Source organism: Prinia subflava, chromosome 22 (assembly GCF_021018805.1).
Source record: "Prinia subflava isolate CZ2003 ecotype Zambia chromosome 22, Cam_Psub_1.2, whole genome shotgun sequence".
In the NCBI taxonomy this organism is placed as follows: Eukaryota; Metazoa; Chordata; class Aves; order Passeriformes; family Cisticolidae; genus Prinia; species Prinia subflava.
In genome coordinates, this window is record NC_086268.1 from 2,028,982 (window position 1) to 2,169,809 (window position 140,828).

At 53.0% G+C, this 140,828-nt stretch overlaps 1 protein-coding gene across 2 annotated transcripts; it reads right to left on the reverse strand.

Annotated features, from left to right (window-relative positions):
• Positions 1-334: 334 nt before the first annotated feature.
• NECTIN1 (nectin cell adhesion molecule 1) lies at positions 335-92,350 on the reverse strand. 2 transcript variants are annotated; one of them, XM_063418084.1, is made up of 9 exons: positions 89,009-92,350; positions 48,749-49,099; positions 47,692-47,994; positions 46,705-46,822; positions 44,788-44,939; positions 14,192-14,339; positions 12,267-12,354; positions 11,696-11,806; positions 335-697 (listed from the first exon to the last, which is right to left on the reverse strand). In XM_063418084.1, exons 1-9 carry the CDS (start codon positions 89,088-89,090, stop codon positions 479-481), a joined length of 1,572 nt encoding a protein of 523 aa, XP_063274154.1. In that variant the 5' UTR covers positions 89,091-92,350; the 3' UTR covers positions 335-478. The 2 variants fall into 2 exon arrangements, with proteins under 2 accessions (XP_063274154.1, XP_063274155.1); XM_063418085.1 differs by lacking the exons at positions 335-697; positions 11,696-11,806; positions 12,267-12,354; positions 14,192-14,339 and adding an exon at positions 28,972-35,523 and having other exon boundaries at positions 89,009-89,189.
• Between the last annotated feature and the right edge of the window lie 48,478 nt (positions 92,351-140,828).

Here is a 140,828-nt window from a genome sequence, read left to right on the forward strand (position 1 = left end):
AGGGAAAAAAAAATAAAAGAAAAAGAATTAAAAGCCACAGCCTCAGATCTGAGCACTGGCTGTGCTGTCAAACCTCACGAGGGCTGTGAAAAATCCACACCCGGCTACTCCGGTGCAAAAAGTGCAGGAATTGACACAGGGGGAAAACCTACGGACACTGGGCTGGGCACATCCCATCCACCACGGGGCAGCTGTGACCCACAGACACATGCACACACAGAGCCAGGAGGAGAAAAGAAAGGTGCAGGAGCTGGGGAGGACGTGGGAGAAGGCAGAGTGTTCCCTTGAGCATTAGCAAGCCAGGCAGACACTTGGAACTAATCATGGCAATCGCACCCGGATTCGAAAACCAATCAGCAAAACGAGCGATGGCAAAGGGAGGGGGGGCTGAAAGGCCTTGGTTGTTGAGCGACAGGAGAGGTGAAAACCATTAGTTTCTTCCTTTTTTTTTTGTTTTTGTTTTTGCAGTGTTGACACTTTAAACATACTGTTCCTTAGGACAGATGTAAGGAGCCCGGGAGCCGGGAGGCGGGCAGCAGAAGGAGATGTCGGAATGGTGAGGATAAAGCTCTTGTGGGAGGTCTGACAAGGGGGCATAGACATGAGGGATCTTCTCCAGATATCGATCTTCATGTGAGTAACAGCGGGTCAGGTAATCACTCGCATTCGATATCTCTGAGTGACACTTTCCAAAGTTCTGCAAGTAGAGACAAAAGTCAACGGGTGAAAACTCCGGGAGCGCCGGCAGGAAAAACACACACAGCCCTCCTGTTCCTGGCTGAGACACACAGAGAACAAGCAGGGTGCAATGGTAACGAGTTTACCAAGTTTACCAAGCTCCCTGCTTCGGGAAAAAGTGGAGACCCAGGTGATAAATCCTCACACTGCACAGTTTCAGTCTCGCTCCCTGAAATACCCGGATTGATGAATATGTATGGCCTGGGCATGGTTTGTCCCTTGTCTGTAAATACTCTGCTCTCTCCAGGCCAAACCAGCAGCCAGCCAAAGGAAGGGCAGTTTGTTTTCACGCTTTCTAACCCTTTCCACACCTGAGTTTTGCAAAGCAGTGCTTGAAGGCATCATTAATCTAAGCCAGGCCCGTGCTCTTGCATTTAAAGGGCACGTGTGTCCTGCCGGGGGCTTGGGATGCAGAATACTCTTGATGCTTAGGTGGGAGACAGGAGTGCTGGGCTTCACCTGTGTGAACAGCGCCCGGGCAGCCTCGGGGCCGGGTTTGTGAGTCAAATCCACTGCAGAGAACATAAAATCACTTTCAAACCCGCGGCTGCTCTGTGCTTCTCCCTCTGCCCGGGTGGATGCTTTGCCCTCCTGGGAGGGAGCAGAGCATCCCTCCCACAGCCCGGGGCTGCGCTCCCCAGAGGGTGGCAGCAGATGGGAAGGATTCCTCCCTGCTCCCAGACCCTTTCCCGCTTTGGAAACCCTGCAGGATGACCCGAGCAGGAGCGACATTTAGCCGGGATGTTTTTAAAACCAACCCGCTCTCAGGGGCCCTCGCCAGGAGAGAATTTCTGGGAAAAGCTTTGATGCTCGTGGTTTGAGCGGGGGCTGTTTGAAGAAAGCAACTTGCCCTTGAGTCCTTCCCTGTTCCCTTTCAAAACCCCGGGAACAGTCAGGTTGGTGGAAAGGACAAGGGTTTGACCCTCAGGAGAAAACGCCTGGAGGAACAGAACAAACCACTCGGCCCATCTGCTGCCAGCTCCTGGATGAATATTTCACCAGGATGCTTTAAAAAAAAAAAAAAATCCTACAGAAAACAAGGTGTTGACAATAATTTATTGATGGCTCAGACCACTGGGAGAGGCACAAAGGCAATTTTGGGAACATCCTGGCTGGGTTTGCCTGAGCCCCAGGAAAACAGCAGCAATGCTGAGGCCAACCTTATTTTCATTTCCCTTCCACTGTTGATCCTACAGACTGAGCTTTTAAAAGCCAGAAGTGGAGTTGCTGTGCTGGGATCCTAATTTTGGGTGGGCCATTCCCACAGGTTTTATCCACTTGAGCCTTTTAATTGCCACGTGAAAACGTGGACAAGGGCAGCACTGAAGCTCTTTAACTCAAGGAACCCAAGCCAGGGGCCATGAAAAAGCCTCACAAACTTTACCTTAACGTTAAATAAATGTTTGCTGTTCTTCTGATGGCCCCAGCAGATCAAAAGACACAAAAAGGGGCTCGCAGATAGAGAAAATGGGATGTGCAGAGTCCTATCCCTGTACAATCTACTCTCAAGAGCTGTCACACCCAACAGAACCCTTTTCCACACCTTTAAGGGGGAAGAAAACTCTATTTAGCCGTGCTCTCCTCCTGCTTTATAGAGATCATTAATTTTCTGGGTTAAGCTAACCTGAAAGGAAAGCTGTCTTAATTACAGAAATTTACTAAGACAAAGCAGGCAAGGGGGTTTCTTGTAATTTGTTATCAATTAACTGGGAGGGGAGGTTTATGTGCGTTTTGGGAGAAGCAGAGGATTTGCTCGTGCTGTGTGCAGCTCTGGTGGACAGAAAGGTCTCCCAGGAGAGATCCTCAGCTAACAGGAGTGGAAGCTGAGCTGGGTGTGCTCAGGTGGCAGCAGAAGGGGCTGTAGGACACTCCTGTACGGGCTGTGACAATGTACGGGGTCAGGAAAGCGTTTTTCTTCCTCCTTATCTCCCAGTTAACGTGGCCACGAGACAGCGCTCATGAAGCACTGCCAGAGGCACCGAGGGCAGCTCTGCCAGCACTTCTGTGTGCACACGAGAGTGCAAACAAATCCCTCTTTGCTTGCTGGTTTTGTGCTCACTCCTCACAGGTGGGGGCAGGGCAGGGCCAGAGGAAGGGAACTCCCTGTGTCCTTTTACCTTTCCTCAGCACCTGAACCAGGAGTTGCTTTGCTCCTGCCTCGTTCCCTGAACTCATTTACAGAGTGGCAAAAGGGAGGAGAACAAAACCAGCCTGGTGTTTTCTAACTTGTTTAGCAGCCGGTGCCCTTTGACTTCCTTCCCCAGTCCCACTGTGACTTTTCCCCAATCTAATTTATCTTTAACGAAGTTTGAAATTAAATTAGGGATAATGAACTAATTAAATTGAACTGGCACACGATTCTGCCACCTTCCCCCACCTGACTTCTCCCACTTGCCTTTGTCTCCAGCATGACTCCATGCAATTCTTCATTATCTGGGTTACATCCTCCCTTCTCAGTTTTATTTCCAAGAGCTTGATTAAAGGGGATGTCAGCAATCTATCCATTTCAGACAGCCTGCCAGATTACCTTCAAACAGGCTTTATTTGATTGAATTAGGGAGCTTTCATTTCTGCCATGACTTTAACTCAACCCTTCTCCATCCCTCCACACCCAATTCCATCTTTCCTTCTATTTGCAGAACGTCTCTTTGGGTAGCAGGAGGTGTGAGGCAGCTGACCACGTCTTGTACTTTTAATCTTCTTGGAATAATGAGTTCTTACTGGCCTGAAAGTGAAGAACTCCTTCTCAGTGACCTGAGGGTTGCTCTGCTGTGGTTTTTGGGCAATCTGAAGGTTTTACAGGTGAGAGTTGGACGGGTAATGGTTTCCTCTGCTTGGCCAAGCTCATGGCAAACACATTTTTGCACTCATGGAATGTGTTCAGCTGTGTTTTCCTGCCTGGGAGAAGCCCCTGCTGCTCAAAACTCCTGAAATTTTGTCCTGCTGCTACCCTGACTCTCATCATCCATTGATTTTGAATTTTGGGCTGCAGCACAGGCTGATGGCCAGGAAGAAGCAGCTCTGTTGAGTGGCAGCATCACAAAGCTGCTGTCACACTGTGGGTGTGGATTTTGGGGACAGAAAATACCCTGGGAACTAAAAAAAGAGAGAAATATTTCCTCCTGGTGCTGGGAGCCTCACATCCCCTTCTCCCCTGGGCCTGAACTCCCTATTCGGGGTATTCAAGCTGTTTTTACACTTCCAAGTATGGCCATGATTTCTGGTATCTCTGGGCAGGTTCCTGCTCTGTTTGAGGCTTTATCTGTGAGGGAGTTCTTGGATAATCCCTGTCCTCAGTAAAGAACAAGAATTGGTGAGTCAGGGATGAACAGGAGCTCAGGTCCTGAGCTCGGGCTTCTGTGAGGACAAAACTGAGGGCAAGCAGGACAGAGGGACTCGCCCCTGGCTTCTGAAATAAAAGGATTGAGCTGAAATTCCCAAAATACAGAGCAAGGGCCTGTGGTGATGGATGCATTCAGACACATGCAAGTATTAATTATGCAGAAAACTTGCTCAGAACGTTACATTCCTTGCCACAGCATGCTTTTCTCTTTTTCCTCATGTACGTACCTGATCCGTGTTCCTACAGCACCTCACGCCACCAATCATCCCAAACATTTCCCTCCTTGCTGTTTCTCTCCCAAATCCTCCTCTCCACCCTTCTGGAGTCAAGGCAGGGCTGATATCCTCATTTAAAAATGGGAAATTAATGAGAAGCCACCTCTCTGCTTTATTTTCCCTGCGATTTGGAAATGGGAATCTGAACCCTGCTCACTGATGTGTTGTGTTCTTGATCCAAGTCTGGTGGTTTCCAGCTATTCTTGCTGCAACAGGGATGAGAAATTCCCAAGCAAAACCGAGAGCTGGAGTGTGGGGAGGTGAAGGGGGAGGAAATAATTAAAAAAGCATAAAAAAAATTAAATTGCCCTGATCTGTGGTGTGTCTTAGCAGGGAGATTACACCTTCAAAGCACCATATGACTGGCTTTATTTTTACTTCAGAGAGACTGGGAGGATTTCCAAATTTGGATTTGGAGGATTACTGTCCTTTTGCTGACAATAAAATTCCCCACCCTGGGGAGGACGAGGCGAGACCTCCCAAGATGGATTAGGGAGCTCTTGCCTTGTTTGGAACAGTGGGAGCAGCCCGAGAATCTGCTGGGAACGGGAGGTGAAGACACCAGGGAGAGAGGCTGGTCTCACCCACCCCTTCCTCAGGGCTGGAATTCTCACCCCAGGGAGGGTGAGAGGTGCTGGGGAGTCCAGTGACAAACAGCCCCCCACGACCAGATGGAGACAAGGAAAACCCAAACCCGTCCAGAACTTACTGTCCACTCTCGCTCGTTACGTCTACGAAGACCTTGATCCTCATTCTGGGAGCAGGAGTGGGTGAGACACCGCAAGAGAGAGAGGTTACGGATCTGCTCCGGCCAGGGCTGCTGCAGACACTCACCCAGCAGGGCTTTTGCTACGCCAGGGGGGCTACAGGGCTGCTTCCAGCACGGGAAAACCAGGGAGCACAGGGACAGAGCAAACTGGAGCCGCCCCCTGCACGCCTTGCACCCAGGGGTGTGTGTGTGCTGCACCCTCACCCGCGGGGTTCCTCATCTCACAGAGTTGGCCAGGGGCCTTTAGAAAAATGACATTTTCCTCCTGCTCATCCTCCTTTCCTTCCTTCCTTCCCAAGGATCCAACGTCCTTTATCTTCTCCAAGCCGTCCCTTTCCATCCCCCTTCCCTTGAGCCTCCTCTGATCTCCCTGGGGTGACCAGGAGGGGTCCAAGGGCTCCTCTCCATTTGCTGTCTGCCTTTCCTCCTCTCCCTTCCCTTCCCTTAAACCCACAGATCCTCCCTGCTGCTGGAGAGGGGAAGGAGCAAGGCAGAACCTGGAGCCACCACAACCTCAGGAATACACAGGAATGAGGGAGAGCTGGAGCCAAGGAAAGGGGCACCAGTGGCATTTCCTTGGCCAAAAACTCTTGGAATCATCCAGCAAAGGTGGGAAAGGAGAGATCTCTCCCATTCAGGGACCTACTGGCTTTAATACCTGAGAAAAAGCCGTGATTATGGGGCAAAGGAACACAGGAAGAGATGAAATCACCCCGGTTTTAGTGTTTTTCCACTAAAAAAAATCATCATTCAGAGGATGATGGTCTAGCACAACCAACCGAGTCCTAATCACTCCCTGCCACAGGACCTGAGCTGGAAAGAGTTTGGTGACACTTGAAAAAGCCAGGAGAACAGGGCTCAGTCTGTGTCTGGTTTTGAGAAGGAGAACACCAAGGAAAAGAATCTCTCCCTCTCTCCCAAGCATCCAAACTCGCCACCTGCACCAACCTCCTGCCACGCCAGCCCTGTCACTGTCACATGCACAGTCCCTCTCTGCCTGGAGTCTTTCAGCTGCAGGAACCTTTAGGTGTTCCCGTATTCTCTCACGTCCTCTCCCACCTTGTTCTTTCACACATGCACATATGCTCCATCTTCTCTGGAGTTCCTTCCACATGCACACAAACCCTTTTTTTTTTTTTTTTTTTTAATTTTCCTTCCAATCATTCCCTTTTCCTTTCCCTCCCCTCCTTGTCCTGGCCTGGAAAATCCCTCTTGGCATTCCCTGACTCCTGATTCTGCACGGGCGCTGCAGAAATCCCCTGAACCAGAGCAGGAACTTCAAACCCACCTGGAGCTGGGGGGACAAACCCTTGCTCTGCCACCAAGCCGTGAGCCCTGTCCCCTCTCCCACATGCCTGGCTGCAGGAAGCCAAGGGAAAGACAGCAAGAAGAGCATGCGGGGAGGCAAGGCAAAGGCACCCCCAAAAAACCAGGGCAGCAGAGAGACAGAGAGAGAGACAGAGCAGGCAGGGACGGACAGACGGACGCTCCACGGGGACGGAGGGATCCAGGGAGGGGGCAGCGGTGCCTTTGAGGGGGGCAGTGAGGGAGGCAGAGTGCCGTGTGTACCTTGAGGCCAGAACCTGAGGGGAAAGGGCCTAGAGTGACATGCGCTAGCGAAAGTTGGGCTGGATGGTTGCATACTCGACTAGGTCTCCGCCAGCATGGATGGAGGTCCGAGGGCTGGGTGAGGCGGCCAGAGCCGACGTGTCCAGCTCTGCATACTGGACATCACAGTCCTTGTTGCCAGGGTTCTGGAGAGAAGAGAGCAGCAAGGCGGTGGGGGGGACACGAGGGGGGAGGCGGGAGGAGGTGTGGGGTGAGGGCAGAGGGTCCGTGCAGATGGTGAGGGGTGAGACAGGACACGGTGTGGGGGGTGGGAGGTGAAGGGGAAGAAAGAAGAAAAGGGTGAGGAGGGAGGGGAGGAGGAAGAAAAAACAGTTAAAAAGAGGGAGGTAGGGAGGTGATGAATAATCAGTCAGGTAAAATCCCAAATCAAAGCAAAAGTCCCAAGGGTGCTGCTGCCCCGAATGCAGAGCGGAGTGACCCAGCCCCTGCTCACTGGGGCTGCTCCCATCTCACTGCCCTCATCTTCCCCTGAACCCCTCTGGGATCAGCATTTTCCTTAGCTGGGGCTGGATCGGTGAATTCAAACCTCATCACGCACCTGAGCTGTGTTTTAACCCAAGAATTTGGCATTCATCGCAAACTCGGGTTTGGGGAGCACGAGTGAAAATCACTGGTTTCGAAATTCGGATTTTGGGAAGGAGATACCCGGAGGGAAGGGCTTTAAAGCCAAACCTCCAAAGGCATGGCCGCAGGGGAATGACACTGCCCCAGTGTGGGGACTGAGGAGCTGTGAAGTGCCTCGATTAACACAAGGCTTGGCCGCACAGCTTGGCACTGCAGATTAACTCTGCAGCGCGGTTTTGTCATTGTAACACGGCCTAAGAGATGCTGAAAGCTCCCTCCTTTGGCATGGGAATATTTATGGGTATTCCTTGCTAAGCAGGCTTATCAGCAAGGGCTGCATGAATGGAATATCATCCAATTTGTCTGATCATTCCTACCCAGACATCTTTCATGCAGATAATAATGGGAGAAGCCTGGGAGGCAGGACAGCTCAGAGAGCTTGTGGGGAATGCGGATCACCAGGAGGAGCCTTGGGGCCAGCAGCCACGGGGTGAGGGTGATGCTGGCTTCTTGCCCCACTGACTTCCTTTAATCCTCACTTTTGGGGCTGCCAGCATTAGCCAGGCATCCGCTGAGCCTCTCTGAGAGGAGAGAGTTGTCTCTTCCAAACAAAACAGCTTCCCAGTCTCTCTGTGTGCCCTTTCCAAAATGGCTGTGCTGCATGGCAAATGATGCAAAAGGTGTTTAATTTGAAAGTGTTCCTCTCCTCTCTGTTTGGAAGGGTCCTCAGCCACCCAGCAGCTGTGGCTGAGCCGTTTTTAGGAGTTTACAGCCCTGTAATGAGCTGGTTGAGTGCCTTTTGCTGGAAGGGGTTGTTCACTCAGCGATGATCTCTGCCTGCTGCGCTGGCCCGTGCCAGGGCTTGGCTCCCTGATCCTGCCCCTCGGCCACAGGGATGAGGGGAATGATGGGGAACGGGGCTGCTCAGCGTTCCCAGTGCTCAGCAAAGCTGCAGGCTGCGGGAGCAGAGGGCTGGAGTCACCTCTGCCCTGCCCTTGGTGGCCAGATGGCAGTGGCGCGTTCTTGGCATGAAAGCTGCACATCCTGCGGAGCCTCTGCTTCGTGTCTGGACACAGAGTTTGGACATTTAGGAAAATTAGCAACGCCAACTCTGATCTCAGAACTAAATCTAGGCCTTGCAGAGCTCTTTCCCCCTGAATTTTGTGTCTCAGTTCCTCCCCTACTCCTGGAGGAAGCCAGGCTCGGTTTTACCTCCTCATTCCTATCCTGTCTACTTTGTCTCACTCCTCTCCTGCTTCCTTCACACTGGAGGTGTTTACTCCATGGATTTCCCTTGCTTTCTCCCACTGCTGGGCTGGCTCCTGCTCCTTGCTGCCTGTTTGGAGCGGAATTTATTACAATATCAATAATGTGCCTTGTAGACAAGGCCCAGCACTGCCTCACGCAAGCGCTCGGTGTAAATCATCACCGTCGGCACCCCGGTAATTGCCCTGCAAACCCAGAGGAATTATTTTGCTGTCTGCAGCAATGAAACTTCCCCTTCTACCTGTGCAAATGGGCCCTGCTGACACGGACACTAATCACAGCCCTGCTCCTGCGCTCGCTCGTGCTCCTGCTGCCTCTCACACACGCACGGAGCACCCACCCGGCACAAAAGCACTGGCAGGGCACACCTGCCCTCACCCACACACCTGAGACACACTCTCCATCCCCTCCCTGCTTTGATATCCTCCCTGTCACCCCAAAACTGCCCAGAAAAAAACAATTCAGGCAGCCCCCACACCCCCACACCCACCCCTGCAGCCTCGAGTGTCCACGCCACCGTCCTTGGGCATTTCAGGGCTGTCAGCCCCGTGTTGGCTTTCCCACAGCCTGCAACACCTAAAAATAAATATTCATTCATAGTTCTGCTCCCTCCTGCGGGTATCCTGACCCTGCAGACATGCCCCAGCCTCTCCCCTTGTCCTGGTCCCCTGCCAGCACACGTCCCCACACAGGTCCCTGCACACCCTCTCGAAGGTTCCTCCTCCACCTGCCTCTTTTATTTTCTCCTGGCACCTCTCCCATTCCCCCTTCCCTCACTCTTTGCCATCTCTAATCACTCCCTGACTCCTGTTCTAGTGCTGTGAAATCGCCAACCCCAGGCAGTGGCTTTCATGATAAATCTGGTTCATCCCAAATTACGAGGTTTTGCACAATTCATTGAAAGCTGAATGCACCCGCCCCGTTTTCCTGCAGAATCCTCTCCCTTCCACTCTCATCTTCTTCACTCCCCTCCCGAGCCAAATCTGCAGATGGAGTACAGGCAGAACGAGAATATCCTGCCTTTCTGCTGTGCCTTTCCCTCTCAAGGATCCCAGAACCACGGATACCCCAGAGCAGCCGCCTGCATCTGCATTCTGAGCACGGAGGGAGCAGGGCTGTACTGAGGTGAGGCTGGCAGGGACCAGGGATGTGCTCCCCTCCTCATCCTCCAGCCTCAGCTGAAGGATCGGGCAGGTCCTGCTCCATCCCAGGGAGGTTTTGGTAGCCACTGCTGTTCCCTGGGGGTTCCCACCCCTCAGATCCCCACTGTGAGATGAAAAGGAGGTTTCTGTAGTGCTTTAAGGGTAGAAAAAAAGTGACGCAAATCACTTTTTTGCCTGCAGGGAGGAAAGCAAAGCTTGTTCCTTTGCAAAGCGTGGCAGGACAGCACAACCCCCCCGGCCTGGCTGTGGCAGCACATCCTGCCCGTGTGACCTGGGAGGAATCCAGCCCAATCCGCGCTCCTGGGCAGCCAAGGACACCTTCTCTGCCTTGCCAGTCCCCAAATCAAACAGCCAGCTGCCTGCCCAAGGGATTCAGGCAGGAATGGGAGCAGGCTGCGTCCTGCTGCTGGGGCAGGCAGCCAGAGCACGGCGCAGGTACGAGCCAGGCGGGCTGCCCAGGGACAGGGCTCATGCACAGCTGTGCCAGGCCCGTGCCAGGAGCTGTGGCAGCATTTGGAGCCTTCCCAGACACCACGTCCTTGCTGCAGAGCCAGCTCTTGGTGGGCCAGGTGAAAGCAGAGCTCGGCAGTCCGGCACCTCCTGGCTGAATCGGCGGGTGAGGAGCAGCCGGTGCCAGGCGTGGGACATGGAAATGCATCTTCTCCGGCCAGCACCGAGAGCAGCAAACTCTGTTCCCATGGTTACGGAGCAGCAACCCATCAGGCCCCATCTCACATCACTAACTCTGCCACTTAATTAACTGACTGCTCGTTATTTCCCAAAATGAGCTCCTCCATCCTCCCGCTCGCCTCAAATTCAGCTTCTCAGATGCTCTTCAAGCAGCGGGCTCGCTCCGACATCCTGTGTTTCATTTAAAACTCAGCAAGGATTAGAAAGAGCTGGGGACCAGCCCCAGGGCTGAGGCAGGGCTCCAAGGGGAAGTTTTCCTTTAGGGATGAAGTAAATAGGATCACATCCACCCTCAGCACAGAACTGTGGCTTTTGATTTCCAACGCCCCTGGCGTCTGCCTGGCTTCAGACTTGTGCCAGCTGAAGGTCACTGGGCCCTGTCCTTCCATTATCTGCACAGGAACACACATGGCAGGGTCACACTGGGATGAACTGGGTTATAATTAGTGTGTTCATGACAAATCACTCCAGTCTGGGCTGATATTTATACACCTTTCCCCAGCCAGGGAGTTCGCTCAGGGTGTGCAGTGCCCTGAACTCCTCGTGAGGAGGAGTTTGGGAGAGACCTGAAGGATTTCCATTGGGATATCTTGTCTCCTATGGATAAAAATCCACAGCATTCCAGTGCCATGAGGTGAGGGAGGGACAGGATGCTGTCCAAGAGAGGAGGATGATGATTTTCTGTTTTCTCATCCAAATCCCCTCTAATCTTACCTCTTTTCTGTTCCCTTGCATCTAACATTTCCTCACTCCTTGCAAACCAGCCTTTCCCATGTGACTGCCAGCCTCTCCTCCTGACCCTTAATCTCTCCTCGCTGCTGCTGCCTCACATTAACATCTCCCCATCCGAGGCTGAACAAATCCACACACCAGAAAAAGAAAGAAAAAAAAAAAAAAAAGGGTTTAAAGAACTTGTTGTTGTCAAGTGAGAGTCAAACGCTGGCACGCTCTGCCCTGCAGATAATTGCTTTGTGAAGCTCTCACTGCTGCCTCCCTCAGCTGCAAACTCCACCAGGGGCTCCTTGCAGGAGGTGAGGAGTGGCCAGGGTGGGGTAGGTGAACAGCAGGGAGAGGATTTGGGGTGGGCAGGGCACAGCTCTGGCTGTGGTGTCAGCTGAATTAGGGTGGGCTGAGACCAGAGTGTGGAGGCTGCTTCCCTCCAGGATGGGATAATCCCGGCCTGTGGAGGGTGGGGATCTTTTCCAGGGTGGGAGGTCCTGTGTGCCAGGCAGTGCCACTGTCACCCTGTGCTCCTTACCAGTTTGTCACTGTAGGGAGAGGGCTCGGGGGCTGCCATGTCGTAGTAGGGGGTCTGCAGAGGGAACTTCTGAATCTCCTCCTCGTGTTTCATGTTGTCCAAGTGAACAACCTGGAGCAGAGGGGAGAGAAGAGGGATGAGAAGAGCAAGAGTTATCCTCTGGCACAGCTCGGGGCAAGCTCTGCTTCAGGTGACATCACAACCAAACACCAACTCCTCCAGACCTCAATATCCACCAAAGAGACAGAGCAGGATCCAAATTACAGCTTTTAATTAGTGCCAGACTCTGGGAATTCTGGGGGGAACAAGTCACAGAGTCATGGAATCATAGAGTCATAGAACAGTTTGGGTTGGAAGGGACCTTAAAGATAATTTAGTTTGAACCTCCCACTAGACCAAGTTGCTCAGAGCCCCATCCAACCTGGCCTTGGAAAATCCTTACTTTTTGCTCCTCAAACTCAAGCCAGGAATGTCTTTGCTCTTGCAACCCCCATTTCCCAAAATCCAGGCACTGTAGACACTGCTGGGAATCAGTTTTCCATGCCAGAGGCGGGAATTTGCAGGTTTTTACCTGGATATCTTCTGGGGTCAGGTGGCTTTTCGTGTCCTGTTTCCTCTTTGGTGGAGGGGCAGGTTTGTGGGACGGGGGGAGGTCAATCCTGCAGGGAAAGAAGAGGCTGCTGAGCAGAAAGCAGGAGGAAAGGTTCTGCTGCTTTGATGTGCCCAAGGATTTGATTGTGTTTGTCACCGAACTGCCAATACAATCACATAGATTATCCTCAGGAACTCCCCCGTGCCCTTTCTCTCACCCCGATTAGAATCGTTAATGGAAATAAACTCCCTCCTAGCACTCCGTCGCCATCACAGACAAATCCCCGTGTCGGATTGCAGATCCTGGGATCCTGCTCGGGAATCATCCCTTGGGAGGGGCTGGGAGGAACCAGAAAGTGATAACGGGGCAGTGCCAGCCCCAGCCTGGCAGCTCCTCTGGGATGGCAGCCCTGCCATCCCTTCCCAGGAGGAATTTGGATCCTCCTCGTGGACATGCCCTGCCAGGCAGGGACATTTTATCCCTGACCCTCGCCAAGGATCAGCTTTTTACCCCAGAGCATAGGGATTGGCAGCCACGATAATCCCAGCCTAGAGACTGTCTCTGCACATTCTGTTCACATGCACAGATGTGTCTAATCCTTTTACAAAACTTATTAAAACTCTGAGCCACTAATTAGCCGGCTCCCCCCGCCCTCCTCTCCGTGCAGGCTCCACCAGATCTGATGGAGATGGGCGCCTTCCCTTGGATTCCAGCGTGGGACCGGAATGTGCTGGTGGCAGGGAGGGCAGAACAGGTCCCCGGGGCTCTGTAAAACATTGACTTCATGGCTCTATAGAAAAGAAATGCTATTACCTTCGGGATCAGCCTCCACAATAGAGGCAGCACCTCTGCAGAGCTGGGCACGGCCGTGTTTCTATTCTCAGCTAAAGTGGCTCTTCCCCGAGCCTGGTGGAGGGCCATTGTGGGAAGTGGATTGTCAGGATGCATCTCGATCACAGGCCCGCTGCTGTTGATGCAATTTCACCTCGTGGTGCTGGGGTTTTTTGTTGTTTGTGTGCCTTTCTGCCTCCCCTGCCGCTTCCCCCGCTCCTCTCCCCTGCCTCTCCCGCTATCCTCCGGTGCCCTCACTCAAATGGGATTAAATGGAGCACAAAATGTGCCCAAGGTGTAACAACAATGAGGTGGGGGAGCATAAAAGCAACCTCTGGGTGCTGGGCTTTCTGTGCCTCCCTGCGAGGTGGGAGGGGAAGGAGGGGGTGATGAGACAGAGCTGCTCAGCAGAGCCCAGGGTAAACGCTCCTGGAGAATTCCTGCTGCATAAAGTGACCTCCACACCACTCAATTCCCTGCCTGGGATCTGTGCTGGGCAGAGCAGAGCAAGTCCTGCCCCAGAGGAGCCCCTGTGGTGGCCTCTGTCCCTGCTGTTGACAGAGTTTATGTCACCCGTGGGTCCAAAACTGCAATGCTGGTGGATGTGGGCCCTTCCCAGCCTCTTTGGGAAGCACCCAGAGGTGCTCAGGGCCTGTCAGAAGCCCCCAGAAGCCCCTCTCTGGTGGCAGGATGTGATTCAGCCTCATTCAGGAGCCTGAAGCCATTGAGAAAGGAGGAATTAAGTTAATTCCTCTAGGATCCTCTTCTACCCACAGAAGGGGACAGTGGCACCGATCCTCTGCCCCAAGGACGTGCCACAGCAAACCCAGCACCTGCGGGAGCATCCCTGTGCTCCAGCTTCCACTCCAGCCTTGTGCTAAGGGCTCAGAAATAGGGGAGAGCAGGACAGGAAGCACCAGGATGCCCCAAGGATCAGATAAACGAGCGGGAAACAGCAGGAAAACGTTTTCCCGCCAGGTTTTCCCGTGGTGCAGGCAGAGGAAGGGCCAGGGGAGCTGTCCCCTCTCCCCACAGCAGCTGCAGCCTCGGTGGGCCGTGGCTCTGCTACTCACAGGTCGTGGTCGGTGCCGGAGCGGCTCTTCTGCTGCCGCCTGTAGACGATGATGACGGTGACGGCCACGCCGATGATGAAGACGGCGGCGATGACGCCTCCCACGATGCCAATGATGCCTCCGGGGGCACTCTGAGGTAGTGGCTTGTCTGCAACACACAGGGGAGAGGGTTAGAACGCCAAAAATGCCGCTGGGGTGGTGCTGGTACTGCCAGGGGTTCCGGGAGCAAAGGTGAGGATGGATTCCGAAGCCTCCCCCAGTGTCCCTGCCCAGCAGCTCCGTGGAGGGAGCCAGATCCTGTTGAAACGCCCTGCTCAGAGCTCAGGAGGGACAGAAATTGCAGCTACAATTGTCTCCAAGAGTTAAACACTTCCTCACTCTGCTCTGCAAATTCATCTTCAGGTGTTTATTCCTGGAGCCGCTTTTCCGCCTTTGTTCAGGCCTCAAAGGAAGAAGGGTTTAGGGAATAAAGGTGCTTCCAAGCATTCATGTGGACCTGCTGCTTGATACTGTTGAAGTATTTTGAAAGCCTCTCTGCTGGGCTTTGTCACAGCGTCCTCACTGAATTCCTGGTGCTGCTGGAACATTCTCAAAGCGAGCTGAGGAGCAATGCTCGATTGATTGAGGTGGGGCAGAGGTTTGTGCACCCCAAATCTTTCCAAAAAAAAAGAGTGCAGGATTTAGGGGCAGGAGGGAGATAGAGCCAATCTCACATTTCATCCCCTGCTCGGTGACACGGGCCAGCTCCTTGGTGACAAACACGGGCCTCATCCAAAGGAAACCCATCCCGATGGGAAAGCGCTTTGAAACCTGCGATAAAAGGATTTAATTTGCTCTACCTTCCAACCTAATTAAACTTGAAAACTAGCTAATTGGTACTTTGTACTTACAACTCCGGCAGTGATGAAAGGAGGAGATAATTGGGATGGAGGAAGGAGGAGGAGGAGGAGGAGGAGGAAAAGATATTCAGGGGAGGGGAGCAAGACAGGGATGAGGGAACAAGGGGCTTTGTAGAACTTGTCTGTCACATCTAATTTTTGTACTTTCCTTAATGCCCTGGCTACTGGCTGCTCTTAGAGACCAGATTGGGTTAATGGACCTTATTCTGCAACAATTTTGGCTTTGGGTACCAGAATCTTCCCTAAACTACCCATCCCCAAGGCCTTGGAATTAGGCCTGCTTTCCATGTGCAAAGTAATAAAACAAAATGTATGTGGCTGTAAAACATCTGCACACATCCCCAAACCACACAGGACGACGAATCCAGGACTTTTCAGGGTGAAAAATCTGCATTTTACTCCCGCTTCACCTCCATGGGTCCAGCCCTTGCTTATCCTGAAACCCCACGTGCCAGGTGCAGTCTCAAAAGGGCTCTGCTGGATCATTTCCAAGGGAGTATTCCCAGGTCTCCGCTCCCAGCCAGCCTTCCCAGATTTGCTGCTGTCATCCAGGAGTGAACTGAGGTGTGCAAACATCTCCCTGGGAATCAAACATCTCCCCCCTGCTGCTCTGGTCAAAGCCAAATTGCACAAAGAACTCGAGCTCCCAGCTGAGGAATTCGCCCTTGGAATTGCTCTGACACTGACACCCCGTTCCCTTTCCCACAAATTCCTGCTTTTCTCCTGCCACACTTTGGCACCCCGGAGCATCCATGGGTCAGCATCCCACCCTCCCCCTGCCTTCCCCTGCTCCTCAGTGAAGAGCTCCGGGCTGTGTGTCCTTGTGATGCTGGAGCCATCACAACCCGCCGTGGCAGCCACTTTTCTTCCTCCTCCCTCCTCCATAAGCCTCGTAAATAACATTTGTGCCTCCGGACAGCTCTCTCACAGCTGACATCTCGCCATCCAAACCTCCCCCCCAGCTCAGCACTCGGGATTGTGGCTGTAAAGAATGTCCCAGGCACTTTGGTTGGGGCATTTTCCGTGATGAATTACCCCTGGTGGCTCTGGGGATGGCAGGGAGCGAGCAGAGAACGTCAGCCTCCTGCTGCCGCTGTAAATCAGGTGTGTGTGGCGGGGGAAGAGGCTGGGAGGAGAAACAGGGGAAGGAAATAAAGAAATAAAATGGATCTCCAGGAGCTCAGGTGAGGCTGGGCAATAGCAGGAAAGGGGCTGAGAAAATTTAGAGAGGGGGAAATGCAGCAGAAGAGGGAGAGGTGAGTACAGGGCAGTGGGTGAAGACAATAAGGGGAGGAGGTGATGCCTTAAGTTTTATTTTCATCTATTTCAGGCTCTGTGCTGCCCAGGGTGCAGCTCTGAGCTCACACTCAGGGTCACTCAGCTCTGCACAGGGACACAAAACAAATCCTTCTCCTGCTGGAGAACATGGAGAACTTTCAGCCCAAAAGCACCAACAAGGGTGGCTGGAGGGAGGAACAAGAAGGATGGGACCTCCCAGCCTGGAGCTGGAATTGGACAATTAAACCCCAATATGCAAATGGACCAAAACTTATCAAAGTGTGAGACCTTGTGACCATTTGTCCATTTTGTGCCCATTTTGTGCCCATTTTGGGTCCATTTTGGGACCATTTTAGGCTCACCTTGGGCATAGCCCTGGCCAGGCTCTTGTCCTGCCCAAGGTGTACCTTAAAGACCTCTCAATAAATCTCTTTTATTCTCTACCTCTGTCCAGTCTCTGTTCCAGGACAGCCTTCCCAAGGCATCAGAGGGAAGTGAGAGAATGAAGGAGCACAAGGAGAGCTGCAGATATTTGGGGTTTTTAGGAGTCCCTCCTCCTTTCCAGGCTCTCTGTATGAACACCCCGGTGCCAGAGCCCATCCCAGGGCTGGGTGGCCTTGTAGGGACAAGCGCCAAACCCCGACACAACCCTGTGACAACAAACCCTGCCCCTACACGTGCAGCTCCCCTGGCTGAGGACAGTCTGAGCCACTCAAAAGCGTTGGTCAGGGCTCTGCAGGGGTCCAGGCAGGGAGATGTCAGAGGTGACAGTGCTAATTGCTGGCAAAAAGAGCAAACCCCAGGAGATGAGGAAGATAAATGAGAAAAGAAGGTCCTGAGAGAGCAGGAAAGTGCCCAGGATAGAAGATAATGAGAATCAGAGAGAAACCTTTCTTTATGCTTGCTCTTCCCTCTTAATTTTTTTTTTCCTTTATAAACCTATTTTTTCCATCTGTATCCACTGTTTATTTCCCCCTGGGGAAGCTGGTACAGTTTGGAGGGCACCACTTTTCTGGAGGGGAGGGTGGCTGCAAAAAGGGGTGTTTTAATTCAGAGGAGAACACCAGGAAAGCTTCAGGAGATGCCCAGAAGTGCCAGCTGAGGATTCAGCTCCACTGACAGGGCTTTTGGGCAGCCCTGGGAAGATGTTTGCAAGGCTCGTGAATCAGGATCAGAATAAATTGGCAGGACAGCTCAGGGGCCTCCAGACGGGAGTGGGAAAAGGCTTTGCCAATTAAGAATGCAAACCCCCATGCTCTGTGTCACGCTTGAACAACTTAAAACTCTGGAAAAAAAAAAAAAAAAGAAAAAAGCAAAAAAAAGGCAAAAAAAGCGCAAAGTTTGTGTGAAGCAGTTGGCAGTGAGGCAGGTACCAGAGAACCCAGAGGGGCTCAACAAACAGCTCAGCCTTATCTGGATGTCTGAGGGCTGCTGGGAAACTCCTCGCTCCTGCTGGAAGCTGAATTAATTCACAGTATTACAATTAAGGAGAAAAGAAGGGCGTCCCACCCCCAGTCTCTTTCAGAGCTGTTTTGTTCATTACTTTGTTCTCCCACGGCTCTTCTGGAGATGGAGGCAGACACAGGAAGGGGAGGGGAGCTCTTATCTCTCCATGAAGCATCATTCCCAATCACTCCCAGTCACCCGATGCTGTGCGCGCCTTTCCGAGGGGAGGAAGAGGAGGAGAAGAGGATCTCTGCACCACCCAGACCAGCTAAACCATCCTGCCAGGTGCTGATAGCACTGCTCACCAGCCCCAGAGCTCAGTTAAACCCCATCCCAAAGCTCCAGTCGCTCCCAGCTCCCTGAGGAGCGAGGGATGCCCGCTGGGCACGGATGCGGATCGTGGTGGGATGCGCCAGGCTGGGTCACAGCGCCGAGCTGATGGCACAGGCCATGACAAACCCTCTGTCCCTGCAGCCCAAACAGCCCCGGGGCTGGTGGCTCTGCCTGTGACTCGGTGCCAAGAGCCAGGCCAGCGTTTCCCAGCGAGGGACAAAGGGACAGAGCCACCCCGGTGGTGACACAGTGCAGCTGCCGGAGCAGCAGTCAATAATCACCCAGGCACAGCGGGGCGAGCAGCTTGCAGGAGAGCAAGAAAGATGTTCCCCAAGGCAGCGTGCAGCCAGGCAGAGATGGATCCACTGGGAGGCGTCCAGGGAAGGCTGTGGCAGGGCGGGAATGACTCCCTGGCTCTTGGTGTGCAGGGAGTGATGTGGAGGAATTCGTGAAAGGAGCGGGGAGATGGGCGTCTGTCACACTTTTGGGAGTGAGGGCTCTTTCCTCAGAGCTACTGGAGTGCCTGGGATGTTTACTGGGGCATTTACTGGGGCATTTACTGGGACATTTACTGGGACATTTGGCTCATGAAGCAGCCTGGCTGCTCTTGGGATCAGGATTTGAGAGTGGGGTATGCTGCATCCCCACCAAGGGTCTGGGCCTGGCTTTGTAAAGCTGGGCTCCCACAGCTGGTTCTGCACTTTGTGCACCCACAGTGACATCCTGAGCAGGTGGGGAGGAGCAGAGCTGTGGATGGAGTCTGGGCAGGCAGGAAGGTTTTGTCTAAGGGACATGAGTGGGTCTCACACTGGTTTTCTTTCTGGTCTGCCCTGAATTCAGCTGCCCCAAGGAGAGCCTGAGCTCCATCTCATTGCTGAGACACTGACCTGCATCCCCCAGGTGGATCTGGAAGCTGGGCCAGTCTCAGGGCTGGTTTACAGCAGCTCTGAGCTAATTTGTTCCACGAGATCTGCACACCCTTCTCCTGCCTTTGCCCCCTCCTAAATCCAACCTGATCCCTCTTTGCTTCCCCACCAACCACCACAACCACACACAGCACCTCTGGCAAACCCTCTGCTCTGAGATCTGCCCGCACCCAGAGCAGGGTTCCCTTTCCATTTATCACCTCCCCACAGCCAGCTAGTCCCCACCTATTTCAGGGCACTCAGCACGGGGCTGCCTTGCTCCCAGCCGTGGGGAGGGACTGTGACCCTTCTCCTCTGTGCTGGCAGCTCCTGGGGCAGCCAGCCTTGCTGGATTTGATGTGACCTCAGTGCTCCATCCATCCCTGCTCGCAGCTTTTACAGCTTTTACCCTGTTCCCAGCCTGGATTGTCACCGTGACCTGCTGGAAGGAGACATTTGCTGGACTCTCTCTGCCTGCTGGTCCTTTGAGCAAGACAATGAGCTCAGATGATGCATATTTATAACACACCCCACCTGACACATTCCAGGGAGCCTGAGACAAGTTCACGGAGCTAAATTAAACCGAGCTGAAAAGCTTGGCAGAACAAATACTTCCCCGCTTTGGTTCTGAAGGCAGGAGCAGGATTGGCTAATTTGAGACACGCTCCAGTGGAACACACACCCCCAGGCACAAGCTGGTCCCCAGCCTCGCTGCTGTGATGCCTTTGGTTTGCAAAGGGTTAATGGGAAGCTGCTCCCGGGAGAGCCCCGGCCCGAGCTGGAGGAGCTGGCAGGGCAAAGGGGAGGACAAACATCGGGGTCTGCAGGGCACTGGGGGTTTTAAAGGGATCTGGAGTCTGATTGAAGAGAGGTGAGCAGGGTTTCTTCAGTGAATCCCTTCCAGGGACAGCCAAGGGGATGAAAGGGATTAAGGAGGGCAAGACACCGCTGGGAAAGCTGCACCAGTGGCACTGGACCGTGAGTGTGAGAGGGTGAAGGGCCTCCAGCCCTTCATTCCCCAGATCCAAAACCTTCACAGCCTTGCTCTGATCCTGTTTTGAAGGGGAGAGGAGAAGGAGAACGCAGCAGCTCATTCTGCTCCCACCTGGGCCCCGCAGACCCTTCCCTCACTGCAGGTGGAGGTGACCAGGCTGCACTTCACAGGGAAATTCTGTCCTGTGCACACACAAACCCACGTTCCACATCGATTCATGGTTTGCAGCACCACTTAACCCCTGGCAGGGTCCAGACCCAGCTCTGTCACCAAGTGCTGCTCATCTGGTGGCACAGGGAGGGCAGCTGGACCTCAGCTCGGGGATCAGGAGTGATCTGGTTAGGAGAGGCAGCTTTTCTGAGCAGGAAGGGTACCTGGGCTTCACTCAGAGACAAAAGCATCCTGTTAGGAATTCCCACGCGAGTTATGTAACCCCAGCAAACTTCTACACATGCTCAGGGGAAGAGTTTTCACCTGGGCAGGGCCTTTGGGGTGTGATTTTCAATATTATAATGAAGATACTTCACCTTCAGGATGCACAGGCCTTGATTGCTTTGCCAGGTTAACAATGGACATCCACCAACATTTTGATTGAACACATCCTTAAAGCTTGGTAGGTCTTGGAGTAAAGTACAACAACATCTTCATTTACCACATCCTTAAAACCTGCCAGTTGCAGGATGTCCTTGGCTGAGGGATGCTGCCTGTTCCCCTGATTAGGTCTCTTTTCTTCCTGATTAGGCTTGAGAGCCTGCACTGCTCTGGCAGCAGGGAACATCCTGACTCCAGGTAATCTTGACCTATTCCACATCGTGCAGCACAGCCAGCTAAAGGTTAAACACCGAGCTGGAGCAGAGCTGCTCTTCTGCCTCCATGCCCTGATATAAGTCAGATGGAATTTTCAGAGCCGTCACAGCCTCTCCCATCGGGGTGTTTGTTGATGTAACTCTCACTTACACAATCAGCCACCGCACAGGCGAGTGCCAAGGCATGGCTGCGATCCTGGCAATGCCTCATCTCCCTGGAAATCCCCCCCTGCACAGGCTGGGCCCCCAAAATGTGCTGCTCACCTCCCACACGGTGCTGCTGGGCCCTGCAAAGGGGTGCTGGGAGTGTCCTGCTTTTATGTGTGTGGGGTGGGGGCAAAACCAGCGTCCCCAAGGGGGGTTAAACAAACAAATACCCCAACTCCTCTGCACCGTCCTTCCTCTCCTTCCCACAAGTGGGAATCCCTCTATCCCCTCTCTAATTTCTCTCCACTGAAGCCCAGAAATCCCCCAGGTATCCCCCTGTGCTCATTCCCATCATGGCCATGCCCCTGTCTGGGTCCTGATCACAGCATCCCTTGAAGATCCCTGACCGCTTTCCTTCCCTCTGTCATTTTTGCCAGCCCAACTGGCACTTTGAGGCTTTCCAAGCCTCTCTGCAGCCCCTGATGAGGTTTTGGGAGAGCCTGGAAGTGCAATGTGTGGATCCAGCCCTCCCTGGGGTGCCGGCTTTGAAGTGGACTCTTGGTTTTAGTGGGGATTTCACACACATTCCAGCCAGGGAACGGCTTTGCCATGCAAGGCTCTCTCCAGTAATGACCAGTTTGTCCCTCTCCTCCCATCCCCTGCAGGAAGCACCAGCCTTGGTTAAATAACATCTGGTTAAAGAGCTGCTGGCCGCAAAAAACACGTCTGGAATGTGGCCCTAGCCCTCGGTGACCTCCCTTTTCATGCTGCCAGGGGCCACGGACAAGGACGGGCTTTGGCTGCAGCAGGGGGAGCGGGGTGTTAACCCCACGGGTCCAGCAGGGAGGAGGATCCTGCAGAGCTCTGCTGGGAGCCCCACCACAGATTCCTCCTCCTGGGCTGGTTTTTGGGCCACTCCAGCAAGGAGGGGGCAAGCACAAATTGCTGCCACTCATCCACCCCAAACTCACCTCCCTTCTTGGGCCAAGCCACAGAACCCCTGCCTCCCACAGCCCAGGACTTGGGGAGCACCCAAGGGTGCACCCCAGCCTGTTTTGGGGAAGAAGATGAACACTGAAGAAGAAGGGAAATGTTCTCTGGCGCTTCCTCTGCCTCTCAGCCCTTAATTTTAGTTCTGCTTCATTTCCTTGCAGCTTGGCAGAGTAATGAACAATCAAATCCCTTTAGTAATTTATTTCTTCTGCCGCACAGTTTCGAGGAGGTGATGACACTTGAAATTGCCTCTCCTGGAGGGCTGGAGGGGCCGGATCCTGCAGCCCATGACACCAGAGTGTTCCTGTCCTGCTCTCAGCAGCCTGCCCGGAGCACAGCCTGCTCCCAAACCCGTGCTCAGCCACAGACACAGCCCTGCTCCCTTGATGAGTCCATTAAGGTCACGCTATTACAAGCAGCCACCAGATGAATTCTGTCAGATAGAAGGCACAGGAACTGCAGCTCAGACTCTCATCATTTGTGTTAATAGAGTTAATTTGCTCAACAATCCCCAGCAGCACTCCTGGGAACGTCTCACTCTGCCTGGCCGTGTGCCCCGGGCCGTGTTTGTCTCCTGGTGCCGGCGGGGTGTTTACAGCACCGGGCAGCTGCGTCCTGGATGTCTGCAGAGGATGAGCTCACCTCGGTGTGCATCCGTGTGCAGCACCCAGGGATGCAGGCAGGCTGGGGAGGGGCTGCTCTGCATCGCTGTCACCTGGCCAGAGGTGTTCAGGCTGGGAAAGGGGGACAGTCCCCTCCTGTCCCCGGGCAGCTGCAGCAGCGAGGAGGGCTCCAGGCTGCTCCTCACACCCCCTTCCTTCTCTCCTCTCCCAAAAACCCCTGAGAGCCGCAGAATTCAGACCAAAAAGTGACTCTCCAGCCCCTGGGGCAGGGAGGGAGCTGCCAGATGTGTGAGGATGGAGGTGCTGGGGCTGCCAGATGTGTGAGGATGGAGGTGCTGGAGCTGCCAGATGTGTGAGGATGGAGGTGCTGCTGCTCTGGTGCTGCTGCCTCCCCTCCTGCCCCTCACACTCCTCCCAGCACTGTCACTGTCCCTCTCCTGCCCCAGGAGAGGAACCTGGTACAGAAAACAACTCAGAGTTCCCATTCCTGACCCTTTTCCTGATTTTTCCCTCCTGCTGATGGCGTTGAAAGTCTTCTCACACCCCTTCCCACCTCACTGGACTCCTGAAATGATGGAATCACTGATGATTAGCCCTGCAGCCTCATTCAGCCACGTGTTTCTCAGCCGGGGCACAGGGAGCTTCCCACCTTGCCCAGCATGGATCACATGGAACAGCAGGAAAGGGAGCAGCCAGTCAGCAGAAGGAGAATCAGACAGAGAAGCTGAAGGACAGGCCATGGATGCAAAAACCAGGCTGACCCTGGGGATACAACAGGAATAAACAACATCCCTGCACTGTTCCGCAGGCATCCCGGCAGGTGGATGTGGTCAGGAGGGATGCAATGATTCAGAAAAGGCAGGAGATCTGGATAACTGCTCGTGATCTGTCTCTGGGGACCGGCACACGTTTGTTTGTGGCTTCTGAGATGACAAAACAATTTCCCTGTGTTTGAGGATGGCAAGGCTGAGGAGCTTGCTGGACAGCATCTCCTTGGATACTCCATTTATTATCAGCAAACAGAGGGGTTGAAAGACTCGGCTGAGGAGATTCCTAACTCACTGCTGTTGGTTTTTTACTGTTTGTTAAAATAGTTAAATTTGAGGAAGCTAAACTCCAGCAGCATGGAGGAGGGCACAGAGAACGACTCGAATCCTACAGGGTGATTTCCTGGCACCACAGAAAAAGCAAACACAGGCTCCAGTTAATTAAGAATTAAAAGGCAGGAATATAATCAATGCCAGGCTGTGAGGTTCATGGGAAATGGGCCTTGTCAGTCAAACACAATGTCATTTTTTTGCCTACTAAACCAGTCATGTCATCAAAGCAAGTGTAGAGACGGGATGGAAAATAGATTTAGAATGGCTGACAGGATTTGAGGGTTGAACACAGAGGCTGCCAGAGCTGCTCAGTCACAAGGTCACCCCCTAACCCAGGCCAAGCCCTCCCCATCCCTAAATCCCCTTCTCCCCACCCCACTGCCCTGCTGGGTGTCAGCCCCTGGGCTCAGCTGGGTGCCAGGAGAGGGGAGGTGACACCTCTGTGACACAGGGCCTTGGGGAAAGGACACTCCAGGGATGGGGCAGGGTCTCAGAGCCTCTGTGGAGGCTGCAGAGCTGCCTGTGCACATCCCTCCTTTTGGGGCCAGGTTCCAACATCCTCCTCTTCGCCTCCCCCCCTCTGTTGCTCAGGTAACACTTCCAAGGCAGGTCCTCCAAGCAAATTTTTAGGTCAGTTATAATTGGAGAAGCTCACACGGAGCTATAAAACATCAGTTAATATGCTGGAACTATCTAGTTAAATGCCAATTATAAAACCCCATAAGCTCCTCAACTCAAATATATTAATAACATAATTAAACATTTATTGCTTATGCAAATTAAAAGTTCAGTTAATCGGACGCCGACGAAACCCCAGGAAGTGACCATTTAAGTAACAAATTTCTATTTAATTACGATTCTTCCCCGTTGCAAAGCCCCCCATGCCATTATTCCTGGGCAGTGTTTACTGGAGCCACTCCCACTTGGCATTGCCACCCCATTCCTGTTCCATTCATAACCCCCAGACAGCTGCAGCATTCAGAGCACAGCTGGCAGCAGCTGGACTGGGCACACTGGGGGATTTGTGGGCCTTGGGACGAGAATTTCGGGGTGGGGTCAGCTCCCTGATCTGTGTGCCAGCAGGAATTTGTTGTTTGTGCATTGTTCCACGGTCACTGGAAGGACTGGGAGCTGCAGCAGTGGGGTGAGGCTGGAAATGGAGCATTTATTCCTCGAGGAATGGAGGGATTTCCTCTGGTGAGCAGGGCCAGAGGGGTGGACTCCCTCCTCCCCTCCCTCCCTCCTCACCACGGGCAATCAGTTAAACCTGGCAGGTGTGAAGTTGGCAAATTCCTTTTCCAAATGGTGAGGAAAAGAGGCTGGCAGGAGTCTGGGGAGACAGGGAGATGAGGGAGGGATAGAAATGTTCCTACACCCTCAGGGTGGGTGGAGGGAGGGAAGGTGCACCTGGGACTCGGGGTGAGGCTGGAAAAGGACTGGAAAACCAGGAAAATCAGAAGCCCCTCCTCTCACAGCTCCCTTTGATCCCTTGGGATTTGATCCCTTGGGATTTGATCCCTAATCACCTCCCGGGATTTAGCCGATGCTGAGCTCCCCAGCAAACCACAGGGCAGTGTCTCCTGCACAGAGGCAGAAAAAAACCATTTACAGTTCACATTCAAACCCTTTTCCTCCCCAAATTCCCAACCATCCAGACAAAACCCTCTGCCTGCTTCCTGCCAGGACCTGGGAGTGGTCCAGCAGTTGTGAAATCTGTGGAGGAGGGAGCATCCCTAACTCACCTGGAGCCTGGCTTAGGTGAGGCCACATTCCCCTCAGCTGCCGGGGTGAAGGGAGCAGCTCGGATGGCAGGGATCCATAAATCACTGCCTTTCAATAATTCAGCCCCTGGAGGGTGATACAACGTTTTTAACCTACATTTCAGGTGAAAATATCAGCCTGGCTCTCTGATTTCTGCTCGCTAGGATGTGAAATTCCAGCAGTGCAACACACATCCATTTTTTATTTCTTTTGCCTTTTTTTTTTTTTTTTAACAGGCTGAGCTTTGTTCTGCAAATACTCTGTAAAGCCGGGCTGCATCTAAATACGTCTGGGAAGGCTGTGAAATGCCTCGTTTGGAGGAGGAGGAGGAAGAGGAGGAAGAGGAGGAGAGGACCAGCCCCTCTCTTTCTGCCAGGCACCACTGAGGGCATCTGAGGCTCAACAGCACTTCTGGTGCCACAGGTCCCTCAGCTGGAATCCATTTGCATAAAGCAATTTCCTCCAACAAATACGTTCATACAAATCAAACTGGAGATTGCAAATAATTTGAAAGTGAAAAAAAAACAAACAAACCAAAAAACCCACCCTGACAAACCCCAATCCTAATCAAACATATTTGTTGCCACAAGTGATTGAGCCTGCACTGTGAGTTTCTCCTGGTTCTGTTTATCCAGCAGTAGCTGGAGGAGGTTTAATGGGCTGTGTGTGACCTTGAGTGCTCTGAGCTGAACTGGAGCAGGATTTGCCTCTCACCTCATGAGGAGTTTTGGACTGAAGGTCACATCTCTCACCCACCTGGCCCCTCACTGGTTTGACATCTCCCAGTCCAGTCCCTGCCTTCTCCTCTGTCTCCCTTTGGCTCCTGCACTCCCAGTTCTGGTTCTGGCATCCCTGGGAGATCCAGGGGGATCCCCCTGCTTTGGGTGCTGGGGAAGGGGTTAACCCCAGGTGCCTGTTCCAGGGATATTGGGCAGGTTCCCTGGAAATTCCCTGGGCTGTATCCCACCACAAATCCTCCTCCAACTCATTGACTGGGGCAGAAATAAACCCCCCCCAACAGCCAGGAAAGCACAGGCTGGGAGCCTGGCTCTGCACCTCCAGCAGGGACATTCCAGCCCCGAATTCCTTGTGATCCCCCAGCTCCAGGGAGGTGAACCCCGCTCTGCTCTGGACCACGCTCAGCACTGGGCACACAACAGCCACAGAGCCTGCCCTGAGCTCCTGCCTCTCCCCTCTGCTGCTCCCCAGGCTCTGCAGCCCTTTTGGGGCCAGCAGGGCTCTGCAGCCCCTTTGGGGTCAGCAGGGCTGTCCTGCAGCCCCTTTTGGGGTCAGCAGGGCTCTGCAGCCCCTTTTGGGGCCAGCAGGGCTCTGCAGCCCCTTTTGGGGCCAGCAGGGCTCTGCAGCCCCTTTGGGGCCAGCAGGGCTGTCCTGCAGCCCCTTTTGGGGCCAGCAGGGCTGTCCTGCAGCCCCTTTTGGGATTTGGTCCCTAATTTGGGGCCAGCAGGGCTGTCCTGCAGAGCTGTGCCCTGCACAAGGGCTCCCAGCCACGCTGCCACTTTTCCAGGCACTGCTGGCACTCTCCACCCCCAGCGTGTTTCTCTTTGGTTCCAGAGAACCCCAATGCTTGGGGGCACAGCGTGGGGGGCTGCTGCTGCTGCCTGCAGCCCTCTGCAACCCGAGCTGCTGAGGAGAGGCCCCAGGCCGTGGGTTTTATCCATCATCGCTGTACTCTTAGGGCCTTGGGAAACCAGAGCGGCGTTTCCCAGGGGCTCATCCCAGCCAGGACAGCCCCTCCTGCCCCTCTCCCCGTGTCAGCCCAGCTCTCCAGGGCTCCTTTTGTTCCTCCCCACGCCCAGGCTGGGCTGCAGGGGCTGAGGCAGCTGCTGGGAGCTGGTTCTGTGGGAGCTGGGGTCACTCCTGGAGGAAAGCTGCCCTTGCCATGGCTAAATGAGAGGGGCAAAACGGGTGGAGAGATTGGCACAGCCCAGGGAGTGCTCACAAAACCCCTTGGTCACCTTGAAGTCTGCCTTTTCCTCCTCTCTCACAGGGAAAGCACTCCCAGGGCTCGCTCTGCTCCCTCCCAAAGCAGGACTGAGAGGATTCTCCTGCCAGGCTGCACACAGGGCACGGGTCACCAGCCTGGCACCAGCCTCTGCTGCCCTGGCACCAAACCCCTCCTTGCCAGCCTCATCCTGAGCATTCCCCTCTCCCTCAGCCCAAATCCCAGCCTGGGTCAGCACCCCCCTCCCTCTGTGCTGGGGTTTGGGTCAGATTTGGCTTCAGTGCCGAGGTTGGATGCAAAAACCCCTTCCCAGGGAGGATCCCACTGCAGAGGAGGATCCACCATCAGTGCAAGGACAGCAGGAGCCTCCTCTGATCTCCTGCCTGCCTTGTCTCTCCCTCCCTGGCCTTGATCTTTGGGAACAAAGCTTCTTTTGTAGCCTCTGTTCACAGCCAGGAGCTGGGGGAGAGGAGAGCCCGGTGTCCTTCCCGAGGCAGGGAGCAGTGACAGGGACGTGGGGAATGCCCCGAGCTCCCCCTGGGCACCCCTGAGCCTGCAGAGAACTTCCTCAGCACCATTGCCATGGCAGGCACTACAAAACATCCTTCAGTGTCCCTGAGTCCAGCTAATTCCATATTTCCAGGGAAATATTGACATTTCTCCAATAGCCTGTCCCAGCTGCTGCAGCCAGCAGTGAGAACTTCCTCAGCCACGGACGCTGCTCCTGACTTTACACAGATTTTTAATGGATTTTTCCTGCCCTGTGTTTTTCTAGCCATTTATTTTTGAAGCTCAGGTTAACTCTGGGGCTCAGCCAAGGAATTTCACTGCTTACACCAACAAAGGGAAGCGCTCCCAGCCTCCTTTAGCCTGTTCTGCATCTGCTGTCCAAGAATTCCACACAAAACCACCACGCCAGTGCAAACCCAGCCATTCCCAATCCACCTCCTCCAGCCCATTGGAGATCCCTCAACCTTCAGCTTTCACCTGCAAGCAACTCCCCTTCCAAAATACAAACACAAATAATTGAAATTTCCAAAAGATATTGCATATCCTGGGATATTTCCAAGCCGACCCATTGGAAAACAGGTGCCATTCCTGCTGCTGTGGCTCCCCTCACAGTCACTGAGTGCACGACGACGCAGCCCCAAAAGGAAGGAGAAGCTCTGTTTTTTTAAAATTCTTTATTTATAAAAAAGTACATTTTTTTTCCACAGCTCAGCCACTATTTGTTTTTTTTTTTATACAAGTAAAAGGAAGGGTGATGCAACACCCCACCCACACAAATTATAACCATGAAAATCCCCCCCACCCCCACCCCAGGACTCAAAATGAACAAATTACAAAGGATGCAAAACAAAACAAAACAAAAAGAAAAAAGAAAAAAAACAACCAACCAAACCAAAATCATAAAAGTCCATTACATTATTATTATTATTTGTATTTTTTATTTTTTACAAAAGCACTTACAACACAGATTACAAAATAAAAAAGGGGGAGAAAAAAGAAATAAAAGAAAAAAAACCAAGTGGGGTTGGGGTTGTTTGGTTGTCTGTCTGCAGTTCTAATTCCACAATGATCATTACAGCCAGAGGATGAAGAAAAAGAGAGATAAAATCACTGGAGCTGAGGAATCATGGTTAAAAAAAAAGAGAAAGGCCAAAGAAAAGAAAATGCAGATCCTCAGTGAGAGTCCCTGCACCCCCTGCAGCAGAGGATGTGACTCCGTGTGCTCCTTGCATTCACCCCAGGGAATCACAGGAGGGAAATCCCCTGTACCCAAACCCAGCTCAGCCTCCCCCTGCACCCAAACCCAGCTCAGCCTCCCCCTGTGCCCAAACCCAGCTCAGCCTCCCCCTGCACCCAAACCCAGCTCAGCCTCCCCCTGCACCCAAACCCAGCTCAGCCTCCCCCTGCGCCCAAACCCAGCTCAGCCTCCCCCTGTACACAAACCCAGCTCAGCCTCCCCCTGCACCCAAACCCAGCTCAGCCTCCCCCTGCACCCAAACCCAGCTCAGCCTCCCCCTGCACCCAAACCCAGCTCAGCCTCCCCCTGCACCCAAACCCAGCTCAGCCTCCCCCTGCACCCAAACCCAGCTCAGCCTCCCCCTGCACCCAAACCCAGCTCAGCCTCCCCCTGCACCCAAACCCAGCTCAGCCTCCCCCTGCACCCAAACTCAGCTCAGCCTCCCCCTGTACACAAACCCAGCTCAGCCTCCCCCTGCACCCAAACCCAGCTCAGCCTCCTCCCTGAGCCCAAACCCAGCTCAGCCTCCTCCCTGAGCCTCGGCTCCCTCCCGTGCTGATGGGCTGAGCCCCTGCCCTCCCCCAGCCCTCGGTCCCCAATCTGGGGTGAGTTTGGGGGTGATGGGGAAGGACCCACGAGCTCCACACCCTCCCCTGCCCCAGGGATTCCCCTGCTCGTGCCAAGGAAAGGCTGGAACTGAGGGCAGAATTCCCTGGGGATGAAAGGATGGAGGGGGTGCAGGGTGGGGAGATTTCCCTGGGGATGCAGGATGGGGAAATTTCCCTGGGGATGCAGGGATGGAGGGATGCGGGGTGGGCAGAATTCCCTGGGGATGCAGGAGATGCACGGGTGCAGGATGGGGAGATTTCCCTGGGGATGCAGAGGATGGAAGGGGTGCAGGGTGGGGAGGGTGAGGAGCTCCTCCACACCCCATCAGCACAGCACAGCAGCAGCCACGCCGTGCTGGCAGTGCCCCCGTCCCCCAAACCTCAGTGCTACAGCAGCAGAGGCTGGGGGAAGTTAAAAGTGGATTTTAACCCTCTGGCAAGCTGGGATCCCCCCATTTCCACACAGGGAAAGCCCCGAGGCAGCAGGAATGACACCTCTGACCCCCACAAGGGCACTGGGGTTTTCCCCTCCGTCCAATCTGGTACCCAAGCCCCAAAATTTGGTGTGTGTGTGCTTGTGCAAAGGGAAAGAGCCAAGCAGAGCAGCAGCCCCCGTTCCAATCACACTCCCCTCCCTGACTGCCTCCAGATCAGTCTTTGGAATCTCTCTCTCCCCAGCCCTCCGTGATTTTTGCTGAACTGTTGTTGTGTTTCTTTTTGACTCCACATCAGGAAAATGGCTCCCTTTGTCCCTCAATGCCTTTGCAATCAATTTGGTGCAACCATCTCAGCTCGTTGATTTATTTCGTGAGGAAATCTTCAGGTTGGTTTTTTTTTTTTTTCTTAATTTTTTTTTCCCCTGCTTGAATGAAAATGATTTAACAGGGGAGAAGAACAACAACAAACCTGGTAATTAAATATGGGAAAATAACCTCACTGGGGTGAATGGCAATGAATAATCCTAGAGAAAAGCCCCAGCAGGGAAACAGCTGGGGTGTCTTTGAACATAAAGCACAGGCTGGTTGTGGGCTGTGACACGGATCTGTTGGCTTGCACAGCTCCCTGAATTCACACGGGAAGGAGAAGGGGGATTGGCCCAAATTCACCTGAATTTTGGGTCACTGACCTCTCTCTTGCTGCCTGCTCAGCTTCCCCTGAGGTACCACGGGCTTTGCCATCCGGGATTGGGCTTGGGAAAGGAAAAGCACCACGCTGGTGTCCCTGGCAAAGCCCAGGGCAGGGAGCCCTCCTGGACAGACCCCTGCCAGGGGCGTGATGAGGCACTGGCACCCAGCCCCAGGCACAAACCCAGCCCTGGCTGGGTCAGGGGGGCCACACCAGTCCGGGACTGGTGTGAAATGGGGCATTTCCTGGAGAAATGCTCCCTAGCACCGAGGTGGAGGGGATGAGGCCCGTGGACAGCCTCTCTCTCCCAGCTGGGAGCTCCAGCTCGCTCTTTGCCAGGTCTCACGGGGGCATTTTCCACCTCCTTAGCACCTCTGATGGAAGGGGGGGTGGAGAACCAGGGGGTTTTTCACTTGGGGGTCGCAGAGAGGTGGCCCTGAGCTCATGTGTGGCACTGCCAGGACCTGCCCACTGCAGGTGGGCAATGGGGGCACAGAAGGAGCAGGGACAGCACCCCAGAGCACAGAACCGCCCAGGCTGGCCCTGCTGCTGAGCCCTGCACACTCCCAGCACCTTCCCTGCCTGCAGAAGCCCCCAGGAGCACGTGGTCCTTCACTCTGGCCTCTCTCCTGAGCTCAGCCCTGCCCTCAGGTAGGGACAGGTATCAACTTCTGCTTGCTGATGGTGGAAAAACTCATTTAATTCCCTTCAAGGGCCCCCTCAGAGCAATTTAGCCCAGAGAAGGCAGTGATGCTATTACTGGACCAAAACAGCTCTCAGATGAAGCATCAATCTGATTTTCTTCCCCCACACTTCTTTTTTCTTCCACCTGGCTGTGGATTAATGGCTAATCACTTGGCTAATTACCACCCCAAGAGTGTCTTGGCCGTCCAGCTGACCTTGCAAGGGACAGCAAGAAGCAAATGACAGCACAGAGGTGGCATTTCTCCGTGGCTGTGGTGATAATTGCACCAGGGGAGCAGTGCTGAAGAGCTCAGGGATGAGAGAAAGGCAGCACTGAACCCTGAACTCGCAGGGTGCCTCACTGCTGTGCCAGGCATTGCTGCCCAAGGATCTTCCACTCAAGGTTTTGGATGAAAAATGATCATTTGACCCCTTTTCTGAACCACTCTGAGGAGGTAAGTGCCTGAGCTAAGTCCTAAATTCGGGCTGGTGCAGAAAGGGCAGGAAAAAGTGCTGCAGCAGGAAGGGAGCTGTGCACAGGTTCTAGCTTGGAAATTCCACATTGCTCCCCTCTCTCCTTTCCCTGGCTCCCGCTGGGTTTTGGAGCCCTCGCTCAGTGGACAGTGTGTAAATGAGCAAGGAATAAGCCAAGGAGGCTGCAGCTCCAAAAATTACTCCTTCAAAGGCAAACTAATAACTCCCAAAGCAGATTTCCTGGGTTCCTTTGGGCACCCCTGAACCTGGGAACAGCCACACAGCCCTGATCTCTCCCTCCTGCCCCTCTGCCAGGCTTTGCTCTTTAGGACAGAGCTGTGGGGTCAGTGTGCTGGGAATTTGCCAGACCTGAGCAGTGGCCTCTGCCTGAACATGAAGAATCACTGCTGGAGGACCCTGCAGATTTTATAAATTGTTTTATAAAATGATTGTTTCCTTCCCAAGCCAGCTCCTCACAGGGTGCAGCCGTGCTGGGGGAGATCTGCAGGGCAGGGTCAGTGGCACTGATGTCCCTGGGTGCCTGCTCAGAGTTTGGTGCTGGAGGCACTGCCTCCATCCCGTTTCAGATCTCCAGGATCATTCCCTGGAGAGATTCCCTGGACTCTGCTGGGGACCCTCCCTGCACCCCTCACCCTGCAGGCTCTGCCCTGATCCGGACCACAGCCTCTCCCTCTGGGGGAATCAGAGCCCTGTGTGTGCTGCTCTCCCAAGGCACTGCAGGGGAGTCATTCCCACCCCTGATCATCAGTAACCAGAGATCTGGAGAGACACTGAGAGGTTTTATTTCATTTTTGGGGGGCTTTCTTGCCAGCAGGGTGCTCCTGGTGGCCGTGGACGGAGCTGGGGCGGTTCAGCCTGAGGGATCCCGAGGGAATCTCTGCCTGCCTGGCTCTGAGAGGACACAGAGCAGCCTTCCTGTGGCCTGTGGCTGTGGTGCCAGAAGCCAGGAAGCCTGAGGGGCTGGCAGGAACAGCAGAGAGATGATTACAGCCCTACAATTGGATTGCCCACTGCCCTGCCCCACTAATGCAATCAGAGCGCTCTGGGGTGGCCCAGGCTGAGCTCCCTGGGGTCTGCACTGAGCACCTGAAGGAAAGGAAAGCTCTGGAGGCTGCCTGGAGCAGAGATCCGAGCTCTCCTCATCCCTGTGGGTCTGCCTCCCCACCCTCCTCCTCCCTTTCTGCAGCAGGATAACCGCTGTGGAACAAAACCCAGCGGGTAAGGCAGGAGGAGAATTAGTCCTGCTATTTTTAGATGTCCATGATAATACAGCTCAGAAAACTGGGGATTTCTTTTCGAACAAAAGATTTATTTATACATCAAATTAAAAAAAAGAAAAAAAAAAAAAAAAGAAAAAAAAATATAACCCACAAGAAGAAAAATAAGCCCCAACCCCGTGAATCTAATTTGGAGATGGTCGGTGTGAGACAGAGGGCCCTGAAGTCTGGAATCCCATTTATTCACAGAGCAGAGATAGCAGCAATCCAGCCCCCAGCACAAGGCCTGGCTGAAGGCAAGGAGGGCGAGATCAATACCCCAGGCTCAATCCCTCCTACCCTGTCTGCCAAGCCTGAGCTCAGGAGAGGGATGTGATATTGGAAAAGTGGCAATCAATGCCAGCTACGTGGTGCAGCCACAGGCTGGGGTTGTTGCTAGGAGAGAGAAAGAGAGAGAGAGAAGCACCCCCGTGCTCTGACCAGAATAAAAAATAAAGTGTAAACACATGACAATTAAGTCTTAGTGGTATAATAAAATAAAACTCAGGGGCTGGTGCTGCCCTGCCTGGGTGTGCAGGGCAGAGCTGAAGGCAGTGAATGTGTGGAAGCAAAGTGTCCTCGGTTGGTCCCTTCCCCAGTGGATGTGCCCGGCACAGTCGTGCCCCAGTGAACTGTTCTGTGGCTGGCACCAGCAACAACAACAGCAACAAGAACAAAAACAGCCAGCCTTTCTCTGAGCCATCACGGGGGGGAAAATGTCAGCAATAAATACTCCTTGTCTTTCATTTAAAAGAACACTCAAAACAAAGACAGAAAAATGAAAAGCCAGGCAATAATAAATTGTAGGAGGAAAATGGCAGGTTTGTTTCCCTGCTCTGCTATCAGCCCCTGCACCTGCGGTTTGGTCTAGGGCTTTTTTTTTCTCCCCCTTTTCTCCTCATTTTCATTTCATTGAGTCATTAAAAACTGGGTGTGGTTCTCTCCAGGTGTGCAGCAGGCAATGGGAATGTCACCCAGACCCCACAAAAAAAAAAACAACAAAAAAAAGGCGATTAGGGGAACAAAAACCCAAAATCCATTCACCTGATAATGGCACCTATGTTTCCATTGCCATAAAACTCTCCTGGCCTCACAGCCCACCTCCCAAGGTTAAAAAACAAACAAAGAAGACAACACACAAACAAATTTCCAGTGTTTCAGGGGGGTGGGAGTGGGAGGAGGAAGCCTCGGGGAGGGAAGGGCACTCCGAGACATGAAGACACAAACAGAGTGTAATATACAGGCTGGGCAACAGTCGTTAAAGCAAAGAGGAACACCTAAGCCACCGACCAATACAAACACCACAGAAGGGGACGAAAGTCGTCGAAGAGAGAAATTAAAAAAGCCAAAACCAAAACCGAGAGAAAATAATTACCCGACCTCCCGCCCTCCCGCACGAGCCCCGCCCCAACCCCCCGCCCCAAAAAAAATGATGGGTAAGCAAAGCCGCCCCCCCTCCCTGCTCAGCCCCAGCCCCGTTCCTGCTGGGAGCATCCGAAGAGTCCGTGCGGGGCGGCCGGGGGTGCCGGGAGGGACGCAGGGGAGGGAGGGCATCGCTCGTGAGCGCGTGGGGTTCACGCGCGTGTGTGTGAGGGTGTGCGTGGGTGTAGCAGAGGGGGGCGTGGAGCTACACGTACCACTCCTTTTTGGAAATAAAAGACCCGTCGTTCTGCGACACCATGTTGTCGGCCAGGTCGAGCTGCTCGGGGTCGTACTGGAAGCCGAGTGTCCTCTCGTCGTAAGGTTCGGGGTGGGCCTCGCCCTCGTCCACGGTGAAGTAAGGCCTCTTGGCGTCCTCCTCGTAGGCTTTGGGGCCGCCCAGCTTGCGCTCTCCTCCCGCATCCTCATCCTCATCCTCGTAGGTGTTGCCGCCCAAGGGGCCCGGCTTCTTCTCGTCGTCCGAGTCGTCGGGGTACTGGAGGTTCTGTGCCATGGGCGGGTGGTGCTGCGGGATGCCGGCCTTGCTGTAGCCGTTGCCGTACACGTGTTTCTTGGTGCTGTAGTCACCCTTGAAGGTGTGACGCCGGCGCCGCAGCACCACAAAGAGCACCACGGCCACCAGCAGGACCAGCGAGACGCCGCCCACTATGCCCCCAATCACCGGTGTGGGGATGTTCGGCTGCACCATGGATTTGTGATCATCGATTGGAGACGGGGTGTAGGGAAATTCTGGGTAGGAAAAGACAGATGGAAGGGGGAACAGTGTCAAACCATGCGGAAACGCGCCCTCCCTCCACGCTCTCGCGGCCAGTCTGGGGCGGGGGGTGAGGGGGTGGGAAGATGAGGGTAAGGAACAGGGAAGGGAAAAACGGGGGAAAGGGGAAGAGGGGGTGTCCTCACAGGGGTCAGCTCTGCCTCAGCGAGGGGAAGGTGCCGTGCCAAGCTGGCCAAGCCTCATGCAGGAGCCCAGCAGGCTGCTGGAAGCAGTGTCCCCTCCCCAGCCCTCCTGGTGTCTCCAGGAGCGCTCAGATCCCACCAGCCCCGTGCCTTGAGTCCAGGAGCGCTCCGTTTCACCGGCTGATAGAATTCCAGCTTCCCAGAGAGTGCTCCTGACAGAGAGCCAGACCCCAGACCCCACCCAGGGTGGGCACGGAGCTGCTCAGAGGTGCCACGCTGGAGCCACCAGCTCTGCATCCCTCTCCTCACAGCCCAGCCCAGATCAGAACCAGCGGGGTCCAGAAGGCAGCAGCACCCTGTGACCCCCACACACCCACCCTGCTCAGAGCCCTGCTGCCTCCTGACCCCTCGTGCTGACCCTGCAGACCACCCTCCCACTGCACAGTGCCTCTCCTCCTGCTGATCTTGCTCCTACAGTTACCCTGACCTATTTAAAAAAATAATAAATAACTCAAAAAGAGGCAGAGGGAAGAGATGAGAAAGCAGCGCTCTTCTCTTTCATGCATTTCAACACCTACACTTTGGCACAGATAAAGTTTGAGCCAGGACTTCAATCAACCTTCCTGGGCACAGTTACAGCCCCTGGCCAAGCTCAGAGCCTGTTGAACACCCGTGGCCATGAGGCATTAAACACCACATGGTTGTCTCAGCCCCTCACCTGCCTCCCAATTTAGGCAGCAGATTCCTGGTTAATGCCCCGGGGCAGCCCTGTGAGAGCTCTCTCAGTGCTTTTCCCACCCCCAAGGCTGTTCTGCCAAGCCTGGAGCCTCCTGGCCTTCACTTTTCCCCCAGCAGCCCAAGGACTGGGGCAGACCCAGCAGCAAACTCAGCATCCCTGAGCCCAGCCAGGGTGGGGTGATGGGGGAAGAGGGGCTGGGAGGCAGCAGCAGACCCCAAAGGGATGTGAGGCAGCCTCTGCTGCCTGCCCCCTTTCGTGGCCCTGCTGGCACAGCTCAGCACAGCCACAGGGAGAGGGGAGGAAAGAGCTTCCCCCCAGTGAAGGCACTGCAACAGCTGCAGCTTTTGGACAAGGGCACTGAATTCGAGCAATGCTGGCCCGAGCCATAAATGTTTTGGGTGATTTTGTGCCTGGAAGATGATTAATTCCTGCCTTTCCTGGAACACCAACCCGACAGCAGCGTCTTGGGTTCTGCAGTGCTGCCTTGCCTCCCGAGGCTGAACCCACACAGAGAGCAGCCCACTGGGCAGAGTGGGCTGGGGGACAGATGGAGGGTCCCTGCTGCAGCCAGCACGAGGAGCAAGATGCTGTGCAGGCAGGAGGCAGCGTTTTTTCCCAAAGAGAGCCTCAGAGAAGCAGCAAGGACGTGTCTCGTGGCATGGGGAGCTGGGGCTGGGCTGTGCAAAGCCAAAGCCACATGCTGCATCAAGAGAAGGCCTGTCCCAGGTAGCTGGTTAATGCAGAACCTCTCTGCAGGGACAGGCACGTCCATCCCCTCTGGTCCTGCCTGCTGAGGGCTCAGCTTCAACCACACAACATCCACACTGTTCCTTCTCCTGCCACCTCCCCGGGGCTGCTCCCCGCTGTCCCGGCCTCTGTGGTGCCCAATTCCCAAAGCTGTGCACGGAGCAGGGAGCAGCTGGAGGCTGAGTGGGAGCAGGGGAAGCCCAGCAAGCTGGCTCAGGCCCTGGGCACTCAATCTTTCATTTCCTCACAGCTCTGAAGCCTCCTCACACCCTGCTGTTCCCTACAGCCAGGCTGGCTCTGTGCGTGGCCCCACAAACCCACCCTGACAAGCCCCAGCCGTGGTGTGCAGACCCCTCAAACCACTCCGACCCCTCTGCCTCCCAGCTCTGGAGAACAGATCTGGGAGGAGAAGTCTGTGCCTCATTTCTGAAGGAGCCTGGCCCACTTTCCTGTTAAAAGCCTCATGAACAGTCCAGGCTGGACACATGAAGAGAAAAGGGAGGATGTTTTCCTACCTTTCTCAGGAGAGATTTATTTTTTCCCTGCCCTTTGTGCTGCCCAGCCCTGATGTAGCACTCACCACCTCCATGCCAACCCCCTGGCACTGCCAACGCCGTGGACACGAGCAGGAACACATCCATCCATCCATCCATCCATCCACCCATCCATCCATCCATCCATCCACCCATCCATCCATCCATCCATCCATCCATCCATCCATCCACCCATCCATCCATCCATCCATCCACCCATCCATCCATCCATCCATCCATGGATCCATCCATCCATCCATCCATGGATCCATCCATCCATCCATCCATCCATCCATCCATCCATCCATCCATCCATCCATCCATCCATCCATCCATCATCCATGGATCCATGGATCCATCCACCCATCCATCCCTCCATCCAGCCCTCCATCCATCCATCCCTCCATCCATCAATCCATCCATCCATCCCTCCATCCATCCCTGGTGCATCTCACATGTCTCTCAGGCATGGAACTGTTCTCTCCCCTCATCCCATCCCCATCCTTCTCGCCATGGCCCCATTCCCACGCCAGAGGGAACAAACCCAGACCGTGGGAAGGGAGAAAGAAGAAAGACAGGGGGAGATAACGTCACATCACCCCCTCCTCACCCACAGAGCTTCCTCCCTCCTCATCCTCCCTCCTCATCCTCCCACGGGGGCTGTGCTGGGTGACCCGGGGCGGGGTCAGTGTCCGGGCAGGAGGGGTCCGGCCCCTCCAGAGCCCGGCACCGCCACTGGATGGCGGCACAGACCGGGGCTGGCCCCGGGGCGGGGTGGGCACTGCCGGACCCTCCCCGCGTGTGGCTGTGCCCTGTGACAAAGCACTGCCAGGTGGTGAGCGGGGACCCGGGTGTCACCTGTCCCCGCATCCATGTCCCACCAGGACACCTGGCAATCCCAATCCCACAGATGGGATCCACCCCTCTGCCCACCCTGCTCCGTGTGCGGCACCAAGGAGAGAAGGGGGAGTGTGGGAAAAGGATCCCCCTTTTTTGTGTGTCCGGGGGGGGCGTGAAATTCCTGGAAACCGGTGCCATGCCTGAGCGTGCTCGGGGGGCCCCACGTGAAAAATCCATTAGGAAGAGTCTGGAGAGAATTAAAGCCGCTGTGAAAAGCAGCCCAGAGAAACAGGAGACAGCGGAGCCGAGGGAGGGGGAACAAGCCAGGCTTTAATGCCAGCATGAAAAGCCTCCCCCCGCCTGCCACCCCCCAGCCCTTACAAAAAGAGGGAGTGCTGTATGAATAGGAATTAAAGCAGCAACCCTATCTGCCCGTGCCCGGCTCTGCCAGCTGTTGCATTCAGCCCAGCTTCCTGTCCCCGTGCCAGCAGCCGGACCTCTGGGACAGCAGCTGGGAGAGCAGGGGGACAGGAGGTCACCCCGGGCTCAGCCTGGCACCTGGCCTGGCCCACAGGTTCTCTCTGATCCCTTTGCAAGGCTCTGGGCATCTCCAGACCTTCCCCATTACAAGAGCGGCTTCAAAAGCACATTTTTATTTTTTTAAATCCCATCTTTCTCTTAATGGCTGTTTTCCAACAAAAATGAGGCGCATGCAAACCATCCCACCTGTCCATCAATCCTTTATCTGCTGCTTTTTTGAACCTGCTGGCCAATTTTAGTGCTATGTGAGAGAAGGAGCTGAAATTATCCCTATCAAGAAGCTCCTGGAGAAGGCTGGAGTGGGATCCTTGGTGGAGGTGGGAGCTAAACCTCATTAGACATCAGAGAACCCAGAGGGACAGGAGGCTGCACCCAGGGGCACGAAGAGCCCAGATCAGAAAAAGAGTATTTTTAGACACCCAGTAATTCTTCTGTGATATGCAGATCCACGGGAAATGAGCTCTCAAAAGCTCTTCTGCTCATCTGCTGGGATATTTTAAAAGACTACTTCCTGTGGACACGTTTTTCCTTTAAATCCCATTACCATCCTTTTCCCCTCAATCCTAAGCACCAAAGGAAAAGCCAGCACCAGCCCAGATTCTCCCTGCAGCCACAGGCACTGAAGAAAATGTCAAAGTCCTTGAGGAATTAGCTGTTGGACATGTGTCAGCCCAAGCTCTTCCAGAGGAAAACTGGATTTCCTCCTACCTTGGAAAAACCAAACATCCACACAATGTGAACAGCAGCTCCAGGGAGGAACAGGAACCTGAATTCCAACGTATTCATGGGGCTTCCCAGTTCCCAGATGGCCTCAGCAAACACAGAAATGACCCTGCAGGGTTTGTTTAGGAGCCAGACTGCTGATGGCAAACTTTCCCTGCCGGAACAGCCCACGCCAAATTATCCCAGGACTTTGCCCCCGTGTTAAGTTATGCACACGAGGGAAGATAAGGAGAAACCTCAGGACAAAGCTGCCATTTGAGAAGCCCAGAGCCCTGCTGACCTTCTCCCTCCCCCCTGCATGTCCATCCCCAGCTTTCCAAGCGATCCTGCTTTCCTCTCCCTCCCAGGGGTTCCCGCAGGGCGGGTGGGGGTGGAAAAACCTCTGGCAGCTAATCCAGGGGTTGTGCAGCTGCCGCTGGCGTGTCAGAGTGTGACGGCTTTCCGGCCAGATGCCAAACGTGTCTTAGGCTTTAATCTCTCTCTCAGGTCACCTATCCCCTGTCAGTCAAGCCCTGCTCCCCTCGCTGGCACAGATGTCACCAGACAGGATGCACAGCCACTCTGGGAGATCAGCATCAGCCAGACCCCCCACCCACCCTGGGGCTCGCTCCTCTTTGCCCCCCCGGCCCCACATCCTCCCACCTCGGTCTGCCTGGCTTTGGGAGCACCTGCTGCAGGGCTTGGGATTCAGGGCTTCCCAGAAAGGGCTTTCCCGAGCCTGGTGCTGTGTGGCAGCAGCTCCAGCAAGCCCCAGGGGCTGTTTGCAGTGACCTTGCTGGGACGAGAGCGCTGCTGGTGTGTAAATAACTCCCTGCTGGAAGCCAAGCAGGGGGGGCAGCAAGCCCTGCCAGCTTTCCCTCCCCCCCAGCCTGCAGCACATCCAAGGCCAGGGATGCAAAGCTGCTGGCACAGGCTCTCCCTGCTCCCCCAGCTCTCTGAGTCTCCTTCAAAGGTCCATTTGCCTTTTTTTTCCCTTTCTCCTTGTGCTCTCTCTGGCTGGAGCCAGTGCACAAGTGGGTGAATGTGTCCTGCACAGGGCCAGGGCATGTCCGTGCTCTGCTGCACCCAGAAAAGCCTTTATTCATGAATCCATGGACATTCCCACATGCAAATGCTTTGTTCCTGCCCTGTGCATGCAGGTTTGGGAAAGGCATTTCCATGGCCAGGATGAAAATTGGGAGTCACAGGTGTGAATGTCCATGGACAGGATAAAAATGGGATCACACAGGTGAATATCCATGGCCAGGTTGAACACTGGGATCACACAGGTGTGAATGTCCATGGCCAGGATGCAGGTTGGGATCACACAGGTGAATATCCATGGCCAGGATGCAGACTGGGATCACACAGGTGAATATCCATGGCCAGGATGCAGGTTGGGATCACACAGGTGAATATCCATGGCCAGGATGCAGACTGGGATCACACAGGTGAATATCCATGGCCAGGATGCACATTGGGATCACACAGGTGTGAATGTCCATGGCCAGGATGCAGACTGGGATCACACAGGTGGACATCCATGGCCAGGATGCAGGCTGGGATCACACAGATGTGAATATCCATGGCCGGGATGCAGGTTGGGATCACACAGGTGTGAATATCCATGGCCAGGATGCAGACTGGGATCACACAGGTGAACATCCATGGCCAGGATGCAGGTTAGGATCACACAGGTGAATATCCATGGCCAGGATGCAGGTTAGGATCACACAGGTGAATATCCATGTCCAGTTCTCTCCACACACGTGCAGTCCACAAGCACAGCCTTTTTTTCTGTCACCCACCCTCCCGTAATAAATAGTTACATGTCACACTACATGGCTTGCCTGCGACTGACAAAGGTCCTGCAAGGCAGGAGAAGCTATTATGGGAACAGATTGCTGGAATAAAATATTAAATTTCCACTTATCAATCTCTTTAATGCGCCATAACTCTCATGGAAGCATTCAGCCTTCTCCCTCTGAACAAATTGCCCTCCCCATCAGGGGGCTAAAACCAGCCCTGCACTCTTCCTCTCTGGGGCCTGGAGGGAAGATTTTGGGTGGCAAAGGGGGGGAGAACAGGGAGACAGAAAGGGGAAAAGCTGCTGCAGGGTTTTCTCTGCATCAGCCTTCCGTGTTGTTTTCTTTTTTTCTCCCAAGGCTGGCTGCTCACTAGATTGAACTCCATTTATTGCATGCAGCTCTTGAAAGAGGTTTTGTGGTCCACTGACAATCCCTAAATTGCCTGCAAGACCCAAACAAATGTACCTGTAATAGCTGGGCGAGGAGGGCTGAGCCCTCCCCAGCACCCGCCTAATCGCTCCTTAGGGAGAGCTGGATAAACATATTCAGATCCCATGAATTATTAAAGGATATATATTTTTTTTTTTTAATGTGGTGCAGGCCTGGCCTGTGGGGTTGGCTGTTAATCCCTCCTGGCAGGGCAGTTGTGGGTGTGCCCTTCATTCCCTCTCATTTAACCTCGACCCCACCACCGGGACCTTTGGGAAGCAGCTGAGATTCCAGGCAGGCAGACCCCAAACCCAGCCCAGAAATCCTGCCAGCCCCCACCTCCAAACCCAGTCCCTGCCAGCCCAGAAATCCTGGCAGCCCTGTGCTGGTGAGGCATGAGAATGATGCTCCACCAGTCCTCTGCAAAAAAACACCAGGAAAAGAGACAATTCCAAATCCCGGGGAGAACGCACAGCCCCTCTTCTCTAGAAGGGTGAGCTGGTGCAGCCACCTTCAGTGCCCCTGTGGGGCTGAGACACATCCAAAACGGGCAGGAAACACGAGCAGAGGGCTGTGCGTGGTGTCCTGACACCCCAAGTGTGACATGAGGGGGTTGGACAGGCAGAGTGACAGCAAGGAATGGACACAGAGGATATGGAGGGATGGACAGTGAGAGCCTGTTACTCTCAAAGCCTTCTTCAGTCCCTGTTCCACCTCCTTCAGTCCCTGTTTCACCTTCTCAGTCCCTGTTTCACCTTCTCAGTCCCTGTTCCACCTCCTTCAGTCCCTGTTCCACCTCCTTCAGTCCCTGTTCCACCTCCTTCAGTCCCTGTTCCACCTCCTTCAGTCCCTGTTCCACCTCCTTCAGTCCCTGTTCCACCTCCTTCAGTCCCTGTTCCACCTCCTTCATTCCCTGTTCCACCTCCTTCAGTCCCTGTTCCACCTCCTTCAGTCCCTGTTCCACCTCCTTCAGTCCCTGTTCCACCTCCTTCAGTCCCTGTTCCACCTCCTTCAGTCCCTGTTCCACCTCCTTCAGTCCCTGTTTCACCTCCTTCAGTCCCTGTTCCAGCTCCTTCAGTCCCTGTTCCACCTCCTTCAGTCCCTGTTCCACCTCCTTCCCTGTGCCCGAGGGCTGAGCTTGGAGGATTTGAAGCTCTGCTCACTGTTTCAAAGGTGCCCCGATGTTCTGGACACTGCGTGGGATGGATTTCTACAGCCCAAGGGAGTCAGCTCGGTTTGTTTGCACTGCCCCAGGAGGTGACAACTCCCCTGGAATGGCCAGCAGCTGATTTTGGCCATGACCTTGCCCTGGTTTTTGGTGTTTTGGGCAGGGCTGGGCACAAAGGGCTTTGTTCTTCCAGTGCCTTTCACTGGCAAAAGAAACAGCCCCCAGAGAAATGCCTGTACCAGGAACAACTCAGCAGGCAGCGATCCAGGGCGGGAGGCGTGAATTAAAGACCTGCTACAGTGATAATGATCATAAATAAATACCGGGTAATTAGCATCTAATTAGCACATCCCATCCATTGACCTCCAAGCGCTTGGATAGAGGAAGATTAGCCTGGTTTGCCCAGGTTGCAGAGAGGGGAGCTGAGGTGCTGAGGGTGCCAAACACGGAATTGTTGCTAATTTTAGCTGCCCCAGACTCGGCTCGACGCTTGCTCAGCATTTACCACCAGAGGAAGCTGGTGCAGGGGGCTGGAGTCTCACCACTCTCAGCTCAGACAACTCCCCCAGGACCAGAGGGCAGGAGAGGCTCTGACTGCCCTGGGCTGGACACAGGGAGAGGGAACAGCCCTGGGAGCCTGTCCTGTGTTCCCCATGCCCTGGAAGCCCCCAGGGCACCTCATTCACTTCACTGCCCACCCTGTCCGGGCTGTTTGCAGCCCAGAGCTCGCTGCAGTGTGGCTGTGCTCCACTCACCGCTCCAAGAGGCACTTCCAGCCCTCCTGAGACCCACCAGTCGCTGCCTGATAACCCAAAATGCTCCTTTTACCCAAAGGAATGGGATAAATGTCCCTTTCCTGCTCTCAGAGCACCCACAGCCACTTTTACCCCTTGGTGATACCTCGCAACGTCACTCTGACTTTCAGAAATCAGGCTATTGCCATCTGTTATTCCTTCTCTTGAAGCCATTTCCTGACACGACTTTCTCTCCCTGACACCACCTAAGCTTGCCCATGGCTTTCCCTCCCTCCTGTGGCCACCCTCAGATTCCTTCTGCCTCCTGTGACATCACAGCACCACTTCCCACTGCTCCATCCTCCCTGGAGCCCAGACAAAGCTCCTCAAGCACTCACAGGAATCCGTGGCAGGCAGGTGAGCGAGTTCAGAGCAACACTGGAAGGAGCTCAAATGAAGAATCATGAGAATTACCCAGCACCAGGAACACCAAACTCCATCCTGAGCGAGTGACTCATCCATCTCCTGCCTTCCTGGCAGTCCACATCCTCATCCTACCCCTTGTTCTGATCAATATCTCCCTGAACACCTACAACCATCTCTGCATCCAAAGCAGAAGACAAAGGGGGAACAAATTGATTTGGTGTAAGAAAGGAAAAGACCACGACAGGAAAGGAGAAAAAAAAATCCAAAGCAAACCAGTGCAACTCCATTCCAAAGCCAAGAACTCCGCTGTGCCGGAGATTCCCACCCCTGACAGGAGACGCTGGTGATGGAGGAGATGTAACTGCTCACACCTTTGTGTCCCTCCCCACCCTCTTTTCCACGTTCCAGAGCAGCCCAGGCGCTGTCCTACCTGTGACATTGACTTCCACCAGGCCCGAGCGTGTCCCGATGGCGTTGGTGGCCTCGCAGACGTAGGTGCCGGCCACGCTGTAGGACACGGGCCCTTTGAAGTAGAGGGTGTTGTTCTGGATTTCCACGCTCCCTGGCAGGGTCCCGTTTGGCCTGGGGGGGACAGAGAGCGTGGTTGGCCCCAGAGGTGACACCCAGAGGTGACACCAACGTTCTGGGGCTGCGCTCGCCCTTGGGCAGGTGCAGAAGCTGGAGGTGCTGGCTGGAAAATTCCCATTAATGCAGGCAGGAAAAGGACAAAACCTGACCCTGTTTTACCCCAATTTCCTGCCTATTTAACTCTCCTGATCAGCCAGCGTTGATTTCAACTCAAACTCAAGGACAGCAGTGTTGATTTAGAGCCCTGCCCATGTCAGAACAGTCAGGTGAGTGTGAAACTGGAATAATGCAAAACTAAACATGGAGATACAGAAAACAAATTAGCAAAGGCAGATGAAAAAATTAAAAAAAAAAAGCGCCCCTGTGTGTTAGGAAAAGACACACATGGCCTGGTTATTCTTAATTACTGAAGCAAAGTAAAGTAATTACTTCTCTTAGGCAATTAAAAATTACTCAAGTAATTCCTTCCCCTCCTCCCAACCCAAATGTGCACATATTGTCAGCAATTTAGAAGAAACAAAAGGGAATAACGGGGGGATAATTAGGATTGTAAAGAAGTGCCTAAATGCATGTATTCTGCATGTCTACATATACACATGTGTACAGAAATCACATTTTTCCCTGCTGCATCAAGCCAATGATCCCAAAGCTGATGGAGAAACACCTTAAGCGTGGTCCTGTAGAGCCCTGAACCTACAAAACCAAGAGCACAGAAGGGGGTGTGGGTGCTCCAGGAGGCTGCTGCCTCCTCTGACAGCTCCCCTGGTTCTGCTCATCACCATCCAAATGGGAGGAGAGGAAAAGCACTGCTGGGTTTTACACTCCAGGCAGCAGCAGCACAGCAGCAGCCCCCAGGAAGGGCACAGAAATAGCCTCAAGTGGCATCTCTGCTGCCTTGGGTGCATTTTTGCCTCTGGGGTTTTCCTGGGTAAGTTGTGAGGAAGCCAGAGAGCCCCACGGAGTTTAAGTCAGACTGGCAGAACCAACAGATGGAGGGAGCTGGGGATGGAGAACTAGGAAAAAAAGGCAAGAAAAACAATCCTCTTCAGACTTTCACTTTGAACAGTTTGATCTGAGAAGTGGAATGAGACAGAATGTGCTCCTTGCAAAGCCATGTTGAGAGCCTCTCTCCTGATGACAAATGCCAGCTGAAAAGAAGAAAGGATCCATTTGATCTTCCTCTTTTAAAGCTACACGAGAGCTTGCAGAGAAGAAAGAGCAGCAGAGAGAACCACATCAGGTTGTATCAATTCCCACCTGGCTGCCCAGACACCCCTCACTCACTTTTCAAGTCCCTTTAGCATGTTCAGCCAAAAGCTGGAAACCTGAGGACAAGGAATTGCTGCTGTTTAATGTCAGTCACGTGGAGCTGATTCTGGGGAAAGGTTGTTCACACACAGACAGTTTTGGTGTTATTTGTGCCCCTTCAAAGCTGGGAAATCCTGGGTTCTTTCCCAGCCCTGCTGCTGAGGCACTCGATGGTGCTGGGCACATGAATCACCTTGTCACATCTCAGCTGCCTCACGTCACCAGGGCAGGACATTATCCCAGAGAGGTGAGAAAGGGAGGTTTTCCCTGGGTGTTGAGGCTGCGCTGTGCTGGCAGCCACCCTCATCACAGGCACGGGCTGTACCCTGGAGTGACACCGGTGACACTCGTGGGGCTGGGCCCTGAGTGACCAGAGGGTGAGTGAGACTCTGCAGAGGCTCCTCGTCCCTGCTGGGAGGTGACATTTGCTGCTGGCTCTGGGGACACTTACAGCTTCCACTCGTAGGTGTGAGCTGGGGGGTTGGCATCAGATTTGCAGATCAGCTTCACGTCCTTGCGGTTCAGGAACCAGTTGCCATCAAAGCCCTCGATGGTGACTTCTGGCTCATCTGCAGGGGTGGGGGCAGAGGGAGGAGAGCAGGGGGAAAAGGAGGGAGAAAAGGGTTGTGGGAAAGGAGAGGGGAGGAAATGGAATGGGAAGAGATGAGGGGGAAATGGAGAGAGATTAGGAGGAGTGGAAAGGATTGTGAGAAAGGGGAGAAAACGGAATAGGAAGAGATGAGAGGGGAGGAGTGGGAGAAGGAAAGAGATTGCAAGGAGGGAAAGGTGATGGGACAAGGAATGTGGGAAAGGAAAGGGGAGAAAATGGAATAGGAAGAGATGAGAGGGGAGGAGTGGGAGAAGGAGAGAGAACACGAGGAGGGAAAGATGATGGGACAAGGAATGTGAGGGAGCGCAAAAGAGAGAGAAAGGGACATGGCAGAGGCAGAGAAAGAAGGTCAGAAAAAGAGAAAACCCACGATTATTCCAAAGGATCATTTTCAGTGACCGCATCCCCTCCAGCAGCCCAACCCCTTCCCTGACAAACCCAGGGCAGGAGAATCTTTTCCTGGGGCAGGAGAATCTTTTCCCGGGGCAGGGAGAATCTTTTCCCGGGGTGGGGAGAATCTTTTCCCGGGGTGGGGAGAATCTTTTCCCGGGGTGGGGAGAATCTTTTCCCGGGGCAGGGAGAATCTTTTCCCGGGGTGGGGAGAATCTTTTCCTGAGTCAGGGAGAATCTTTTCCAGGGGCAGGGAGAATCTTCTCTCAGGGCAGGGAGAATCTTTCCCCGGAAAGGGAGAATCTTTTCCAGGGGCAGGAATAATCTTTTCCGGGACAGGGAGAATCTTTTCCAGGGGGAGGGAGAATCTTTTCCAGAGGGAGGGAGAATTTTTTCCCGGGGCAGGGAGCCCCCCCAGCCGTGCCCAGGCCCTCTTACACTGCACGTTGAGGGTGATGCTGTCGGTGAACCTCTCCAGCTGGTAGTTGACCACGCAGACGAGCTGCTGGCGGTGCGCCTCGCGGCTCGGCACCAGGCGGTACCGGCTGATCACCGTCACGGTGCCGTTGCTGTTCCGGATCTCCTGGAATTCTGCCTCCCCTTTCAGCTTCGTGTCCCAGCTGACCGTGCTGGGGGGTTTCCCGTTGGAGGAGGTGCAGGTGGCTACCAAGATCTTTTCTGTCCTGCCAGACTTGGCTATTAGTGGCCTCTTGGTGCCCTCCATCCAGTTCGTGGGCTTGGCTGCAGGGGAGCGCAGGGAGGAGGAGGAGGAGGAGAAAAGGGTGCAAAGGGATGGTTAGAGAAGCAATGCTGCTCTGTTTGCCACATCCCAAGAGCCACCTAACACCACCACCTAACACCACTGTGACAGAACCTGTGGTGAGTCCAGAGCTGTGCAAATTGCCCGCAATAATTCCCATGTAATAATTGCTTTATGGCAGTGTCTATGCACCTTGCACCATCTACCTGCATCATTTGTGGGAAACAACGGTGGAGGTGCCCTAAATGCACAGATATATGGAAAGTCAATCCTTTCCTCCCAGAGGTTTTTATCCCTGTGTTAGAAAGGAACTGAAATGGGAGAGAAAACGACTCATGTAGACCTTGGGTGGGGTCTGTTCACTCACAGCCCCGAGCTCCAGGGACAAGCTCTGCTTGAATTTAAGATCAATCTGTTGTTTCTCCTCTCTTGACAGCCCCCAGCTCATTAAAGCTCACCACTCCCACAGGGACCTGGCCACTGTTACTGCACCTGCATCAGGAGTGTAGGTGGAGGGAAAAGGGGAATTGGGACCTGGAAAGAAGGAGAGGTGTGACAGCTCAGCTGTCTCAGAACCACCTCCTCTGTGCTCCCTGCTCTTCACCCCCTCCCAGCCAACTTTAAAACCCATCACAGGTACAATTTACACCCTTGAGCTCCCAGGATGTGAATCTCAGGTCCCTCCAGCTCTGTTGGACCGGAGGTTCCCCCTGCAGAGCCTGCCCAGAGCCTTACCCAGCACGGTGAGGTTCAGCTGCCCTTCCCTGTTGCCGGTTGGGAACGTGGCAAACTCACAGATGTAAACCCCCTCATCCTCCAGCTCCAGCCGGGACAGCTGGATGGTGCCATCCTTGAAGGAAGGGTTGCGGAAAGTCACCCTCTCCTTGTAGGGGGACAGGATGGACACGCCCATGGCGGGGTTGTAGATGGCCACATTCTGCTTGGTGCCGTTGGTGGCCTTCTGCCACGTCACCTGCGTGATCTTCACGTTGGGCAGCGGGTTGGTGAAGCTGCAGTGCAGCACCACGTCCGTGCCGATGAACCCCGAGACGGAGTCATTGACCAAGACGCTCTGAGCTTGCAGCCCTGCAACAAGAACGGCAGCACGTGAACGTCTGGGTGCTTCCCAGAAGCAGCGTAATTCCTGGGCATCAGGAATTCCTGTTTATTCCTCTTGTTTCTTATTGGCGTGGCTGGTACAAGAGCAATTTGTGGCTTCTGCAGCTTCATTCTTGGTCAGAAACAACTTCCTCCCACAGCTCAGCCCAGCCCAGGCTCATCATCACCCAAAGGCAAGGCTGGATCAAAAACACCTTCCTTCCACTATGACCAGCCCAATCCAGGCTCATCATCACCCAAAGACACAAACCTGGATCAATAACACCTCCCAGACTATGACCAGCCCATCCTAGGGCTCATCATCAGCACAGGCACAAATCTGGATCAATAACACCTCCCAGACTATGACCAGGCCAGCTTAGGGCTCATAATCATCCAAAGGCACAAGGCTGGATCAAGAACACCTCCCAGACTATGACCAGCCCAATCCAGGCTCATCATCACCCAAAGGTGAGGCTGGATCAAAACCACCTTCCTTCCACAATGACCAGCCCACCCTAGGGCTCATCATCACCACAGACACAAATCTGGATCAATAACACCTCCCAGACTATGACCAGGACAGCCTAGGGCTCATCATCACCCAAAGGTGAGGCTGGATCAGTAACTCCTTCCTCCCTTTTGTCTTCAGGGGTGCCACTGAATCAGTTATGCAGGGAAATATGCAGGGCATGTGTGTCTGCGGGCATGTGAAAGCCCTGATGTTTATCAGCACATCCCAGCATATGCTAACACACACTCAGACATCCATTTAATCCCATTGGAGCTGCAGCAGTAATTAAAGGAGCTGCAAAGACTCAGGCCTCATGTCAGGGCAGCAGTAATTCCCAAACTGCCTCTACAGCTTGCATGATCCCCCTGTATCACCCAGATCGTTTCTGTGGCCTTTTTATAACCCCAGAAGTGGCTGAATTTAGGAACCTTCCACCCTGATCCTGTGGAAGCTGCTCCTGAAAAGTGGGAGCTGCAGTTCATGAGAGCTCTTCTGTCTCAGCTGATTCCTCCCCTGACAGATGGAGAGAAACATCTCCCACCAGCCTGACCCTGAAATTCATCTTTGTTGCCACTGTGTCTTTTCCTAATCTGTGTGTTTAGAGATAATGCTGTGGTAGTTATACAGCCAGTATTTGTATGATAAATACAATAGGGAGGGGAGGTGGTAAGAACGAGAAAAGCGGGTTTTGCTCCCTGCTTCTGGGAGAATCTGCAATTGGATGGATTCTGGGAGCCAGGGAGGAAAGGAAAGAAAGGGATTAAAAAAAAAAAAAAAGAAAGAAAGATGCACAGAGAGTGAAGAACATGAAAGAGTAATGGAACAGACAGAGGGGCTGGGGAAAGAAAAATGTAGAGCAAGAGAAACAAGACAGCACCTCCTAACAGAAATGTCACCCTACTCTGTTCTTCTAGGGATGAATGGCTCCCTGTCCCAGGCTAAAATGAACTCCTCAGTGCTGGTCCCTGTGGCAGACGTGCCCTGGGACTTCTCCAAGAGTCTCCTTCCTGCAGTTTCACACACACAAGCGTAGGCAGACAAAACTCTTCTCCACCCACCCACACTCCACGTTGCCCCCTCACTCCCTGCCTGCTGTTCCCAGCCTTATCTTAACCCCCACATCTCATCCACGCCTCTTCTTCCTCCCTTCTCCTTCCCGTGACCCTGAGGACAAGCCCCAACAACCCAGCCTGGCCACAAGACGCCACCAGCTGACCACAGCCATCAGCAGTTCTGACCGAAACCCGGCCTCCAGAGCTCTGTGTGGACTTGCCCCCCATTCCCCGAGCCAAGCCCACATCCCAGCTCTGCAGCTGGGTGCTCAGGAATGTTTTCCAGAGCTTCTGACAGCCACAGCAAAGCGCTGGTGCCCTCATGTGCCTGCACCCCTGGGGCTGGCAGCGTGCACCCCTCCCCTCCCAGCACAGCCAGGGACATTTTCCCCACATTTTCCCTCCGCAAAGCAGAGGACAGGGATGTCCCCGCTCTGAGAAAGGCACATCTGGACCGTGTTTCCCCTCTGGAGAAGGATGTCCCAGCAGCAGGACACAGCAAAGGGCTTTCCTGCCACTGGTGCCCGCAGCGTCCTCCCCGATGAAAGGAGGGCACAGGCTGGGTTTAGATGAGGCCACGCTGGGATCTGAGGGAGGAATGGGTGGATCAGGGAGGGGGAGATGTCTCCACCACGCTGTGCAGCATATGCTGCTCCTTCCACCCCGGAGGTGAGCGAGCCTCCTGCAGCATTGCCCACACCCGCCGAGGTGAGGAACAGCTTTGCCAAGCAGTCTGGCTTGGAAGGCTCCAGAGCCTCCCAGAGCGTGTGGGAGCTTGCTGGGGAGCACTTCAATCACGTAGCCAGGGCCTTGGGAACGGCCCAGCCTGGGTGGGTGTGCTCAGCACGCAGGGCTGGGGGAGCGCGGAGTCATCAGCGCCTCTTTCACCAAGGGCTCGAGCCCCCAGCAGGGCCTGCCTGGGGCTGGGGCGCTGCCACAGCTGGCTCTGGTCCCCACACAGCTGGCTCTGGTCTCCACACAGCTGGCTCTGCTCCCCACAAGCTCTCTGACCCCCCAGCAGGGCCCTTTGAACAGGCATTTCCACACCCCAACAAAGCCTCCCCGTCCGCCACCGCGGGAAGTCACACTCAGCGTCTCCTCGTGATGTGCAGGAGCTGCAGAGGAGGCAAACTGCAGGGAGGGGAGGGTGGAAGGCCACCAGCGTCTCCTCAGAGTCACCCCTGCAGGGCTGGCAGTCCCTGGTGGGACATCTGGATGAGCACAGCCAGGCTGAAGGCCAACACTGATGGGCAAGCAAGATGTGCCCCTTAAATGAAGATAAAGTCAATCAACCTACAGCATTCCAGCAGGGAGTGTGATGGATAGCACAGGGGAGGTCAATCCAGTCCCTCACTCCATCCATCATTGCTGTGCCCTTCCTTTACGCTGTGATTTCCCTGCAAATTAATGAACTGACCCTTTTAAAAATCAAGTTATTTATCTTGACCTTGAGCAGCAGCAACAATTCCCAGTTCTGCCCTCCCCCTGCCATGGGATCCATGCATCAATACAGGCTGGGCTTGGATATAAACTGGAGAAAAAAGTGGATTTTGGAGCTGATAAAGCTGATCCTGAACCCGCAATGGTTCTGCAGAACCCTCCTGTGCCCAGGTGCAAAGAGCCAGACTTTTGGGCAGGGAAAAAGCTGGTGCCAGTTGAGTGAGGACAGCTTGCCAACAGCCAAATGCTGCCAAAGCTGGCATTCAGGCCCTTACACGCAGCAGCTTTGACAAAAACACATTCCAAACTTTCTCGAGGCTCCAGGGGAAAAGGGAAAACAACAAAAAAAATAAACACCCCGCAGAAGAAATAACAAAACAAACAAAAAAACCACCCTGAAAAACCCCAAACACAGCGCGGAAATCGCGTTTCCTTTCCAGGTGACGGAACAACTCTTTTGCAAGACAGGAAAAACTCTTTCTGTTCCACTCACTCAAGCCTTAAATCGGGAAAATAACGCACCCATTCTACTCCAGGAGCCCTCACACCTCAATGCAGCGATGAGGAAGGGGGACAGAGGGAGGAAAGGGGTTCGGGAAGTTGCTGGATCAGGTTCCCATCCTAAATCAGGAGCCAGAGGGCAAACTTGGCTGCTGCCACGCTCTGGGGAGCGCTTGTTTGCAAGGTGACTGAGCTGGGCTGGCGGGCCTTCCCTCGCCCCGTTACACACTCAATAATTCATCAGGGCAAATGCATAGATAATTGATGGCAATGAGCACGCACGGCCGGCAGAGGAGGAGAAAATAAAATCACTAATCAGCCTCTGGAGAGGTTTGAACATATTCAGCTGGATGTGTGTGTGTGAAGTGCTGGGATTTCTCCTTTGCTGAACGATCCGTGTGGTTGGTAGGGCAGGGAGAAAGCTTGGGATGAATCCTGCTGTTTTCACGCCCCGTGCCAGATCTCCCAGTGCCCACCAATCCGTGCTGACACCTCCCAGGGGCGGCCAGCACCCCAGCAGGGATTAGCTGGATAGGTTGCAGCTTGCCCACTTGCATTTTATTCATTAGTTTTGCGGTGTTATTTTTTGTCAGGGACCAAAAAGGGCCCAGCCGTGTGCCAAAGACGTGTTGGTGCCAAGACCTCATTAGCGCAGGCCTCGGAGATGCTACTCCTCCACCTCGGCCTCTGAAGTGGTTTGTGTTGGTGCCTTTCCCCACGATCCCAACCCCAGATATTCACCCAGGCCCCGGGGGCACCGTGCACAGCTCGGGGAGCCCTGAGGGCTGGCAAGGAAGGTCTGCACTCCCTGGCTGTCAGGGGCACTGGGGACAGAGCAGGAGTGGCAGCTGGTGGCTCTTGGACATGAAAACCCTTTCTCCTCAAAGCCCAGCAGGTGCTGCTCCAGCCAGGCTCCCACACTTGCAAATCAGGTTCTTGCTCCCCCGTGTAGAAAGTTCTGGAAAGGATCTCCAGGCTCTGGGTGAGCTCTGTCACAACCTCACTCAATGCCTCTTTGTTAAGAGCCATGTGAACTCCACTGCGCTTTGCACAACCTTGCCTCTGCTGAGCCTCTCACCGATTTCTCTCCCTCCTGTTCCCTGATACTCATCTCGCCCCAAGGGCACTGAAACAGCCCTTGGCAGGAGCTCGATGAGCCACCCTTTGGTGTGGCAATATCATGACTGATGCAGATGTCACAGGGATCTCTCCTGATGGTCTTAGTCACAGCAGCTGGGATCTTGCAGAAGGACAAATCAACTCATCCACCCCACTTCAACCTGCACAAACTCCCACACAGAGCACCTGATTCTGTGACAGCACCGGGCAGGGATGCCCCATCCGTGGTCCCACATCTCTCAGAGACTCAGCAGATTTTCCATGAAGGAAAAGTGGGATGGAACAGGAGCCCAAAGCTTTCCGCTTGGTGGCACTTCAAGATTTCTCTCCTGGTGCATCTGAACTCATCTTTACAAAGGAAAACAAGGTCTGAAACGCATCTCCTGTGGGGCAGAGCCTCCAACAGCCCAAAGGAACATCCCAGGTGTGTCAGGCAGGGTGGGAAACACGGGAAAGAAGATCCTAAATCCCAGCAGGGGAATTTCAGGTGGCAAGAAGCAAAGGTGTGAGGTGGCACATGGCCAAGAGGTTGGGGTTAGTACCTCTGCTCTTGCCAGGGAGTTTGCATTGATTGCCAGGCATTTAAATCAGGATTCTGCTGCTCTTCCAAGAGCACAGGGCCTGCCTCGCCCTGCTGGGAGCCCGCTTGGAGGAAGGAGTGGGCTCCAGTGAGTCAGTGGGCTCCAGTGAGTCACCCCAGGCCCTTCCTGTGGCACCAGACTTTCACTGGAGGTCTCTCTGTCATCCACTGATTCACTCCTGCAGAGCTCGAGCACCACAGGGATCGTAAAACTTGAGTTTCCAACACAAGGGGAGGGAGAGCCTTAGAAGGAAGATGAGAGAGATGTGGCAAGATTATAGCTCCAGGTGACATGGCTGCACATGAAAGGCCCGAGATAACACCGGGATGGGGTGGGGGCACCCCAAGAGAGAAACTGCACGCCCAGGCATCCCCTCCCCCTTCCCAGTGGGAGCTGGGAGAGATTTATGGGAGCTGTCGGGAAATGGCAGCGCTGTACAATGGCCCGCCTGGCCCCCAGCCAGATAAATCCCTCAGACAAGAAAGGACTGGGCTAGGCTTTGGCTTGCAAATGGGAAACACGGGGCCCTCTCCTCGAGGTCACTGGTTCAGACCCAGATCCAGCCCGTGGCAGCAGGGCAGAGATGATTTTATCCCAGTCAATGGCTTGTATCGAGTGAGGTTTGCAGCCAGCCCATCACTGGCTGCCTTTGGGGTAAAACCTTCTCCTGCCCAGGCAGGATTTCCTCTTTGGGTAAATGGAGCACAAAGCAGCCCCAGGAGCCCCTTGAATGAAGGCTCTACCCCAAAGGGCCTGATCCATCGATGCTCCGCTTATTTATTCCCTGTTACACTTTGGGAAATCTGGTCACTCAGCCACCAGAGGCTGGGATTCACACACAGGCCCCAAGCCAGAGCAGGGCCATGCTTGTCCCAGTGCTCCTCACAGAAAGAGATGAAGGAAAAGCAGAGGCCAGGGTGGGATGGGCCACAGACTGAAGGGACAGAGACGACCACCAGACTACACCATGAGTTTTTCAACTCTGCAAACATCCCCAGCCAGGAAAAGGGCTGCAGAGCAGAGGAGTGGGATGGGAACAGCAGCCTGCCTCTGCTCCCAGCTCTCACTCCCTTTCTCACAGCTGCTTCGCTTCACCCCCCCAAGTCACGGGGAGGGGAACATGCCCCATGGCAAAAGCAGGGAGGCTGGCAGAGCAGGGCTCCCGCGGAAAGAGCTGACACAGCACTGGGAAAGGCCTTCGTGCAGTAAAGCTCCCAAAGCCCATGCTCAGCAACAAAGCACAAAGGCTCCCGTCGCCGCCGCGCAGCGCCCGGCGCGCCCCGGCCGCACGCAGCCCGTCCTGGCACCCAGCTCCAGCTCCCACACACCCCAGCACTCCCCAGCCTGCCTGCCCTGTGCCCCAGTGCTGCCCATTTTGACTGTTTTCCCCTCTCCTTTTGGGCTGGATGTGACTCCAGCTCCTTCCTCAGCTCTTTTCCTGCTGTGTGCTCTTGTCTTGTTTCACCACTCCGATCTCCTTTCTCCTGCAATTTCCACATCACATCTCCCTCTCTCCCCACTGCCTGTCTCCAGGATTGCCTCTCCAGCTTGTGCCTTCCTTTGATTTGCCCTCCTTCCATTGTGGTTTTAAAAATCTTTCTGCCTCTCTTGTGTCTCTACCATCACGCTCCAGCCCACTCGCTCTTCTCATCCCCAGCCACTCTTCCACCAGTCCAGGATGACATTCTGCACTAGGAAAAGCAGGCAGAGACAAAGAACCAAAAATCCAAGACTCTTCTCTCCAGAATCATCTCATTGTCTGCCAGCAAGGAAAAAAAACCAAGGTCTTTTTGCTTACCAATTCTAACCTGTAAGCAAAAGAAAGGGGACCGCAAGCAGAGCCAATGCTTATTTGGTGGTTGGGTGGGGAAGAAAAGCTGGAAAATCTAGTGTGGAGGAAGGGAAAGAAGCTGGAGCTTTGAGAAGATGGAAGCTAATTAAAGCTGAGACTGTCCTGAGTCCTTATCTTGATGGGCTGAGTCCCCAAATGCACACGATTGTTTTTTCTCATCTGCCTCTTTCTTGGACTTCCTTGTTGCCTTGGATGTTGTTCAAGGAGTTTTGGTCCAGTGCTGAATCTCCTCACCATTAGAGCTCTCCAGGTGCTAAGGAGGAGGGATTTAATGAGGAGCTGTGAAGAGGGGATCAAGATAGCAACCCATGGAGAGCCTCATTTCCGAAACGAGGGAACTTCAGGCTGAAGAGATTCAACAAAAACAAAAATAAACTTGATGGCACAGAAAAATGAGAGCACATCAGATCCTGCCTTCCCTGGCTGGTCTGTGGGCTCAGAGCTGGAGCAGGAAATGGGGGGAGCTCTCAGGGCTGGGAATGACTCACTCGCCTCCACAATGGGAACGGGACAAAGCCGAAACTCTGCTGACTCAGGCGTGACTTCAGTGCCGGGGTTAATAACTGGCAGCCTCCTCTGGCTGGCCCCACCAGCCAATTCCCTCTGTCCCCACTCAAACCAAGCCTCTTTCATCAGCAGAGACGCCCGGTCACAGGAAATTTTATCAAAGATCCAAACTCTGGTCTTCTGTCCAAAACGTGGTGAAAAACGCATCCCTGCCAAGCCACGCTGGTGCTGGCCAGCCCTGTAATTTTCATGGAGAAGATCAAAACTCCGACTTCCCCGTAGCTGAAATGCACGTTTAACAGTCACAGCTTTCTGCCTGCGGTTTTGCTTTCCTCCCATTATCTCTCAGGATATAACATATTGCTGATATCTCACTATCTCCTGAAGTTAAAAAGAAATGTTTCCCCCTGCTCTCGCAAGCAGGAATGCCACGCTCTGTTCTTCTGTAATTTGTTTCGAAAGATAGAAACAAGCAAGTTTTTTTGTAACCAGGAGAAAAAATATGTGATATATGTTCTGGTGGCTGACAAGTAGGGGAAAGCTTTGCAAACAAGACAAATGCAAACATGGCACCAACAGATGCAATGGACAGACACCCTTGGCTGGCTCCCTGCCTGGGATTTCTCTTTTAATGTGCTTTTATCTTGCCCTAGAGATATCTCTGCAGGGAAGTGGGAAAGGCTCAGACCTCCCAACTTTCTCTGGGTTGTTTAAGGATTCCTGCCCATGAACAACAGCCCAGAAAGAACAGTGAGTACAAATAACCCCAAATTCAGTGTTCTGCTTGATTTTCAGCCTGCTGCTGCTGAGCTTTCTTATCATCAAGCCTCTGTGCAAGGAATTTCCACAAATTTCAGTTCTCCCAGGGTTTAAGATCTCCACAGAGCAGAGGCAGGCACAGCTCCAGTCCTACCTGGGCCCCATCTGCAGGAATCACTCTGCATATTTATGGGAAAAAAAAAAAAAAAAAAAAAAAAAAAGCTTTGCATCTTCAAAAGGCTTTTCAAACAGCAACTAATTAATCCTCCAACACCCTGAGAGGCAGGAAAGAGTTATTACCCCTGCTTTCAGGGGTGGGGAAATCAGAGGTGCTGAATGACAAAGAGATGTGCCCAAGGCCACCCAGGCAAGCACCGGCAATCTCACCTGGCTGGAGGTGGGGATCTGCAGGGGATGGTGGCAATTCTCACCCCAGGAAAGAGGGATGGAGGCATTTGTAGCGAGGCCCCACAGCCCCACCCACCGCTCATGCAAATGGCAAAGTCACCCTCATTTCCATGGCTGAGGAAACCCAGGGAGATGAAGTGGAAAATCCATTTAATGGGCAGAGCTGTGGAACCCTAAACATTCCCCAGTGAAGGCTCCCAAAATGTGGCTCACAGTTTTCCCAACCGTGAGCAAACTGCTTGCAACCAAAACTCTGAGATTTTGTCTCAAGGACATGCCAGAAATTAGGAGAGACTTTGAGGCTGGGGGTGAGTGTCCCATTCACCCTCTGAGCCCCACATTTCTGAAATACTCCACACACTGAAGGAGAGTGGGGTTAGATTAGATTTTAGGGAGAAATTCTTCACTCTGAGAGACTGGCACAGGTTGCCCAAAGAAGCTGTGGCTGTCCCATCCCTGGAAGTGACCAGGACAGGTTGGACAGGGCTTGGAGCAACCTGGGATCATGAAAAGTGGCAGGGGGTGAAATGGGCTGGTTCTGTGACCCCCACGCTGGGTGGAGATGCAGCTCCCAAGGTCCCAACCTCCATCCAGGCTGCCTGAGGAATGAGTGCTGGGCTTAGAGGGGCCTGCAAGAGTAAACAAGTGACAAGACCACCCAGCAAAGGCAGGGTGAGCACGGGGAGGGGGAAGGAAGCAGGGAGGGAGGGTCAGAGCCCAGCACGGAGACCTCCCACCACGGGTCACGCTCCCCACCCCATCTCTGGGGTGCCTGGGCTTTGCTTTCCTGGGAGATCAACCCAGGCACGGCCACCCTTCCCTGCCCAGAAAGGTGAGGGCTGTCAGCAGGGGCTCAGAGAGACCAGAGCAGAGGGAAGGCAGGAGGAGCGGGGAATTGTGCAGAAAAAAAGATGATTTGTCCTGCAGAGAGGAGTTCACCAACTCCCATTTCCCTCTGGACACCTCTCAGTGGGAGCATTACTCCTTCTGCTGAGTTAGCTGGACTCAAAAGTTGTATTTCCTCAGTGATTGTAATGCAATGAGGGACACAGGTGAGCTCCCAGGAAGAGAAATTAAAGATTTCTCCATGTCTGATTACCCCATTCTCCAACAAAGTGGCTTTGTGCTTCCAGGTAGCCCCAGGGAGGAGCTGGGTTGGGCTGGGACACTTAGGGGAATTTGATGACAAATGTCCCTCGGGAGTGACACCAGTGCTGAGTGCCCAGGGACAAAGGGGTCCCTCAAACACAACCCTCGACTCTGGGCTGCTTTTGGGGGCCCCTCTCAGGGTGTTTCACCTTTATCCCAGATCTACCCCAGCAGGTTGGGATCCAAACAGCTCTGAATCCCCGTGGCAGGCTGGAATTTGCCCTAAAACTGTTCCCCAAGCCTTGATCCACGAGAAACAAGCCAGGACCAAACAGCAACCAGCTCCCCATGGAGATCCACAAACAGGCAGCAGCACGGAGCAAGCCAAGAGCCAGCACCCCATTCCCAGCCTCGTGCTGGAGAAGCCAGACCCGGAGTCTCAGGGTTAAACAGCTCAGTTGGCCTTAATTGACAGATTTTATTGACATCCAGGGTGATTTCATTGACTGTTGTTCAGCTACATCAGCACCAGGCTCCCTGTTTCCCTCTCAGGGAGGGACAAGGCACGTGCAGAAGGATGTGGACACCAGATGGGTTTTCCTGTGCCACTGGGGAGAGCTCCAGGGAGTCATCCTGGTCTTCCAAAGACCAGGAGGTCAACTGCTCCCAGGGGACTCCTGTGTGCTTTGTCCCAGCTCAAACTGGGGGCTGCCACAAAAATGGAAAGCATGCTATGAAAAAAGAACCGGAGCTGGTGGAAAATTTTCCAGCACAGCATATTTTTCTGATGGAAAGTGTCACTTAGTCCAAGCCAAAACCATCTACTGGAACGTGCTGATTTTGGCAAAATTCGATTTAAAAAAACCCCCAAAACAACAACAACAATAAAGAGCCCTTTTGATAAGTTAGAAATGTTTTTTTCCTTGTGGATTCTCATTCCTTTTTAATGGCATTATGGTAAAACACCGACCAGGAGTGCAGCCAGGACGGGATGCTCTGGTTGCCATGGGATGGGGACATTTTTTTTTTGGATGAAGCCAGGCCAAAGCTTTCTTCTGAAATTCCCTTTCTGTGGAAGTTTTCAAATGACAGCCTCAAAGCAGAAGGAGAACTCCCTCTGAAATGCCCAGCACCCCACTCTGCGTTAGTCATCCCCACAGCTGACCTTTCCAGCAGCTCTCACCCCCAAACACAAATCACCTCCTGTGTCTCCCCCACCTTCACTCTCCACAGCCCACTCCAAGCTCTGATCCGTCTGGATTCATCCTCTCCCGGGTCTCATCCCACCCCATCCCTGGCTCAGGAGTTTGCTGGGGGCTCGGGCCAGCCCTCCAGGCTGTGTGGGACCCACAGCCCCGCTCCAGCTCCTCTCCCTCTGGATTCCCTGTCTACTCCTCCTTCCCGACAGACGGATTTGCTCCCACCCTGCACCTGCCTGGTGTGCCCACCTCCTCCTCCTCCTCCGTCTGCTGCTTGTGCCTTTCCACTCTCTAACAACTCCAGGGGAGGCTGGTGGAGAGAACTCCTGTTCCTTTCAGATTTGGGGGCAAAAAAAAAGAGGGAGAGAGAGAGAGAGACAGAGAACACAAACCAGACTATTACAGTTTTTAGCAGACATGACAATATGGACACAGTTCCTCCAGAACACTGTGCATATTTTAAGACAAACTTTACCCCAAAAATGTCAGCCAGCTCTCCTGGTGGGAGGAAGAATGAAGGAAAGAAGGGGTCCTCCAGGTTTCCAGCAGAACTTTTGTCTTGGAAAAGCTGGAAAAGCTGGAACCTCCTGAGCACCTTTCCCAGAACAGCACTCTGCTTGCCTGCTGCCTCTCCTAAGCTGGAGCGAGGATGGATGCTCCAAAAATCCACATTTCCCACAGGAGCAGCTCCAAAATTCCACATTTCCCACAGGAGCAGCTCTGTCCTCCATCAGGGGAGTGCCCAGGATGGAGGAAATGGCTCTGGAGACAAAACACTGGAGGCAGAGGCAGGGAGGCCTGGAGGGGAGATGGGCTGGGCTTTGCCCAGAGAGGTCGTGGACTCTCCATCCCTGGAAGTGTCCAAGGAGAGGTTGGGTGGAGAAGCTGCCCCTGCCCGTGGCAGGGTGTGGAATTAAATGGTTTTTAAGGTCCTTTCTGACCCAAAACATGCTGTGACTCCATGCCTTGACCTCCCGTGCCAGGACCATCACTCAGGTGAGGAAGGAAAGGAGGAATTGTGCAGAAAGAATCCCTGGGAGACAAAACCTCTGTGATCCACAGAAGGATGGGGCCAGCCTGGCTGTGGCTCCTCTTGGTGCTCCACCACCTCTGGACACTGGGGCTGCTCCCAGGCTCACGGTGTCACCTGTTTGTCACCCCTGCTCGAGCCAAGAACTGCTCAGAACCATCTTCACTTGTTGCTTAGGGACCAGAGGGACAGAGAGAACACAGCTGGATGCTTGGCTACCTCAGGAGATGGATGGGAGGATATAAATAGCTAATGGCAAGAGGAAAGAGGACAAAGAGTCCCATTTCCAATTTGGTAAAAAACTGACCAGAATAGTAGTGGAGGAAGTCTTCCAGAAATAAGCATGTGGGTATTAAATGAACAGAAAATTAATTCTAAGAGAAGACAGGGAAAAGAGACTAAAAGGAGATTCTGAACCTGTTTGAACAATAATTGTCCCATCCTGGAGAAAGGGTTTATGTCACCTGGGTGCCACAAACACTACTGGAGGTAACTTCAGAGTGACAAGAGGCAGCGGAGAAGGGAGATAAGGATGTAGATAAATGTCATTAACCCCTGTTAGTGCAGGGCTTGGAGAGTTCAAAGGCTCAATCTGCAGTGAAGGGCGGAGGTCTCGGGGACTGTCTGTAAAAACTCTGAGAGGAGGCAGCTGAATAAACCAAAAGTTTCTTCCAGGCTTGAGAACCTCCTGTTTGTGATGCTGTGACAGTCACAGGGAGCTCTCAGCAGATCACGAAGGGGGAGAGGAGATCAGTCCAAGGGGGTTCTGCATCTGAGGTCAGCCTGACCCACAGGGATGGGGCAAACAGAGCACAGAGGATGAGAAGGACGTGCCCCAAAGGGGAAGGAAGAGCCTTCACTTAGGGGAGGGACACTCCTTCCCCGGGAGAGATCCCATCAGGGAGAACAGCCCTGGAAAGGAAAATAACCAGCTCTTGTCAGGGTGAGCTGAGAGGGGCCCAGTGTGACCCCAGCCCTGTGGGCCAGCCAGCCTCAACAAACACTGAGACAAGGACGGGGATATTTTGCTGTGGATGTCCCCGAGCGAAGGACTCAGACAGGGAAGCAACACCAAGCCCGAGAGGAAGAGGAAGTTTACAGCTGTCCTCAGAAAAGTCAATGTGGCCTTTCCTCTCAGAGCTTCCCCATCCCTTGGGAAAGAACAACAACTCATCTGCAAGTCTGCACAGAGCCCTTGGGAGTGGGAACCTCGGGCCTGACAACTCCGTGGCAAAGTGTGAATCCAAAGTAATTGCACTGTTTGCTCTGGGAATACTCCAGCTACGCTTGGCATAACAGAGAAGCACTCAGAATTCTCTCCTTGTAGGAGCTACAAACCCCCAGTTCTTTCACATCCCCAGGATTTTCTCTCCTCCCATGCCTTCCTTCTTTCCACTGCCCTGATTTTTGAAAAAGGCATTCGAGTTTCTGCCTCCACTCTCTGCCTGTGTAATGAAATCTTTTTATCCTCCGAGGCTGCCTTGCAGAGAGGGGGTTCTCTGGAGCAGACAGCGAGGGTCCCTTGGGCATAAAGACAAAGGATCTGCAGGCAGCTGCTGGGGCTGCAGGGTTAAGCCATTTTAATTACCTGCAAGCAGAGCACCAGCCAAGGAACGGCCAAGGTGCAAAGCAAACCCCACAGCGGGGCTGGGATGTCTCACCAGGCTCCTGCTGATCCTCTGTCAGATTAAATTCTTTGGTGAGGGCTGCCCGGCTGTTTTATGGCAGTGGGGATGACTTCCCTGCACCCATCTTCGGGCTGGGGCAGTGCCTGTGATCCCAGAGCTGTGCAACTGCAAACCCCCCACCTGCAGGACACTGCTGAGGAATCCAGGGAGCTTCAGCAGGGCTTGAAGCTGTTGCTTTTCCACTCCTAACCCAGCAGAGAGGCAGATCCCTCCTCTCTATCTGTCCTCATCCTACCAAGCCCTTCCCAGCTCCCAGCAGCTCCCTCATATCCTCACATCTTCCTCGGGTGCCCACAGCAAACCCACGGGAAGGAAAATGGTGTTTGGGTGTGTTTGTAAGTGGGCAGAGGGAAGGGAAGGAACAGATCTTTCCCAGGGGACTCGGATGGGAGTAGCAGCTCTCCCCAAGCAGGGACGGCCATTTGGGTCACCCTGGCTTTGTGTGAAGGCACCTGAGGCTATGGCAGGGCTCCTTCCCACCAGGAACATGGCAAATTGGGTCAAAACCCCCTGCACGTGCCCAGCTCCCCTCTGCCTCCTTCCCAAGGGCAGCTCAAGCTGATCTGGGGAATCCTGTCCCCTCCCAGCTGCCTCTTCTGGGTTCCCTGCCTCCATCCCTTCTCCTGCAGCTACTGGGGAAAGCCACAGCCATGTCCCACGGGGCTCAGGGCCCCCATTCCTCCCGTTTCCCTTGCCCTGGCTCACGGGAAGCCGCGCCCTGACCTCTTCCAGCTCCGACTTGCTTTCCCAAATTGGGCCGGTTTTGGGCAGGACGTGCCGGGACCTGCCGCCTCCTCCCCAGGCCTTTGAAGGCAGCCACGTAGGCAGCTGCACCCCCAGACTTTGGGGTGGAAAAGCCACCAACCCGTGAGTCACCTGCCTGCAGCCTCTGAAGGCTCCTGTTCCCTCCCTCGGTGGGGCAGACAGGCCCAGGGCTCCCATCCCAATAAATCCTGGGAAGGCAGGCTTGTGTGCCAGGGCTGGGAGCAGGGTTTTGGAGCTCAGGGTGGAAGGACAGGGCTTGGTGCAGGGTTTTGGAGCTCAGGATGGAAGGACAGGGCTTGGTGCAGGGTTTTGGAGCTCAGGATGGAAGGACAGGGCTTCGTGAAGGGTTTTGGAGTTCAGGGTGGGAGAAGGCGTCTGTGCAGCCTGCCATGAGAAGGGGGAAGGGGACAAGGGACAGGGATTCCTGGAGCCACAGCAGATAACCAGAGCAGATGGCTCCCTGCAGGGCAAGCCCCAGGTCAGGTCTGGTGTTCTTCAGCAGAGGAATGTGCCTGGCTGGGGGATTCTCCATGACCCATTTCCCCTTCCCCAGAGAGCCCCCCTCCTCCCTGAGCCCATCCCCATCCATCCCCCTGTGCTCTCCCCGGAGGGCTGGGGGTGAGCTGGGTGTGGGAAGGAGGCCCTGGCAGGGCACAGGGTGTGTGCTCAGGAACATTTCGGGGCAGAGGAAACACGTGCAGTATCCCCAGTACACACAGCTGCTTCCAGGGCTGGGGACAAAACATTCCCGGATTCCTGCGGCTCCAAATCCCCCACCAAGGCCATTTTCTCAGCCAAAGGGACAATGGAGACATAAACAATCCCAAAGGATCAGCACACGGATACCCAGCCTGCCCCCACTGCTGCCTCGCCTCCCCCTCAGCCGAGCTGAGGCCAGCAAGACACAATGTGTAATTAGGTTAATGAGCTAAGCACGGATTTTAATTGGGATTCCCCGATTTACTGGTCTATCTCCTCCTTTTGTTTTACTGCTGCTGCAGGTTCCTAAAAGCTGCCCTTGCTAAAGGCCCTGATATTGGAAAGGTCTTACGGATCTTTAATTGTATTTAATCATCGAGGTAATTAATGATCCTTGAGCAAAATGGAGATTGCATCTAGAGTAGTTCCAGTCTTGCCCTTCAGCATCTGTTGTGTCTGGGCACAGGAATTCTGCAGGCAGGCAGAGAGGGGTTCACACAGAGCCAGACAAAAGGATGGACGAGAGGGGAGAGCGGTGGGAAGAGGAGGGACTGGGGGGAAAAAGCACATTTGAAATGGAGAAGGAGCCGAGCAGAAGAGAGGGAAGCAGGGAAAGGGAAACACAGAAAGGAGCCATTGGATCCCAGGGCCTGCAGGATTGGCTCAGGGGGGTGGCTGCTTGTCCCCTGTGTCCCCAAACCTGACAGCCTTGACCACCAGCACTCAGTGCTCACACGACTCCCACGACACAACCACCTGCCCCTGCTGCTCCCCTTTCCCATTCCTTGCTTCCCTCTGGCACCGTTTCACACCCTTTTTTTTTTTTTTCTCAGGGAGACATTCCCAAAGTTCAAAACCTTGAGCTGGAACAGGGGAGAGGGGGAGTGATGGGCAGCAAGTCCCAGCACGTCCCCTCTCTCCCAGGCCACAAACCCTGCACCTCCCATCCCTGCTCCAACCCCTCTGCTTCTCCCAGAGCACAAACAGAGCCTGTCCAACCTGAACCGGGGCTGCCTGCTCCAACTTGCCCCAGAAAGGCAAAGATTTAGTGAGAAATGTCACAGGCAAAGCAGCAGGGACGTGGAATCAGTCGCTGTGTCTGTCTGGGACGTGGCAGAGCTGTCCTGAGCACAGGGATGTGTGAGCAGGGAGCTGGAGGGGGCTGTGCTGGCTTCTTGAGGAATGAATGTCCCCTGGCTGCCAGCCCCGGTGACAAGGGACAGTTCAGCCCAGGTAAAGCACTGCCCTGCCCTCCTCCAGCCCCAGCGAGGCTGAGGGCAGCACTGTTGCACAAATTGCACACGAAGCAGCGCAGCCTGGTAGTGGGGTGATATTTAGGACTGCTTGAGTCCTCCCCAGAGGAAAAATCCAGCTGCCACAGCACATCCACCCTTCCCATTCCCACTCTGGTGCGCTGGAGCACGAGTGAAAGGGCCTGGAATGAGCCTGCTTTTATTCTGTCATTGTGAATGGGCCCCAGGTCGGGCCCAGATAAGCTCTGTGAGTTGGGGCTTGCACAGAGGATTTGTTGGGCTGGGCTGGCCCTTCCAGCTGCCCACAAACTGAGCTCCTCCAGCTCGGGGCAGCCTAAGGGCTGGGGCAGAGCTCCCCTCCAGAGACTGAAAGCCCAGGTTTTCCTGGAAACCTGGGGCTCTGTCACCATGGGAAAGGCACCGTGCAGAGCCCGTCCTGACTGGGAATCTGCCCCTTCCCACTCTGGAGCGAGCTGCCTTCCCAGGCAAGTTCCAGCTTGCTTGGGCCGTCAGCTTGGCGGATCTCATTTCTGGTGTTTTCTTCTCCTTTATTGCCTCCTTCTCCGCCCCAGGGCTTGAGAGAGGGCTGCCTCCTCCTTTAGAGCATTAGCAACCCTGCCAAATTTCCCCACCTGGAATATTTCATGTGCAGGCCCTTCTTTCTCCCACGCTCCCACCCCTTCCACCTTCCCCGTCCCACGTCCGGCTGTGGCTCCCGAGGCAGCTGGAGCCTCCGGGTGCTGGCACAGCTCCTGTGGTGCCCCTGCTCCCTGGGCTTCACCCCTGCAGCCACAGCACCACGGGGCAGGCAGGAACACGAGATGGGAGCTGCAGGGAGAGGCAGAGAGCCAGGAGCTGCAGAGGAAGGAGCGACACCCAAAACTGGGGGGCATGGAGCGAGCCAGAACACAGGGGGCAGGAGGGGAGGGAGTCACGGGGTGGAAAAGGGGCATTGCAGCGGAGAATAAAGGGCTGGGAGATTGGGAAAGCCTGGCTACGGATGCTGGGTTTGGTCCTGCTCCCACAAAACCCTCACGCTGGCAGAGCAGGGTCCAGCCTCCCTGCCAGGGCTGAGCTCCACAGCCCCTGATGCTGGGAATGGCTAAGCTGATTGCAACAGCCCCGGAGATGTGCATCAGCCTCTCCTCCCTCCCAGCACACAAGATCAGGCCGCCTGATTGTGTCATTTATTCCCCCATAAACAAAGCAGCCAAAGGAGAGAAACCCAGCCCAGAAATGAGAAACCTTCCTGGAGACACAGCTGGGCCAGGCAGGAGGAGCACAGCAGGGATGAGGCTCCTGGCCTGACCTCCCTTGGGCTGGAGGCACAGGAACATCATCCACAGCCAGTGCCCGATGGCAAAAACCCCTGGTGGGTCCATCCTGTCCCACAGGACCCTCAAAAAAGCAGCTGGAAGAGAACACAGCCAGTCCTCGTGCTTCAGGGCAGGAGCTGATGCTGGCTCACAGCAGGGAGGAGCTGCCCCTTCCAGGCTGTTCCCTGCTGTCCATTCTTCCCTGCTGCCACTACCGAGAGCTTCCCCTGGGCTGAACGGCAGGCCCGAGGTCCAAACCCAAAATTCTGCAGCAGCAGGGCTCAGACCCTGCTGTTCTATCCCATCAGGGAGGCACTTCCAGCAGCTCACACCCTCCTGTGGGCGTGCAGGCTGCTGGGTCCAGGATTCACAGAGTCACAGAATCACCAGGCTGGAAGAGACCTCCAGGATCATCGAGTCCAACCCACCCCAACACCTCAACTAAACCACGGCACCAGTGCCACGTCCAGCCTTTCCTTAAACACATCCAGGGGTGGTGACTCCACCACCTCCCCAGCAGATCATTCCAGTATTTTATCACCCATTCTGTAAAAAACTTTTTCCTAACATCCAACCTAAACTTCCCTTGGCACAGCTCTGAGCTCTGAGCCACCAAACAGCAAAAAGCCCCCACTGTCCCTGCTTGGTGCCACCAGACGAGGAAGGATCAGGCTGAAGCGTGCACAGAGATTGTTTGAAAACTCCTCTTGATCCACTGCCTTTGTTTTTTTTACAGAGGTGGGAAGAGAGCAGAGGATCTTGAGGGAGGCAGAGCAGCCACTGGCTGAATGCAGAGCCTATGAAACCTCGCCAAGTCACTGGGAAACCTCTGAGGCACCGCTCAAATAGATTTTAAATGGAGTCCCAGGCCCTCCTGCACTGAGGGTGATGAGGAATAAAATGAACGGAGGGTTTTTCAATGCACACACTGAGGATAAATGGCTTTTTAATTGATAATGCCAGGATCTGGAGCCAGGGGATTCATCAGCATGTTTTGGCACCCCTCAGGACTGCAGCTTTCTACCCATGCTTGTGTTAAATGACACACGAACAGGAGCAGGGGTGCAAGAGGAGTGCAAGGACTCACAGCAGCTCAAAGAACCCCAGAAGCTGCTGCCAGAACTCATCTCTCAGAGGCCACCTATGGAGAGCAACTCCCGCAGTGCAGACAGCAGCTCCCAGCCAGGTCCTTTGCCTTGGATTGTCCCCAGCAGCGTCCCAGGGACAGCTCTGGGCTCGGGATCAGCACAGGAGATGATGGTTCAGCTTCAGCCCAGTCACCCCCGCCCTGTCTCACCCCCAGCTTTGGGGACAGTCCTCGTGCCCTGTCCACCCTGGCTGTGTGTTCTGCTCTCTGTTCCCCTCAGGAAGCTCTTCCCAGCCTTGCTGTCACACTTATGTGGCTCCTGGGACCGTGTGGGAGCCCAGGCAAGGAGATGAATCTTGGAGAGACAGTAATTACTTCTGTCAGATTAATAAATTAATAAACCTCCCATTTATTCTCCGGATTTCATTTCCAATCCTTGCGTTTTCTCTTCCTGTCGTGCAAGCACGCCATGAAAAAAATGCAAGAAGGCACAAGAGAAGCAGGAAAGGGGAGAAGGAGGCTCCAAGAAAGGGCCTGTGAAGCTGTTGAGCATCTCCAAGCCACTGAAACAGCTCCTAAAGTTGCAGAAAGGTGAGAGGATGAGGAGAAACTCTGCCTGCACAACGAGCACCCCCCTGGATGGAAAAACCCAGCTCCCAGTGCAGACATCTTCACCTTGGCTCTCTGTCAGCACTCACTGCAAAGTCAATGAAGAGAAATTCCTAATTCAGGAGCTCTGCATGAGAAATCCACCTTGGGCTGGAGAAATCTGGAAGTTTCTATTTTTTTTTGCCTTGGACACGAGGGAGTCTGGGTGATTTGCCCCGTTTTCCCCTTTTGTTTCAAAGCAAGGAACTCTCTCAGTGAAATCGAGCCTTTCTCACGGACCTGGACAAGAGGGAGAGCTCTGCTCACCCAGAGACTTCCCCAGCCACTGCTAAAATCTCTGAGGAGACCTCAGGCTGTTTTCTCAAGGAGCTGCTGAGCTGGAGAACCCATTTCAGGAGAGCCTTTTCTCTTCAGAAATGACTTCTGAAGAGCTCCTCTCCTTAGCAGGTCTTGACCAGGACAACCACAAGGGGAACATGGGCTGAGCCTGCCTCCTCCTCCTCCTCAGCACCGCTGGTTTTTGCCCAAATTTCTGAGCAGAACCCGTCTTTGCCCTTCTCCCTTTGCAAACTCCCCCTCTGAGAAACTCGACACGCGGGCTGCGGGTCGGATTTCGGGCTCATCACTTAAAGAGGATGATGCACTTCCCAGCGCTCAGCCCAGCCTCGGTAAAACGATGCTTGGTCCCACCCTCCTGCCCCCCCGGGCCAGTCCGAGGCACAGGCAGTGCAAACCCAGCCGGGTTTGTTGCAGGGGATGAGGCCCTGCAAGGACCTGCCCCCGTTTCCCAGCTCAGCAGAGCTCAAGTGGAGCATCCATGTAGAAATAATAGGAAGGGGAGGAAAATTAGGATCCTACTGCGGGGCCATCAGGTCTTTTCCATTGCTTTCCCAGCCATACATCCCTGGATGACCCTGGATTCCCTGCCTCGCTTGCAATTTCTTGCTGGCAAACACACAGGCAGCGGGATGAGAGGCTTCTTGCCAAAAAAAATAGGTGGGCAGAGCGGGAATAGGAGCGGAGACATCAGAGAAGCCAACAGAACCAACCTCTCCCTCTCACAGCATCCTGTGCATCCCAGACAGCAGCACCCTCACCTGTGCAGGTGCAGGGCTAAGCCAGCGCTTTTCCTTGTTATTTTGGGGACGCAGCAGGCAAATCCCCCAAGGACCGCCACATTCCGGGCACAGAAAAAAAAATTAAAAAATAAAAAAAGCCAGAACAAAAGGCAGCCGCGGCTCCCTGCCCCCTCCCCGCAGATGTCCGCTGGCTGCTGCCTAATCCGCCCGGGCAGGCAGGCAGCAGTGTCACCCCGCGGGGGGACAGCGCTGTCCCCTCCCCAGCAAAGGGGGGGTCCGCGGGCTCATCCCCGCTCCGCCGGCAGCGGGAACAAAGCGCCGGGGCCGGGAATCCAGCGCAACCCACGGCACTGCCATGCTAATGAGCGCTCCCGGCTCCGTCCCGCCGCCCGTGGCAAATCGGAGCGAAAATCCAGGCTCGACAAGGAGGCAACTTTTATGTCCGATGAGCGTCGCTGGGCTCCAAAACCAATCCTCTCCCTCGGTTTATTTTTAATTGACTCCTACTAAGCCGGAGCGCATTTTCATCCGTTCCAAATGGAGCAGCTGTTGAAACTGAAAATCAGCAGCAGAAAGTGCGGACGTTTCTATTTTGCGGTGTTCGCTCCTCAGCGCTCCATTTCCAAACCTCAGCAGCCTGCCCAGAACAAAGGATGCCTTGGTGCAGAGCATTAACCCCATTAATTCCTGAACCTCCTGGAATTCCTGAAATTCCTGAAAGCTCCGAATCCCCGTCCTTGCAACCCTCACATTCCACTGTGAAACCCTCGCTTTCCATCCTGAACCCCCTGCACTCTCATCCTGCATCCCTCGTGCCCCCATCCTGCACTCCTGACATCCTCATCCTGTACCCCTTTTTATCCCCATCTTGCATCCAAATCCTGCATCCCAATCCTGCATCTCTCATGTCCCCATCCTGCAAAATCTGTACCCCCATCCTGCATCCCCATCCTTCATTCCTCACATCCTCATCCTGCACTCCTCAAATCCCCATCCTGCATCCCTTGTGTCCCCATCCTGCACTCCTGACATCCTCATCCTGTACTCCTTTTTATCCCCATCTTGCATCCAAATCCTGCATCCCAATCCTGCATTCCTCATGTCCCCATCCTGCACCCCTCAAATCCCCATCCTGCATCTCTCATGTCCCCATCTTGCAAAATCTGTATCCCCATCTTGCATCCCTCACATCCCCATCCTTCACTCCTCACATCCTCATCCTGCACCCCTCAAATCCCCACCCTGCAGCCCCTGCATCCCCATCCCTTCCATCCTCATCCTTCACAACCTGCATCCCCAACCCGTATCCTCCACATCTCCATCCTGCAGTGCCAGGTCTCTGGGTTATTGTCCCTCCCTGGATCCTGCAGTGCCAGGAGAGCCTGGAAAACTCAGTCCCCCAGGCAGGGAGTGCTTCAGTCAGCAGGGTCAGCGCAGTTATCCTGTGCTCAACTGGCCAGCACACAAACCCCAGGTCTCAGAAACGAGCCCTGGCAAGGCTCTGGCCCCTGGAGGGGACAGCTGGACCCCAGGAGCTCATCCCAAGGCTGGGATTTAGCAGGGAGGATGTTGGGATCAGAGCTGGGGCTTGGTCCTGCTCACAAACAAGCCGTGCCCTCCTCCACAAGGCAAACACCAGCTGGCCAAGGCGGGAGCATCCCCCTGCTCAGTCCCAAGGGATACAATCCACAAAGCTGGCACCACACTGGAGAACCTGGGCATTGCCAGATCCCTGCACCCAGCCAGAGCCAACATGGAAATGCTGCAAAGGGAGCACTGGGCTGCAGCCCGGAGCTGGGACAGGTCCCTCAGGCAGGGATTGAGCTGTGGGGTCCGGCTGGCTCTGAGGACACTCAGAATTCACCCCCTGCACATTCCCAGCCAGTCCCTCGGGGTGTGTGCCAGTGTTTGTGCAGGTAGCCTGGCCACGGAGCCAGGTGCCTGCTAGAGAGGTTCCTTCAGAATTGCTAATGGGAGAATCAAAAAATAAAAACTTCCCAGGAATTTGCAACAGGATTTCTACAGGAGCAGCTGTCCAGGGCCTGGATCCCTAATCCCAACAAAGCCAGAGGGAAGCTGGGCCTAGGAAGGATATCCTTGTCTATCCTTCTCTCCTTGTCTTCCTTGGAGAGCGGAATCCAAACCCAAGGAGGAGCAGGAGGAGGGGCAGTGGGTACAGGTCACACTTTGCTGGCACATGTCAGCAGGGCTGCCTCTGTAAATAATATTTCACACCAGGGGCACGCTGAGTGCCAGTCAGCTCAAGTGCTCTGCCACGTGTTAGGTTTGCTGGGAGCTGAGGTGTTCGGAAAATCTGTCACAGACCGGCGTGCTCCAATCTTAAAATAATTGATTAATTAAAAGCTGACCCTGAGCTTGTTTCTGAAGGTCTGTCCCTAGCTCTAAACCCTGAAAAAAGCCATTTTTATCTTTTGCCAACCAAACAAATCCAGCTTCAGACCTCTGATTAAATATTTACAACTTTGCACAGACCACAAACAAGCTCCACAGCTATTTATCGCTCCAAAGGCAGCTGCAGCAAGAAACGCAGCACAAAACAAACAAAAACCAGCCAGGAACGAACGGTGTCATCCACATCAACAAGTTTCACTTGTGTGCTTGAGTCAGCTCGGAGCCAGGGGGCATTTCAAGCACGTTTCACTGGGCTCAGAGCTCGGGGACCTGGTGCTGTTGGAGCTCTCCCAGCTCCAGATGCCTCCCACACCCCTCTCTGGAGTGTTCCACGTGCTGCTGATGTCAGTGGTCCTCACTCTGGATCTCACTGAAGGTGAGCTGGTGACTGGCTGGGTTTGTCACCTCTTTGTCCCCATTTCCAAGCCCAGCTGGGGCTGGCAGAGGCCTGGCAGTGACATTTAGGGACACAGAGATGAGGTGAGGGTGTGCAGGAGGCACTGGGCAGCCACGGGGGTCAGTGTTTGTCCCTGTGCAGTCACAGCCAGGGCTGGGTGAGGGACACAGCTGGAACCAAGGTCAAAACCACGTCCCCAGAGTGACCCCACCTTTGTCCACCCCATCCATCCATCCTTTCCCCAGTGCCATCCCATCCCCTGGAGCAGCAGGACAAAAGGGGATTGTTCCTAATCGTTTTTGGGAATACAAAAGCAGCTGTGCCTTTGTTTGGGCACGGAGCCAGGCTGGGATCCCCCTCCCCACCTGATTTCCCAGGCACAGGCTCAGGTTTCTGACGCACAGGATCAAATAACCCATCACTCAGGGCACGATATTATCCCCTATTACCAATTCCATACAAACAGCTCTGCTCTTCCCGGGATTGAAAGCCAATTAAAGAACCTTGCTTTTCAAGGGGACAGAAAGATGAGAGGAGGGGGCTTTGTGGGGTTTTTGTTGGTGCCTAGCTGGTAGGAAACATCCCCCACAGGGACTATTGATGAGTTCTTTTCAGATTCACATTGATTTTGCTCAGAACCATTTGGGACTCGTGTCTCCAGAGGAAAAAGAGAAACACAAAGAGGAACAACAACAAAATCCCCACAAGCCGCGTCCTAAAAAGGAGAAAGAAAGAAATTTTATTTGCGGGAGGATCAATGGTGTTTGCTGAAGTCAGCAATCGGCGTTTTGGGTTTCAAAGCTTTCTCAGGGCAAGGGAGCCTCACTCTCAAGGTGAAGAGCAAGCTCATAAATCTGGGAGAAGCTTCAAGCCCAGAATCTGCTGATTCCCCACTGCAGGGAGGGCAGAGCCAACAGGAAAAGGGCATTTGCTCTGCAAACAGGGAGCAGGATGAGCACTTGTAAATCGCTGCTCACAAGGGAGCAGGTGACATTCAGCCCTGCTGCACTCAGATCTGGGATAAAGGGGAGCACAAAGGTGACTTTAAGCCAGCTCTGCACTCACAAGGGCCACGTGAGCACCTGCTTCCTCCTCTCAGCTCCCAGGGCAAGCCTCAGGTCTGATGCTGGGAAAACAAAGCTTGTCCTCAACACTTGACCCCGGCCCCAAAGCCTAGAATCACGGAATGGGTGGGAAGGGAACTCAAAGATCAATTCCTCACCCCCCTGCCATGGACAGGGACAACTTCCAGGTTGCTCCAAGCCCTATCCAACCTGAAATGCCTCCCACTGCCTCCTGCCCTGGGAGCAGCCGTGTCCAGAGAGGTGCCCAGGGCAGGGGGAAAGGCAGAGACAGGAAAATCTGCAGCTGGGACTGCAGCCAGCACAGCCAGACTCCACCACAGAAGTGCAGGGGACGGCTCCCCCATCGATCCCGCCCGGATTTAGGAGGAACAAACAAAAAGCTTCGTCATCAAAACCCCCAGACTGCCCTCACAGTGAGTGTCCTACCCAGGAGGAGCCCTGGCTTTAGGATCACAGGATTTTAGGGATGGAAAAGCCCTCCAAGATCATCGAGTCCGATCTTTGCCCAACACCCCCTCGTCACTAAACCACAGAGCTTCCCCCCCTTGCCTCTCCCAGGCTCCCTGCCCCAGTTTGGCCCAGTACCACCAGTTTGGAACCAGCTCCTGCCAGCCCTGCCACTCAGAGCAGCCTCCTGGTGCCAGGGGAAGGGGGCCAGGGGCGTCGAGCTCTTGCCAGCGGGTGTTTAGCACACCCACCCGCCTCAGCAGGCAGGTAGGTGACCCCTCAAGGTCCCCTGCAAACCTGAATCATCTTCTGTTCCTATCAGGATGCTAAACTAGCACAAAAACATGTCTGTCTTTCTGTCAATCTGTCACTTCGCGTTCGCCTCACTTTCGTCTGTCAAACATTAGCCTGGATCTCACTGTCAACAAGCAGATATTTATTTGTTGTTTCCCCTTTTGTTTGCTTTTTTTTTTCCAGGCCATTTCCACTTGAGATACACCCAGGCAGGCAGAGCCATATGCACACAAATAGCAGGGCACCATTTTCACTCCATTCCAGGATTTTTTTTACTGGGAAGGCTGGGAGTGACTCGTTCTGACAAGTGACTCCTTGCACTAAAACCAAACTGCCAGGCTGCTCCTCTTGGGCGCACACCTGGGCAAGTGAGGGGATCTGGGCTGGGCAGAGATGATCTTCAAGGTCCTTCCAAGCCAAACCAGACTGGGATTCCATGGGAATGGCTCCAGGGCTGGGGGAGAGGCAGAGCCCCCTGTCAAAGTATCCTCAGTGCTTGTGGCCGTGCCAGGGGGGCAGGAGAGCTCCCGGAGCTCACCTGAACAGACCCAGAGCTCACCTGAACAGACCCAGACCTCACCTGAACAGATCCAGACCCTCACCTGCACAGCCCAAACCTTCACCTGAGAAGCTTCAGACCTCACCTGAACAGCCCCAGACCTCACCTGCACAGCCCAAACCCTCACCTGCATAGCCTGAACAGACCCAGACCTCACCTGCAACAGCCCAAACCTTCACCTCAACAGACCCAGACCTCACCTGGCTGCTGCCCCACACCTGGATGGGAGACCCAGCCTGGAGGGGAAGGCAAAAGCAGAGAGCAGGAGGAGCCTGGGGGCAGCACAGCCCTAAGGGGGGACACGGGGAGGAGCCAGAAGGGTGCCCTCCCTCTCCCTCTCATTTCTGCCCAGGATAATAAAAAAAGGAATATTTTTCCTGCCTGGATTCTTTTTCCCGGCGTCCCCGGCCCATCTCAAGCCACCCTGTCTCCATGGCAACGGGCCGAAGGAACAGATGGGCCTGGCAGGCAAATCCCCCTTGAGGAGAATGCTCAGGGCCACACGCCTTGGGGACAGGGATGTCACCCCCGGGCACCCCCTCCTCATCCTCCCGCCGTGGCCAGACCTGGGGGTGGCTTTGCAGGAAGAGCAGCCAGGATGCTGCCCTCCCAAAGGGGCCTGAACCGTCTGAGATCCACCTGGCTGTGGGGAAATCCACATTTTCTCAGACACCTGCAGCTCTCCCTGCCCACCTCCAGCAAACCTCAACCCTGGACCAGGGCACTGCACAACAGGACGGGCACAGGGGGCACAACTCCCGTCCCTGGAGGGGCTGGCACAGGGCTCAGCTGTCCCAGCCTCGCTGGATTTCCCAGATTTATCCAGCCAGGCTGGGCTGAGGAGAGGGGTGGGTGAAGATGAAGCTCGGCCGCTAATCTCCCTGTGGATTAAGCGTCCACGTGGGGCTGTGGTGTGGGGCTTTGGAGCAGGCAAACAACAGCTGAGCCCTCCTGGAGATCCACAGCTCCTCTGGGATGTCTGAGAGGGGCAGCCTGGCCTGGCCTGGCACACAGAGAGAAAAGGGTGTTCTTCTTTCACCTCCTCCTTTGCAGACAGAGCTGCAAACCTGATGCAGCTTGTTGTGCTCAGAACTGGTTCCCTTTTTTTGGGGGAGAAAAAGTGTGAAGCCACACTTCAAAGCCTCCAAAGCTGTCTGGGCCTGCACAGGTGGAGGGCTCACTGTGGGGAAACTCAGGCTCGCTGTGGGGAAACTCAGGCTGAAGGCATCAAGAAACTCTGCTGCAAGAAGAGGAAAAGTAAAAAGAAATGGCTGCTCCTTAGGAACTTCAGGAACTGCCTCAGCTGCCCCAGCCCGTTCTCTGCTGAAAAACCCAAAGCAGCCCTCGCTCTCCAGAGCCAGCTTTGGAGCTGTTTCCAGTATTATCCAACACCCTGCACTTCACACAAACCCCACGGGGTCACACAGCTGCTTTCCCTGCCCATGGAGTCCCCGGGAGATTGTGGGACTGGGAAGCAGCATTGCTCAGGGCTCAGGAGCCAGGGCAGGCTGAGGGTGGGGAGCAGGGTGGGAGATGATGGTGCTGGGAGGCTGCAGGGAGCCAAACCCCTCCTCCTTTCCTTTCCTTTCCTTTCCTTTCCTTTCCTTTCCTTTCCTTTCCTTTCCTTTCCTTTCCTTTCCTTTCCTTTCCTTTCCTTTCCTTTCCTTTCCTTTCCTTTCCTTTCCTTTCCTTTCCTTTCCTTTCCTTTCCTTTCCTTTCCTTTCCTTTCCTTTCCTTTCCTTTCCTTTCCTTTCCTTTCCTTTCCTTTCCTTTCCTTTCCTTTCCTTTCCTTTCCTTTCCTTTCCCCTTCTCCTTCTCCTTCTCCTTCTCCTTCTCCTTCTCCTTCTCCTTCTCCTTCTCCTTCTCCTTCTCCTTCTCCTTCTCCTTCTCCTTCTCCTTCTCCTTCTCCTTCTCCTTCTCCTTCTCCTTCTCCTTCTCCTTCTCCTTCTCCTTCTCCTTCCCTTCCCCTTCCCCTTCCCCTTCCCCTTCCCCTTCCCCTTCCCCTTCCCCTTCCCCTTCTCCTTCTCCTTCTCCTTCTCCTTCTCCTTCTCCTTCTCCTTCCCCTTCCCCTTCCCCTTCCCTTCCCCTTCCCCTTCCCCTTCCCCTTCCCCTTCCCCTTCCCCTTCCCCTTCCCCTTCTCCTTCTCCTTCTCCTTCTCCTTCTCCTTCTCCTTCTCCTTCTCCTTCTCCTTCTCTCTTTTCTTTTCATTTCTTTGCTTTTCCCCTGCCCTGCCTGCCCTGGCTGGCTCCCAGGGGTGCCGGTGCTGCCCCGGGGGCCCGGCCCTGCCCAGCTGCTCCCAGCCCACACCCGTGGGAAGCTCAGGAGCCCGTCCTGCCTCTCAGGTGTGGCCCGTGGCCCGCGGGCTCCCGCCCCGCTGCCAGCTTGGAAAGGAAGAGAGGGAAGGGCAGCAAAGCCTCCCGGGGTGGATGGCAGCACCAGCACCCCTTCCTGGGGCTTCCTCTCCCTCTCAGGAGGTTCCCAGGTATTTTTTCTTCCTGCTGTTCCCTGCAGACCAGGCTGGGTGCAGGAGCAGCCGTGCCCACGCCCAGCACAGCCCAGCCTGCCCCACGAGCCCCCCTCTGTCCTTCCTCTGCTCCCTTTCCCGGATCAAAGCTCCCCTCCCTGTATTGCAAACATTATTCAGCTCGGAGATAAGAAGCTCTCCAGCAGCACTTTATTAATCCCACAGGAGGCAGAAAGAAGCAGAGTGGAAGGGTTTAGTGTGGCCAGGACAGAGACTAATGTTCTATGAAACACCTTTGCAAAAAGAGAGCCACGTCTTTTTCCCAGAAACTCTCCTGGAACCTTGGGTAATAATTAACAATTATCGAACTTTAAACCTTCCATCTCTCTCCCTCTGTGTCCTGGCCAGGGTTTTGTAACAACTCCCCCGGTCTGGAACACTCCCAGCCCGGGGTGCTGGGGTGCACTGGGGCTGCAGGGTGAGGAGGAGGAGGAGGATGCAGACAGACTCCGTGGGCAGGCAGGAGGCAGCTGCTGACTCTGCTGCTTCCCTGCCTCTCCACTGCACCTCCCTTCCTTCCTCCAAGGAATCCTGCAGCTCCTGTGGCCAGGAGAGAAGTGGCTCTTTGTGGTTCTCCCCAGGGAAGTTTCTCCCAGCCTCGGGATGCCACAGCCTCCTGCATATGGCTGAAGTTGTCACCCACCCAGGAGAGACTCGAGAGCTTCTCTAGCACTTGTTTAAACCCATCTGCTGTCTGAGGCAGCCACACTCGGTGCCATGTGAGGCTCACACTGGGACAAACTGGGTGGCTCACTGGGCCTGGGCTCCATCCCTACCTGGTGGAAGGGCCACAGAGTTTTGGAAGTGCTCACTCCTGCAACAAAGGGCGTTTGTGTTATCTGCATCCCACCACGGGGCAGCTCAGGTGTCAGGAATCCTGCTCGCAGCTCTGTGGGGGTTTTTAGGAAATGCAAAACTCGCTGCAGGTGTCTGGAGACTCCCACTGCTGTCGTGGCAGGAGGTCCTTGCTGTCCTTCCTGCCTCAGCACCCAGGGCAGAGCCGGGGACAGGGTGGACATGGGACAGGCATTCCTGGTGCAGGGTCCAGCAAAGAGCCAGGCTGGGGGTGGGAAGGAGCAGGGATGTCCAGCCTTAACTCTCACCCACCTGCAACCCCTCTCTGGAAACCAGGGGTGACCCAAATCCAAAACCAGCAAGAGACCTGTGAATTCAAGCAGGCAGAGAAGCCAATGGGCCACGTTCACCCAATTCCATGATGCCAACCCCACATCCCACACCCAGAGCAGCCAGGAACCAGGCCCAGTGTCTGCACCCACAGAACATTTGTACATGGGTCCATTCAAAAGCATTTCCTGCCTTCTAAACTCCCTGGGCAAGGAGCTGCCTGCTTCTGGCTGCTGTGAAAAAAGGGAAGGGGAGTCACCTTTCCCCGTGCTCTGCAAACTCGGGGCTTGGCTCGGGGAGGATCAGGCGTGCAGGGCAGAGAGGGACAGCTCCCAGCAGCTCCTGACGAGGAAAGGCACACAGAGGTGAGGTGAGCTGGCCACGGATATTCCAGGGAGCTCGTGGCAAAGCCAGGAAACGCTGCCAGCCCTTCTGAGCTCAGCCTGCCTTTGCCATCACCTCCAGGCCATTCTTTCCCTGTAAGTAAAAGCTGATTCACGCCCGGTAGGAGTTGGTAGCAGATATTCCCATTTCCAGTGAGGTACTGTAAGGTACTCCACGGGCACGGCAGCGTTTGAAATGTCAAGAATACAAAAAAATATATGTACTTAAGGAGAACGATTGGAGCCGTTTATTTCCAGGGCGAGTTTCGAGGCAGTGAAAGGTCTCAGATCAATACCAGCAGAACTGCAAATTGGAGCCCTCCCCTTCGGCACAGAGAGGGTACAGCTGAGACAGCATCTGCACAAACAGCCTGCCCACAGCCCCTGCCAGCCTGCTCAGTTCCTGACCTTGAGTTTCCCTCTTCAAGTGGCAGAGGGAAACTCCCCCTTTCCTCACAGCCCTGGGGTTTTGTTCCTGGATGCTGATTTATCTAACTTGGGCACATTCTGTCTGGGGAAGAACCCGAGCCTGGATAAACTCACTCCACGTGCACACCGAGGAGCAGCCTGCTCCGTCCTGCAGTATGAGAGAAACCCCAAGGGGGGTTTGCAGCACAGATTTTGGGGTAAATCCAGCAGACAGCTTAAGTGCCACGCTGGCTGTGGCATTTTTGGAGCATGAAATGCAGTTGCCTGCTCAAGAGCCCCATCACAAACAGGCTTTTCTCCCCCTCCCTGCCCCACAGCTGTCCCCGTGCCCCAGGGACCCCTGAAAGGTTGTCCCCATCCAAAGTTGGGATCAATACAGCTGTCAGGCTCTGGCCACACTACCCCTGCTAATTGGAATTACAACAGGCAGAGCACAGCTTTCACTCCATCTCCCTGTCTCTTGTCATAACGTAATCAAAATCTCTCCCTCTCTCTTTATCACCGAGCGTGACAGGAGCAGAGGCAGCCACGAGACTACAGATTCCCTCAGACCTCACTGGGGCTGGGGGGCTTTGCCACAGGGCTGGGAAAAAAAACCCCTTCACTGCCAGAACTGCAGCTTTTGGATGAGCAGGGTAACGGGAGAGGTGGCCTGAACCCCCCAAGGGGCTGGGAAGAGCAGGGAGGAAGGGATGGGGGTGAGGGGTGCCGTGGGCAGGGGGTGCAGCACCAGGCTGTGACCAGAGGCAGTCACAGGTTGGTTGTGGAGGTGGGCAGAGCCCAGGAAGGAGCCTCCCTCCTCTTCCTCGCTGCCTCCTGCCATGCCAGGCTCCTGCCTCGCCTCAGCCACAGGTCCCCAGCGAGCCAGAAGTGAGCAGGGGGTCACTGGATGAGACACGAGGCAGCTTGGCACGGACACGGGGCACTGAGAGCCAAAGCTCTGTGCTCACACAGCAGCCCCTGCACGTCTCTCTCCCCCTGCTCTGAGGGCTTGGCCAATTTTTGGACCAGGGCGATCCATCCTGGGCAAACGGCGCAGCATCCGTGATTTGTTGGTCATTATTAAACAGCAGTAACGCAGGGCTGAGTTACCCAGGGGAGGGAGGCATCAGCAGCCTGGACGTGCCCAGCTCCCCTGAGAGCGGCCATAAACAAAACTTAAATAATTAAGAGTGCTTGGGTGGAGATGCAGCCTCTAAGTATTCTTAGGCTTGTGCAAATACAGGAAATAAATTCTTGGAAGGTGCCAGGCTGGATGGGGCAGAGGGAGGCTCATTTTCCAGATCACTTGAGAGCAGCCGTTATAAATCTCAGTGAAAGATGCACCTCCCCAGGCTGGCGATATTTTTAAACTCCGAGAGAGAGAGAGAGAGAGAGAGGGGGGAGAGAAAAAACCACATTTTAGTATTTACACCACAGGCGAAATGGGTATTTAAAAATCAGGGTACATTTTCCAAAGTCTGTTCCTGCCACGCCAACAAATAAAGAATTTTCTTTCTATAGTGTGCTAGCTGGCAATATTAGCCCCAGAGAATTCACTGCTACCGCCATCATTCTGTTGTGAGCTGAGAAATCAAACTCCCAGAAGGACTGGGGGAGTCGGGGGATAAAGGTTCTTTCACTGGCAAATTGCTGCTCCAGCTTGGAACTGAATCAGCAGCAAATCCCTGCAATCCTGGGGGTGACTCCTGCCCTGTCCCTGCTTGCTTGGTGTCTGGGGTGATGTCCCAGGGGGTGTCCCAGCCCTGTGAGGCCAGCTGAGCTCTGGAGCTGGGAATGCAGGGATCAGGATCTCCAGGTTTCCTTCCTGATCCTCCGTGGTGCTCCAGAGGGTCCGTGCTGCAGTGGGCACATGTGAGCTGGTTTTTGGGTGGACATCCAGCAAATCTTGTCAAGATCATGGGCTGAAAGAGGTGACAGGATGGCTGTTCCAGCCTGGCTCTCCTGGAGAACCACAAATAAGACCTGCCAGGGCACTGCAAAGCACTGCAGCCTTCCTTTCCTCAGTCCTGCTCATCCCCTCCTCAGAGAGAACATCCCCCCTTTTCCCAGCTCTGCTCTCTTCAAGCCTCCCTCCCAGCCCTCCCAGGAGTGCTGCCGTGCTCTGAAGGATCCCACCCAGCTCCTATCGAAGGGAGACCCCAGCACACCCATCAGGCACCCAGCAAACCCCCAGACAAGGCTGCTGGAGAGATCAGAGCACTGCGATCGCTCCCTGTGCCAGGAGATCCCAACGAGACCTCCCCACCTTCCCAGGATCCTCACTGAACCCAAGCACGAGGGAAATTTGGCAAAGCTCAGCCCCATCACTGGGAAAAGGCTCTCCATGAAAATCACACCCACAGAGCTCCTGGCCTCTCCTGCTCCCACAGCAGCACCCAGATACTGGGGGGCTGAGCTGGAGTAAAGAGATCCAACACTGCCCCTTCCCCTCAGCACGAGAAATAAACTCACCAAGTAAAACACCGAGCCTAGCAGAGCCAAGAGGGGTCCTGTATCCAATGGAAACTGGCAGCTGATGTGAGTTACAGCATGGCAGGGATGCTGCTATGCAACACATCCCTGATCCTCAGCGGCCGTGAATGGGCAGAGCCAGGGCTGTGCCTTCCTATCCAGGGATGTCCCTCCTCCAGCACGGTCCCCAGACACTCTCTTGGTGCAGCTGACCACGGGAAGAGCCCAAAGAGGCCCAGGAATGAGCAGCTTGGGCAGCTGAGCACCACCAAATCTGCTGCTGCCTCCTGTTCCAGCCCTTAAAACAACACTGCTGCTCACACTGCCTTGGCTAAGGGAGGAGACAGGCAAGGAAAAGGAAAAATAACCCCTCTAGAATGGGAGAGATCTTCCTGTGTGTTCTTACAGCGCCTAAACTGACCTGGATTATCCATCCTTAACATTTCCTCTGGTTTTGGCACCCCCCAGGTGAGGAAGGCCATCAGCACTGGTGGGAACGAGACTCTGGGCTTGCCTCCAAGGGGTCTCTGCTGATTGTGTGGCCCAAGAAAAGTCAGAGTAAAGCCCCTTGGATGGCTTTTCCTAAGAAAAGGCATTTCCTAGGATGCATTTGCCTGAGAAAAATGTAGCCAGAGCTTGATTTACTGGTAATTCTCCAGTGAAAAGTCTCCTCCTGACTGCAGGTTTTGCAGGGTGTCATTTCTAGGAGGGGTTCCAAGGCAAGGGGAGCCTCCACCATGGGTTTGGGTGAGGGCTGAGTTATGACTCCACAGAACTGGTAACTCCTAACTGGGAGCTCATAATTGATAACTCACAACTGGGAACTCATAACTCACAACTGGGAACTCATAATTGATAACTCACAACTGGGAACTCCTAACTGATAACTCCTTGAGTTATCCATAACTGGGAACTCCTCTGGCACCAGGCTGGAGCTGAGCAGGCTCATGCTGGGCTGCTCAAGGACAGGGCAGGGTTCATCCCTCCCTCTTTGCTCTCTCCTGCCCTGAGTGCCACAGTTCCTCACCATCCCGTGCCAAGCTGCTCTGCACAGACATCAGGAACAGAAAGTGGCAGAAACTCTGACCTTTCTCCTCTCCTATTAAACTCTCCCCTGAGTTTGTGACTTCTGCCCATCAGGGACCATTTGTAACCCTTGGCTCTGCCAGGACACTCAGGATAACAACCTCTAATTACAGCCCTCTGCTCTTGAGTCACACCAGCCTCTTGTACACATCAGCATCAGACCCTGAGCCCGCAGCCAGAACTCTGCCCCCAAACTGAGCCCTTGGGCTGTGAAAATGGTCGGTGGAAAGCTGCTCAAGCAGCATTTCCCTTGGTCCAGAGGGTGTCCTGCCAGGGGACAGCAAATGAAACCTGGTTTTGCCTCTTGTGAGAACCTCAGTGCAGAGAACAGGCAAGAGGTGAAACCCCTGGGCCCACAACACAGCCCCAGCCCCTGCACCACTGCCTGGAGCCTCACACAGAGCTCAGGGCTGGTTCTGCTCTCAGGTGGCCACAGAGCACTCACTGCACCCCGGGGTCCCTCCCAGCCAGCCCTTAGATGGCTCTGGGAGGGCTGGATGTGAGCCCTGGCTGCCAGCTGCACCCCCTGGCGCTCCTGATGGAGGGATTTTCCACAAGAGAAGCAAAACAGCCTCAAAATCAGCCTGATTGCAGGTGGGGAGGGAGGGGGCTGAGCCCCCTTGCCTGAGCAGGCTCGGGAGTACCTGCTGTGCCTCAGCCAGGTGCTCCATCTGGTGCCTGCCGCTGCTCCCAGGCACGGATGTGATCCGCAGGTCCTGCACCACATCTGGAGCATCCCTGCATGGTTGGGAGCAGATGGAAGCACTTTGCTGCTCCCCGCAGCTAGAAAGGCTGGGATGGAGGACAGCAAAGCCTTTCCTTGTGCTGGAACTCCCAGGGAGGAGAATCCCACTGCTCCTGCCTCTCTGGGGCTCCTCTCCCCGCACACCTGGAGGCTGCAGGGCTGTCCACCATCCCCAGCTGCTCTGGCTCCGAGCCAGGCAGGGCAGGCTGCAGCACAGGGAGGCAGAGCGGGGTGGATAACGCTGAGAAACGCTTCCCTCTTGCATCACACCCAGTAATGTCAAGGCAGGATTATGAACCTCCTGCAGGGACTGCTTTGTGGTGGGGAATGGAGCAGAGATGGTTCGTCAGGTTGGGTCAGTTCCTCCCAGCCATCCCCAGCTCCCCACGGAGCTGCTGACACCACTGGCCAGGCCCTCTGTGCCTCCCTAACCTGTGTCCTCCTGTCCCTCTGAGCTGGGGACAGCAAGGGACTGAGGCTGCCTCCCCTTCTCAGGGCCAGGAGCTGCTGTCTGCGCCCTGGGACTGCAGCAGAGCCGAGCTCTGGAGCTGCCAGCCCCTGGGCAGGGCTGCAGGCAGTGCCCAGAGGGGACGGGCACGCAGTGGGCAGCAGGAGCTGAGCCCCACAGCCGTCCCCAAGTGCCCCTGGAGGCTGGGACACAGCCCAGGGCACAGACAGGGACACGGTGCTGCAAAGGGCAGCAAATTTCTCTTCCCGTTTCTCCGTGTGACAGAGAAGGGATGTTAAACCCAGCGTGGTGACAGAGGGGAAATTCCCCTTCCTCCCACCAGCAGCGCTTGGAGCAGATCTCCTTCTCCTTCAGAGCCAAGGGGTTCTCCTTGAAAACCCTGTGTGAGTGCTGGGATGTGCCTCAATCCAGCCTGGACCAATCCTTCAGTGGGAGCAGCCAGGGCAAATGTGCACCTGGGAGAGCACCAACAGCAGCCAGGAAGAAATGTGTCATGAGACATCCCTTAGTTTAACAAACCTTCACCTGAAAATGCTGCTGAGGGTTCAGGAGCAGGGAATTCTGCGTGCTGGGGTGGCTGAGCTCTGGTAATTAACTCAGAGAGGTGTCTCCAGTGCAAACCGGGTCCCTGCTCCGCTGGCTGGCGGCACCAGCTCACCCTTCAGCAGAGCTGCCCTGATTTAATCTGACGTGATTTGAAAAAGCAAGGTCTCCAGGGGTTGGGAGATTGGAGTACCTTCCTTTGTCCCTCCCTCATTTGTTTCTGCTTTTTTGCACTGATAAGCCTGGCTGGCCTGTGAAAGGGGCTGAGCAAGAGCCATCAGCACCTCGGGCAAGGATGTTGCAAGACTCAAACCCTTTCTCAGCAGCCCTGAGGACTGTGGCCAGCTCAGCCCTGCAGCTCTCTCACACAGCCCAACCCCAGCTCTTCCAAAAATTTTTGGCTCTGAGCAAACCAGTCTGGTGGAAGGTGTCCCTGCCCAAGGCAGGGGGTTGGAAGATGATCTTTAAGGTGCCTTCCAATCCAAATAATTCTGGATTCTATGATTAAACCTCCTTTTTCCTGCAGTGCTTGCCCCCACCCCTGTCTGCTGGCAGTGCTGGGGAACTCCCCAGGGCGCTGGAGGTGGGAAAGAGCCTCCCCCTGGCTCAGGGTGGCCACTTGCTGCTGTCCCCCCAGGCTGTCCCCAGCCCGAGTGGCACTAGCAGAGGGCAGGAGGTGCCAGTGGCAGCCAGGCCTGGGAAGCAGGGCAGGGACAACCGGCTCTTCTGGATCTTTCCATGACTCAGCCGAGGTGTGAGCCCTGCTCAAAGGAGCCCTGTGGTGCCTCCCTTTAAGCTTGGCTTTTGTGGCAGGCCTAGAGCAGGGCTGATGCAAGGAGAGCTGTGCCAGCATCTCCTCGGCCACCAGCTCATCCCAAACTCTGGATGTGCCCCCGGCACCTCCCTGCTGGTGGGACTGGGCTGGGGGCTCCTGCCTGATGGAGGCTGCTGGTCCAGGGAGCAAAGAGCATCCCTGGCATGGGGCAGGCACCCCCTGCTCGTGGGCTGAGCCCCCAGCCTGGCCCCCCACCCACTGACACACTCAGCAGTTCCTCAGTGCACGCCAGCCTAAAACCCGACCGGTCGGTTTAAGTCAGGTTTAATGAGAAAAAAAAAATCAGCCCAAGACACACTTTTGCTTCCTGAAATAGCCCGATGCAGGTGTGGGTGAGTTTTGGGAGGAGGCAGGTGGCGGGGGAAGGAAAAATAACAACCAAGAACTCAACCCGAAGGCTGAAGGAGACTCTGGCAACATTTTTTTGCATTTTGGAAGCTCCTTTGGGATACGAAAGCATCTCTACAAAGTCCAAGATGGAGCAGATCCTGCAGTGACGTGCCCTGGCTCTTCCCAGCACTCAGAGATCTGTTGTACCTCCCCAAAGTGAACCCTCCCTCCAGCTGCAGCCTGACCTCAGCCCTGCAGGTCACCACGGCTCCCTCAATGCTCCTTTCAAGCAATGGAAAAATCCCTGTGCCAAAGCAGCTCCAGCCACCTCTGCAGCTCTCCCCTGTGGAGCATCTCAAAGCAAAGTGTTCCCAGGCCCCTGTGGGAGAGCAGGAGGTAGCCCAGCGATACAGAGAGGAATTTGTCTGCAGCCAGAGCCTGGGAATGGAGGCCCAGATGTGCAGAGGCAGGACCAGGCACAGAAGATGCCTCTGCTCTATGTGGCTGCATCTCAAGCTGCAGGAGCTCCACGGCGGGGATAAACAGACAGATTGTTAAGGCTTGTAATGCATAAATTTAACTGCAAGTGTTCTTAACCTCTGCCTGGGATCTCTACTGCCCTTCCCCCAGGGCTTTCCAGTAACCCCTGTGGATATCAATATCTTGAATGGAGCGTGAGTTGATACCTGGTTCCAAATGGATGGGCATGGAAGGCTGCAGGAGCCGTGAATTGAATCCGTTCTGGACGATTGAACCGCTCACATTAAAGATAATTTGTAAAGCAGATTTTTATACGAGGCTCCTTTCAGCTTTTACAGCGGCGGAACTTTTATTTCCTTATCAGAGTAAAAAAAAAAGCTAACATTATCTGAAGGGGGAGGTGGGTGGGAACAGAATGAAATGGCATTGATCAGCTGGACATGAAAGGTTTTCCAGAGAGCAGCAGGGCTCTGATCCTTCCTGGGTGTTGGGTATGAAACCACATTTTCCAACCACTCCACAGCTACCAATTCACTTGCAGCAGAGGATCCTGAGTTTCCTCTCCTTGTTAAGCAAGGAGAGTCATTCAAAGCTTAAATACAGCTTATATTTGTTTATAGATATGATTTTGGCACTGTGAACTCCAGGAATCACCTTCCTCAGGAAGGCACCCAGACCTGGGCTCTGGTAGAGCCTCTCTGCTTAGAGCAGCACTGGTCCTTCCCTGCAGCTCTGGGTCCGTCCACAGCGCCCCAACGAGCGCAATAAGCGAATGAATAAATATTTAATATCCAGGATCAGACACTCCTGCAGCTGTGGTGCATCCACCACGAAACTGGTCGGGCCGAGAGTCTCGCCCACACAGGCTGCAGGGCAGCGGGGCAGGCGTTGGGAAGGATTATCCTGGAACACTGCGGAGCTGGCTGCACCCCGGCCTTGGCAAAGCACCACGAGATGCACCACTGGCTTCTGCTGGCAGAGCTGCCAGCGGGACAGTGCAGGACAAACTGCAGTGGCAGGGGACGAGCCCGCCTGGCTGCTGGCAGCACAGCCCTGAGAACGGCCAGGAATAGGAGAAGCAGGGGGGCAAAAGTCTCTCTTGGCAGGACAAGGTGAGATGCCAGGCTGTGTCAGGGACACTGCGTGTCTCCTTGGTGAAAGCAGTCCCCAGGGGAGCACAAAGTCCTTTTGGTTTGGGCAGCACAGTCATTACTGCCCCTCCAGCGCCCTTCCCCAGGGCTCTGGGGAGGAGAAGGACCAGGAGGGAGGGCCGGGTGAAGAACAGCACGGAAAGTTCTCAGACTCCTTGTGAGGAGCCAGAGCTCAGCCAGGCACCTGCCTGTGAGCACAGAGGAGAGCAGGGAGCCCGAGGCTGTCCCTTCCGTCACCTCTTTTTGCAATGCACAGCAGATCCCTTTGTCCTGGGAACACCGAGGTGCACCCAGCCCTGCTCTCTCATCGCCCTGTTAACCTTTTCCCTCTCACAGCCTCCCCGGCTTCTGGAGAGCCACCCCCGCCCATTTCACCTCTGTCCTCATCCATTTTAACCATGCAGTCGCTGGGATCTGTTGATCTCCCATGTCCCCTGTGCTGGGAGCTCTGGGCCCCGGCATTTGCTGTGATGTCCCAGAGCTCGCTCGCTGCGGCCACATCTCAGAGTCACAGCCCGGCCAGCCTGGCTGCTCTGGGACGCTGCCCCAGCCCCGATACCGGAGCAGCGGACCCAATTCCACCCTGCCTTCACCGCCTCCTCTCTCCAGCTGCAGATGCTGCTGCGGGCTGGATCCGCTCCCGTGCCCGCCGCCAGCGCTCCAGCCCCAGCCACCCGCAGCCGAGCCCCAAAAAGGCAAAACATCGCCTCTGTTTGCATCTCTCGGTTCATTCACAAGCTGCAAACGCAGACTGCCATCCCCTCCCCACGGCTCCCACTCCCGGAAAGCCCTCCAGGACGGCGTTAACCCGTTCTGCACTGGAGCAGAATAAATGAGTCCCCGCAGGGCACTGGCCAAAGTGGGTCACTCTCAGCTCCCCAGCGCTGCGCTGGAGCCCGGGGAAGGTCCCTGCCCAGGGGAGGGACACCCGGAGCGCTCTGCCGCCGCCCGGGTGGCTCCAGCGGGCTGGGGAGCGGTGGATGCACATCCCTGCCCATCTCCTCCGTTCCAGAGACGGAGCGGAACCCGAGCGATGGATCGGAACCAAAGGCGTGAATGAGATGCCATCTGGCAGCCAAGCTCAAAGGCAGCGAAAGGAAGCGCTGAAACCTGGGAGCGGTCCAGCCCCTCCGCAGAAGAGCCCGTGGGAAGTGTGTGCGGAGGGGAGCGGGGATTTCGGGGATGCTGGAGAGCCGAAAGCCTCCACCTCTCCTCCCGGAACATCTGCGCTCCGTGCCCAGCCTCGTGGCTGCCTTTCCGGGGAAGCCTGGCTGCCGCGCCTCGCTAGACGCTGCTCGATCCAAAAAAGCAAACAAACGGCCTCAGCTCGCAGGGCTCCGGAGCCCGCTGCCTGCAGCTGCTCCCAAAACAAACGAGCGTGTTGTTCCGAGCCGAGCCGGCGCTGGAACCGGCCCCGGCTCTCTCCCACCCTCGCACAGATGCTCCAGACCCGCTCCACACCTGCTCCAGAGCCGGGCGCGCACCCCGAAACGCCGATCCCACCCTTCCCCTCCCCGCACCCCATTTCCCCCGCGGGCACCCCGCAAACCCCGTCCGGGGCTGCCTCCGGCGGAGCCCAGCGCCCTCCGGGGACCGGCTCACCTGGTAGGAGCGCGGCTGCCAGGATGCAAACTCCGATAGTCCACCACGATGCGCGGCAACTTGTCTGCAGCCGTGAAGCCATGAGAGTTCCTTAAGAGCGATGGGCAGGGGTCGGTCTGGCAGCGCCGCGGGGCCCCCCACCCTCCCAGCCCGCGGTGATGCTCAGGTCTGCTTGAAAAATATATATATATATTCAAAAAAAAAAAAAAATAAAAATAAGATGGTAGGTGCGTGAGGACAAAGGAGCGGCGGGAGGGCGGGAGGGCTCCGGGGGGAGCTCCGCACATCCGCGGGGCCCCTCTGGGCGGGCGCGGGGCGCTCCGGCCGCGGGGCAGCGCGGGCGCTTCCTTCCGCAGAGCCCGGGCGAGTGACGAGGAAACGGGAGGTGGGAGGGGGAAAAAAATGCGATTAAAAAAAAAAAAAAAATTTGAGAGAGAGAGAGAAAAAAAAATCAACCAAAAGAAACCCCGCACAAAAAAGCACGAGGGGAGGCAAAGGCAATAAAGAGCAGCGAGGCAGAGCCCTCGGCGGGCTGCGGCGGTGCCGTGGCTACGGCGGCGGGGCTCGGCAGCCCCCGCCCGCTGCCCGCCCTGCGCTGGGGCCCCGGCGGCGCTCAGGCGGTGCCGGTGCGGGGCCGGGCGCGGCGCTCCATGGCCGGGCGGGGGGCGCGGGGCCGGGCCGGCCGCGGGTGCCCGGGTGCGGTGCCCGGGTGCGGTGCCCGGTGCGGGGCTCGGCGGCCGCGCTCGCACTCACGCACACACTGGCGGGCGGGGCCCGCCCCGTGATGTCAGCGCTCGCAGGAAGGAGGGCGCAGCGTTAACCCTTCGCCCGGCCGCTCCCGGGGATGCGCGGCGAGGGCGGGACGGGTGGCCGGGCTGGCCGCCCGCCCCTCCGGATGTTGGCAGCTGGCGGCAGCTGGGCTTTGTTCGCCGTGTCCGGCCGCGCTGCCCTCGCCGCGGGCTCCCGGAGCTGCTCCTGCCTCGCCGCCCCGCGGCTTGAGCGCTTGAGGCTGTTCCTGAATACCCTTCGGACGCGGTTGTTGCTGAATTAATTCCCGAATTCCCGACACCCACCTCCCAGACTGAACGCATTTTTCACCCTGCGCCGGGGGGGATGCGCGGAGCCGGCACCGGCGATGCGAATCGCCCGCCCTGTGGACAGCACAGCGTTTTCCTGGGCCTGCTGAAGGAAGGAGCCTGTTCTGGCCACCCTCTGCGGGCGCCGATGAGCGAGGGGACTCAGAGCTGGCACAAGAGCCGATGTTAGGAGGAGGGGGCAGCGGTTCTGCTGAGCTTTGTGGCAGGATTATTCCGCGGACACAGACGCAGCCTGTGTGGATCTCTCAGCCTGCTCCCGCCGGCTCCCGAGCTGCCCTGGCCTCTGCGAGGATGCTGAACCCCAAACAAAGATGTGAACAACAATGACAACAACCAACAACAAAGTCATGTTGATTTCAAGCTCCATTAGAACAACACGGGAACAAATCAATGCCTGGCAGGCAGAAAAGGACGGGATCAGTGGGGAAGGATAGCGCACATAGTGGGAAAGGGAAAGGAGGGGGCAGCCAGCAGCTATAAAAAGATAGCCCCAAGGACCCCTTCGGCAGTCTCCTCCTCCTTTTAATTCCTTTAGAAGTTAATTCCTGTTCAAGGGAAGGATGGGCAGCTCTGTAACAAAGCGGATTAACCAGATACAAGGTTTGTTCCGAAATAACAAAAGTTATTACGTAGTAATGAGGTTTAGTTAATAGATTCGCAGGCTGGAAGGCCGCTGGGATTCCTTTGGATGTCCTGCCTGTGGGGCTGAGGCTGCTGGACTGATGATTTCTGCCTCCTGCCTCTTCTCTAAAGCTGCAGACCCAAGCTTAGGAGTGCAACCCCCCATCCCTGTGGACAGACAGGCTGTGGGGAGCTCCCAGCATCCTTGCTGCTGGTTGGTTTTCCTGCCCGTGCAGTGTTTATCTGTCTAATTTCAGTTTTAATCCATAAAATCTCATTATTTCCTTTTCCAACTCCATTAAAGAGATACCTCCGATGAGACATTGTTCCCCTGGGCAGGTCTCTCCGAGTTACCATGGAGCTCCCCACATTAACAATGTTCCAGCTTACATTATTCCCCTTTCTCCCATTTATTCTGTTGTCACTGCACCTGAGCTGATGTCCCCAAGATCTGCGTGGCAGCCACACCTCAACACTCCTCCTCTAAGCTTCCTGCATTTCAGGTGGCATTTCAGGCTGGGGGGGAAAAATTCACATTTCCCTTCAAGAATCTGGGGAGATTTGATAAAGCCTCGGGGCCTTGGCCTCCCAAATCACAGACCTCAACCATGTGAGACAAAAATGTAAATCCATTTAGCAGCAGCAGCAGCAGCAGTGGACCATTAGCCCGGGTGCATCAGGCCTGACTTACTGAGCCAGAATGTATTATTTTCATGATCCTGCACAAAGCAAAACCCATCACATTTGGCACAGTTCTGGCTGTTAACTTCTAAGATTTATTACACAGTGCCATGGGGCCCCCGTTCTGCAGCATTTTGTGAGTCCAAAATTTCCGTGAAGCCCAGGGGGACTTGTGCATGAGCAGGAGAGGCAGGAGCAGAATGCTTCGGTTTGGCAGTTTTTTGTTATTTCTAGGGGAGGAAGATCATAATATGTAACATATTTAATTGCATCATGCTTTGTATTTTTTTTTTTTTAATTTGGGGAGGTCTCTGTGTGCCTGTCCTCTGAGGGGCTGGGGGAGCTGCCTTCTGTTTTGCTACATCAGCTGCTTCAGCCCATTTTTCACTCCCTGTTCTACCCCTCACAACAGTGGGTTCCTAAAACTCATCCCAGCCAGAGAGGTGGCAAAGGAGCCCTGAGTGTGGTACCTGCAAGGATAAAACAGGGGATTTCAAGGTTCCTACTGCAGGAACACATGAACCAAGGTGAGACTCAGAAATCCCTTCCATAAATCTATAACTAGAAACAATGAGAGAAAAACTCCAACCCACCTGGTTGATAGACCTGGGCTGTGAGGAATCCCACCTTCTCCAAGGAAAATAATTTCTAATATTGCAACATTTACCCTCCCTTGGGTTTTAGGGGTGGTAAAAATCTCATTTTAGGTGGCAAGTAGCCACCAAAACAGAGATCCAAACCTGTCCTGTGCACCCCTGTGAAATCTGGTTTAGGCACAGACACTGGAAGTGGTGTAGGAACTTGGCCCACACTTACATAAGTTGTCACGCCAATATCGCTCTTGAAAATTGCCATTAGAGCATGAAACAACACTTGGCTGGAAAAAAAAAAAGAAAGAAAAAACCCCCACAGGCTTGCAGTGTTTTGTCCTCCCAGCATTTTGGCTGTTCTGCTGGCACTGGGGTTTTCTGCTGATGCTGCCGTGTGAGGTAACGTCTCCTCAGCAGTGCTGGGATGGGACCTCCCCAAAGCCTTCCCACTGGAAAACGTGGGCTTTGGGAAGTGGGCAGGAGTTGGGATGGGGCTGGGATGGGATTGGGATGGGGTTGGGATGGGGTTGGGATGGGGTTGGGATGGGGTTGGGATGGGGCTGGCATGGGCACAACTCTTGAATGAGGGGTTGGGGAGGGTTCTGCACTGGCACAACTCCTCTGGATGGGATCTTCCCTGGCGAGCTGGTGCACATCCTTCCCCGGGGTGGAACAGTTCCTGCAGTCAGGCTTGTCCAAATCCTCCTGAAGCAGCTCCTGTGTGCTGTGGAATGAGCACAAAGCCAGGGCTGGGCTGGTGGATGGCCCCCAGGGGAGCCAGGAATTCCCCAGTGCCTTCCCAAGCAGCGGCCCCTTCCCAGTGGCTCCCTGCCACTTGAAAGGCTCGGTGGGAACAGACACCTTCCCCGAGATTTTTACAGCTGTAACTACCAAAATGTCCTGGAAGGAGGGGAGGAGGAGGGGGGAAGGGATTCCTCCTTAAAGCATTCCTCGGTGGGGTTTTTCAGCTGCTTTTGTTTGCTGCAGAGCCCACAGCAGAGAGCTGTCACTCCGAGCTGGGAGCGCGTTTGACACTCCTGTCTCTGCCCGTGTACCTGGTGTGTATTTGCTGCAGTGCTGATTACATTAACTCCCGTGTTTATAAACATTTGGAATCAGTGCAGAAGGCTGCGCTCGGCGGAATTTTAAAGCCGGCATCGGTTTTATTTTTGCTTTTTCATCTGTAAACACACACAATGCGTCTGCGGCGCTGCCAGCAATGGGGGAGCAGAGGTGCAGAGGGCTCCCCGAGATGTTTCCGTGCTTGGCTTCATTTCTGAGCCCTCCTGACAGAGCCTCCTGCATGAGCTCACAGAGATGCAGCTCGCATGCCCTGCACAGGCAGCTCACACTCCCCAGACCTCCGTGCACCATCCTAGCGTAAAAGGAAATTCAGCGCCGATAGTCGCTGCTGCCCTGCTGTTCTCCGGATAGAGCCAGCAGTTAGAGGAGGAATTAACTCTGGGCTGGGGAGAAAATTGCCTCCCAGTTAATGGGAGCTGATGCGAGCTGCGAGCAGGCTGCAAACAGCAGTGGGGTGGTTTTGTTTTTGGTTTTTTTTCTGAGCCCCTCTGCTGAAGGGTTTGTGAGAGCCTCGCGCTGCTGTCTGAGTGCCTTAACCCTGGCAATCCCCACAGCACCCCCTTGTGAGGCAGGAATTAAACCGTAATCCTCATTATACACGGAGAAAAGAAGCCCGGGGAGATTAGGAATCCCAGCCTTGCAGGAAGCAGGATGAGTTCTGTGAGGGATTTCCAGCAGAAAGCAGCTGGAATTGCAAGGCTGGTGGGCTTGGGGGGACCCGCGGTCTGGAGATGTCCTACAAGGGCTGCAGTGAGTGGCTTTAAACCCAGCCACACACACTCTGGGGAGGAATTTGGGCTGGGATCTGGGGTCTTACACGGATAAAGGTGATGCAAACGACAACCATGACCTGCTCAGACCGCCGGCCCGAGGTTTGGGCAGCAGTGCTTTGTGTGGGCTCTGTGTCAGCCTGTTCCCATCAGCACAGAATAATTCCTCCATCAAAGCTGTGAAATGCCTCAGAGAAGGAGCTGCTGCCTTCCCAGGAGGAGCTGATAGGGAAGCAGGGATTCAAAAGTCTCTCTTCCAAGCACACAAAGCACTGGGGATGTTGTGTGGGTGCCCACGGGGGCCAGAGCCAGGCAGGAGATGAGGCACGGCACCCACAGGGACCCCGTGGCACAGGGAAAGGCAAACCAGAGGAGAAACAGAGAATGAAATCAGCAGAAACACTTCAAAGGGCATTGCTGATGAGGTCCGGCAAGGGGAATTCTCTCTCAGCTCCCAGATCTGAACCGAGGCACGGGCACAGCTCGTTCAGAGGCAGCAGTGTCAGAAAACAGCATTTATTATTGAGCAGCACTGTGCCCTGCCATCCCCGGGGCCTTGGCAGTGCCCATGCAAGTCAGAGTCCCAGCCCAGGTCTGGGAGCAGCTCCTGGCTCCTGGAGGGTGTCAGGAGCTGCTGAGCAGCCACCCGTGAGGGAGAACCCACAGAGAGGATTTCTCCAGCCCTGGAAATTCACTGACACGCTCTGCCACGGGCTTGAATCGAGCTCAGGGCTTGCTGCAGATTTACAAGTGGAAATAAGCCTTGTGCTTTTAGTGGTCGGACAAATAGGCTTCTCCTGCTGCATAACTCCTGTGGGGCGATCTCGGGGTCACAGGGGGAGGTTTGGGATCCTGATCTCGGGGTCACAGGGGGAGGTTTGGGGGCCTGATCTCGGGGTGACACGGGGAGGTTTGGGATCCTGATCTCGGGGTCACAGGGGGAGGTTTGGGGGCCTGATCTCGGGGTGACACGGGGAGGTTTGGGGGCCTGATCTTGGGGTCACACGAGGGGTTTGGGGTCCTGATCTCGGGGTCACAGGGGGAGGTTTGGGGGCCTGATCTCGGGGTGACACGGGGAGGTTTGGGGGCCTGATCTCGGGGTCACACGGGGGGTTTGGGGGCCTGATCTCAGGGTCACACAGGGAGGTTTGGGGTCCTGTCTCGGGGTCACAGGGGGAGGTTTGGGGTCTGTCTCCTTTGCATGCTGTCGTGGCAGTGGCACGAGAGGCGGGTTTGGTGCTGTGGCAGCAGAGCCGTGCTCCTGCATCCACCCCAAACGTGAGGGGCACGTTGCCATCAGCAGGGCAAAGCCACTGTCACCCTCTGAGACCTTGGAGCTGGACCAGCTCCATGTCAAGGGGTGATTCTACAGCAGCTCCACTGCTTTCAGTTTAGCAAATCCATGGCAGGCATGGGAATTTTTGGTGTAATCCTGGAGTGAGTTGAGCACAATCACTGCTGTGAACATGGAGCAGCCCCAGTGACAGGCCAGGGACTGCCCCACTCCATCCTTGCCATTGTTCCTGAGGCACATCCAGCAAAGATTATCTTTTATCTTCCTTTCTTTCAGCCATGTCATTAATGTCTGGCCGTCCCAAAAATCCAGGGCTCTCTGCTGCCCATCCACCAGGCCAGGTGGGACGCAGGAATCAGCACATCCCAGAGATGCAGATTTCTCACCTGATTTGTCAGCTTTAACCCTTGATAAACAAAGATTTGACTGCCAAAGGCTGAGTTTGCCTTGTCTGCACCCCTGGATCTCCCGTGGGGGTTTCCTGTGCACGCTCCTCCTCCACCCCAGGACGGGAGGGGGTTTTGCTCTGGACAATGCAGTGTGAGCACACAGTAATCCCCCTCCCAGCCTGTTTTGTAAATGCCAACTGGGCCTGCCTGATGTCCATTCAGAGGGATTTTGCTGCAGTGTGAGGAGTTAGCAATGGGAATTTGGAGGGACTCCAAGGGGAATGTTTCTGTCAGCCTGGAGGGCAGTGGGATGAGGTGGCTGCTCTGTCCCAGAGGACAAACCTCTCCCCAGGGGCCTGTTCCCTCCTCCTGGCTCATTGTGGGATGATTTTTCTCCTCCATCTGCGAGTTCCTGCCTTCTTCTGCAGGTGCTGGAGGGAGGAGGTCACCTATGAAATCCCGAGACCTTTCCAAAGGCTCTGGGTGCCTCTGCCCATCTCCCTGGGAGAGAGACTCTGGCCTGGCCGTGAGGATGAGCACCCATCCCAAACTTTCCACCATCCAAAGAGGCTCTGCCCCTAACTCTTATTTGGGTTTATTTGTGATGGGGAAAAAAATACTGGGAAAAAAAAAAATCAATGGATCAATGATACTTCAGAGCCTTCCCATGAGGAAGGAGGATTCATGCAGGCTTTGGATCTTGAGGAGCCAAATTTATTTGCCCTCCCTCCCTCCCAAGTGTGACTCTATTTCCATGTGCCATGAGCCCCTGCCACCCTGGGCACCCACCAAGAGCTGTGAAGTGACTTCATGAGTCATCTCTTCCCGAGCGGGGACAAAGAATGTCACATTAAATCTCTGTTTGCAAATTTTTCTAATGCGTGGCTCCAGCTGTCCGGCACAGAATGAGCTCACAGAGAAAACTGTCTGCAGGCCTTCATTTCCGTGGGGTTTTGGTGGGGGGTTGGTGACGTTCCTGGGTTCTAAATCCTGTTCTCATGGGGGGACAGCTAAGCCAGCACCTACACAATGTTTGGTGGTGGTAAAATTCAATGTTTTCTAGAGTTTTGTGGCAAGGGGAAAGCTTTTAGCAGCATGAAGAGACCCCTGAGTTCAGGGGGTATTTTTGACACTTTTTTCCCATGGGATTTTCTGTGTTCAAGGCCAGGCTGGGCTTGGCTACATTTGATTTTTACCCTGATACAAACCATTGAGGATGAGAATTCAGATCTCCCAATGCCTCTCTGTGGTATCTATTCTACCTCTCCAGATTTGAGGCTGAGCCTTCATCACCTCCTGCCTCAGTTTACCACCAAAATTGGGAAATTTGGAGGCCAAAACCCTTTCAGTCCTTTAACCCAGAGCTAGGATAAATGACTAACATTCCAATCTGGAGCATCCTGGGGAAATGGGACCTCTGTGGAGGTGGATAATGGCAGGGACAAGCTGTTAAAGGCTTTTTGTCCTTCTGTGGGCAGCAAAAGTCTCTTTTCTCCTTCAAGATAACCAGAGAGGAGCCGGGCTGTGGGCTCCCTCCATCCGTCAAACGATTCTTTTAAATGTATTTAAATACTTCTACAGCCCCCGTTAATGAAACTTGGGTGACCCCGGGGGCTCCTGAGGGAATCCATCTGCATCTAAGTGATGGAAAATGAACTCGTTAATGGCCGGGCCCTGCTCAGCCAATACAGGATATCGATCCCTGGTGATGAAGGGCTGGGTGGGAAGGGGCTCGGCTAAATGGGCTTTATCCTGGGATGAGCAGGGCAGGGATTGATGGAGGGGAGCTGGGAGAACGCCTCATCCCCCCTGCTCACTGCAGGGATTTCGGAGGGCCTGCCAAGGTGGGAGAGCTGATTGCAATCTCTGCTTTCTGCTCCTGGCTCCAGCGGGGTCTCCTCACTTTTCCAGAAATTTTGGAGGTCCCAGCTTCCCCCTGTGTGGAGGAGAGGAATCTCTCCCAAACCACCCAGCCCTGCTCCCTCATTTCCTCTTGTCACAGCTGATTCAGCACGGGCAGGGAGATTAGATATGGATAAGGCAGGAGATAAGGGCTGGCACTTCCATGGAAAGCTCTGCTCTGGGGGCTGGATCCCCTGGGAAGTGCTCCCAAGGGTTTGGAATGTTTCTCATCACCTAATAGGAGTTATTTCAGGGGAAGGGCTGGTCCTGGTCTGGCCTTCGGGCTAACAAACTCCCCTGAGGTCTTTTTCCTGTTGCCCACCATCGAGGGGATGAAAGGGAGAAAATCACACCTGGAAATCTGGGAATCTGCTGCAGGAAATGGGAATTCCCTGTGCGGCTGTGCCAAGGAAAGGAGTGAGATGGGGGAGGGATGACAGGTTAGAAGAGGAAATAGGGGACAAACCCCATATTTTTGGTGCTTTTTGGGTGCAATCTCTTATAAACACTGTCAAAAACAGTGTTGGGTCTTTTAAGAGCACTGATCCATCCTTTCATCTCTCCCACAGGGCAAAACACGGCCCGGGGAGCTGGGAACAGAGCCCCAGCCAGAGCAAATTGTCGTGTTCTGCTGGTGTCCATGGGGTGATGCTGATTTTCATTACAGATCAGAACAGCAGGGCTGGCCGGGCTCCACTCAGGGTCCCTCTGCTCTGCCTCACGGGGATCCCCCTCACTGAAAGGGATTGCAGAGAAAAGACAACTTTGGAAAAGTCAGCAAAACCTTTCTGGCTCTGAGGCAGCTTTGGATGGCTGCAGAGAGCTTTGGGATCTGCATGGGCACAGCCGAGCAGTTTGATGGGGGTGGGACGGTGCCCACATCCCCTGGGGCAGCTCCTCAGCTGATAAAGGCAGAACTGGGCTGGTTCCTGCCCCTGCAGCTCAGCTGCAGCAGGCCCACGATTGCTCTGCTCCCTCTCCTCTCTCTCCACTTGCCTTCACTAAAATCTGCTTCATTAACAAACTCCCCCTAATCACTGCTCCTGAGCAGCCCAGCTCTCTGCCCACTGGGGCTCTGCGTGGAGCTCCTTCCCGAGGATTTTTCCAGCCAATATAACACACACTTTAATGGCTTTGCCTCTCCTTAGCCAGTTGTTGGAGGAGGTGGAGCAGTGGCTCTGCACGGTGGCTGAGTGTTAGCTGTGAATCTGCTGACATCCTGAGCAAGCAGACATCTTCCTTCCCTGGGAAGGGGGTGGTCTTTTAGCTGAAAAAAAAAAAAAAAGAAAAAAAGAAAAAAAAAAAGGAAATTTGAATTTTGAGTCAGGGAGTTGGTGGAGGTGATGCTCCAGCTTTTAGGGATTTCTTGGAAAAAGTCTAAGGGTCTTTAAGGATTTCAGTTTGGTACCTTCAAAGGAAAAACTCTTCCAGAAAAGGCTGATCTGGAAGTGATTAGATTGTGGCTAGGCTGTGAGGGAGGGAAGGACAGGCATGGGAAAGAGCAGGTTCAGGCCTGGAATGACGCTCAGGATTTGTGCTCAGCAGCGTCTGTCCATGCTGGGTCTGCACCCCACGGGTGACAGAGTCCCTCTCCCAGCCCTGGATCCCACGGGTGACAGAGCCCCTCTGCCAGCCCTGGATCCCAAATTTAGGGTGACAGAGCCCCTCTCCCAGCCCTGGATCCCACATTCAAGGTGACAGAGCTCCTCTCCCAGCCCTGGATCCCACAAGCAGAACATCACCAGAGCTCTTCTATTCCCGTCCTGGCGTGGAGCCATCTGTGTGAGACGTCAGTCTCCCCCTCACCGCCCCTTCCAGCAGCACCTTTGCCGTGGGGAGCCTGGGGGAGCAGCCCAGCCAGCCTCACGTCCCGTGGGTGGCTTGTTTTCCATCGTCCCCACCCCCCCGGGGATGAGCAGGCCTATTTTTCTCCCCTTCCGTGCGCAGAAATAGCTCGCGCCTGTCGTAAATCACCTCGGCTGCAGATGGTGAGTCACTGGTTGATCAAAGGCGAGACCCTTTTCTGGGTTCTGGGAGGAAGAGTAGATGCTCCAATAAATCATTAGGAATCGGCAGCAAAGAGTTCTCCCTCGGGTCTGAGGAGAAATCCTCGCTGCCCCCTCCTCTGTCCCCGTGCCCCTGGCGTAAATCACCAATTTTGGTGTCCCGAGTGGGGACAGCTGGTTCAGGATCCCTGTCACAGCTGCTCCTGGGCCTTGGGCAGGGCAGAGCTGGGCACAGCAAGGGGGGATGGATGTGCCAGGGGCAGGGATGGGAAGGGACAGAGCGTTGGCTTGTGCCATTCCCCGGCAGGGAATGAGAGGGGAAACGGGAGCCAGGAGGGGTCAGCGTCAGAGGGGCACGGGGGTGACAGGAGCAGGCATGGAGGGGACAGCAGCGGGCAGGGGACAAAGTGCCAGCTGTGACATAGATGTGTTGGGATTCAGGATAACACACAGGGCACCTGTGGTGGGGTGGGAACCAGAGCAGGAGCACCAAGGCAGCGGGGAGAGGAGGAATCCCTCATCCTCATCCCTCACCCCTCATCCTCATCCTCATCCTCATCCCTAATTCTTCATCCTTTACCCCTAATCCTCACACCTCATCCTCACCCCTAATCTCTCACCTCTCATCCTCATCCTTCATTCCTCATCCTCACCCCTCATCCCCCATCCTGACCCCTCATCCTCACCCCTCATCCTCATCCCTCACCCCTCATCATTCATCCCTAATTCTTCATCCTTTATCCCTAATCCTCACCCCTCATCCTCACCCCTCACCCCTTACCCCTATTCCCTCACCTCATCCCTCATCCCTCACCCCTTATCCTTCATCCTCATCCCTCATCCTCACCCCTAATTATTCCCTCATTCCTCATCCTCACCCCTCATCCCCCATCCTGACCCCTCATCCCTCACCCCTCATCCTCATCCCTTTCCTGTGGCTGCAGTGCCCTGCCCAGGAGAGGGGATGTGTCCCACAGGAGCAGAGGACGCCGTGGGAGCTGCCAGGGAGGAGGGGAATACCTGGAGTCGTTCCTGTATCCTGAACATTCCTCCTTCCCTCTCCTGGTGTCTCCAGCCAGCCTCTCCGGGAAGGGAGAGACATGGATGGCTCTTGAGGCAGAGCCTCCGAGCAGATGAAGGGTTTGCCATCTGTGAACGAGTTGTTCTGATTGAATTAGAGAACATTTAACATTTACAGATAATTAGGAACAGCCACCCATCACAAAGGCAGGGAGGAAGGGGGAGCTTTCGAAAGGCGATTGGCAGCTCCTTGACACATCAGCCTCTTCAGACACAACTTCTGAGCCTTCCACGTGCTCTGTGCTCCTCACATCCCCGAATCTTGGGAGCGAGAGTCCCTCCCTGTCTCTCCCTTCTGTCCTCTCCATTACTTTTTAACTGCCTTTTATGCCTTTTTCTCCCAGCCAGCACTCAGCCAGCTCCTCTCTGGGAGGTTTTAGCAGGGTTTCCTCTTTGGTCCCATACTGGGCCATCAGCTGTGAAGCAGAAGGGAGAGAAATTTGCTTTTCTGCTCCATTACTGTCACAATTCCTTTGGTGTAGAGCTGGGCTGTGCAGCCATGGGGAGGGACAGCCCTGAATGCAGAGGCTCCTGTGCTATCCTGACCTCTGCAGGAGAGACCTGGACCTAAAGCTGGTTAGTATTTCATTCAACCTCTATTACAGAGCAAGATAAATACCTTTATAATAGAAAAAAAAATAGTTGTAGATTAAAAAAATATTGTAAAATATGTAAAATACTCTCCTTCGTGCTCAAAACCACATTCTCCTCTTTTTATCCTTGTGCTTCCTTAATATGTTTTTACATCAACAGTATTAAGAAAAGCACGTTTGCCATCCTTTTCTTTTGAGCACCAAAGAAGCTCAAATTCCCCAAAACACAAAAAGAGATGATTTCCATCCCAAATTTCCTCTGAAAAAGAACCGGCATTTCTCAAGCAGCTCGAGCAGTAATTGCCTCACAGCAGTGCTGGTAATTTCCCCGCATCTGCCGCAGAGAGATACCCAAGGGGTGAGGCCATAAAGCTGCAGCTGCCCTTTGGCTGGAAGGAGCCTCGGTGATGGTTTTGGGCAGCACATCCAAGGCTTGGCCTCTGCTCCCAGAGCCGTGGGCAATTCCAGGAGCCCTGGCATCCCAATGGGATTGCTGGGCCTTGTAGGGAAGACAACCCGGCCAGGGAAGGAATGGGTTTGTGTTTGCATGCTGTCCTCTCAGGGGGAAATGAATGCCTAGAGAAGTTCTGGGTGCTCTGGAGGTGTTCAAATCCAGGCTGGACAGAGCTTGGAGCAACCTGGGACAGTGGAAGGTGTCCCTGCGCATGGCAGGGGGTGGAACAAAATGATCTGTAAGCTCCTTTCCAACCCAACCCTTTCCAAGAGCCTGAAAGGGCAAACCGAGGTTTTTCCCACCGAAAGGTCTCAGGAATCCTGCCTGGGACCCTGACAGCGACACGGGCACAGCTGGCACCTGTCCCGCCCCCCGTTCGCAGCTGTCCCCAGCAGGCGATGCGCAGGACCCTGACAGACATCTAGTGGCATTCCCGGTAACTACAGGCACGCGTGGCGGCCCGGGGCTGTCCCGGGACCGGGGGCGACACGGAGAGGACAGCAGCGCTCGCTCCGGAGAGGACAGCAGCCCTCGCTCCGGAGAGGACAGCAGCCCTCGCTCCGGAGAGGACAGCAGCCCTCGCTCCGGAGAGGACAGCAGCCCTCGCTCCGGAGAGGACAGCAGCCCTCGCTCCCGGCAGCGCTCCACAGCTCCCTCTGATCTGCGAGGAGGGGAGGGAGAGATCCGGGCTGCAGCAGGGCTGATCCATGGACACGAGGCGGGGATGGATGGAGGGCACGGGGATGGATGGATGGCATGGGGATGGATGGTGGGCACTGGGAGGGGAGGGATGGATGGATGGATGGATGGATGGATGGATGGATGGATGGATGGTTGGATGGATGGATGAGTGGATGGATGGATGGATGGATGGATGGATGGATGGATGGATGGATGGATGGATGGATGGATGGATGGATGGCACAGGGAAGGATGGATGGATGGATGGAGGGATGGATGGAGGGATGGATGGATGGATGGATGGAGGGATGGATGGGTGGATGGATGGATGGATGATGGATGGTGGGCACGCATCCCCACCACTCCCCGGGGCCGCTCCGCACGTGCCCGCGCTGCGGCTGCGAGCAGCAGAAAATGCCTCCAAGGGGGTGTCAGACACAGTTACAGTGAAACGCGATATTTATAACAAAGTGTGGGGGAAGGTGTCACCTCACATTACGCTGATGCTGCGGCGCCCGAGACGCGGGGCCGGCGCTGCGGGGCGGGGATGCGGGGAGGGCCAGCAGGCAGCGGGAGGAGCCGGCCGTGCCAGCGCTGATTCCTGGCTGGAGCCCAGCCCGAGCAGGGCTCTCCCCGCGGCAGGAGGGCAGGGCAGGGTGCTGGAATCGCCTGGCGGTGTCACTCGGCTCTGGGAGCCACCGTGCCTGGCCCTGCTCTGCTTTCCCGTGGGGGAAAATCAACTCCAGGTACCTGCGGTGACCTCAGACACTGCTCCATTGTAGCTTTTCTGCAGGGCATATCCCACTCGCTTGTGCGTCAGCTGGCGCAGGAGCGCAGCCTTGCTGATAAACCTCGCCTTACCAAGCTGGGATTAGGCGCTGTAATCGTTTGAATAAACACTTCTCTGGAAAAGGCCATGTCCCTGCACGCAGCGGGGATTGCACAACCGCCTCCCCGGACTCTGGGAGTGCCCAGCTCTTCCCAAAGAAGCCAAGGGCCAGCTCCCAGAGCTGCAGTTTCCCTGGATTCTGCATGGAAATTCCCTCACGCCTTGCACGGGGAGCAGTGGGAGTTCCTACACACACACATACACACACACACACACACACACACACACACACGAGGATATTTCTGTGCCTTCATCTCCTGCTCCTGCCCCTGCCCTGGCAACAGCACAGCCAGATGTGGATGCAGTGCGTCCCAGCCTCTCTCGGGGCTGATTGCCCGGGAAGAGCTTCCAGCAGCTCCCTGCTCCCCCTGCTCAACCACGGGAGCATCTCCTGAGGGAGCAGCCAGCACACAGGCAGGCAGAGCTGCTGCTCCTCCCGTGAGGGTCTGGTGGCAGGAACTGGTGGCACTGTCCCCACAGTGAATGGTCTTGTCCCCACAGTGAAGGGTCCTGTCCCCACAGTGAATGGTCCTGTCCCCACAGTGAAGGGTCCTGTCCCCACGAGTCCAGGCTCAGGGAATGCTCACCTGAGCCCTCCCACCCCTCTCTGCTCTGCCCTGTGGTCCCCTGTGACTGACTCAAACCCCACCACGCTGCCCCACAGTCCCTCGTGGGCCAGCCCAGCCCAGCCCAGCTCTTCCCCCTGTTCCTCCCCCCATGCAGTTTCCTTTTCGGGGACCCAGCTGCTCAGTGCCTGCAGGGATCGATGTTCCCTCCCAGGGTGCTCTGAGGTCACTTTGAGCATCACAGCTCTGTCCAGAAGTGGAGACCTCATCACTGCTGGCGTGTCGGTGCCAGCTTTGCTCCTCCTGGGAGTGCCACTGGCTGCTCTCCCCGGGGTGACCTTGGCCCCGTTGCCTGCCCTTCCGAGGCTGCATCCCCGTGCCTGCAGCGCTGCAGCCGCAGTGCCTGCGTGGGGATGGCAGCGGTGACTGCAGGAGGGAGGCTGGGCTCTCCCTGGGAGGGAGCATTCCCTAGGAAAGGCACTGGCTGCTACAAGGAGAAAGCAAATATTCATTTTCCCAGGGAAACGTGCACCTGACCTCAGCCTCAGGCTGAGCCAGCCCCGAGCTCTGTCAGGCTCCACTGTCAGTGGTGATGATCAGCAGGCAGAGGTGACATCAGCAGGCAGAGGTGACATCAGCACATTGATGAGAGGTGCCCTCGTTAAGTTATTGCTCAAGGCTGGGCTCCTTCGCTCCAGGCATAAAAAAGAGCCAGGAGAGAAGAGGGATCAGAGCACGGCTGGCATTTAAACCCCAGAGGGAAAAGGCTGGAGCACCTTGGCAGGTGTGGTCAGTGGTGAATTTTGGCTGCTGTGGGGAGGGAAAGGTGCTGGAAATGTTCAGGGAGAGCCTTCCAGGAGGTTGTAGAGTGTGTGACATTGTACAGGGGTGTGCTGGGTGCGTTTTATGTGGATTATACGGTCTGGGTAACACATCCCTGTTATTGCCATGATCTGTATGGTCTGGATAACACATCCCTGTTATTCCCATGATCTGTATGGCCTGGGTAACACATCCCTGTAATTCCCATGATCTGTATGGTCTGGACAACACCCCCCTGGTGTTTCCAGAAGAGGAGTGCACAGGCCAGCTGTGAAGATGCCGGAGTGTGACAGGGCGGGGGAATCCATCCGCACAGAGAACATTTCCCAGCGGGATCACAGAGGGACACAAGGCTCAAGCACAGCCAGGGGTCCCTGCTGGCTCCCTGCTCACCCCACAGCGCGGGTGACACACGTGGCTGTCTGAGCACAGACGTCACTTCTGAGCAGGGGTGGCGGTGTCACCGCCAGCTCCGTGTCACCGCAGAGCTGACACCGCGCCTGAGTCGCTGCACCAAAATTCGTCCTGATGTGGGGGTGACAGCAGGGGACACCTGTGGGTCCTGGGACACGCTGGGTGTCCCCGTGCCAGCCCAGCCCTGCCCACGGCCATGGCACAGGGCACACCCAGCCCGTGGATGTGGCTGCAGCTCCGCTCCCTGCGCGGTGAAAGGCGCCGTCCTCGTCCTGCTCTGCAGTGACTAAGGCGGCCTGGCATTTACCCAGGGTTTATTTGGACACTCCAGAGCCAGCTGAACACTTTTTTTTTTTTTTTTTTTCATTTGCTTTTTGTCTGACTTCATGCCCTTTTGGTGATTGCTTATAAACTCGGCATGGAGAAGGGACCAACGCTGGCTGCTTCCAGGGGAAGGAGGCTCGTGCAGCATCCACCAGAGGCAGGCAGAGCAGGAGAAAAGGAAGCTGAGAGAGAGAGAAAAAACCCCTCATGAATTATCTGTCCTGGAAACAGCGTGTTCTCTTTACAATTCTGTTTGACTGTTTAGGGGAAGATTTATCCTCTCCTTTCTCTGACAGCAGAGTTTGCAGTGCTCCTGTTAAGTTGGGGCCAGCCTGGATTAACTGTGCATCCTCGGTGTCTGATTAGCTCTATTTGCTGTGTTTTTATTGACCTATGCAAGAGGAAAATCTAGGTCAGGCCAGGCTGATGAGGCTGGAGCTGGCTCTGTAATATAAATCAGTACAAACGAGGCCATGCAGCCGCTGAGCCATCAAATCACGCTCTGGGGTGGGTCGCCTCCAAAGTGTCCAGGGGACATAATTAGGAACTTTCCCAAGCTGTCAATCAGACGGCTTTGGAAGTGGAGGGAGGGGAGGGGTTTTTCCGGAGCTGCTCCTTGTTTCTGGGTGAGGTGCGTTTCATCAGCGAGCGGCTGCAGCGCGGGGATGGCTGCAAATAGAAGCGGCCCCTGCCTGGCTGTGGCTCCGCGTTTGTGTGCACAGAGCAGGGATGGAGACAGCTGAAGGAAGCCTGCAGGGCTGAAATGAGTTTTCCTACGGAAGCAGGAGGGGAGGGCAGAATCTTTTGCCCAGCTCCCTCGCTCGCAGACCTTATTGATGGCTTTTGCCACGCACAGCCAGGGGGAAGCAGCGGGGACTGTGTGCTCCTGGCAGGCCTGAATCTCCTCGAACATTGCCACTCCTGGTTTGGGTGGATCAGAGCGGGGACCAGCCTGTGACCCAGTCTGCAGCTGTGTCAGTCACCCCGCTCTGGGGGAAGGAGCAGGCGCTGTCTGTGACAGGCTGATTTCAGCTGCCTCACAAAACCCCTGCACCGCTGGAAAAGCTCTTTGCAGGGAGACAAAGGTGTCTGGTGCTGGAAGTTTCCAGGCTGGGGAGAAGGGAGCAGGCTCAGCTGGTGCTGTCTGGGGCGTGTGATGTGCTGGCAGTGCCGTGTCACACAGCATCAGCTTCACTCCCAGCACGGCCGAGGCGCAGGGACGGCGCAGGGGACAACAAAGCCACCCTGGGCGGGGACAGCGGGGCAGCACGGGGGTGACACCCCAAAGGGGACACCCAGAGAGGGGGTGTGTGGGCACAGAGGGCAGGGCAGGCTCTCCCTGCTGCCAGGGCTCCCTGAGGGGCTGTCAGAAGGCGCTGCTGGCTCGGCCTCGGCTCAGCAGAGCAGCCGGCGCGGGAGGCCAGCTCAGGTCAGCGTCACGTTGTGCTGCCAAGAGCAGCACATGTGGCGTCCAGGCAGCGCCCTGGCCGCGGGGAGGTGGCCCTGGAGAAGGTCCCCTGGGTGGGGAAGCTGCCTGGGATCTGCTTTTGGAGGAGCAGGGGTCTGGGCAGAGCCGTGCAGGGCGAGCTCAGCACAGCGGGCAGAGCAGGGAGTGCTCAGAGGCAGAGCTCCCGCTGCCTGTGGGACTCTCACGTCTGTGAACCTGCACTCCTTTCCCACCTGGAGGCTTCTGGAGGGATCCTGGAGGGTGTGGAGCAGGAGCACCCTCAGTGGGAGTGTCAATGTTCCCTTCTGGGAGGAGGGAGAACCCACCAGCGTTGGTACAGCTCCACAGCCATGTACAGCAGGTGTCCAGTGCTCTTCTCCTGGGGAAAATCCGGCCAGGAAAACAAGAGGAACATCAGCTTTCATGGAAAGAAAGAGAGACAGAGACCTGCTGGAGACGCAGGGTGCCCTCCACTGAACCCATCAGCCGAGTCCACTCACAAGGAGACGCTTCCTCGGGTGAGGCTGGCGGGACCCAGGCTCAGCCCGAGCCCCGGGGCCGCCTGCCCTGCCGAGCCCGGGGCTGGGCGGTGGCCCTTCCTCCCCAGGCATTGGCATTCCCTCCACATCCCCTGCTCCTGCCTCCCCTGCTTTATGGCTGTGATTTACCCACGTCACAGGCGCCGCATCACGGAATTGAATTTACGGCAGGCTGAATTTATGATTGGAGGAATTAACCCTTCGCCACTTGGGGCCTCCCCCAGCCCCTTCTGTGTGCACCTGGCACTCTGACAGAGAAAGAGCCCATGGAAAACCCCGATTCCTGCAGGACAGCTGCTCCCCTGGGATGAAGGGATGGGGGAAAGGGTTCCATGGGAATGTGGGCATCCAAAGTTCCCTGGCTCTGCCCGCAGGCCTGCAAGCTGGCACTGCAGCCGCTCCATCAGGCTCCTGTCTGCTCATTCCATGTTAACAGTCCTCTCCATAATGATGTATTCCCACTTCTGGGTGATTTCCAAAGCGTTCCCAGCAGGTATTTCTCAGCCTTGCCATCCCCTACCCCTCCCCTCTGAATTTCTCCCTCTCTCCGGTTGAATTATTGGACAAACTGCAAGACACAGAAGCCAAACACAGAAGGAAGGAGAGACAATTCACAGGTCACAAGCCAAACTCGCTACAGGACTCAACTCGGTGCTGAGTTTGTGGCTGGGGGCGTTGGAATGACTCCATCCTCAGGAGCTAATTTGGGACATCCTCCGCTCCCTGCCCGGGGAGGAGATGGCTCCTGTACAGCAGGCACTTGTCTGTGACAGATCTCTTGTAAACAGCATAATAACTGCGTGTCAGACAGCCGGAGACATCTCCATCAGGGGCTCTGCCAGAGGACACAGCGTGGTCAGCAGGGATTGTTCAGGCTGAGATTCCCGAGCCCTGGCTGAGCCAAAGGCTGGAGCAGAGAGCTGGCTGTTAACAAAAAATAATAAAAAAAAGGAGGTCTGTGTTGTACCTGCAGCATCACAGCTTTGCTCAGGTATTCTCATCAGAGGCACTGAAGAAAAGATGATATCAGAACTGGAGCAGGTAGAGAGCAGGATGGAGAAAGGATTTCCTGCTCTAGAGGAAGGTCAAAGCCCTTTTTTTTTCTCCCCCAAAATGAAAATCCTGACATTTTTCATCAGTCATCAAAACCCATTTTTATCCAGGCTAGATCACAATGGTTCATTTGGGCCTTTTTATATTTTTTTCCCACTCCTGTACGTGTATTCAGCACCCTTCCCTCCCTACCTACAGTCCCCAAAATCTGAGTTTCAAATCTGGAACAAAAGTGCTGCTGTGTTTCTTTTTCCCTGGGATTGCTGTCGAGTGAGGGGAATCTGTCTCACTTTCAAATGAACCTTTTGGGATTTCTCTTTCTGCTGGAGGCTGAAACCAGAACAATTTCTGTGGGCATCAGCGTTCCTCTGCTGATGGGATTTTTTCCTCTGCTCTTTCTGAAAACCCCCACACTCTGTGAGTCCATCCATCCCTCCACTCATCCATCCCCATCCCCATCCTTCCCTGAGTTCCAGAGCAGCCCCGAGCTGCAGAAATCCTGCTCGAAGTGGAGAAACTGCAGCAGCAGAAGGAGCCTTTACAGCAAACAGTCTGTTTATTGATATTTTATTATGCTGTTTAGCAGGACCCCGGTGCCTGTAATAAAGCATTAAGGAAGTGTAGCAGCACATTCTCATTGATCCCCTTCAGTGCTGTGATATTTCTGGGAGGAGCAGGGACAAAGAAAAGAAATCAGTTTTGCTCCCCTCCCCTGTGCTGAGTTGCTGCTGGCAAAATGCCCTGGGAGCCTGAGGATTAGTTAGATTTAATGTGACCCCCGACTGAATAATCACCAACCACACGGTAAAAAGGAGAAGCTTTGGGGGTTTTTGATCTGTGGAAGTGCACAGGGAGAGATCTGGGGGAATCCGTGGTGACTCAGGAGAGCTCAGATCTGCCTGGCATTTGCTGAGGATGGAAACGCTCTGGGCTGGTCCAGGGAAGGGATGAGCTGGAAATGCCCCTGTGTGACAGAAGTGTTGGAGGTCCTGTCTGCTCTGGGGGTTGTGGCTGCAGCCTGGCTGGGTTTCAGCACAGGGAACAACCCCCTGAGCTCTGTACCTGGCAGGAAAATGTCCCTTTGCCCCCCAGGAACGCTGGAATTTTATCTGACACCAAAACTGGGAAAGAAACTCTTAGGTCAGAGCTCAAGGAAAGCTTTAATGCATCCAGCCTCGTGTTTGAGACCTGTCTGTGTCCCCCTTCTCCTCCTGGGAGGTGCTTTAAGAGCAAAACCTGTTCCCAGGTGAGCTCCCAGGGGCAGCTTTAATTCCTGCATCCCTCCTGGAGCTGCTGCTTCTCATCCCTGGGAAGAGCTCGGAGCCTCTGGCTCTGCCATCCGTATGCAGGCACATAATTCCGTCTGGAATGGAGGTTTATTCTTGTAAACATTGTATTTATTATGAAAAGAATACATATATATAGGCTGGTGGATTCATATTGCACCAAAAAAAAAAAAAAAAAAAGTCATAAAGCTCCCACTAAAGAGGCAGGAAAATGCTGTGAGGAGAACAAAGCAGGAATTTATCACTGGGTTTGGGCAATCTCAAAGCCAGGCATGGCATTGTAAATAAAATACACAGCATTCCTTTCACCACAAATGTACCCTCAATCAGGGGGAAAAATACAAATAATTCGAGATCTGATCCACTCAATCAGGATGTGACTTATGCTCAGGAATCAGAGAGATGAAAAATGGGGGCAATTTCTAAATCACTCTGGTCTCCAAATGCTGTTGGAGGGAGGAGCTTTGGGAATGAGCAGAGGAATTGGAATGCCTCAAATTTCAAGGTTTAATCCCAGTTTTCTTAAATGCCAGCACCCCAGCCAATATTGCTCGTCTTTTCTGAACAATTTCACCAAGTTCCCCAAACAAAACCTTTTATCTTTATGGGATGATTTAACTCTTGCCCTGCTTGGTGCAGGCTGAAAAATCCCAGGGTGGGTTTAAACCAAGAATTTCATGCCCGAGGTCCTTTTAAAGGATCTTTCAGAGGAATTAAGGAAAACAAAGCTCACTAATATCAAGCTTTAATTTGCCACACCGGCTCCACACTGCTGCTGGTGGATTTGTGGGGCCTGCAGATGGAGGTGAAAGCTTTGTAGCCACTAAAACCACGGTGGCAGTGACTTGTGGAGATCCTGACAGGGTGTAAAATCCCCGTCTGTGGGAATTTCATCCCAGTTTTAAAATACTGACCAGACAGAACCCGGCCCTGTTTGCCAGAACCTCCCAAGGATGCCGCAATGCAGAATTATTTGGTGCCTTAATGCATCTGATGCTGTTTCAGAGCTATTTAAGTCCAGCTTAACTCGTTCTTGATCCTTTAATTGTATCATTAGGAGCATTTCCAAATCAGTTCTGTAAAATATCTCGCTCCTGAGTCTGAGGAGAGCCATTATCCGAGTTCTGATCCATTTCCCTGATAAGACTGATTAAGTTTTATTGAGGCACTCCTTCCTGTGGATGCTGAGGAGGCTGCAGGGAGTCTGTGACAACCTCTCCAGGTGACATTCAGGTGCTGGTTTTGAACACTCTGGGGGTGTTCTGGTGGCTGTACTCATGCTTGATATAGATAATATTGGGGGTTTTATCTGATCCCAGCCCGTGGTTCAGGGTGCTGTGCAGGTTTTGGGGTATGAAGAGGGACAGAACCACTGAGAGATGTTTCAGAGCCTCATTTTTGCTCTTCTCTCCTACATGAAGGGCTGAGAACCTCTCCAGTGCACGAGCCAGGAGTCAGGGTCAGTGGTCACAAGACCAGAGGTCACAGGGTCTCCTAAAGGTTAATTAGCCAATAAACCACTGCCACAAGGATTGTTTCTGCTTTCACACCAACCCCTAATTAATCTGTCCGATTTGTTTTTGCCTCATTGCTGACTTCCTTAACCAATCATCTCATGACACACAAACCTACAGAATTACACCTTAAAACCTTTTACTATTTCTGTAGCTACATCTGTATCCAAACTTCAAAACCTTTAAACTTTCCACTACCTTAATATGTTTCTAAACACATTAATACATTTCTAAAACTTTTTATTACCTTGATATGTTTTTATCTAAGCCACAAGCCCGCATTCTTGGTTACATTCTCTAGATCTGGGAACCTTTTCCAAGGTCTCAGGTCAAACCCTGTATTTATTTCTGAGTCTGGGCCTGAATCTCAGGATTTTGGGATCTTTCTGTGCCTGGATTTCCCAGGTTAGCCAGAGGGACAGCAGCAGCAATGTCACTGCATCCCTCACACCGCTGGGGGCTCAGCAGCACCGACAGCCCTGCCCTGCTGGCCGAGCTCTCCATCGTTTGATGGAAGGGAGGCTGCGGGTAAAACTCTAATTATTCCTCATTAACATTAGCAAAGGCAAGGTCTTGGAGCAGATAAGGACGTGCCAGGCCATCCTCGCGGTGTCTCTTTATCAAAAGAAGGCTCTGATGTTCTTTGATTTATTCCTGTGGATGAGGCGTGGCCAGCAGCCCATCCTCACCCCGGCTCCTCTCCCATCCCTGCGGGTTTTCCTGGACCCCATCAGCCACAGGGTTTTATTTTTATTCCAGCTGGAACAAACCTGCACAGCCCCACTGGGCACTGCTGCTGTCACCACCGGGGTCCTTTGGCCTTTCCCCCGTGGCTCAGTGGACACCCCCAGCTGGAGCCCTGAGAATTCCAGAATTTCTGTGCTGACAGGCTCTGACCTCCAAACAAACTCTGCACTGACCTGAGGCCATGGAACAGGCTCCAAAATTGAGTGACAGCACTGGGATTTTGTGTGTGTTGTTTAAATAGAAATGTGTGATATCACATGGTGGAAAAAAATTAGATTTTAAGGTTTTAGTATATGGTAATATACAAAAAGCAACATGGAGGTTTTAAGGTGTAGGTTAAGTCCTTCTTTTTTCACCTTCTTTTTCGTGGGTTTGGGTGGTTTCTTGCAATTGGATAGAATATTCCACATTGGTGTTTGGTTATTGGGTTAAAAGTAAAAATAATTTAGGTGTCCTCTCATAATTGGATAATTTGTACTTAAAAGACCTTGGGAAGAGATGGAGACAGAGCCATTTTTCACCTTGTTAGCAGAGCTCACAGCTCATGAGACTGTGCTGTAGATAAGAATTAACTAACATCTGAGTCCAAACACAAAACTGTGTCCTGTGCTTTAATCCCAGCTCGAAAAAAAGATAAAACCCCACAACCCACAGGAACTTTTCCATCCCAAATCCATCCTTCCCCCACCACGGGGTCATTTATCAACCTGGAGAAGAGGCTGCACCTTCCCTCCTCAGCCCTGGGGGCTTTCCATTCAAACAGGGAGCCAAAAATCTCTTTATTGAGGAGCAGGTGTAAAGCTTGGCAGGATAAGCAGGGCTCCATCAGGAGGGGAGGATGAACTCAGCTTTAATCGTGCTGCTCTTTGTGCTCTGCAGAGCAGACGGGATCCACCAGGCCTTTGAAATCTGGTGCTGGAAATGGAAGTGGGGTGAGGAATTTTCTTCTTCCCCTCTGTCCTTCCACACCCCAAGGTGGTGGCAGCACCACGGCCTGGGCTGTACCTCTGCCTCCCTGGCAAAAAATAATAATAATAATTTAAAAAAAGAGGAGCAGAGCTGCCCCCTGTTCGTCTCCAGATGTGCTGGGGGACAAAATATTCTCCTCATTAATAATAAACAAAATAAAAAAGAAAAAAAACAAATCAAACCAAGACAAAACAAAACCCAAAACAAAAAAAAACAAAAGAAAACAAACCAAAACAAAAACCAAAACAAAACAAAAAAACCCCAAACCAAACAAAAAAAACCCCAAAAAAACAAAAAACCAAAACCACAAAAAAAAAAAAAAAAAAAAAAAAAAAAAAAAAAAAAAAAAAAAAAAACACCAACCCAAAAAACCCCCCCAAAAAACCCAAAAAAAAAAAAAAAATTAAGGGGGCTCAGGGGGAGAATTTTGTTGCTGGTTGAGCTTTTTAGGGAAGCTCACCTGACTTTTGAGAGCACCAAGGTGTGTTCAGCCTGCTCCTTGTGTGTCTTTATTGTCCCCTTTCCTCACAGAATTCCCTGAGCTCTGATGTTCCCAAAGTCGCAGAAAATCCTGATTATTTTTGTCTCCAAAATTTTTTTTGTCTTCAATTTGTTTTTTTTTTTGTTTTGCACACAGGGTTGTGCTGGGATTTGGTGACACCTCTCAGCATCCATGAACACCTGGAGCTTAACTGAGCATTTGTGGTGTTTGGGGAAAAACAGACTCATCACCAGTAGAATTAAATTTGCTATTTCTGGAGAAAATTCTGAGTATTCAGCAAGGGGGAAATTATAATAACAATTAAAAAAAGAGGGAAAATGCTCTTCCAGACTGCTCCACTGTGGGCTGTATTTTATTTTGGATCCAGTGTAGATCCAAATGTGCACAGATAACAAATTCCAGCCTGGGAAGAGTCTCCAGATCTGATGGACTCCACAAATCAGGAGCATCCTCTGTCTGCAAGAGAATTCCATTTTAAGTTTTCACCTCACTTCCACATTTCCTTGGGAAAATATTTTATCCCATCCTCATTATAAATTAATTCTCTCAATTAAAAATCACCTTCAGCTGCTACCAACCCTCTAGACCTCGCCTGGCCTTGGATCGAGGGGTTTTGGTGGTAACTAAACCACATTTTAGGAATTCTTTCCCGGGGTGTTTCAGCTAAAGCCAACATCCCCAGACCCCCATCACCACCTCTGCAGCTCAAACCCCCTACCCACTTTTTGGGATGTTCTCCTTCAGCTTTTTGTTGGTTTTTTTTTTGTTTTTTTGTGGTTTTTTTCGGTGCATTTTGAGTTTGAAGTTGCTCCTTGCTGCGGCTGCAGGCTCCAGGTGATTTTCCCATCTGCTCTGCTCTGCCTCCCTCGACCTCAGAGCTGCAGAACAAAGCAGGAAAACTTTTTTGTGGCTGCTTTTTGTGCACGTCCCTCCAGCCTGGAGCAGCAGGAGAAGGAGGAGAAACCTCTCAGGGGGAGATGAGTGTGTTCTAAAGAGCAGCGAGATCTGTCAATGAGACAGCAGCTGCTCCCTAATTCACTTCCAGCCCTGCCTCCTCCTCCTCCTCCTCCTCCTCCTGGCCCAGAAATGTCGACACAGCACTTTTCTCTCTCTTGGGTTGTTTATTGAGATTTTTTTTTTAATGCTATCAGTGTGTCTGGGGGCTGTATTGAGGAAAGGACAAAGAAAATTAAGGAGAGCTCGGAGTGAGTGCAGCCCCTCCCTGGATTTGTCAGTGCTGGATGAGTTAATTTTACCCAGGCTTGGCCACAGGAGGCCCAAGGAGCGGCAAGGGGAGCTGCCAAAAATCCATCCAGAAGTGCCCATCTGTTAATTTGGCATTTTCAGCCCGTCCCTGTGCTGCTGGGGAAGGTCAGAGGGCTGCAGGGCACCGAGGGTGTCCCCGAGCAGCTTTTTGGGAGGGGGTGGAAGCAGCCGGGCTGGCACAGGCAGGAAATCAACACCTTTTTGGTGTAAAATACCAAAAAAAAAAGGAGTTTTGGTGTTCCCTGGCAGCACCTGAGTCACTCTGTGTGGCCAAAAGCGTTCCCCAGGTTTTCCCCAGGGTCCCATTCCCGAATTTTTCACCTGTCCTGCCTTTTCACACCTCTGCTCTCTAACCTCGCCTGTGCCAGGGATCTCCATCAGCAGCTCATTTTTGGGGGTATTACCAGGAAAATTTGGCTGCTGTCCCTAATTGTGGATGGAAACCCCACGTCCTGCCCTGAAACCGGGCTGGATTCACCAAACCAGGAATTTACTGGGCTGAATTCATCAAAACCAGGAATTTACCGAGCTGAATTCACCAAACCAGGAATTTACTGGGCTGAATTCATCAAAATCAGGAATTTACTGGGCTGAATTCACCAAGACCAGGAATTTACCGGGCTGAATTCACCAAACCAGGAATTTACTGGGCTGAATTCACCAAAACCAGCAATTTATTGGGCTGAATTCATCAAAATCAGAAATTTACTGGGCTGAATTCACTGGGCTGAATTTACCAAACCAGGAATTTACTGGGCTGAATTCACCAAAACCAGCAATTTATTGGGCTGAATTCATCAAAATCAGGAATTTACTGGGCTGAATTCACTGGGCTGAATTTACCAAACCAGGAATTTACTGGGCTGAATTCACCAAACCCAGGAATTTACTGGGCTGAATTCACCAAAATCAGGAATTTACCGGGCTGAATTTACCAAAATCAGGAATTTTGTCCTCCTGTGAGGCCACTTTCAGTCGAATTCTGTGAAAGATTTATGAGAGCAGCCACGGTTTTGGTGGGTCAATGTGAATTTTGAATATTAAGGAGCATTTTGCACCTCTAGATACCCTGGCTGTATCGAGATTTACCTCTGATTTAACAAAGATTAAAAAGATGAGTATTAAAAAAAAAAAAAAAAAAACGAGAAAACTGGCCCACACAGCAGAGCAAAAAGCTGAAAATCTCCTCAGGAGCAGCCAATTTTTGGTTCATTGTTTCCCAACTCTGCTAAAAAAGATTTAAAGAGCTGCTTTTTTTGGGTTTTATCCTCTAGCCTGATGAGTTGCAGGGGGGGAAATGATATTTCTGTGTGTCAAAAATTCAAAATTCCCTGGAAAGACTTTTTTTTTTATTTTTTTTGAGCACCTTTATTTCCTTTGAGCACCTTTATTTTCTTTGAGCACCTTTATTTTCTTTGAGCACCTGTCCTTTATTGCTGCTGCAAGCCCCATCCATCAATCGGCACCGGGGGTTTCAGGAATGTTTCCTCACCTGCTCAAATCATTTGGAATCCTCGGGAATTGCTGATGGAAATGCTGAAATGTTGGAGTGGGAGCTGCTGGGTTTATCCAGGGTTATTTAAAACACTTCCAGTCAGGAAAGCAAAACTTCCCTTCAAAAATTTTCCCTTATTTCTGCAAAATTAAGGGGCCAAATCATCACCAGGAGCTCCTTTCTGGAGCAGAGTTTGGGTTCAAAAGCTGTTGTTTCAGTGGAAATAAGTTGATTTATGCCAGCTGAAGATGTGTTCCTAAAACTGCTTAAAGCTCAGCGTTCCTCTCTCAGCAGCCCTGTGAGATAAGGATTTACTGCAGCTGTTGGAGAAATGCAAATTTTTTATTATATTTTTTTTTTCTCCACGAAATATGTCTCCTCATAAAAATGCTTCTTCGGTGTGTGAAAATATTTCATGAGCATCTTGAAGGTTTTGATGGGAGATGGGATCCCAGAAAGCAAAACAGGTTTTTCTCTTTTTTTTTTTTTTTTTTTTTTTTGAGCTTTCTTTTTTAAAACATTGGGGTGGGTTTTTTTTTTTTTGCTCACGGTCTCAATTATTTACATTTTCCCTGATAAAAAAAAAAGTGTGATAAACGCAAGCAGGCAAGTTTCTGATGCACACACAAAGTGGTGTTTGGGGAGAGTGAAGAAAATGCAGTTTATTATGGTGTTTCAGGCAGCTCTGCCAGTGACAAGCTTCAGCTAAAAAGAAGAAAATCCTGAGTTCAATTTTTATTTGGCAGATTTCTTTTTTTTTTGGTTTTTTTTTTTTGCCTTTTATCAGCTCCTGCAAAGCAGTCCAAGCTTAAAAAGCAGAATCAATACCCAGGAAGGGTCAAGCAGCTTACAATTCATTACATGTGTGTGTTTCTGTCTGACAATGCAATTCTTGTTCCTCATTTTTCACGTCAACTTCTTCTCGGGGAGGGAAAAAAAAAAACAATAAAAGAAAGGAAAGAAAAGCAGGAATAGACAAAAAGACAGAGAGATTTACTCGAGTCATCAAGGGGAATGGAAGCTGACAGGTTTCCTAATGTTACATGGCCAGAACAAAAAGGATTCCTCACTCTGCTCCTCTGTAAGTGCTCGAGAATCCTTTCTGTGAGCCTCAGCTCCAGGATTCCCCGTTAATTCCCTCAAAAATGAGATTCTCCCTGGCCTGGTGAGAATTATTCTGCAGATCAGAGAGGAGCAGCAGTGAATTGTTGGGATCTTTTCCCGGTTTTGTCATTGAATGTGCCCAAACCCCCCCAGGCAAACCAATTATTTTGGATTTTTTTCCAGAAGTTTTTTTTCCCCTTGTTGAGAGGCAAGAGGCAGCTTTGGGAAGGGTCAGGGTTTAAAACTGCTGGAAAAATCCCTGTTGGGGAAAGACCTCTCTGATGCTCCAACTCACTGAAATTTCAACCTAATTCAGCTTTTTCCCAGCCGTGTCCAGCTGGGAGCTGCAAATCCAGGGGTGAGCCTGGCTTTGGAGCTGGTTTGGGGTGACAGAGGCTGTGGAGTGTCCCTCAGCCCTGGGGCGAGGTGAGGGAGGGGAAAATTGCCAAATAAATAAAAATAAAGTGTGATAAAACCAGAGTTGTCTCCTGTGGTTCTGACAAAGCCCCCGTGGATATCTTGGCTGGAATCTCCCAGTGAAAAGCTCATGGATTAAAGGGAGAATTTGGGTCTGGGGCTGCTCCAGGGGGGATTTTGGGACTGTTTGATCCCAGCCAAGTGTGGGGAGGGCTGGGTGACAAAATCTTCCACCCTGAGAGGCTCAGCTGGATGTTTTTTTGCACAGGATCACCCTGAAGTGGCTTCTTTGTGTCTTGACTTTCCCAAGCCTCCCATCCATCTCCAGCTGGGTGCTGGGTGCTGACCCCGAGCCCCAGGTGAGATTTTTGCCCTCCAGAATCCCCTGAACCATTGAACTCTCACACCCAGGATGGCAAAAATGAGGATTAAAGCTCCGGGTGGGTCCCAGCTGTGTGTCACAGGCACAGGCTGTTTGTTTTTCCTGTTTGCTGTGGCTTCAGGAGGGACCTGCCACTGTCACCAACCCCTTTTAGCTGCCTCTGGACACACAGGGTTATTCCCAGGGGGATCTGAGGTTGGCACCAGCTCAGTTTGTTCTCCCTGCCAGCCAAAGCTGGGTTGGGAATCAGCAGAATCCCTCGTCCCAGGAAATTCTGGGTCTGGTTTTATGCCCTGAGCTTCTCCAGGGTGAGATGCAATCCCTGGCAGTGCTGACAGCTACAGCTTTCCACACGAGCTGGGGAAAGATGCTGATAATAAATAATAATGAAATATTTTAATTAGATAATTACATATATAATTATATATATATAATATTTCTATAGAAAATTTTATATAAATATAAATTTATATAATTATATATAATTATAAAAATTAAAATTAAAATTAAAATTAAAATAATAAAAATAACAATAAAATAAAAACAAATAAAAATAAAAAATAATTTAAAAATAATAAAAAATAATAAAAAATAAACCACTCCTGCTTCTCCTTCCCCGAGCCTGGCGTGGCTCTCCTGTCCTGTTTCCCCCAGCTCTGGATGATGTTTGCAGGTCTCTCTGCTCTAGGTCAGATCAGCTCCAGCAGCAGAGCACACGAGAGCTACAACTTTCTTCCACTCCCTCCCCTCAGCCTGAGTGTTTAATTTGCTCCCGACTCTGCTTGAGCAATTTTTCGAGAGCTCAGTTTATATTTGCCTATGCAAATCAGCTGAGCAAATATGCTGAGGAGCTCCAAAGATAGCTCAGGACGTTTCAGCACATGCCTAGCCCAGAGGAAAATCATCCCAGGCCATTTCACTCTCTCTTAACCCTTCCTCCTTCACTGATTTGGGGATTTTTTTTTGGCAGGGAGGAGCTGCCCCACCTCTTGCGTGGCTGTTCTGCACCTGGAGCACACACAGAGTTGTGTGTTCAGAAATAATTTGTGTTTCGTGTCCTTTTAGTGGAGAACAAGCAGTTCCAGGAGCTGCAGGAGTCACAGCCAGCTTTCCTTCAGCCCGCTGATTTATGGTGGAACCTCTGGTGCCTCGTAAAATTCTGCTCTTCTGAGGCTCTGGGCATGGCTGGGGAGTTGATAAAAACCCTTTTCCCTCTGGGTGCTCTCTGAGCTGGGCTCAGCTGTTGCCTTTTCTTTGGGGGCAAGGAAAGAATTTGACCTTTCTCCTTGAATTCCCGCCAGCGCTTATAAAACGGCAAAAGAAAAAAAAAAAAAAAAGAAAAAAAAAAGAAAAAAAAAGAAAAAAAAAGAAAAAAAAAAAAAGAAGGATTTTCCTTGAAACTGGTGGATGGCTGGAATGGGTTCCAGCATCTCTGAAGGACTCTGATTTCCCAGTTTGTCATTCTGTTGTCATTCCAGGGGGTGCAGGCGGCTCCTGAACGTTCCGGAAACGTTCCGGAACAGCACGGCCACGCTCCCCTGCAACACAAGTGACTTCACTGGAGAGTAATTACTCCACTTTGGAAGAATGCTAATTGCTTTGGAGAGGGTTTTTATCCTGGAATAAAGAGCTGCTGTCGCCGTGTCCTTTGGGAGGCTGAGGGGAGCTCCAGATGTTCTCCTCTTGGAGATGAGGGCTGGGCAGGCAGGGGCTGCTCTGGTGCTGGGTCTGGGGAGGGAAACGGGGTCTCAGGGATGTTTTATAGCAGGGTTGATTTAACCTCAGAGCTCCTCAGTGCTGTTTTTAGCCGAGTTTCCTCAAGAAATGAGCCTTACATAAGCGGTGTCTGTAGCCATCACTTCTGCGCCATTCTCTCGCTCCAGCCGCGCTCAGCACGGCACGGGAGGGGTCTTTGGGTGCTCAGGGAGATCCTGTGCCGAGGGAGATAAATATCCTGATTTTTTTTATCCTAATCCTGATAAAACATGGGATTACCTGTGGGATGGGGTGGCTGAACACGCCTCTCCGTGGAAGGAAAGCTCTCAAATGGCAAAGCCCCTCACACCACACCCCCAGCACGGATTTCTGTGTCCACGCTTTTATTCCTGGTGGTTTAAAGCTTCAGCAGCCTCACAAACTCTTCTGTCAGGCTGAGCTGGAGCCAGCTCTGAGGAGGAAGAGCTGCTGCTCATCCTCTCCTCCTCCGATTTTGCTGTCCCAGCCCAGACTCGATGGAAGCCAGGACATTTCCCTTGGGGATTTTCTCTTGTAGAGCTGCACAAGAGGACGAGAACTCTGTAGCAGAACCCCCAGACAGAGTCAGGGGGCAGCCCTGGGTGGTTGTGCTGGTTCTGCAAATGTTTTGCTGTGTTGCAGCCAAAAGCAATCTCACTTTGCCAGAGAGGGAAGCTGAACCCTTCCCCTCAGCCCTGCACTGGATGGAAGGGGAGGGACAACTCCTGTTCCTCTGAATTGTCCAAATTCTTTGCCCAAATGAACATTTTGGGTTGAGATTCGGTGTTTTTCCCAGCAGTGCATGAGGGAGGCAGCTCATGACTGCTGTGATCTGGGTTAGAAGGGTCCAAATTCTTTGCCCAAATGAACGTTTTGGGTTTAATTTGGTGTTTTTCCCACCACTGCGTGAGGGAGGCAGCTCCTGACTGCTGTGATCTGGGTTAGAATTGTCCAAATTCTTTGCCCAAATGAACATTTTGGGTTGAGATTCAGTGTTTTTCCCACCACTGAGTGAGGGAGGCAGCTCTGACTGCTGTGATCTGGGTTAGAAGGGTCCAAATTCTTTGCCCAAATGAACGTTTTGGGTTGAGATTTGGTTTTTCCCACCACTGAGTGAGGGAGGCAGCTCTGACTGCTGTGACCTGGGTTAGAAGGGAAAGGGCAGGCGAGGGAAGCTCTGCTGCCTCTGAGCCTGCTGTGGGGTGGGGATTGCTCCTCACCTCCTTCCCTGGTTAACGGAGCAGCCAGGCTGGGTAATGCACTCACATTTACACCTCCCCCTGGTTTTTGGGGCATTGGAGTGAGTTATCCCTGAGCAGAACACGGATCCACCCGCTGTGATCCTGCAGAATGGCACAAAGAGAGGAGAGAATACTGGAAAATGGGAAAATCATCCCTGCTGGGCATGGGGGGCACTTCCTGGCACAATGTGCACCCAGAGTGGAGGGGTTTGGGGGAAAATAACCCATTTTTGTGTTCTGTGAGAAACCCCAGCCCACCTGGGGTCTGCTGCCATGGTCAGGGGTTTGTCCTCCTGCTGAGGGGGACTTCAGCTCCTTTTGCTCCTGATTGTGCCACAGCAGAGCCAAATTTAGGGCAGAGGGACCCGACTGCCCCAGGGCACAGCCAGGTCACCCTGTCCCCAGGCAGAGCAGGGCAGGTGACACCCCCTGTCCCACTCCAGCTGTGCCAAAGGGCTCCTGGAGGTGCCAAAGGTCCCCTGGAGCTGCCAAAGGTCTCCTGGAGCTGCCAAAGGTCTCCTGGAGTTGCCAAAAGGCTCCTGGAGGTGCCAGAGGGCTCCTGGCGGCGCCAAAGGTCTCCTGGAGGTGCCAAAGGGCTCCTGCAGGTGCCAAAAGGCTCCTGGCGGTGCCAAAGGGCTCCTGGAGGTGCCAAAGGGCTCCTGGAGCTGCCAAAGGGCTCCTGGAGGTGCCAAAGGTCTCCTGGAGCTGCCAAAGGGCTCCTGGCGGTGCCAAGGGGCTCCTGGAGGTGCCAAAGGGCACCTGGAGGTGCCAGGGTCACCCTGCAGAGCTCCTGCCCTGTCCCCAGTGTCCCCCTGGTCCCTGCTGGTGCCTGGTGACAGCCACACGCCTGCTGGCAGGGCTGGCACCTCCCGTGGCTCTGGGATGTGTTCCCAGAGCCGGGCACAGCAGGGAGGATTTTTTGTTGTTGTTTGTTTGGGGTTTTTTGTTTGGGTTTTTTTATTTTTTTTTCATGTGTCAACATTAGAAAGCAAAAAGCAGACAGGGAAACGTTGAAGAATCTCTCTCCCAGCCCAGCTCTCGTGCTTTTATTTGTCAACACTTATTTTTGTTTCCTGACACAAAGTGGAAACATTTGGTCAGTGTTTTGGCTCCTGTCCCTGCTGTTTTGCCTGTCTCCTGCAGTGTCACTTGGAAGGACATTCCAGGCTTTTTTTTGTCATTTCTATCAGGCATGAAGCTGTAAAATATTTGGGGGGGGGTAATCAGTGTTTTAATCCCAGGAGATTTTTTTTTCCTGGCTCCAGGGCTGCCCTTTGGGTGAGGGAATGTTCTCAAACCCTTCTGCAGAGCTGCTAAACTCGTGATCATTTACCTTAGCAAATGATGGCACACAGAGCTGGACAGAAGCAAGAATAATTTGGCTGAGCTGATGCTCAATGGTCCCAGTCTTAGTTGGAGTCTTAATAATTTTAATGCAATTATCCTCACAATTATGGCCAGATAAATCAATGCTCAGAGATCAGGGGAACCTTGAATTTCTGTTTGTTTTTTGTCCCCATCTCTGTATGTGGATAAAACAGGACAGGGGGGGTTAGAGGAACAGGGGGTTAGAGGGACAGGGGTCTGACCCAGCACAGCCTGTTAAAACCAAATTTAACATTTTGAATTCACCATTCCCATCATTTATGCCTCTATTTCTGCTCCTTGCCCCTCTGCCAGGTTCTGTAAATCCTCCCTGCCCAGGGTTTCTCTTCCCTGGCCACCAACCCGGGGCAGGCTGGGTGCAGGGGGTGTGAACCCTGTGCCGCCCCTGCTCCCAAGCTGCTTTTCCATCCCTGTTTTCAGCAGCTGGAGCTGAAGGAATCGGTTTCGAGCAGAGCCTCGGTCCCTGCCTGCTCCAGGGAACTTCAGTGCAGCCTTGAAGGGTTTCCCAATGTGCTGAGATTCCCTCGTGTGCTCACCCGAGGGCTCCGTCCCTGCTTTTCCAGGGGGGATAAATGTCTGTCAGGAATTGCTGCTGCCACCGGCGTGTGCTCTGAAGTCGTTGTGCCTTCTGGAACCTGCATCCCTTTCCTGACTGGGAATGGACTGGGATGGACTGGGAGGGACTGGGATGGACTGGGAGGGACTGGGATGGGCTGGGATGGGCTGGGATGGACTGGGAGGGACTGGGAACGGACTGGGATGGACTGGGAATGGACTGGGAGGGATTGGGAGGGACTGGGATGGGCTGGGAATGGACTGGGAATGGACTGGGAGGGATTGGGAGGGAGTGGGAATGGACTGGGAATGGACGCGGAGGGACTAGGAAGTTACTGGGATGGACTGGGAGGGACTGAGAATGGACTGGAAGGGACTGGGAGGGACTGGCATGGACTGGGAATGGACTGGGAGGGCCTGGGAAGGGACTAGGAATGGACTGGGAATGGACTGGGATGGACTAGGAGGGACTGGGATGGACTGGGAGGGACTGGGAATGGACTATGAGGGACTGGGAGGGATTGGGAGGGACTGGGAATGGACTGGGAATGGACTTGGAGGGACTAGGAAGTTACTGGGATGGACTGGGAGAGGCTGAGAATGGACTGGAAGGGACTGGGAGGGACTGGCATGGACTGGGAATGGACTGGGAGGGCCTGGGAAGGGACTAGGAATGGACAGGGAATGGACTGGGAGGGACTGGGAATGGACTGGGAATGGACTGGGATGGACTAGGAGGGACTGGGATGGACTGGGAGGGACTGGGAATGGACTATGAGGGACTGGGAAGGACAGGGAATGGACTGGGATGGACTGGGAGGGACTGGGAATGGACTGGGAATGGACTTGGAAGGACTGGGAATGGACTGGGATGGACTGGGAGGGACTGGGAATGGATTGGGAGGAACTGGGAGGGACTGGGAAGGACAGGGAATGGACTGGGAGGGACTGGGAATGGACTGGGAGACACCAGAACTCCATCAGAGCAGAGGAGGGGACACAAAGAGGCCCCTCAGTTTAACCCTTTCACCTCCGGGTTGGTAAAAATTCCAAAATTCCATTTTTGCCCTGGAGCTTCTCCCCCTGCGCCAGCTGCGCCGCCCCACTCCTCCCACAAATCCACAAATCCTGCTCTGGCTGCTCCTTCAGAGCTGGATATTTACTCCAGCCAGGTAGGAAATGTAAATCCTAAAATAATACAAATAATGAGGCTTTTCACTTTATCTTGGCTGGCTGAGCGTGTATATTTTTTTTTCCTTTTTTTTTCTTTTTTTATTCTTTTTTTTTTTTCTTATTCCATCCTGAAAGATAAAGAGCAGAACTTGAGTGTTTTAAGGGATTTTTTTGTACCCAGCGAGCTCCCTGCAGGGCCAGGGGCTGGGATTCACCAAGCTCTGTCTCCTGGGGTGAGGATCTGGAGGATGCTGCAGCCGGCCCCGGGGAGTTGGGCTGTCTGTACAAACTTTCCGTCAGGCTTTGAGGGTTTTTCCTTTTGTTCAGGGTGCTTTGAATGTGGTTGTTCATGATATGAATGATGCTTTGTGTGTGTATATATATATATTTTATATATATATATTACTATGAGACGTGCTCTGGCATGTGTGTGCTCCTATTAAAGATGATTTTTAATATATTTTTATTATTTTATATTTTATATTTTATATTTTATATTTTATATTTTATATTTTATATTTTATTTTTGTATTTTATAATTTATAATATTTGTATTTTATATATTTTATATTTTTATTTTATATATTTTACATGTTTCATATATTTATGTTTCATATTTTATATATTTTATAAATATATAATATATTTTATATATTTTATATATAAAATATATAGTATATGTAGTATGTATATATTTTATATATTTTATATGTTTTTATATGTTGTTTATATTTTATATTTTATATTTGTATTTTATAATGTATAATATTTGCATTTTATATTTTTTACATATTTTATATTTTAATATATTTTTATGTTTTATATATTTTATATCTTTTATACATTTTATACATTTTATACATTTTTATTTTTATATTTTTATATATTTTATGTTTTTATTTTATATATTTTACATTTTTTACATTTTTTACATATTTTATATTTTTATATATTTTATGTATTATTTATATTTTATATTTTATATTTTATATTTTATATTTTATATTTTATATATTTTATATTTTATATTTTATATTTTATATTTTATATTTTATATTTTATGTTTTATATTTTATATTTTATATTTTATGTTTTATGTTTTATGTTTTTTATCTATAAAGGGTGTTTGCATGCACAGGGACCTGCTCAGGTGAGAGAGATCCTTGGAGAAGGAGGAGCCCGAGTGGAACTTTCCCTGGGATGTTCCTGGGGAGCTGAAAGGGGAATCAGCTCCGGCCAAAACCCGGGCATTGGGAAGCTGCTGGGACATTTTGGGAAGTGCAGGGATTTTGTCTTGTCCTGAGAGGTGAGGCATGAACAACCCTGGATAAAATATCTAAAATTAAGGATTTGTTTTATGGGCTCAGCTGGCAGGGCCCCTATAACCCCCCCAGCTCTGTGCTGCTCTCTCCGTGCACATCCTGGCAGCACGGATGGATTTCTGGATTTCTTCATCTGTGCTGCCTCAAGAGCGGGATTTTCCACAAAATTTGGGATTTTTGTGATGCTCTTGGGGCATTACCTGTGCTCCTCCCCAGGTGAGGAGGCACTGACAGCCTCAGCTGCTCAGAACCCCGGCACTGCTCTCCCTGCCCTTGAAACAAGGGGAGATGAAGAGAAAACGCCTGGCTGGCCCCAGAATGAGCAGTTTTCATTAAGAGTGTGTGAAAAGCCTCGCTGTTTTTCAGCAGTGATTAAATGAAAATATATGTACACGCCAGAGACCTGATGTCAGCCCTGTGGGCAACACGGCCCGAGATGAGAGGCTGAAGAAACAAGAAGTTGTCACTGATGTTATGAATTCTCCGTGCCCCCAGGTCTGAGGGTTTTCCTTGATGACAATTTTTTTAATATCGAGTGCACTGGGATGGCTTTGAAGCCAAGAATTCCGAGCTCAGCTGGCAAAAAGGGGGGATCTGCCAGGCAGGAGCCTGCAAAGGGAGGGATTTTTAAGTTTTAAAAATCTTAAATTTTAAAAATTTTGAGTTTTAAGGGATCCCCTTAAAACAGGTATGAAAAATAAACTGGGGGGAACTGGGAATCCCTGCAGGGCTCTCCTGCTGTTGAGCAGTGCCCAGAACGCTCAGGGGTGTGGAATAATCTGGATTTTTAACCCCTGAGGGGGGTGAGGAAGGAGCTGGAAGCTTTCCAGGGCAGCAGAACACGGGATTTGTGTCCTCACAGCCGGGGGTGCTGCAGCTTTTTGACTCCTTTGCTGCCCTGAAGGTGAGAACCAGAGATGCCCAACAAGTGCTGAGACATTTTCACTGCAAGTGCAGGTTGGGGCTCGGGTGGGAGGCAGGGGCTCCTCTCTGCTGCCCCAGAGCTTCTGAGGCCAGCACAGAATTCCCTCCTTTCCCCTCTCATTTTATACCTCACCTTCAAATCCTCCTCAGAGAACAGAACAGCCTCAAAGGCAGCTCGGGAAGGGCAAGAGGCATCCTTGCCAAAATCCTTGGTGGCAAAAATACCCACCTGAGACGCTCCTGCTGCTGCTTTAAGCTGAATTATGACCGTGGCTTGCTGTCCTCGGGATTTTGAGGCTCGGTGTCCTCCCTGCACGGCATCTCCCAGCCCTGGGGAGCTGCAGGGTGTTGCCCAGAATGCAAAAATCAACAACACAGAGGCAGAGGTCTTCAGTGAAAGCTGCTCCCCACCAAAAAAGGGCCCCAGCCTGTTTATTTATTTTCATTTTATAATTTTGTGGGTCTGGTAGCAGATTGGCTTCTGGGGTTACTCCCCCTTCACCCCACTGGCCAGACCAGCTGTCAACCAACATTATTGTCAGGCTGGAAATATGTAAGCAAAGGACAGTGAACAAAAACAAGAAAGGTTGTTTATGTTCCAAAGTGTGAGAAAGTGAAAAACTGACCCTTAATATTGCACAGTAACTAAAGAACTGACTCCATCTTATAAGCAAGTAGAAGGCTTTAAAAAATCTCAGAAAAAACAGGGCAACAGCAGGATCCCTGCCCCTCCTGGCAGAGATCACAGGGCTGCTGGATCAAACTGCCCCTAATTAGCGTGGCTTCGTTAGTGCCAGGGCTGGAACAGTGTGGGGTGTGGTGTGGGGTCCCTGGTGCTGCAGGAAAGGGGACAGGGCTTTTTGGGATGTGCAGCTGCCCAGCTCAGCCCCTCACTGGCGAATCTGAGCAGTTCCCTGTTGGTTTTGTGCTCATTTTAGGGCAGAGTTGCCTTTTTGGCTGTGCCTCCCCCGCTTTTCCCTCCTTAAATCTTCAGGGTGAGTTCTGCCCAGACTTGATCCCATTTTATCCTCTCCTTCCCGAACCAAAAGCTGGATTTGGAGACCCTCGGGTGCTGAAAGCAGCAGTCCTCTTCTTATTTTTGCTTTGCTCCTTTGCACTGATGCTTTGGGAAGGCTGAGCTGGAACAGGGACTGGACAGAGATAGAGAATAAAGTAAATATTTATTAAAAGGCCTTTAAGGTACACCTTGGGCAGGACAGGAGCCTGGCCAGGGCTGAACCCAAGGTGGACCCAAAATGGTCACAAAATGGACCCAAAATGGACCCCAAATGTCACAAAATGGACCCAAAATGGACCCCAAATGTCACAAAATGGTCACAAAATGGTCACAAAATGGTCACAAAATGGACACACGTGCCCTTTCTGCCAGAGCCCTGCAAATGCAGGAATTCTCCAGCTGGGAAAGGCTGGAAAATAAAAGATGAGTGGCTCCAAATATTTCAGAAGGCAAAGAGCATAGAAAAATCTTTATTGTCTAAATTCTTACTACTTTTTATAAGGTGTTCCCATCCAGACTTACCGCGATTGGTGAATAGGAACGACACCTCTCTAATCCCATTGGTTGAACTGGAGAAACAGCTAAAATATTGGGGTTTTTTTTGAGAAATAGGAAGGCAAAACACCACCTGGAGAAAGATTGTTTTGAGAGAGGATCGTTTTTTGCCCAGATTGTTTTGAGAAGGAACTTTCTTGAGAAATTTTCCCTTGGGAAAAAGAAGTTAGCAGCTGCTAGAGGGCTAAAATCTCTCAGCCCCACAAATTTCAGACCCACCAAAAAAAATCTCCCTGCTGGAGGTGCCCTGTGCCCGTGGCTCTGCTGGCAGGGCTGGGGTGAGGTGCTGAATTCACTGATCAATATTTTAATCAACAGCGCTGGTGGAACTCGCCTCAACTGGGAGGAAAAGAAACCCAGAGATTAATTGGAGTGCTGCAGCTCCACTCTGTGAATAATTAAATCACTGAGGCAGGTGAGAAGGGGCAGGAGAGGGATGTGGCCCTCTCAGGCTGGAAACAAGGACAATTTGCAGGATGGAATGTGCAGGGTGGCTGCTGCCCCTCTGAAGAGAACAGGGAAATTCCAGTTGGGCGGATTGGTGTGACCAGGGGATTGTTTGTCACCATTCCCTGGGCTCAGGGGAATTTTTGTCACCATTCCCTGGGCTCAGGGGATTGTTTGTCACCTTTCCTTACTCAGGGGACTGTCACCCTTCCCTGGGCTCAGGGGATTGTCACCATTCCCTGGGCTCAGGGGACTGTCACACTTCCCTGGGCGCAGAGGATTGTTTGTCACCATTCCCTTACTCAGGGGATTTTTTGTCACCATTCCCTGGGCTCAGGGGATTTTTTGTCACCATGCCCAGGGCTCAGGGGACTGTCACCCTTCCTTGGGTTCAGTGGATTATTTGTCACCCTTCCCTTATCAGTGGTTTTTTTGTCACCCTTCCTTATTCAGTTTGTCACCCTTCCCTTACTCAGTGGATTGTTTGTCACCTTTCCTGACTCAGGGGATTGTTTGTCACCCTTCCCTTGCTCTGGGATTGTTTGTCACCATTCCCTGGGCTCAGGGGATATTTGTTACCCTTCCCTTATCACTGGGTTGTTTGTCACCCTTCCTTACTCAGTTTGTCACCTTTCCTGACTCAGGACATTGTTTGTCACCCTTCCCTTGCTCTGGGATTGTTTGTCACCCTTCCCTGAGTCAGGGGATTGTTTGTCACCCTTCCTTACTCGGTTTGTCACCCTTCCCTTGCTCAGGGGATATTTTTCACCCTTCCCTTGCTCAGGGGATTGCTTCTCTCCCTTCCCTTGCTCAGTGGATATTTTTCACCCTTCTCTTGCTCAGGGGATTGTTTCTCTCCCTTCCCTTGCTCAGTGGATATTTTTCACCCTTCCCTTGCTCAGTGGATATTTTTCACCCTTCCCTTGCTCAGTGGATATTTTTCACCCTTCCCTTGCTCAGGGGATTATTTTTCACCCTTCTCTTGCTCAGGGATTGTTTCTCTCTCTTCCCTGGGCTCAGCTCCCCTGGCTGCTCCTCCCTGCTCCTCCTGGAGCCCTCTCAGGGGTTTCTCCCTTTGGCCTGAAGTGAAAGCCCTGCCGGTGCCATGCCTGTCTAAACCTCTCCTTTTCTCCTTTTTCATCACTTTTTCTTTTCCCTTTTCATCAAGAGGACTTTTCTGTGTCCACAGTGTTGCAGACAGATGAGCTCTAACACGGAGGGTGAGCTTTGCACGGTCCCAGGGCTCCTGCAAATCAGCCTGACCAACTGCAGTGCCCAAAGGCAACGTTTTAATTGTGGCTAGACTGGCAAAAGAAATCCCTTTGAGCCCATGGGATCCACAGAAGGAAAGGGAACTTTATGGGGCTCACACTCCAAAGCCATATTTTTTTATTATTATTATTTTTTTAAAGCATTACCTGAGTGGAGAACTCTGTGGGGAAAAAAAAAAAAAAGAAAAAAAAGAAAAAAAAAAAAAAAACAACAGAAAAAAAAAAGAAAAAAAGACAAAAAAAAAAGAAGAAAAAAAAAAGAAAAAAAGACAAAAAAAAAAGAAGAAAAAAAAAGAAAAAAAAGAAAAGAAAAAAAGACAAAAAAAAAGAAATAAAAAGAAATAAAAAGAAAAAAAGAAAAAAGACAAAAAAAAGAAGAAAAAAAGAAAAAAAAGAAAAAAGAAAAGAAGAAAAATAAAGAAAAAAAAAGGCTGTTCTGAAGTGATTCAGGAATTTTCTTTTAATTTAAAAAACTAAAGGCAAATCCTGCCAGTGTTAGGATTTTAATTAGGGTGAATTAAAAGCTCAGAGGAAAATGGAATTATTTGTAAATAAATAACTCTTAAAACCTTGATGTGCAGCATTAAAGGAGAGCAGAAATCCTGCTGGAAAACATGGAATAAATGCAGGAGAGCAGGGGCTGGGTTTCAGTTTTCAGTGCTCTCACAAGGAACTTCTCTGGCCTTTAAAAGGCCCAGACAGTTTGTGATAAGGGATGAGATATTTTTCTGCTGGCAGCGAAGAAATATTGGCAATAAAAACGCTTCAGCTGCTTTTAGACTGCGTCCCGTGATTTGATTAATTCCCTAGATTTTATTTATTTTCCGTGATGAATTGGAAATCCCATTTCCCATTGATTTTGTCAGCCAGGGGGACCCCACCTGCACAAAACCCTGAGCTCCTCACACCTTTCCTGGCTGCCCTCAACCTGATTTTAGCTCAACCTGGCAGCTTTGGAAGGACCAAACGCACCCCCAGACCTGCAAACCATCAAATCCCCTCCTCCAGAGCACCTCCAGCTCGATCTGCCTCCACTTTTCCATCCCCTGATCAATAAATTTCCCTCTGTCCCCCCAACTAAATCGGCCTCCAATTAAATCCTTGGGAAACATCCAGATAAAAATGTTGTAGTTCCTGTTTTACCTCTCAGAAGGGGAGGGGAGATGAAGATTTCTTTTTAAAAGCCTCATGCAAATGCGCAGCTTTCGCTGCTGTTCAATAAAGTTGATCATTTTAGCGAGGAAGTATCAATGCAATTTTCCACGCCACTGATTTAAAGATTGGCTCTGGGTGTGAACGCAGCCATTCCTTTTCCTCTCATTTGTGTGGGGAGCAAACAAAAGGGAAAAAAATCCTCTGTCGTCTCCCTGTTCAACGTTATTATATCCTAAATAAATCTCTCAAATTCTGCCCCAAAATAGGCAGCACCACTGCATTTTTGCAGCTCCTTATTCCATCTGTGCCTCAGCTGAGTGCAGAACTGGGGAATGTCTTTCCAGCCCATTACATTTCCCAGTGAAAAAAGAAAAAAAAAAAATTAGAATTACCTCTGATGTTCGTGGGAAGCCATCAGGATGTAAAACACCTGAAAATGAAATATTAACTTTGCCACCCAAGCCAGTAATGGCTGTTATGTTTTGCATTAGAACACATTAAGGTGAAGTTCCTGCCTAAGAAAGAAATAAATAAAAAATCCCCCAGCTCCCATCCCAGGGATGACAGGCTGATGGGAGAGGATAAAATTGGAAACTTGGGGGGGGGAGAAAAATATAATTTATTCACAGTTTAGATGACAGTGAATATAAAGACAGACTGAGCTTAAGTGGAAGTTGCAAAATATCCTTGGGAAGTCTTATTCCCTCCAGATTGCTGCCAGATATCCTGGAAAGTGTATTTGTAACAGAAGAAAAGCAAAACCTGATGGATTGAGGCACTAAGAGCATCTCTGTTGCTGTTTGGTTCACGGAATTGACAGAAAATCTCAATATTTGTCCCTTTTTGGAGCTGTTTCCTGGCTGTGCTGAGCAGGGTGGGTGAACACAAAGCTCCAAAGCCCTGGGCCTCGGGAGTTCCTGGTTCTCCAGGGCAGGAGATTTGGCTTACAATGAATTTTGTGGAAATTTTTGCTTTTTTAGGCATTTTTTACTCCTTTACTACATTATGGTGGGACCTGCTCTGAGCTGGAACATTCAGACAGCAAAAGCACCTTGAGAAACTTAGAGGAGAATGGATAAAAATCCTTTAATTTGCTGGTTTTCCTTCACTATCCCTTCATTTTTTTGCTCCAAAATCCTCCTTTCATCACTTAGGAAGGAAGATAATTGGGAAAAAAAATCCCTCCAATCCTTTTCCTGCTCTGTCCCTTCCAAAAATCTGAATTTCCCTTCCACAACGCTGCTCATTTTAATGTGAAGAGGAAAAATTCTGGCTCATTAACATCGATTGCCTCATTTTGGAGCCCATTTTAGGGTAATTTGTTTGGCCTTGCTTCTGTTTGGGGTTCTTTGCCATGCCTTGAGAGAGAATTTCTCTTTTTTTTCCTCAGAAATAAAAAGTTTGAGGCCAGACTTTGTGGTTAGCAGATGCCAACAGGAATCCTCTGCTCTAAGGAGCCTTTAGATAAATGGGTTTTACTCCAGGTCTGCTAATTAAACAGTCTGGAAACTTCAAGGGCCAGGAAAGAGGAAAAAAAGGTGATAAAAACACTGCAGCTGATAATATTTAGGTTTGAAAATGATCTCCAGTGAGTTGGAAGGGCACCAGGTGCTCTAAACCAGCTCAGATGAAAAATTCTGGATAAACCAGAAGCAGTGGTTAATGAGGGGCAAATTTCCTCATGTTTTCTGGGACTGAAGCTTTGTTTTAAAGCAATTTTCCTGTCAGGAGCTAAAGCAGGCTGGGTTTTTAAAGGAGAATATTCCTGGAAGGGATTTCTCTTCCTGGAGGTGCCACTCTTGGTGTTTTCCCCATTTTGGTGACTCCACAGTGAGTTCATCCCTGCCCTCCCCTCGGGTGATTTTTGTCACCGAGGGCAAAATGAGGATTCTTTTGGAAGTTCCCTGGAGCAGGATGTGGGAATGGGTGTCTGATCTGGGATTTTGGGCTGGTTTTTCCATCCAGGAATGCTGCTGGAATGATGGATTTGGCTTTTTTTTGGTGCCCGGTGTGACTTGCTGCTGTTCCTCCCATTTCCCAGGGCTGTGCTGGGCTCTCTCCTTCTCTGGGGAGAGGATTTGGGATCCCTGATGGATTTCCCTGGAAATCTGCACCTCTCTGAGCAGTGGGATGTTCTGTTCCCTCCCTCAGCCCTGCTGCTGCAGGAGATTTTTGTCACCAAGGACAAAATGAGGATTCTTTTGGAAAGCTCCAGCTCCCGGTCTGTGACCTGCCCCAGCTCCTGCAGCCCCCAGGATGAATTTGATGAGGGATGAATTTATTAATTCATAATTCATATTAATTCAGCCTGGAAAGTCAGAATTCCACTGGATGCCTTCCCTTGGTTTGCAGCAGGCTCAGAAATGAATTTTTATTTGCAGACTCGTGGGGGGAAGAGGGGTAAAAAGCAACCAGAGGGAAGTGCAGACAGGAGCTGCACGAGAAATGTTTGATGACCCTGAAATGACCCTGCAAGGTCTCCCGGGCTGGTCAGAGGAAAGTTTTCCAGGTAAAGAGTCCCACACAGGGATGGCTCTGAGGATTAACATTTAGGAGAGCAATCAATTATGATGAATAGCAAATTATTTTCCGAGCATTTTGTGCTATTAAGGACACATAAAGCAGAAGAGGAGATAACCATCCCTATTAATAATGATTAATCCGCCCCTGTCAGCAGCTGGATCCTCGCTGCCTGCCTAAAGCAGAGCCTGGCTCTGTAATTTAACACTCAGAATTGGGCACACTCTGGATTTATCCCCATCGTTTTGTTGTTCTTTGTTTTGACAAACATTAGCAGTGAGTGTTTGCAGCTCCTCTCTCGGGTGTGGTGGTACAGGCTGAGCCAGGCTGGGGCTCTGCCAGGGGTTGATGTGATTTGTCTGGGATGATCACAACAATATTCCTCATCTGGAATAATCACAGCATTCCTTACCTGGGATTTGAGGGGCTTTCAAAAGCTGTGCCACCCCCAGGGGTGACAGGGAGGCAGCACTGACACGTTCTGTGCTGAAAATCAAATTATTATTGAGCCCTCTTAATGTCTGCAGTACGTACAACATGCTCTGGCTGATTGCTTCCAAGGAGGAAATGGAATTAATTCCTTTTCCTTTTCCTTTATTCCTTTTCCTTTATTCCTTTTCCTTTCCCTTTCTTCCTTCTCCTTTCCCTTTCTTCCTTCTCCTTTCCCTTTCTTCCTTCTCCTTTCCCTTTCTTCCTTCTCCTTTCCCTTTCTTCCTTCTCCTTTCCCTTTCTTCCTTCTCCTTTCCCTTTCTTCCTTCTCCTTTCCCTTTCTTCCTTCTCCTTTCCCTTTCTTCCTTCTCCTTTCCCTTTCTTCCTTCTCCTTTCCCTTTCTTCCTTCTCCTTTCCCTTTCTTCCTTCTCCTTTCCCTTTCTTCCTTCTCCTTTCCCTTTCTTCCTTCTCCTTTCCCTTTCTTCCTTCTCCTTTCCCTTTCTTCCTTCTCCTTTCCCTTTCTTCCTTCTCCTTTCCCTTTCTTCCTTCCTTTTCCCTTTCTTCCTTCCTTTTCCCTTTCTTCCTTCCTTTTCCCTTTCTTCCTTCCTTTTCCTCTCCGTATTGTGAATTTTGGAGCATCCAGGAGCTGTCAGAAGAGGGGGATGACAATCCAGCAAGGGAGAAGTGAGGACAGAGAGCTGTCCCCAGCTCAGAGGGGACACAGAGCACAGCACTGGGCTTGGCACAGGGGTGGGGAAACAGGAAAAGTGGATTAGGAAAGGGAAAGAGTGGGGAAAAATTAAAATTCCCAATGGGGAAAATGGCTGTGTTCCCTGTAGTCCATTCCAGAAAAGCTACCGTGCCCTGTGTGATTTAATCCAGAAATCCATGTGGTTCTGAAAATCTGTTTGCATTGGAATGGAATGGAATTCCATTGAATTTCCATGGAATGGAATCATCATTTAGGTTGGAAAAGCTCTTTAATGTTGAGTCCAGCCATAAACTGGCAATGCCACCACCAGCCCGTGTCCCCAAGTGTCACATCCACACCTCTGTAAAATCCTTGCAGGATGTGTTCAATCCCCTGTTTTGGGGAAGATTTTTTCCCTAAAATCCAGCCCAAATCTCCCCTGGTGCATCTTGAGGCCTTTTCCCCCTCACCCTGTCACCTGTTCCTTGTGCATAACAAAAAAAAAAAAAAAAATTAATCATTTCTGCTTTTTATAATTTATTTATCCAATGTTAAATGCTGTTTAATGGGAATTTGTAAATTTATTAAAGTAGATTTTGCTGATTTTTTGTGTGTGTGTAACTGGTGGCTGATTCCTTCCTCCTTTATCTGTTTAAATCTTGGTTTTGGTGGCTGGGTCTGGGTTTTAGGCTTGGCTTTTGGTGGCACAGCTCTCACAGCAAACCCTGGGCTTCAAGGTGCCTCTCTGAGTGCACCAGGCAAAGCTGGGCTGGCTCTGTGATACGGGAAAAATAAAAACAATAGTTATTTTAAAAATGGGTTTGAGGAGAGGGAAAACCCCTGATTCCTTCAGGAAGGGTGGAATTGCACAAATTTTAAAGAGTGTAATTGAGGATCTGCTTGTTCTAGGTGAGGCTTCCTTGCCCCATGTAGTAATTAATGGAGAAAATGAACCCAAACCAGGGCAAAGCTTTGGAATCAGAGGTCGTTTGAGGCCACCTGCTAAAACTGGCCACAGACAACGCTCCCCCTTCGGTCTAAAAATGTTTCTGCCCACCCCCAGCCCCATCTGAGACGTGACTCAGAGGTGCCAGAGATGTGTGGATGCACAGCCAGGAAGGGATCCAAGGGAAACAGCTCCAGCTCCCGGCCCAGAATCCCTGGATAAATGAGGCTCATCCATTTGGGCAGGGCTGCAGGAATCAGAGCACTTGGAATGCTGCTGGTGATGCCCTAACACGTTATCAGCTCGGAATTTTGTTGAGTTTCACTCCAACTCCTTCCATGCCTGGCAGTTCTTCACGTGGAATGTATTGATTCCATTTGCTGGAGCATTCCTTCCCTTAAATATTTTTTGTTCCATAATGTGGGGTTGAACACGTTCCTAATGGTTCCTGCAAGCCCTGAGTTTCAGTGGCACCAATAAAGTAATTTGGTTTAAATTGAATTGGACTCGGCCAAACAGAGAGTGGAAATTGAGAGAGGGAGCAGGGAAGAGCAGGGTTCTATTGGAGGGGAAGGAAAGCAGAGGTAGAGAGTTGTTATTTTTTCCTGAAGGAGAGAAAAAATGGGGGAAAAAGCAAGGAAAAGTGACAAAAACATCAAAGTGGGGAAGTATCAGTGGTGACTTGTTTTTTGGGAATGCTGTGCCAGGGTTAGAGTGCAGGGATGTGAGGATGCTGTGTGGGACACACAACCCCTGTGCCTGGCCAGCAAGAAAATGGGAATTTTCCTCCTGGATTTCACCCTGGAAGGGGAATTTCCCAGTTCACAGCTGATTTCCAGCCTCTGACAGGACGTGGTGCCAGCTCTCCGTGCCCTGAGCAGTGAAGGGAGAGCAGCCTTTGCAGCCAGGAGCTGCTCTGGATGGCTCCAGGTGCTCAGACATAAAGATGAAGTTTTTAATGTGCAATATAATTTCTCCAGGTCTGCGGGAGCACTGAAGTGACTCCAAGCCAGAGGAAACTCAGCTGTGCTCCCATTCCTTCTCCAGAGGATCCCTCTCCATCCTTTCCCCCACTGGGCCACGGCTGAGCCAGGCCACTCTGTGCATTTTATTTCCTTCTGTTCTCTGTTCAGTTTAAATTTTTATTATTTTTTTTTAATAGAAATCTTATTTTAACTTTGATCTGATTTCCCTGTCTAATTGACAGGGAGTCAATTATCCCCCTGAATGCGACTGTCACACACTCGGCAGCAGGAGCTGTCAGGTGTCTCTTTTGGGGGGTGGGAGATGAATGTCACCTCTCCATCCCCCCTTCCTCCCTTCCCTTTGGGTTTGTTTCCCCTCTCAGGTTTGTTTTATTGAGGATTCGATTCAAAAACAGGGAATCAAAAGGAGGAAATGTTGGATAACGAGGGAGCAGGAAAGGGTGAGGTGAATTTTGATGGACTCCCTTTAGGATTGGGGACATTTCCTTCTCTTTTGGGTCTTTCCTGTAAAATCATTGGGAATTTCTGTCGTTAGGAGTGAAGGAGGTCTTTGAGAGTCACCACCAAGAGCACCCCAACCAGCCAGGAGCTGTTTGGCTCTGGCACATCCCCGCTGTGCAGGGATGAATTTTGCAGAGATGATTATTTTGGGATGAACAATGCCTGGAAAATTCCCTTTATCCAGAGGTGCTGTGTGCCTTGAATCCAGCGGAGAGGCGGCCCTGGAGAGCAGCATCGTTATCCCCACGGGAGTCTGGAGAGGAGGAAGGCACAGAGAGCCCAGGAATTGTCATTGTCCTCTCATTTCGCTTCCCGGGGGGCACCGAGAGAGGCTTAATGGCATCTTGATATTTAAGAGGCAGGCAGGAGCTGAAGGCGCTCGGGTTTTCGCGGAGCCTGACATTTGGGAGGGCTGTGATGGGATAAATGCTCCGGAGAGGAGCTGATGAGGTGTGAGGACCTCCAGCTATGAGAGATCAGAGCGGGCTGACAGAGCTAATGAGGGCTGGGGCACCGAGAGAAATGCTGGGCTGGGAAAGGGGAACTGGGCTGGGGAGAGGGGACTGGGCTGGGGGAGAGGGGGACTGGGCTGGGGAGAAGGGATTGAGCTCAGGGAAAGGGGACTGGGCTGGGGAGAGGGGGACTGGGCTGGGGAGAAGGGATTGAGCTCAGGGAAAGGGGACTGGGCTGGGAAAGGGGAACTGGGCTGGGGAGAGGGGACTGGGCTGGGGAGAGGGGACTGGGCTGGGGAGAGGGGACTGGGCTGGGAAAGGGGAACTGGGCTGGGGAGAAGGGGACTGGGCTGGGAGAAAGGGAACTGGGCTGGGAGAAAGGGAACTGGGCTGGGGAGAAGGGGACTGGGCTGGGGGAGAAGGGAACTGGGCTGGGGAGAAGGGAACTGGGCTGGGAGAAAGGGGACTGGGCTGGGGAAAGGGGACTGGGCTGGGAGAAAGGGGACTGGGCTGGGAGAAAGGGGACTGGGCTGGGAGAAAGGGGACTGGGCTGGGGAGAAGGGGACTGGGCTGGGGAGAGGGGACTGGGCTCAGGAAGAGGGGACTGGGCTCAGAAAAAGGGAACTGGGCTGGGGAAAAGGGATTGAGCTCAGGGAAAGGGGACTGGGCTGGGGAGAAGGGGACTGGACTGGGGAGAGGGGACTGGGCTGGGAGAAAGGGGATTGGGCTGGGAGAAAGGGAACTGGGCTGGGGGGAGAGGGGGACTGGGCTGGGGGAGAGGGGACTGGGCTGGGAGAAAGGGATTGGGCTGGGAGAAAGGGAACTGGGCTCAGGAAGAGGGGACTGGGCTCAGAAAAAGGGAACTGGGCTGGGGAAAGGGGATTTGACTCAGGAAAAGGGGCTCAGTCTCTATCCTCGCCATGTGGGATTGGGAATTTTGCTGTCTGCTTCCACCCAGAGCAGCCTCCCACCGAGGGATCTCCGTTCCCGGATGCTGTTGGAGGGGCTGTTTTAGGAGCTGAGCCTTTGGGGAGGACACCAGGGTGCCTCAAAGACACAGGAATGAGCTCTGAAATCTGTGCAAGGGCCCCGCCTGCAGCGCTCCCGACGTTTCCATATGCCTGGTGATTAAATTGTGATCGAGGGAAGGAGCCCAGCTCCTCTAATGGCAGGGAAAAGGAGGCAATCGTGGAACTTCCATCTGTCTGCAAGGAGCCTTTATGGGGCAGCTCCATCAGCAGCCCTGAGCCGTGTGCCAGCCTCAATTAGACTAAACAGGATCAAAGGGCAGCCCGGGTAATAAATATCCCTGCAGAGTCCAACTGGAGCCTTCCCACTCGCTGCTGGAAGGGAAAATCCTCATCAGTGAGAGGAGCCAGAGCCACATCCAGGCTCGGGGATGTTTTATCAGGGAGTAAAAATCCACAGCTCCTTCCCCCAGCATTGCTACAGGCTGCTGTTATTCCCTGGATTGGTTTTTTTTTGGAGTTTGGGGAAGGTCCAGCCAGCCCTGCATCGATCGTGGAGAGGTGGCCCAGGTAATTGGGAAGTGTTTAAAATGTACACGGGGTAATTGAGAGCTGCTGCAAAGCCCTGGGCCAGGCTCAGAACCTCCTCTCTTCTAATGAGGCATGAGGTGGACAGAGATTGAGTCTGACTTGCAGGGAATTGCTCTGCTCTCCTGTTTTTAGGGCCCTCTGTGTGCTCGTGGAAAAGCTTGCAGCAAAACTTTTGTGACACATTTCCTATAGAAAACATAACACCAATTGTGTCCGGGAAAAGAAAGAATAAAAGAGGCTGAGCTAAAGCCTCTCCTGCCTCAACAGCAAATAAAGAGAGAATAAAAATATTTTAGTATCAAGGCTTGCTTTCCATCAAATTTCCTCCTGCCCTTGCAAAATGATACAACAACAAAAAGTACTTAAAGGAGAGGGGTGTTTCAGATGAGCCTGTTGTGTTATCTGAGCGTGGAGTCAATGATGCAGCTGCTCAGGAAATGCAGTTTGGCTGGAATTGTTACCAGGGGAAGCCTTGCTGGGATCTTTCACTGCCTGGCCTGGTTTGATCCTTCCCTAGGAGGGAATTTTAGGAAGAGCTCAGTGGCTGCTGAGTCAGGGAATTCCTCTCAGGGCAGCCCAGGGCATCAGAGGAACAGCCTCCCAAAAAGTCAAAACTCTTTTTCTGGGCAATGCCTGTGGTGTTGAGCGTCGTAGGCTGGCCTGAAGTGGGGTTTGAGACCAGCCTGAAGTGGGGTTTTAGACCAGCCTGAAGTGGGGTTTTAGACCAGCCTGAAGTGGGACTTTAGACCAGCCTGAAGTGGGGTTTTAGACCAGCCTGAAGTGGGGTTTTAGACCAGCCTGATGTCTTGTTAGGCTGGATTGAAGTGGGGGGTTTAGGCTGGCCTTCAGTAGGAGTTTGAGGCTGAGTTTAGATGAACCTGAACTGTTCTTAGACCGGCCTGAAATGGGGTTTTAGACCAGGCTGAAGAGGGGTTTAGGCTGGTTTGCAGTGGGGGTTTTAATCTGGTCTGAAGCCTGGTTTTAGATGAACCTGTGCTGTTCCTAGACTGGCCTGAAATGGGGTTTAGGTGAACCTGAACTGTTCCTAGACTGGCCTGAAGAGGGGTTTTAGACTGGCCTGAAGCGTGTTAGACCCTGCCTGAAGTTTTAGACCAGCCTGACACGATCCCAGCTCTTCTCTCTTCATGAAAATCCCCCGAAGCAGTGGCAGTGCCAGGCTGGGAAGGAGGGAACAGCCCCAGGCCCAGCGTGGCCTTCAACACCACCTCATTTTTTTGACCATAAATATTTTTTGCTGCTGCATCTCTTTATTTTTCTGAGCTTTTTTTTTTTGGGAGGGGGGCGAGTCACCACCCAAATTTTCTCCTCCTTTTCTTCTCTCCCTCCCCAGAACAACGATTTAAAGCCAATAAAGCAGAACACAAACTCTGCAAGTGAGCACCAAACTGTTCCCTGTCGCTTTGCTGGGCTCAGGATCCCTCCCTGTGCCCATCTGCTGCCTTCTGGCTGGGGCTGAGCTCTGCTCTGTCAGCAAAATGTTGGGATTAACAAATCCCAGCCTTGATTTAGTGCCCTGGGAGGTGACCACGATATCAGGCAGTGAATAGATCCCAACTTCTGCTAAAGGGCAAGCGAATTCTGCCTCTGAGAGCACAATTTATTGATGCAGCACGCTCCTCTCTGACACTCAGTTGTCTGAACCTCTCATTTTTCACCTTTTTTTTTTTTAGCAATTTATTTACACAGCAAAAAAATTTTTTTTTTTCCCCTACCCAACTCCATGCAAATAATCACATTAAATGCAACTCTGGGAACGCTTTAAACCTATGCAGTTTACAGCATATGAAAATATTTACCTGGTGTTGCTGCCTGCTGTAAATATTGTGGGATTTGGTGCATTTTTTCCCGTGGTGTTATCACTGTTTTGGAGCTCTGCCTGTCAAGTTGGAGCACATTTGCATAGGGATTTGCTAATTGACAGCTTTTAAGCTGCTAGGGAACAAGAAAAGAACTTATT

Coding starts and splice junctions, on each gene's coding strand:
- NECTIN1 (XM_063418084.1), bottom strand. CDS start 89,090: ATGGCTTCACGGCTGCAGACAAGTTGCCGCGCATCGTGGTGGACTATC. Junction 44,940..46,704: donor CACACCTACGAGTGGAAGCT/GTAAGTGTCCCC, acceptor TGTCCCCCCCAG/GCCAAACGGGACCCTGCCAG. Junction 14,340..44,787: donor GGTGGAAGTCAATGTCACAG/GTAGGACAGCGC, acceptor TGTGTGTTGCAG/ACAAGCCACTACCTCAGAGT.